Raw genomic sequence first — 144,179 nt, forward strand, 5'->3', positions numbered from 1 at the left:
ATAATTATATTTCCTCACATTAAAAAAATATCATTTTGGTTAAAGAGCGTCAACATACTGGTGTATTAACCATTAAAGAGACCTAAAACAATAATTTAATTATACCAATGCTGTGGCTTTGGGTGGTGCATTGTCTATAATACATTTGTTCAGCACTGTATATAAGAGCACACCTTTACTGTGCTTATTCAAACATTTAAACAGAATGAGACAACAGGTTCGGCATGGATGAATAATTGCACTTGGTGCTTTGGTCCCTGCACTAATGATTACACCTCTAATCATCCGTCCATCAAACTACCTTTACTGAGCAAAAACACGTCCACTCTTGCGGCACATGTCATTGACAGTAATGACTCTGTGTGCAGGTGATGGGGAGGGGGGATGGAGGGGGGGAGGGATCTGTGTGTGCTGCTGTGCTGCCTGTCATTGAAAACTGCTGAGATGAGGATTGATACGCGTGGGTTAATTTATATCTGGATCTGCATTTGTTTGCTGAGCTCAGTTATTCAGGTGTCCTGTGATAATCCTTTTCGAATAATCAATAATTTAATATACAGTGGGAACCTTTTTTTCCCCGCCCCTGTTTGATAAATAAGAGCCAAAGTAAATCCCCCTTCTCAAATGTCAGATGTATGCATGGCACATTTTCCTCCATTATTAAATCATCGTTATGTTGTTTATGAAGTGGGATCTGCTGTGTTTAGGCGAGCCATACAGTCGGTGGTGTGCATAACCCAGACAAATGTGCAGTGATCTCATCATTCACCTCTTTGTTTATTTATTTTTACTGGTGAAGTTATTTTGCTCTAAACTCTTGCAGCTCCACATCTAAAGGTCAGAAGTACTGGGTGATGTTACACACAGTAATTAACGCATTACTAATCGGGGTCAGGTATAATGCTGCACACAAGCTGCATGACCATCAGTATCATTTGCTGCAACATTTTAGCTGTTTTGAGGAGAATGTTTTTGTTGTTTTTTTGTTCTGCAAGGGGATTTGTATCAGTAATCAGTCCCCTGGTTTAAATTAACTCATTACACAGTCTAGTCTATACGCAGCCTTCATCTGCCCCCGATCTGCTGCTGTTTGGGTTGCAGTGGAATAGGGTGGGAGTGAGGCAGCAGCAGCAGGCGGGGGAAGAAGCAGCAGCAGCAGCAGCAGCAGCATCAGTCGAGGACAGGCGGGCTCAGTGGAGGAACGCTCGCTTGGAGCGCGCCGCGCGTACTGAAGGGGACGCATTGATTGACAATCGGCGGCACCGTGCGCCTTGTGCTGCACACAAGCGGAGCGCACTATAATCTCTTCGCACCCGTCTTCTCGACGTCGGCATCTGTGTTGTAATACACAGTCTGATCGACCTGGCGCAAAGTCGGAGTGGCTTTGTCAATCCCCTGGGCACCGGTTCTTTTTTTTTTTGGAATCTTTTCGCCGTATAAACGAGAAATAGAAGGACGCGACACTATCCCGTTCCGTCTTTTTTGGAGTGGTCTCAGTCTGGGGCTGAGCTGACGCTTCAAACTCTCTGAGAAACACGATGGACTAAAAGCTCGGGTTGCACTTCGCAATCTGAGCCCAGGGAAGATTCAGTCGATTTCTTTTTATGGAATAAAAGGACTGCGCATGGTGCTGCCCAGGATCATTTTAGGGTTAATTTTTGTCAAGTTCAGTCTAATTGTGATGCGTACGTGGAGCCTGTAAACACTATTTTTTTGCGTATTTTAATTGGAATTAACGACTAAATGTTTATGAGACTTTCAGAAGGAATTTAAGTTTAATTTTTGGTGCGTAATTTGCAGTGCGGAGCCGCAGAAATAGTTGTCTCCCTTCCTTTTTTCTCCGATTTTTCCACGGATTAGGGTTAAATCACTGATCAAGACTTAAAAGGCGCTGGTTTATTCTCTCTTTGCCTGGAGCTCACAGGCGGATCTGATGCGCAGATTCTCCGTAGGATGGTAAATGACCGATGGGGAACCATGAACAGCTCTTCTGAACTCGAAGATGGCACTCGGCATAAAAACCAGGTATATTGCTTACTTAACACCGCTCCTGTCGTTGTGCTGGGTGTGTTTGTGAGGAGTGGTGCATCTGTTGGTGCAGTGTTGAGTTTGGCGATGATGATGATGATGGTGTTGGTGTGTGGCTCTCGCAAATCTCTGCAATGTGGAGACAATAATATAGCTGCAAATGAACTCTGACACTTTAACGTCGAAACTCCAACTGCACATCACACAAACCCCAGTGGTTTCTTGAACGTGTTTGTCACAAATACTTCACTTCCAAACAGTTGAAGTGAGGAGAGTGGCGCTAAAAAAAAATCACGGCAGGGGTATTAGTGCGAGTGTGAAAAGGCGGAATAGAATATTTGCGCATCTTTGGCTGCGTGCTCTCCACACGCTCAAGCCCGCATCACCAATGCAAATCCGCGCTTCAATGGAAATCACATGCGTGTTGTTTCAATGTTGAAAAACGCGTGCCACTGAGACTTGTGTTATCAACACACCAGAGTCCATCCGCACACGATGGAGACAGGAGCGGACGTGCCGCGCTGTTTCAGGCAAGGCGAGCTTACTTTGGGGAATAGTCTGTGTGTTTTCACAAGGTCAGTGGAGGGTTATTGGCAGCCCACCAGGGGAACAGGTTCTGCCCTGGAATCGGATTTCTTGGGCACAGTTAAAGCTCGGTGCCTTCATCTAATGAGACTGAGGATGGATTTGGTTTTTGTGCGTCATCACTGTGAAATACCAATACAGGCTTAAGGTGCTCATGAGAATTTGTTCAGAACTATTTATCCATTTGTTTTTTTTTTGGCGTTTTTTGCAGGGGGGTGGGGCTTTCTTGGAGTGGTTCATAGTCATACATGTTACTCTTTTAATTAGTTTGCTTTTTTGTCCACATCAATGAGCAGTTGTGACAAGAGGAACAGCAGGGAGCATAAATGGCCTCATGATTTACTTTTATTGTGATGAGTTTTGATTTGCTGTTCCAAACTCCAAACGCAGAGAGTATAAGATGCGTTACCTCTGTGCAGTCATTTGACTCCAGGCTAAACACAAGAAGAAGAAGAAAAAAAAAAAAGATTTTGCCACGACATTTGTTTGAGACATATGAGACATCTGTGACAGATTTCCAAAGCCCTGGCAGGTGTCGGGTGATATCTGGCCCTTCTGTCTTGTAATCTCACGGCTCACTCTGAGTCATTTCTATAGTGGCACTTTGAACTGGGCTGTGCTGCGTTTCAGTTCTCTAAAATTACATTCCTATTGATTAATACAGGCTGCAGTTAATCTTTCAGATATCGCAGTTGGCTGATTCTCATGTAACCTATAGGAGACGGAGCTGATCAGTAATGTAAAGGATACCACCAATATTTTGCCCTCCTGCTCACAAAGGCGTTTTGGCCTCTTTTACTTAAAGGTCATGCGAATACTAAGTACAGCTAAAATGATCAAACCCTTCAGCTCTATTCTCCCCTTTCTGTTTCTCATTACAGCTGCACACAGGAAGTGACGTGTTTGACGTCACAGTTGACAGAAGCACAATGGAAAGTGTAGCAAGTACTTGGAATATAGCTAAAAATGGCAAGAAGCAGCCATGTAAAGTTCCAGAAATGGATTGTACTGCTAAAAAGAATATGGACTTTCAGTGGAAGGGGTGGGGTTATTACTCAGAATCCCCCAGAATTCCTCAGTGGAGCTTTAAGGATATGTAACATGTCTACAGAAAGATTCCTACACAGAATAGAGGAGATTATGTATCTTCTATTTACATAAGGCAACACCTTTACACCACCCTTTAAGTTCATTCTCAAGGTGACATTTTGCTGGTCATTTAACATCATCCACTTTACCATTACAGCTTATTCCCGTTTGCTGCCGCTGAAGCTCCCCCCATCAAGCGCTACCCACCAAAAGAGACAAACAAATCCCAAGCTACTTTCTGACATTGTTAAACTAGGTCTTCTGCTATTGTTTTGACCAAAGACATATTGTGCATCTAAAGTCACGTGTGTTCTACTGTGTGTCATGTTGTACCCAAATCCATCACCTATTACTAAACTGGCCAGAAGAAATTGCCATCTAATGAGCTTGTATTAGATGCTTTTTCCACACTATCTGGCCTCTAATAAGTCCAAACAATGAAAAGCAAATTATTATTATTATTTCCCATTCTCCTGGATTAGAAAGAATCAGTGGATATTGGAGCATAGAAATGGAGGTAGCTGATGCTTCTCTCTGTCCCTGTGCTCCCTCATCTACCTGTCTCCTTCCTCTACACTCGTGGTTTTACTATCACTCACAGACACGCGTACATTTTCTCTTCTGTTTGCGTGCGCGTCTGTCTCCTCTCTAATCTGGAGAGCAGTAACTCTGAACGTTTATCTCCAGCCTTGTGTTATTGACACAGTCATTTCAGACTCGGTGGGGAGAGGGTGCGGGGTAATACAGATCTCTCGCGGTCTCTGTTTGTTTTGATATTACAAAACATGCCCCCACTATTCGTCTGGTAACTCGGCGCGTTTGATTTGTTGCTGGAGGTGTGCTGTCATCCGTGCCATTTGATAACAGATGGAGGCCAGTTAGAGTAAAACACAAATTCATCTGCCACTTAAAATCAGCCATAAAAAAAAAACCCAAATCCACTGGATCATATAGGCAACAGGGACCAGACATGGTGGAATATGCGCCTCATTTGTATGTGTAAAAATGTGACACTAATTTATCGCCTTAGCAACGGCAGGAATATAAAACTGAAGGGGCATAAAAATGTTCTTAGCTCTTCTCACTCAGGAGACGGTGTGTGAGCTCACAAAGGAAACGCAAAGAACAGGGGATGCAATATTGTGCAGTAAAAGCACAGATATTGATTTTCTGGAGGGATGCCAACAAGATTTCTTATAGGGCTGTTTGCTATATCTGTTTCCATGGTATCTTTCCTAAATCAGCCTCAAACCGCGTTTAAACAATTTGTTGTTTTGTCCCGGTTTAAGGATTTCACTTTGACACACACACACACACATAAAGTATAGTATGGTATAGTGTAGTATAGCAGAGAAGTCAGTGAGGCCCAGTGGGTTGCCCACTCTGGTTAGGTGTAATCAATATCACTCTGAGAACCCCAAACTTTTCCAAAGAAGTGAAAGGTAAACACAACACAGCGATAGACAAAGCGAGCTGTGTATTTGTATGCCCCAAGCTTCATTTCAGAACCACAAACCAACATAAACACATCAAAACCACACAAATAAATCAATGAGTAAATCGCATAACTATAAAAAAATAAAATCTCCGCTTGGACTTAATCGCAGACCGTACGTAAAAACATGTATGCAGTCCTTGGGGTTCTCCCTGAAGCCAACTAGGAAATGAGAATATATAAAATAGCCACTAGAGGATAATGATTTGAATGGAAGTCAATGGGTAAATGAGAAAACTTCCCACTTGATTTATGTCAGTAAATCACTACTTTCAGAACTTCTCCAATAGCACACGATGTCAGTTTTTTCCCATTTAGAGGAAAAACGACGCTAACGTACGGCAACTGTGAGGGGACACGGGAGCGACTGTGACACCTCCGAACCTGCGGCTGCAAAGCGTCAACACGGCGCCAGCTAATTTGCAGTCCTGGAGGCTTCAGAATGGGAGTGCAGATACTCACGGGTGACGCTAAGACAGGTTGCCACTTCAGTCTATACCTACTCACTTTAATACTATCTGACATCCACACAAAGCACTGTGCTTGATCATCCGTACGCATCTTTCTACAAGTCATTTCAAACGACAACAAAATAAAGTTTTTCTGTGCCAGAAAGTATATGTGTGATACTGATTGTAGATTGCCAGGTCGTTCGCCTGCTTAAACAGCTGGAACACATTTCCCTTTGAATGTACTTGTTTATTTCTTTTTGAATTTGGTGTAAACATTTATTTTGAATTTAAATAATTAGTTCGGTATAGTCAAACGTCAAGGTCGCTGTGACCTCGTTCAACTTGTTTTATACTGTTGCTCATGAAGTCATATACTATGTTATTGAACCCCTAAAAGTCTACTGCATTTCCCCGAGGACAGATATCAATGTAAACTGCCTCTTGCCTGTTTGTTAATGGCATTTAGCTGCAAAAACGGTAATTTTCAGTTTATTAGGAAAACGTAGTCCTTACGAAATGCGATAAACTTGGCATTGACCAATCATTGCATTTAAAATGACCTTGTTTTTTTTCCCAGCATAATAGTTTGCCACTAATTGTAGTATTGACTAGTAATTTGCAACTCAAATGATACCGAACACATATTGAATGTTTCAGTGGTATTTCACTGCTCTTCATTTTCTGAAAACACAACCAGCAAAAATAAAAACAGTTCTGCCTTTAGTATTTAATATTGTATTTGGCAAAATGATGTCCCGTATCTGAGAAAATTGCTAAATTATATCTGAACTCTGCAGCCACCATCGTACATCGTACTTTGCCCATTAGAAAATGGGTTTAAATGTATTATTTTTTAAATGTCTTAAATGTCTAACATTCTAGCAACGTCTAAAGTCTTTTTTGTTAGTTCTAGGCGGCACTTCAACTTGAAATAGCTTTTGGGTCGCAGTACAATATGGCACTTTTCTATTATACAGTTCCAGCACTACTTGGCCTGACTCTACTTGGTTTGGGTGCAGTGGCGGTTGCTGGTCTTTGTCACAGGGGAAGCTCATTTCAGGCCCAGTTATGTATACATAAATTCTACAAAAGAACAACAAGAACAAGGAACCATGACAATTATGTAAAACTGAAATGCTATCAATGTGTTTTTATTCACAGTGTATATGTACAAATAAAAATGGGCTATATGGCTGAGCCAATAACGCACGACGACCAGCTGTTTGTCAAAATTTCAGAGGACTGCGGCAGAAAAGGCTCTGCTGTTGTGTACGTTTCTGTAAAGCTGAGCTTCCCTGGAAGTGACAATTACTCCGGATTTGTCCAATGACAGTCGAGCTCACAGCAGTGGAAAAAAACAACAACTATTCTTCAAGGGGTTTTAATGCGGAGGCTGCTACGGGAATGTGGAAAATCGCCCAAGCCGATCCGACCTCCGTGATAAACACCTGATTCTGAACAAACTAGCGGCACGCTCTAATTGCGTCCTAGCGCACATTTAGTGTTGAAATATAAATACAACGCGGTACATAGTTGAACATATTTTAGAGGAAGCTGAGCTTCCCTTGGTGTCTTAGAGTAATCGCCACTGTTTTCCAGGACTTCATAGTACCTTCTCAATGTGGGCGGGTTCGTCATAGCACGACTGCACGACATTGCTCTTGACCAATCAGTGGCCGCCAGTCTGTTGATGTCAAATTTTAGCATCGGCTCACCACACTCACAGGGTACCAGGTCCTGGTCCCTAATGGGAAAACACCACAGTAGTGTGTTGAGAGTGCAGACTGAATGGATGTGTTGTATATTTGTTATGTGTGGATGTGGACTCTCTCGTTCTATGGATTCCCTTGTCAAACTAATGAACCCGCTGAGCTAGCTGGAGGTATAGGTGCCAGTGTGGACTGAAGCAGAGCACGAAGCAAAAGAGAGAGAGAGAGTTCCCTGGTTCACTGGGCCTGTAATTTCCCTGTGGGGGGGGGGGGGGGGTTCCTGCTGTGGCAGCAGAGAAACTCTCAGAAAACTTCACATTTCTGTCTCTCCTGCACGGCTCTGGGTGTCATCAAGGAAACACCCACCAGCGAAAAGTTTGAGTCACAGAATCAATTTGCCAGATTTCACGAAGCTTGAAGTTGCATTGATATATATATATATATATACTATATGCAATATTATTTTCTCAGTTCAGCATGAGGAAAATCGGTGCGTTTTTTCTTCTTCTTTTGTTTTTCATAGTGCTGTTTTTTTCTCAGTTTATGTGGGTGGTGTCTTCTTCTCTAAAGACAATTCACAAGAGGATTCCTGGCACATAATGTCTTCAACGCTGGTAATGTAAGTTTCTGACAGGAGGACAAAGTTGTTCTGTGTGTATATATGTGCGTGTGTGTGTTTGCCTTTAGTGTGTTTTATTTGTACTTCCAGCGACTCTATACTTGGAGAGTCTATAATATTATTCAAATTGGATGTTGAACATAAATAGCAGCTAGCCACCAGGGGGACCTCTCTTTGAACGCAAGTCTAAGGGAAAACCATTATTATTAGTGTAGGTAAACATTTTACTGAGGAGCTAATGTTCTCGTTCACTATTTTTGCCATTATGCCAAAATGTACGTTTGTTTCGCAACATCGCTAACTTACAGTTTATGCAAAAGTATAAAACCTGAGTTTGGTATATGAGAGCGAGTCGCTTCATGTGTGATTATGAACTACTCTGCCAGTTTGTGTAAAGGCCACATTATACTTCGACAACTGCGTAATGCCTTATCCAACTGCGTAACCACGGAGACCCCTCGAGCCCTCATAGTTCTCCGTCGTGGTGCCGGATACGCACTGCAGTTTCCTTCCCGATCAGTAGGGGTCACTACGCAAGGTTTGTTGTGCTTCTGGCTACAGGGAGCAATGGCGTCCGAGGAAGAAAGACTTGTTGTTGTTGTTGTTGTTGTTGCAGCTGAATAACATTGAAACACAGATACTTTTGATACAAAAATGAAGACGTGAAAGACTGAGGAGACGTGTCCGGAGGTGGTATGTACGTCCGCTAAATGTACCGAGAGTGATGGCAGGCGAATTTAACAGTCTTATTGGACCGATGAGGGACATGGACGAAGAAAACCACTTCAGGTACTTCCGAATGTCGGCTGGCAAATTTGATGAACCTATTAACCCTTTAAAGGGGAAATAAGTAGTTTATAGTGCCATCTAGAGGAGAGGCTGAAATTTACAACAAAGACCTGCTGCTCTGCTCACCCCCTCCCTTCCCTGAGCGCTACGGTATCCGCAGCTGGTCAAATGTCGTCCTCGTTGTCTTTCTCCGTGTCAGCAGATGAGGTTCGTGAGGCGAGGGAGAGGGAGAGCTACCGCGGCCGTAGCAGACGAAGCGGAGAGAGAGGAGGCGGGACTTCCGATACAAGTAAAGAGACGCTTGTTTTGTTCTCTCGCGTTTGTCCTTACAGGCTCCGGTAGAAACATGGCGTCTCGCTGCTAACAGTGGCTATGCAACCGCGGTCCGCGGTCATGTTATTTAACATGACTTTTTGAAACACTACGAAAATGAAACAAAAACTATTATACAGCGACTAGACAATGCAGGAGCACATAATATGTATAAAAAAGTGGATTTTGGGTTATATAAACCCTTAAATACTACACATTGTACCTTTAAGGTACGCACCAAGAAGAAGGAAAAATTATTATTTGTATTTTTTATTTTTTTATATACTTATGATAACCATAATGACAATCAATAGATAAATATATATACGTTGCAGTATTTCAGATACAGGCCTCTACATAACGGTTGAGACGTCTGTTCATAATGAACCTGGTTTGCATAATTCATGAAGTACAACATTCACAACAAGTCACATTAAGGTTTAGTGAGTTTAGCTTGATGCATTTTTCAATGAGATATAGTGACTTAAAGTGTGGTCGACCAAATGATTGAGTAGTACCTTAAAGGGTTAATCATCAGGGCACCAACCGCAGTCCTTGCCGTCTCCATTGTCCTTTGACGGACACCTAAAAAATATTTTGTGGCGTAGAGCACTTTGCGCAGGAGTATAAATTGGGCTTATGGAGGAGGTTGAGAGTTGAGGGAACTGTTCAGTCCATCAAACAAAAAATAATAATAATATCTCTGTGTCATTGATTTCACTTTGGGTCTGCTCTTCATAGCAACACGCCTTTATATTGACATGCTCTGTAATGAATTTCAGAGCCTCGAGGTGATGTGTTTTCCATCTTCAGTGGACATGTTTGTTTCTCACACAGAGATGCTTTTTCTTTTTTTTTTTTAATCCTTTTAATCATATTGTTTTTCATCTTTGGACACATCGAATACCGCATAGGCTGAAACCAATCGCTTTTGCTCTTGTCCAGTAGCAGAATCGGCGCACAAGTGTTCAGAGAAGTGCGGTCCTATTGTTAGAGTAAAGGTATGAATGTGTGAGAGGAGTGAGTGAGTGAGTGTGTGTCGGTGGATCAAAGTGATAACGAGCCTTTTTACTGTCGTTATGTAAGTGAAGAGTGCTTTTACATACCGAGTGATTACGTGCCTTAATGGAGCAGCGTGTTATTTTGTTTAGGGTTTTTTCTGCTGCAGGCAGATGGAGCCATTTTGTGTACAGTAGCCCGGTGAGGCTGGGTACGTCAGCGGTGTGAAGGTTACAAATGACAGCAGCTGTCCTGTGTGCTCCTGGCCTTGCTCATCCTCTATCTGCCTTTGTTATCTGACCCTGTGTCTTTTTTTTTTTTTTTTTTTTCAAATTGTCTCTCATTCTGTATCTCTTGCTGACATGAAGGCGCAGGATATTTCAATATCGGATATCTGGTGGTACAAGGGTGACCAGGAGGCCTTGAGAGAAAACAAGGCAGAGGGAGGGTGAGGACAAGAGGAAGAGTGAAAAGCTGGAGTTGGAAGAAAAGCAAAAGAATAAACATGAGAGACAAGAGCAGAGAAAATAAAAGAGTCACCCCGAGTATAAAGGACGTGAGAGGGTTGGAAAAGTATGAATCACAGTAGGTCTCAGATCAGTGTGGAGCAGACAGCAGCCTAGCTGGGGGCACATGTACCTTTGTGAGATGACGCAGATATATTCCAGCTGCTCAAAAACCCCTCATGCCTCCAACAAAGAATTGTTAACAGATATACCACACGTTGTTAGTGGAGGGAAGGCAGTCCTCTTCCACTTCTGACTCCTGCATCAGTTGCAAGCCTCATCACAGAAACCCCAAAGCATCACTGAGGGCTGACTCACATCCAAAACAACAGCTGCAAGAGACAGTACTTGTAAGAAATGTATTCATAAGTCTTCATTTTTTTTGGCCCCTGATTTCATGCACTGGCACATGCTTTAGGATCAATGCGTTCGTATTTGTACGCATGTTCACAGTACGTGTGCACATTTTACAGAATGTGTGAGCGAACAATGATGCCGGAGGCTCCTTTGTGTGTCTTTGTGTCTTTAAATTAATGAGAAGAAAGTAAAGCTGAGTAGGGAACATTAGGAAAGCACTGCAGGGCAAGGTTATACTCTTCCTCCCAAGGCATGTATTGACAGATGTGTCAGCAAGCTGACCTGATGGGCAGGGTTTCACAGTGGAAGAGCTAAAAGTGTGTGAGGGAGAGAGGGAGACCGGGTGAGCTAAGGCATTAGGTTTCTATTTGCAGGAATCTAACCCCGTCGTGCATCTCAGTCTCTCTCTCTCTGTGTCTGTGTGTATGGTGTCCAGGAATTACTCATGTTGTCGGGACCTTAATCTGTTTACAGAGTCACAAAACAACTACGTGTCCCCGTAATGTCAGTCAGTAAATGTAAGGTCAGGTTACTTGGGCTAAGGTTGGGCTAAGTTGTGTGTATTTTACGATTATTGGTTATAGAGTTAAGTCCCCCAGCAAATTAATGCAAGCCATTGTAATGTCACCTGGAGTTATGGAGACGAGACACGTGTCCCCACTTGACTGTATAACTTTTTGGGAGGAGAGAATTACGAGGATGTTAAATTAAAAAAAAACGCTCAAAGTAAAGTAAAGATAAATGTATAAGTTCCCCCAATATATTCCCCAAACTCTTTAATACCCTTAGGCAATATCACCATTCTGCAATTTATCGCTCACTTTCCATTTAAGTCGTCATTAAAAATGCATTGGAAATTGCGTGTAAGAGGCAAATGAGCGGTGTGCCAAGCTCAGGAGAGAGAGAGTGCGTTGGGAAAAGAGGTGCAGTGTGAGAGACACGTGTTACAGACTTAGAGTCACATTGATGGACAACTAGCCGGGGCCATTCTACTGACTGATTGGAGACTATCTTCATATCTCCAGTGAGACATGTCCAATTTACTCGTGGAGATTCCAGTCCAGGACTTAAAGAGCCTCACTTCAGTCGTGATTAAATTGAGATGTGGGATGGCGGTTGGGGGCTGGGTGGCATGGCCAAAAAAGGTCATTACAACGAAAGTTTTCAAATCGGTTGATCTATAATTATTGCAATGACTGTCGGATGATTAAAGATTGATTTTGGCTTCTGAGTCAAATATGAAAAAAAGACTGTTAAAAAGTTGATGACGGCTGAGTTCAGTTCAGAACTCGGCGAGAAAGCTGACTCACTGTCACTTTCACGTGACTACTTGAATTCAACTGTCATTAATGTTGTCAGATTTCCTTCTAAAATGCCCAATGGAATAAAATTTACCCTGAAATTTTTAGTATTTCATTAATATTACTGATCAATATTTAACTTTTTTTTTTTAGTGTTAACAATGGAACACATTGTATCGCACTATTTTCCCTTATTGTTTTATTGGAAGCTGCTGCCGTTAGTGAATGACCTACTTGCCAAAAAAAAAAAAATGTTATTCCCTTTCCTATTTTAATGCCGCTTTTCCATTATACAGTTCCACCACTACTCGGCTCTGCTCTACTCGATTTGGTATCATGCACGTCATTTTAATTACATATAGTACCGCCTCAACGTGGGTGTGTTCGTCATAGCACGGCTGCAAGATACTGCTGTGACGTCGATTTATGCGCAACGCACACAAACTAGTGACCAGCAAAGAAGTTATTTTTAGGTGTAAAATGAATCATTAGAATTAGGGTGATTTCACCCCCTATAGCATTTGGTGTGCGCGAAACGTGTTTGGTCCCTTGGTTCGGTTCGCTTGCGTAGGTGTGAATCTAATCTCTGCACTTTGGTGATCACCAAATCAACCTTCTACCATCTACTCGTTGATAGCTGCTCTACTTTGGTATGGTGCCTCTGGTGTGAAAGCAACCAAACCAAATGGGACTGCATTGTGGGTATGAGATAAGATACGGGATTATGCGGAATTTCCACCGGGCGCAGAACCTCAGTGCTGCAGTTTTGCACCGAAGTCTGGTGCCGATGAACTGAGTGGTCTATTTTGGTTCGTTTAGAACTATGCATATGTGAAAGCAAACCGTACCCACACCTGTTTACTACATTGTAGCATTTTCTGACTGGTGCAGACCAAAGCAATCGAACAAAAGGTGTAAACGCGCCCTTAGTTGATCTAAAAGATGTGTAAGTCCAAATTGCTCCGTACTTGCTGCATGACCGGATCGCAGAAAAAAAATATGGCTGAATGGGTTGTGATTCGGATCACGGTTGCCGGATTTCGACAGTGCTATCGTTAAATACACCTTGCTAAATGTTGAAGATTAACGCATGTTTTCAATGGATGTTTAAGTCTTTTGAACTGCTCTACTGTTTGGCATTGTTTGTTTTTTGATTCTTGTGTCGAGCAGCTCTGCCAATCAGTGGCTGCCAGTCTGTTGACCTCGCCAGAGCAGGTACCAAAAAAAAGCACCGAGATACCAGGTAATATCCCTAATGGAAAATTAGAAAAGGTCGAGTCGACTTGAGCCGAGTTGTTTTAGAACTGTGTAATGGAAAAGTGCCATTTGTCTCATCTGACCTCACATATACTCGTAAATACACACGAAATTGCAGATACACACACACAAGATGAGCACAATTTGTGATGGGTTATGTGCCTGCCTAAAAAATGCAGACCGAACAGTAAATAATAGGGAATTTAATTAGAGTCTGAAAATCCAGTGAATAATTTATGATAAATTGAGGAGTTTAATCAAACCATCAATCTACCCTGGCCTCTGCATCTGGAGCAGAAGAATATAACAGGGCAGAGTGAGGAGGAGGAGAATGTAATTGTTACTCAACGTGAAGCACTTGAACACACAACAGCTCTGGAAACGGTTGCAGTACAGACAATGCCCTGCAGTGAACCACAGCTAATTGTAAAAACACTAATGCCAATGTTGAGCCTTAGCGTACATGAGGCCTTTATATCTATTTAAGTGGCTGTGATTTAGCAACATTGCTCACTTCTGCTTTGTGTTTTCTCCAAAATCACATTATTGGCTCTTCTGTGAGCCAAATGGAGCCATTTCACCTGAAAACTGGCTACCTGCTAATGACTTGCTTAAGCTAACAGGCGGGAAAAAAAAAACATAATGGCATCATTATGAACCAGGCAACATCAGGGTCGCTTGAGGTTATTAGCAACATTAATTGCCAAGAAGAATGAAAGCTGCTATCCGTGTTAGAAAGTATTCTTAATTTAGATGCAAACAGGCAGAGATTTTCCTAATTACCCAGTGACATATTCTGCGAAATGTATCAGAAAAAGCTAATGACCGCATCATTTTACAGATGTATTCTAAGCTCCTGGGAATGAGCTTCGCTTTTAACAAGCCACACCGTGAAAAATGTAATGTAATGATACCTAAATCTTCCATGGTAAATATTGGCAAAAATGAAGCCACGGAGCATGAATCTTCAGTGTAGTCGACGCAAATACTAGGCTGCGCTCAAAAGTGCAGTGCATTTACTCCGCTGAAATAAAACCTTAGATATTTTGTGACCGGCGAGATGAGAAGAGAGCTACATGGAAGTTTGATAGGGTGAGCGATAGGAGGAGAAAAACAAAAAGGTCTGATGGCAAATGAGGCGAAAAGAGATCCATGAATTCATTGTAGGTCCTCTTTTTGACAAAGTCATGTCTAATACATTGACAGACTGATCCACTAACATCCATTATTTAATCGTCATCAAAAATTCAATCTGGCAGTCTGTGTGTCATTATTCAGATGCGCTCGGGGGGGAAAGTGGCACTTTTTAAATATGTGAGAATTGTCGGTCTCACTCCCAGAGCTTGTTGTTATTCCAAAAACACTTGCCTTTAAATGATTCAAACTTCAAATCAATCAACAACAAAAACAGTTGAAGAATCAATGCTGAAGATGAATTCTACCCCCTTGCTCTCATAGCTGGAATTTATTTTATTTTTTAGAAAAGAAACATTTTGTTTTTCATGACCCACTTAAAAAAAATCCATCTAATCAGAACTGTTGGAAGTGGCTCTGTCAAACACCATCTGCTTTGTGTTTTTCATGAGCAGAAAAAAGAAACATTATGTTTTCTGCACGTTTCAACTTGCATCTCATTTCAGGGCAGTTTTTTGCGCCAATGCTGTGGCTGCAGTCGACAACATATTTACTACATTTGGTTTGTCTTGTTTCCTCTGGTGAGATTTTTTTTTTTTTTTTTTGCACCACTCTGCAATACCTTAGTCTGAACGAGATTGGATATGGAAATGTAGAGTACTGCGGACCAGTAGTTTCTGCTGATGTTGTGGAACCTGCCGACGTGTGGCGAACGGGACATATTCCCTCAGAGGAACAGTCGCACATGCAGATGCTTCTCTGCAAGCACGAGACACACATACTCTTCAGTTTAACACTTAAACCATACATAATGATGCAGATATGGATGTACTGTACAAGATATAAAGGCAAACAAAAATGACTGAGCATTTTGAGTGTGTGTGTATAGGCCAGAAATAATAATATGAAATAGGTGTTTTAGTATTTATTTGATGTGTCAGTTGTGTGCACATCCTCAGTAATTAAAGTGGACCTAGACCGGAAGTTCCAATTAACACTGTTTTTTAGTGTGTATCTGCATCCTTACCTTGTTTAAGAAGCCCAAGGGTGTGCTGAATATGTCACCTCCGGGTACTGGCCAATCACAAGACAGTTTGGAAGCCTCTACGCTGGCTGGTCAATCACAACACGGTCCGTCTTCTGGGGGGTGAGAGTTGAGTCCGAAATATCGCGGCTGGGGAACAGCGTCAGAAAAGAGGATTTCTATCGGCTCGTTTACAGCAACTAGGAGGTTTTTGACCATAAAAACAAGTTAATGTATGTAAGTAGACCTCCATAACTAACATATATGTGCAACAGGACCACTCTATGTGAGCTTTAATGTGTCCACACGATGCAATACCTGCTTGAACAATAGGGGCAGTGTAGCGACAGTGTGAAGCCTCAGTCCCAAAATAACACATGATTTATTTAGGGATTCGCATACAATCTACAGTAAGAGCTGCATTGTTTATTCTGCCGACACCTCACACGAAACCACAAGCTGACCTCTAGTAGTGACTTTTTTTTTAACTTAAAAAAATGCAGATTCAGTCGCCCCCTAAGCAGTCTGAGTTCTGTGGTTTGCCCCCTACTTGACTACTCTGGTGACATCTGTAGTCCCCAGCAAGTGAGAGAACAAGTGCACTCGCAGTGCTTTTCTATGCAAACGTGTGGCGAAAGAGTATAGGGCTGTGAGAATTATACCCAACAGTGGACCAGTGGACCGGATATTGTGAGTCGCAATTTGATTTGCAATATAATTCTTAAGTCGAGCACCGGTTTAATGGTCACTGCATTGTCGGTATGAAACGTTACGGAGCAGAACCATAAAGGATAATATGAAGAAATACATTTCACTGCAAGAATGAAACATTTTTAATTGATAGTTAAGTATAGACCTTTGGCCAGATGTGCTTCATAGAGTACGGCCTAAGATGCAGCCTTTGCACTTTGCTAATTGCATCATTTATAACTGGGATTTATAATTGTTCTATGTCTACCACCAGAGTTTATATCAGGGCTGTCCAAACATATGTTTTGATAATATGAATAATAAAAGATTTATAATATATACAGGTACATAAACACCAACAGTTTGAGGCAAACTTTATTCAAAAGTTGAATACAATAAACACACTCTTTAATAATTAATGTGCATTTATATCTGTACGTTACAGCCAGCATTTGAATCCTAGACTCTGGTTTCAAAGCACAACTCCAGTCATATCGTTATTTGTGTACATGAACTTATGAATAATAATACATTATGAAATCTGACTGCGGGCCAATCTGGACTTTGAACATGCTTGATTTATATGTTTGTTGTCCTTAATATCTGCTAATTATCAGTTTATTTAGCTGAATCCCAGCTCAGCTTCCCTGACTTTTTACTCTGTGTCTGAACTAGCTTAGGGAGGATTCATACGGTTGACACAGTGATAATATTTGAATCATTCAAATGAACACAGTGACTAGTTGTCATGCATTAAATGTGCATAAGTTGTTATTGTGTCCACTGGCATGTTGTCCAAAGACAATATTTCCAAGTCTAGTAGTTCCTGTATTAATCAGTCATAGCTCAATAGTCATTTCTATTCATTGTAAGCAATTATTTCAATGTTCTGGTGCTTTCATAATTTCATTTTATTTTATTTCTGGCTGCATCAGTTGTCAAGATAAATCTAAATGTCACATTGGTGTTAATGTGACATTTAGTGTCATGACGACGCTAAATTTGAGGCCATTTTGTGTTGTTGCTCTGCTGGTGCAATTTGTGCTGCAGGACCACATTTGTTTACTACCTGCCTGTGGCTAATGTCACAATTAACCAATATGACAACCAACAGCTTAGGTCTAGTGACACACTGATTTTTTTATAACCGCCATGGTACACTCTTAGAAATAAGGGTTCCAAAAGTGTTATTCTACTTGGGCTGAGGTTCTTTCTGGTACCATTTGTTTTTCAAGGGTTCTTCGTAGCACCAATGGTTCCAGTAAAAACCATTTTGATCCAGAGAACCCTTTAAAACCCCTTTCCTGAATAAAGGGTTTTAAAAGGGTTCTTGGTAACACTAAGGGTTCCTATGAGGACAAGCCGAAGAACCTTATATGGTCTTACTTAGCACTTCTATAACTGAGAGTGTAGTACAAGTCCTATCCCTCTTCACCTGGGCAACATCGGGATGTTGGAAGAATCTTAATGATGACTCGATTTCATGACATAAAATCAAACAATTTTTTTTTTCCAGACAATTATTTCAACTTGAGCAAACGAGAACTACAAGAAATGTGCGTGTCCGCAGATTTTTCGTCACATTATTCAGGCGAGTCGATCCTCATGATAGGACTGACGCAGAATATGTATCAATCCGTGTCTCCGTATTGACTTTGAATGTAAATCTTGTTCAGGCGATGAGTTGCACACGGTGTGATCGCACACGTTTTAAATGGCGCTTGGATTCACATTGGAAGCAGGGGCTCAAATATAGCGCAATGCCACAGACTATTTGGACGCCTACTTGAATTGTAAATCTTAGACGGATATTTTCTGGCTAAGTTGACAGGTAATTAGCGACTTATTGTTCCAGCCTGAGAGTGTCTGGTATTGTAAAAGCTCTTATAAAGCCTGTCTGAAACTGCACCGCGTCTCAACCATTCGTCTGCCACCTTTAGTCGGATCTTCCTTACAGCTGCGATGACTAATAGATGAAGTTAGTAAGAGATGGGGAAATGGACTACAGAGAGTCAGAGAACTTATTTGGGGGGGGAAACTGAGGCAGAAAGTCTCATTTTTTTTCTTAACAAGATTGGATTTGTGACGAGGTGGAAACAATTCCTGTCACATAATCACTTGCAAACTGCTCCTAAGCTTGGTTCACTTTATACAGTGTCTTTCCATAATCCACCCACTCACACTAAATGTGTGCTCTCTCTCTGTGTGTGTGTGTGTCTCACTGTGGGGAGTGAGATCTGGTAGCTCCTCACAGGCTTCTGTCATGTGCTAACACAAGAAATCAATCAGACTCACACTATTCCTACAGCCCCTCAGCTCACATTGATTTATTGCAAATGTGTTGAAAATGAAGAGAGAAACTCTTTAGCACTGCAGGGCAAGGTGGTCAAAGGGAGTAGATGTGTGGAGAGAAAGGATGAAGGGCCGGTGACAAGTTAGGGATGAGAGGTGAAGGGTGGGGGGGTGGGGGGGGGAGCAAGCAAAGAGATGGAATCTTTGCGTGCCGAACCTTTATTGTGATTGGCTGATGTTCACCTCAAGGGTCAACGTACTGTCTGTCATCAGGAAGATGAGCGGAGAAAATGATGATAACGTAGTTCTTACTTTACAGGAGCTGTGGTATGTTTGCAGTGTCCTCTGAGTATTTTGTCATTCTCCTGTCTTCTGCATGATCTGCTAAAATAACTACTTATATTCATGATTCTTTGAATTAAAGGTGCCATATGTAAGAATGCGGCCAAAAACGGTTACTACATTCAAATTCAAAATACCAAAGTCTTTTAGGTTTCATTTTCCGACGTAACTGGCAACCCGTGGTTGCTCGGCAGCTGACACTCTGACTGCAATGATTGGTATATGGCGGTAGGTAGCGCCACATGATTTCAAAACATAAACATGATTTGCAGTCTGCAAAATATTTTTTTAATGCAAATATTTTGGCTGTACTGTTGTTGTTGCTGTGTTCAATATGTTATATGAACATTATTTTCTGAGTCTCTGTGACATATTAGGAGGATTTTATGGCCAGTTGCTTTAGATTTATCCCATAATGCACCTTTAACACAGCTTAATAAAAGAAATGTGCTCCTGATTCTGTTTTCTAAACAAAACTATTAGCAAATTAATGTGGCCATGCTTACTCGCTACATATTATAACAGCTTTTTGCTGTTACCGATATGAGTCACTTCCATTCTTCTACATTTTTTTTTTTTTTTTTTTTGAGTCAAAACAAATTATCTTGCTTTTGCCTTTCAATTATGATTCAGAGCAAATACATATTTCATGCTCAGGCAGCTCGAGGGGGAATCTGCAGGGAAGTCTCACCAGTAAATTTTTGTTTCCCATTTTATATATCTCAGGAGTGTGAGGCTTGTTTATCCATTTTAGAAAAATGACTGTCAGACGGGGACAGAGCTCAATAGTAGCTTTGGTGTATTTATATCATGGGCGTACACTTCGAGGCCTGATGGAGTCGAGGATTGAAGTGGATTACTGAGATGGGAGAGCCCTTCAGATCAAATGAAGTCTGATTTTCATATCACTTTTCATAAAATACAACATACGTCTGTCCACGGCCATGTGGAGCTCAGCAGAGTGGCGGTGTCTCTGCTCACTGCAGGGGCCGTGGGGCTGATTGAAGGGGTTAAAGAGGAGATTAAAGTGATAATGTACAGTACATCTCTAATCCCCAGCACTTTAAGAGGCCAAAGAGGCGAAAAAACGCCTGAAACCACAGGGCTGGACATGAAGAGAGGGCGCATCGCTGGCCATAGGGGTCGGGCATCACCATGACAACAGATTATTCAGAATAATTATCCACCATATGTGCCTTGTCACAATTACAAGTAGACCGCTGGGTCAAGCTGGGTCGTGGGTCAAATGCTGATCAGAGTATTGGGGTTGGAGGCAAATGTAACCTCCTACACCATCACATCTGTCACAGTCAAACAACTTAACCTCTAATCTGTCTATTTCTACCAGCTACATCACTTTGTTAGACTAAATACTTCCTCACCACTGGTAAAATAAATAAATAAACAGTTTAAACCCAGGTTTAACAGCGGGTATGTTTTTAATCGTTATTCATTCCCAGGTCAAATTTCCTCCTTGTGTAATTTCATCCCCCAGCCATTTGGATAGCAGCTCTGTTAGCCATTAGGACTGTTTTTTTTAAATCCAAAAAGTGGATTTCCATTCAAACCTTAAACCTTAAAAACCCATTTAAGTTCAACATTTGGAGTCTACAAGCACATCAGACTGTTTTAAGTAGGCATCAAGTTGTCCAGCGGAGGGTGCTGTGAGTACAGCTTCATTCACACCTCCATTTATGCTCTCTTCGGGTCATCAAAAGAAGTTAATAGTGTCAAACTGTATTTGAGTGAGTGGGTGTAAATAAATAAATGGTAGTGAAAAGGAGCTTTGAGAGGCTAGACTAAACCATATTTTTGATGCCACGTTGTATTCATTAAAGCCCATATAATAGACACATCATGTCTGTATGGAACTTTTTTTTAAACTTTAGACTGATATTTTGACTGAAGAGAAATAGTTATATGGTTTTTCTTTTTTTGCATCTTCTGCTTTCATCTGTGACGTCTCAGTTCAAGCACAGGTGATGCAGGCATGAAAAAAAACCTCTCACCACAGATCATCCACTGGATTGTGTTTACCCTTGTTACACAAATCCCAGGTCTACCTGCTCATTTCAGTGGGAAAGAGGCTTTACTCTAAATGTTCCCGCATATTGTTTTATACATTACTGAGCTTTCGAGTACTGTTTGTTCCCCCCCATAGATCTTCCACAACGAATATGGAGGAAATGAATAAAGAGGATTTATGATTTCAATCAGAGCAGTAAGCGTCTTGAATCAGATTTTTGGCTGAGTAGCAGGAAACGAAAATGACTGTGTGAGCTCAGGAGGAAAAAAAAAAAAAAAAAACCTTCTTTGGTTTGTTCTCATGACCAAACCTTCCATTAGGAGTCCAGACATTTTAACTCATCACTGTAGCTGTCCCACAGGAGTTAGTCACTGAATGTTTCATTTCCCATAAAGCCGTGTTCACACCTGCACCCTGGGAAAAGAAGCAACAAGGTGCAAAGTGGTTATCCATTATTGTGTAGACTTTTTTTTCTGTGTGAAAAGTCATTTGGAGTGAGATACCTCTCTATTTTGTTTACCATCCTCTAACGCAGCAAAGGCCAGTCACCGCTTTTCAAATTCGACATTAATCAGAGAAGTCATATGAAGTAAAACAGCTACTGGTCTTGTTTATTCTTCGAAACGTTTCTCATTTTCATAGTGCAGGCACTTGACGCGCACGTGAGAAAACTAGATTCAGATCGAGTATCAATAGAACCGTTTGAGGAACCCTGGGAAATAGTGTGAAATGTGACAGTGGCTAAAGCTGTTTTTTTTCATTTTTTTTCCACAATATCTCCAGATTCTTACTTCAAGCTGTCAGATAGCATAACATGCACACCCCTCATCAGATGTGTCACTTCCCAGCAGTAAGAATTGCACGGTGCAGGCAGTTCTGACACATTGAGGAAGGGGCATAGATGTGTTTAGACAAGCCACTTAGGTCTAAACACCAATTAATACCCATGCACAGCTTCTATCTGTGGTCTATTAGATTGTCACCCATCACAATTGTTAGACACTCAGAACTTAATGGCATTCTGGAAAAATAATTACATTCTTTTTGTTTTATAATTACGGACTCGAAAGTATCCTCGACCGAAGCAGTTTAGCGTTTACTTTCTCTCCGTGTCTGGATTTCTCTCTCCCTGAGCTCGGCCTTTCTCGTCTCGTGTCTGTTGTTCCCCCAGACACTAATGAAGTGGTCTAATCTGGTAACTTTAGAGGAATTCTTAGCAGAGGGCTTCATTAATTAAGTTCTTATGTATCTTTCGTTTTTTTTTTAAAAGTCTCCGCTCTTTTCAGAATGAGCCACGGCCACGTAATCACGTTTGCCATAATCGTAGTCGCTTTGCGTGACACATGCAACATTTGCTGACGGAAAAGGATTTGCATGGATTAATTAGTTAAAATGAATCTAATGCATTTTCCGTGCTCTGAAAAGTTCGATAGAGCCCATTTTCCACTTTACTCCAAATTAAGTCAGTTACCCTGTAATTATGTAATATCATTTGATGCTGAAAAATTTGAATTACTGCGTGTTTTTGAGCTACTGTATGAACCTAGAGTACGCACTGTGCCAAGTTGATATAAGTAACCTGTCAAGCGTGATCTTTGTTTGAGTAATAATCATTTTGTTCCATTTCCCTAAACACAGCTTGTCTGTTAATTCCAGAGTGTGACAGATATTTAGGGGGCGAACTTACCACAGTCAACCCGTGTATTTATGCAGTCACTCAACTTTGATTTAGTCCACTATATCAGTGCGCGTTCATTGGGATTACATTTTAGTTTGACAATCGCCTGTTGCATTCATGGAAAGGAATGACAGTCGTGTCACTTCCTTTTTTTTTTACGATGAGCCAGAGAGCAAGCCGTTACTTCTGCTCGCTTGTTTACCAGCTCCTCTGTCCCAGGGATTGAAATTGTTGACTTTAGATCTTAGTATTTCAGAATAAAGTGTCCTTCCATATTACATCTCCCTCCTACACGGCTCTTGTGTCTCACCAGCTCGAGCTGTCACAGTTTTTAGTGTGTTTTTTTTTCCACAGTGCTTTGCGCTAGGTTTACAATTCAGGTTACATTAACGTTGCCTTCAGCAACGGTTTGTGTGAAAATGTTGCAAAATGTCAGTTTTGTCAGTGTTTTGGTGCGCGAGGTAATAACCTGGTGCATCACTTCTGCATTAATCGCCATTGCGATGTTTCATTAATGAACACGGGAATCATTTTATTGAGCAATAAAAAAAAAGGGAAGGGAATTGATCATTTAATTTAAGGGGCAGGAAGAAAAGAAAAGATGAGAAGAAAGAAAAAGAAGAGGAGGACAAACTGTACAGTACACTCTGGATCAAAACATGCATCTATGTGATATTTAATTTCACACTCCTTTTGACGGTAATAGTTTCCACAAAACCATTAGGGTTCCTTTTTTTTGCTTTGTCATGAAATGGAAAGAAGTGAATTGGCGCCTGCAGCCATCTTTATTTATTCAATAATGGTGGTAACGGTGTCATCTGTCATTTGCATTTTCTTCATTAGGGTAAGTTATTATTGGCTACTCATAATAGTTGGCACACTTTTGTCTGGATCCTCTTGCTGCAAAGCCAAGAGTGCTAACCAGTTACAAATAGTATTCCCAGTTGCTGACTCTGCCATGTGAAAAAAAGCAGCGATCAAACCCCAACACTCTGCATCAAGAGGCCCGTTCGTCATGCACACGTATCAACGTTTTGCAGTATGTACTGCATTCATTGACAATTGCTCGGGTAGGGTTGTTTCGCACAGAAATTTAGAGTGCTTCCATTATGCTGAAGGTCCTTTTGGAGAAAATTGCTTTTGTATTTACGAGTAGTGCCCGTGACAGTAGTAGCACTGCACTGTCTGCGTGTGGGCCGTCTTCTACGTATCGGCGAACCTCGACTCCGGTCAGAAACGGAAACCGCCTCTGTTGCTTTTAAGCGTGGAGCTGAAATTGCACTTAATACAGGCAATAATTTGTTTGCATGTTTGGGAAAGAGCGTCTCGAGCGTGTGTGTGTGTGTGATAGGAAAGTTGAGTTTGACCTTAGAAGACCGCCGTCCGCTACAGCGCAACCTCTCCTCGGGGGAGAGATTGAACGCAGTGCACTTACCACCCAATACCACCGTCCAACACACGTCCTTTCGGTCACGCACTGCACGGACAATCAGAAGTGCACACACACTCGAACACGCATCAAATGCATGCATGCACATACTATATCCACCAACACTGTTAAGTAAAACATCCAATATATTGCCTTCAAAATCTGCTCTATTTACCAAGGTCATGATGTATGGTTCCCCCCCCACACACACACACACACACACACTCCCACGCAAAGAGGGTGATGGACACAAAGAGACGGATGTAAATGCACAATTGCATCTGCAGATGTACAGTAACACCTCCATGATGTGCTACAGAAGCTATAACCGTAAGTCATTCTGTAGCAGGTGTAGCAGCTCTATGAATTGTAGACACAGGTATCTATAACGCACATGTATTATGTATGAGGGCTTGCATGTTTGCGATGTATGCAAATGTATACATTAAGGAGAGGCCGCTATTTATTTCTGTCTGTTAGGAAGAGTGTCTGTCTTCTCATATTACTGCTATTAAAATAGCCAGAGATCCATCTTGTCTTTTCAGGGCATCTCTCTCTCTCTCTCTTTCTCTCTCACTCTGTGTTCCTCTTTTTCTTTGTGCTCCACATTAAGATGTTGCAATGTGTTTGTGTTCCTACTCGTGTGTGTGTGTGTGTGTGTGTGTGTGTGTACACCTGGTGTGATTGTTCTGCTGGTGAACTGCAATTAGGGCTGCAGTTTCAAAAAACAAAAACAAAGCAGGGACAGTAAAGGAGGTGGGAAACGTATACGCCCTGTAACGTCGAGATGCAGCGATGGGAATCATTTTGATAAGCTGAGCAAAGGTAAAGCGAACAGCATCATAATTACCTCCTTGCCATTTCAAATGAGAACCGACCGTGTTCCTTTACAAAGACGGAGCTGTAACGTGTGCAACAAGATGACCGTTCTGTTCTCGGTGTGCGTTCTTAGTGCATTAAGAATGTTTATATTGTCACAGAAGTGCTGCCTTAGCATTTGCAAAGTCACCATTACAATGCATCCTGACTGGGTGTGCTCATACTCGAGTCCTCCTTACTTGAACTGCTTCTTGCAACACGAAAGTTGTCTTTCAAGTCAAGAAAAGGGAAATGCGTTTGAGAATCCCTGCATCACATTCAATGTCTCAATGGGTCTTACACAAGCACACCTAACAACAATTCCTGATTTAGCCCACTTTTTTTTTTTCGAGAGCAAGCGGGAAAAGAGAAATAGGATGAATAAGAAAATATTGTCCCCAAATTCTCAGGACAGGAAAGTTTGATAGAAATCTTTCTGGGCCCCGTAGCTGGGGAAAAGGCAAAAGTTCCAACTTTCAAATGGGGTCGTCGTTCATTGTGTTTACGAGATCAGTCAATTTGAACACCGTTTATTCCCAGTGGCGGTTGGTGGTCTTTGAAACGGGGGAAACTCATTTCAGGCTCATTTATTTATACAAACGAACAACTAGAACAAGGAAATGTGATCATTATGTAAAAGTGAAATGCTATAATAGTGTTTTTATTTACAGTGTGCATGTAAAACGGAAAAAAATAGGCTCACCGAGCAAATAGCAAACAACAACTTGACAATATCCACACAGTACTGAGGAAAAAAAGGCTCCTCTGTCGTGTATCTTCATGCAAAGCTGCTGATCAAAAACTGGTTCTGCCTTCAGACAGTTCCTCTATTCATCATGCAGAAGCCCATTGACTCAGAGAGAAGCTGAGCTTCCCTGAATGTGATAATTTTGCTAAATTTGTCCAATCAACGTTGAGCTCACCACAGTGAGAAAGACCTATTCTGTGCCGTCCCAGTGCCGTACAGTTGAAGCTAAGCTTCAAGTGATTTTTAACGCAGAGGCTGCTACGGGAATAGGTAAAATCACGTAAGACGATCAGTCATTCGTGATAAACGGCTGATTCTGAAAAACCAGTGACCCGTTCTAATTGCATTCGTTTAGTATTGAAATGTAAATACAACACAGCACGTATTTGACGACATTTTAGAGGAAGCTGAGCTTCCTTTGCTGTCTTAGAGCAATCGCCACTGGTCTATTCGTGATATCCTATGCAGACTTTTTGAGTCGTGATGTTTTTGCTTAAACGTCTCCGTGTTTGTTGCCCCGTCTTGCTAAGACTCTTCATAATTACCATTATTAGATAAGGGAGCTTGAGTCTCAAATGATCTGTGTCCTGAGACTGAAGAACAGCGTAAGCACTTTACCAATATCAATACAAAACCGAAAAGCTTCAACCTTAAATCTCACAGTCTCACTTCATGCTCACAAAGCAAGTCCCTCTGACCTCACCGTGATTGTGTGCTTTATAACAGCGGGCTGAGGTGATGGTATGTTTTTGCATTCGTGTGCGTGTGTGCATTTCAGGGACAGTGGGTGACAGATTTTGTGAGTGTGCGTGTGTGTGTGTTGGGCGGGTATTGCAGTGTGAGCTCCAAGGACAAGCAGCGGAGGGTGGAGCGGGTGATTTGTCTCTTAGGATTGAACTCATCTCTCTAGTCTCCCGCAGGCCTCCCGTCCCTCCTCTCTCTCTGCATGCCGTCTTATTTTGAAGGTGAAGTGCATTTCTCTCACTGTTTGCATGCACACATTCTTCGCCGATGCAGTTAATCATTTTTCATAAATTTAAGCGGGTTGGGTGGAATGCTTTTCAGGACGCACGGGGGGGGGGGGGGGGACCAGATTGACATGTATGGTATAATCTTTTAAATAAAAATGAGAAAGCAAAAATCAGGTATACAATATAAACACACCCTCCCGTATAACTACTGTGACATTTTTTAACATAAATCCTGTATTATAAACGGTATTCTTTCATGCATTTTCATTGCGACAAACCGTTCATACTGTTTGTTTTTTCTTATGTGAAGATGACAGTTCTCGGTAAGGTGTGCTGAAAAGATAAATCTAATGCAGACAGAAGGCATGAAAAATAGTCCAGTCTTCTATTATCACATTTATCCCACATTAATACCAAATCACAGCTGTGTCCCACCTTCTACGACGTGCCAGTGGCCAAGAAATCCCCCTCCTTTAAAAAAAAAAAGTGTCCAGTGCTGCCATGAGCCATTAGCTGTGGGGGATAATTCCCTTTGAAGTCTGTAAAAAGCTGATCTGCTGCCCGTTACATACACAATAGCAGTGTCCTCTAAAATATCCAGACCCCAAATCTCTGTGGTGTGCGGAACAGAATACAGATGCTGGCAAAGTAAACACTGCTGTCATCATATTCAGCAGTGCATATGACATTCTTCTGTTTACCACTGTTTGATTTCCACTTCCTTTTATGAAGGAGGGAGGGCGGGGAAGGTTACAATATTATTTGGTGGAAACTACTTGGACCATATTGCAGTCTGCTTCATCTGTTTATTGCGGATATTTTACAAATAATATCTCCTCCAAATGAAATATCTATATAAGCCTTTGCTTTTCCTATAGGCTTAAGTAGATGGAGGAAAAATAAAGCTGAATGTTATGACACCCTTCATCAATATTTTCTTCATCTAAAAAGTGTGTATATATATGAAACGTATTAAGAACTGCTTATTTATAGAAATGAATTGCGTCATGGACTGTATAGTAGATAAGTTACATGAGTTACAGCTAATGAATTTCTTCCTTTAATCTTTACCAATTTAAAACGCGACGGACTGTTAACCAGCAATCGGTGATGGCAAGTTACCACTAAGATGTCTCACTCTGTTGGATTTGTTAAAACGGCAGAAACAGGCCGTTGACTCCTTGACTCGCGGTCGTTCGGAGGTGTTTTCCTGGAGTGGCGAGCCGTCATCTCGCAAACTATCTCTGACAAGTGCAGACAGCGGTGCAGAGACACCCTAACTGACATCTGCCAGGTTTCATTTAGGCCTGTCGTCGAGCTAATTAGCTGCAGCCGCTGCGAGGAACCACCGGCAGCAGCACTGCATTTGGTGTTTTAACGTGCGAGAGTGACACTCTGCGTTTTGGGCTGTCACTGAGAAGGAACTTTACCTGCTGTGATTTAGAGTGGCTTAGTGCTGGACTTGCACATAATGTGGTGGAACTATAGTGCCTCTCATTCACTTTGAATGTGGAGGTCTCAAGCATTGCAGTAACCGCAATGGGCGGGGGGGGGGGTCCATTCTTTCTCTGTTTGTGCTGCAGAAGGTCATCGGTGTTGAACTTTCTAAGTGGCAGCATGAGTGGAAGCCATTAAAATCTACAAAATCTTGTTCTGAAGCTCAAACACATTGTCCAAATGGAGGTCAACATGAACAACTCTTGCTACAAAGTTGGCCATACTGTTCTGCTAACTTCCAATACCCACCTTCAGCATAGGGTGGCCAAAGATCCAGATTTAAAGCAGACCTAGACCCGAAGTTCCAATTAATGCTGTTTTTTAGTGTGTATCTGCGCCATTACCTTGTTTAAGAAGCCCTGAAGGTTCAAAACAAACAGTTCAGCCACTGTTGAGAACACTGTGTGGTATTGTAATCTCGGGCTCAGCAAGATCTCTGAAAAAACACGGTCCGGTTACAGAAACTCCTGAACAGCAGCATCCTTCATTTAATTTCTCCGTTCTGTTCTTGTGCGGTATGTACAGGTCTTTTGGGAGGGTAGTCTGGCGTTTCCAAACGCTGTCTGCTGCAGCCTCGAACCGGACACTCAGTTGTCCTACCTTTTGTGGTTGCACTGAAACGCAGCATAACTTCCAATGCCCTAAAGCAACATATTTTATCAGATTTCCTTTAGAAGGCAATGGCATTTTGGGGGCTTAAAAACGCAAAAAAATTAACCCACCCTCCAGAGTGGAAATCCTAAAAATGCTCCACCGTCTTGTTCCTGTCTAAAGGGTTGAAAACGCAAAAGTGTGCTCTGAGCTGCTCACGCTGGCTTATCCCCCCGTGATCCATGTGCAGTACAGCCACACGACAACAAACATGTCTGATTATATCCATCAGTCAGACATTCAAGTTGCCTTAGCTGCTCTGAAACCTATCCATGAGTCCTTTCAGCAATTAATGTTTCGAGTTAATGTTTTGGATTTCAACTGTGGGCTACTTCGTGCTACTAGAGAGAAGTAGCCACCTGGCATGCATACTACATCAAATTTCACACACTTTAGTGTGCAGATTTCCATCCAAAGACGCTCGTCTAAACGCGAAATGAAAAGTGGGAACGCAACGCCACTTTTGCAGTTTGCGTTCAGATTGTGTAAAGCTAGCCTAAGATCTACGGTCTAACACAGGGTTTCCCAATCCTGATCCTGGACCCACTGAGAGATGTTTCTCTGCTCCAACACACCATTCTAATAAATAGGTCGTTATCAGGCGCTTGCTGATGAGCAGACCATTTGTATCAGGCGTGTTGGAGCAGGAAAACGGGTCAGTTGGTCCCCAGGACCAGGATTGAGAAACACTGCTCTAACAGATAATCAAATATGAAAAAAATGTTATGTCTTATATATGATTGGTTAAAAAAAATGGAACAGATGTTGGCTATGCACTGAAAAGGCTGCTGCTGCGACAGCAAAAGTAGTAAGGATGTCTTCCATGTGTTTTGCACTATTGGTAGCTGTGATCTTGAGATCATAATAGTACACAAGGAAAAGGTGTCAGTGTAAGACAGGTTTTCACAATATATAAACACCAAACACCTATACCTCATTTCTTTTGAGAAGCTTGTACAGAAATTCCTTGAGAATATCTCAGACGTCATTGTTTTTGAAGCAGGTGTTTTGTATTTGAATGTATTCACATACTGTAATTTCACATTTGTTTTCATGGACAACATTGTATTGTAGTGTCCTCCTTTTTTGGTGCTATGAACATGGCCACCCTAGACTGCACTGTAATAGTGCAGTACGTGATGTTAGTTTATGTTTAGCCTCCATTGCAGTTATCATTTTTCTCTGTCTGAACCAGTGATACAAGGTAAGGTCACATCCAGTCATGTGCAGTTGTCACAGCTGCTCGCTATTCTCCAAGGTTGGCTTACTGTCACGGAGTAGTTAATTTTTTTGCACTTAAACATTTTAGCCTTACTTAGCACCAGAGAAAATCTAAAGCTGCATATTTTCTCGCCTTCAGTGCAAATGTATTTGCTAATGATTGTCATAATGAAAGCCTTTTAGTAAATCCCCTGCCCATATAATGATATTTGAATACAGTATATGTCACCCAGTGTTTTACAAATGTTACAAAATCATATTGCACCTCAAAACTCTCAGTTCAAAACAAAACACTACAATAGAGGATAGGTTATAGTTTGTGCTCAGTAATTTAGCATGGCCTCAGAGGGATGTGATAAAAATTAAAATGGCCCTTGATAGGAAAAATAAATCATGATTGAGGCACTTCCACTTCATGGTCTTACTGAGCAGAATTCAAAAAGACCCCTCTTAAGTCCCCGTCACACACACACACAAGAACAGGTTTGCGCATCGGACATTGCGTCGACTTTCATTCATTTGGACAGCATAAATAACGATTTATCTCTAACGTTAACCATAACATCCAGTTAATGTCCAACGTCTTAGTCCTGGTGTTTATAACAGAAAGGATCCTAAAGATGTGATATATCAGGATCTCTGTCACAAACGCAAAAACGCAGGTGCACGTACAGTAAGAGTGCACGCACACACATTTAAGCCTTTCTTGTCTGCTAAGATGAGGCTCATCAGACAGGATTCTGCTTAGGTCCAACCAATACGAAGACCAGATATTCTATTATGTGTAAATCCTCTGCGCTGGTGGAGCTTATGAAGTCAGATTATAAGGCGAGACAAGCGATGCCAAACAGTCGCGCCCCCCACTCTGGGGCCACTCCAAAAAGAAGCGTCATATACTGATGTGTCGCTGCGTGCACGTGCGGCACAGAGAAACAATGTGACGCTCAGCAGGAGAGGTGGGGACGGATAAAGCTTTGATACCTGCCACTCAGTGTAATGGGGAGGGCGTGTCTCAGTGAAATAAGCAAAGGTGCAGCTGCGACGAGATGTTTTCTATCTCTCATCCAGGCATACACTTTATAGTTCAACATTCACACCTGACATCATCAGTGTAAACCACAGGCACTGACCTTTAATGGGTTTTTTTACCCCGTAAATATCAATTCAAACTAATTATATAGCTGACTTGTTAGTTTGTTTAGCTTGCGTCACCGTGGGGGCTGTGTTTATTTAATCACGACGGCTCTTTAGCTCCTCTGTGCACTGCAAGCACAGACAGCTGCAATGGTTTTTTTCTCGGCAGAACAGACATGGATGTGACCCTAGGATTGCTCATTAGGATTCGCGTCACCTCTCCCAAAAATCTCCCTCTTATCTTTTCCCTCCTTTCCCCCGACTTCTCTCGTTCCACTTTCCACATATCGCCGGCTTAAATACTGAAAGAGAATGAGTCCTTTAAAGAGAAGGGGTGAAGCCATCATAGCGACTATGTGATAAGCATACATGATTCATACTGACAAAAAAAAAATAAAAAATACTGCGCTGCACAACTGTGCACATTCACACACTGGAAGGAAAAAAAAAATATTTATATTAATCTTAAATGGAATGTAAAATATCTGCTAAAACAAGACAGAAATGTCACCTAACTCCTGAGTTCAGAAAACATTTTTCTCTGAAACCGATGTTAACCTCCAACACAGCAAGCTGTTCAGATGTTTGTTTTTCAGAACCAATGCACAAATTCATATATTCATGCAGGTTGGACATGTTTTTTTTGAGACATTAACTTGCTAATATGTTCTGTATCCATTTTCAAACAGGCAGTTTTATGTATGATATTTGTCCTTGTGTGTGTGTGTGTGTGTGTGTGTGAGAGAGAAAAAGAGAGTGTGTGCGTGCGCACGCACACGTGCTTGTTGCTGTTATTGTCCATGGCTAATTGAGCAATTCCACTGTGGGAGCGGCGGCGTTTAAGGTCACGGAATGATGTGCTCTCCTGGAGCAGTCAGAAAGCCCCCCCCACTTTCATAATTACTCTGCTTTTATCGGTGCAGCTGCTTCAACAACTCCCAGACAAATGCACATATAAGCACATGTTGTACACAGGAGCACACGGCATTCAGGTACTGCATACAAACACCCACAATTGCCTGCATCGAAGAATGCTTCCCTCTCCACCTTCTGTACCCCACTCCCATTCATTGAAACATTCTTTTTATTCCTTTTCCTTTTATCCGCAGTCGAAGGAATGTGTGTACTGAGCATTTGCAAATCTTTCACTGGGGGAAGATGCATTGAGCCTGTCCTGAAGTATTGAATTCAGTGATACCTTTGAGATGCACAGATGCCTGTTCAGATTTGTCTGCGTCAATGTGCAATTATACGTGTGGGAAGGTGTAGTTTATCAGGACCAGCGCCACAAATCTCTTAACAAAGATTTTACATTAGCGTTAGCGTTGGCTCTGAAACTTTGCTGCACCCCAGCACTTCAGATCTTTCTCTTTTTTTTGTGTGTGTGTGTGTGTGTTGCTGCATGCACACGTTAGTGCGCATGTGTTTGCATGCTTGATTGCACATGTGACTCGAACAAACGCCAAAACTGGTGGCCCTGTGTGTTTGTCCCATGCAGACATTCTGTGAGTGTGTACCCAGCTCCTCCCAGCTCAAACATCGCTGGTCAGACTCAGAAACTGCCAGGGAGACCCCGGCCAAGGTAAGGACAAAAAAAAAAAAAAACCCTGTCGCCACCAACACCACCATGTGTACATGCACACACAGGCAACTATGTGCATGTGGACACACCTCAGTGCATGCTTTTGTTTGATGAGGATTAAAAACTTACATCATCATCATCCCCTTTTTCCCCCGCCAACTTTCTAACTCTTCGTGTTCTAAGGAATGCTTCTTTGGTTCAGGGATTGAAGTTTTCAGTCAGTTTAAGGCTGAATAGGCTAGAGAAGAAAATAATAGTAATAATGGAAACTTCAGCGGGACAAAAAGGCTTCACAACTTTAATCTTAGGCCCACTTTACATTACGCTTTTCGCGACCGCGGGAAAATTTCCCGCTGTCGGGACGCAGCTGTCGTAGACACCAGCGGAGCTTACAACTTTCCTCCTTACTTGCTCGACTGTACGAATGTCGCCGGCCTCCATCTTGTTCCTGGATGACTCCAATTTCTTCTGGATCTCGTCCTCCGACCAGATACTGATCAGGCACTTGGTTTCGGAGGTGCTCCACGTACAGCGTCCAGCGCCCTCCTTCACCCCCGCCATTTTTTTTTGGGAACAAAAGTCCCGCGGTATTAGCTAATTAGCGCACGCTATATGCTAATCGCCTAAACCAGGGGTCTCAAACTCAAATGACCTGGGGGCCAATGCGCATCTATCGTGGTCAAGCAGGGGTCGGCCTGGAGAACAAAAAGTGTGTGTGTGGGGGGGGGGGGGGGGGGGACAACTGTTTACAATATTGCATCATGATATCACACATACTATATGTAATACTATTTATGATGTAAAATTAATGTATTAATATCAAAAACAGACATTTATTTTAAATTACATTAACAATAGTGTGGACAACTGTATTTAAAATTCATACCAGGAGCCGTTTCAGCCATTTGGGGGTCAGGCCCTAACAAGTGTATTTATATATGTAATTGAATGTTGTATATGATACATTTAATAATGGGATAATTATGACCAAATGTCTTATCATTACTGTTTTACAAAATCCAATGTTTAATGGTCACACAAACATGATATGAAGTGGCGGGGCCGCATGTAATCGATTGGGGGGCTGCATGTGGCAGTTAAATGATGATATTTTAGACATTTCCTTGGTAAATGTCAGAGATTAACCCACATTTTCAGGATTTTCAAGTCTTTTTAACTGATCTACAGTTCGGCTTGATTATTGTGTCGGACGTCTTGCTCGTGCTTTTTCCTGTGACAGCACTCTGACCAATCAGTGGCCGGGTAACTGACGACGTCTCGCATACTATAGCTCAGCTCGCTCGGGACCTCGGGTACTAAAAAATCACTAATGGAAACACAAAATAACCGTGCTGTGCTGAGGTGAGGAGAGGTGTGCTGTGCTGGTGGAAAAGGGGCTTTAGTAGCCGTAGTTGGTTGTGAATTGACATGGGACTCACTTTAGTGAATGCACATCCTCTCTCACCAAGCTAATTACCACTAAAAGTGCTCTGTGCAGCTTTTTTTCAGAGTTAGAAAAACCTTTCTAACATTAAACTTTCAGAGAGATGTTTTAGAACTGTATATTTGATTTGATGGTTGCGGTAAAAGGAAAGGTTTGGGTAAATCAGCCATTTACTTATTTGCACTTGTTTTTTTGTTTCTGTTTTTCTTTTTTATCTAGCACTGATTTGCGTACTCATACTATGGTGAATATTTTTCAGTGATTTTCGAGATATGTGCATTTCATTTATCTTATATATGCTCTAAAGGGGACATATTATGCAAAATCAACTTTTTAATCACTTAAATCCTTATATTTGGGACGTCACAATGGGCTAAAATTCTGGAATTGTTGTCTCGCGGAGCTCCGCTTTGTCCGTAAAACAAAGGAGTGCTGCCGACGGCAACAGTATCCGAAACATGCCATTCCGAAAACCGGAAGGCAAAAAGTTCTATTCATGGTCCCACAGTGCAGCACAGAGTCCTACACAAACTTTCAGCCTCAGAGGATTTTTCTGTCCAGTGGATACATGTTATGTATGGCGGCAAACAGCAATGTGCCTCTGTGGCTGATGTAATTCACTGTGCCTTAAGTTTTGTTTTACTTCCTTAAGTTTTTTAAGGTGGACCTAAAGAGATACCACTAAACCGAGCGTTCTGAACAGGGCTGTTTTGGCAGGGTGATTGAAATGCCATGGTGCTTCATCCTTGTGGTATCTGGGTTTAATTTTGAAGATGTGATATTAATGGTGTATCTATTGAAAGAATAACAACCCTTAATGTGGTTTAAAACTTTTTTTCATACTTGTCTTTAGCTTTAAAGAAACACTAATGTGTTTATCCGTGCAGAATGCACATTAATAATGCACTCCTGATGTAGAATACGTTGTAAGGACCAAGTATTAATCATTCAAGGAACACAACAAGGATTAAACAATGCAGTGCGAGAGACTACTGTATGCACACAGTACAATACAATGATGATCTGCATGAGTGTACAACACATGGGCCGTTCTGTGGCCATTTTTAATCCCTATGCTTCTCATACCAGACAAATGTCAAACTCTATATTGGTCGGATGGAAATGATCCACACTCATAAATTGTGTGCATTTTAAAGTCCCCCATTAAAACTTTTTAAATGTCCTCTTGTGTATATACTCTGACAACTCTCTTCGCAGTAAAAAGTTACGAACCGTGACATTTTCACCTGCAGAGGGCATGAGGTACTGTATAACTGGTGATATTCTCATCATAATCTGCTTCCTCGCTGCTGTGGCGTTGGCAGCGTTGAAGGATTATTGCCTATTACACGTTAAATTTTGCCGCTGAGCAGCAGCAGCAGCAGCAGCAGCAGCAGCAGCACATCCTTAGCTCAAGGATCCAAACACCCAAGAATTAGATGGGATTTAGCCTTGTGGATTCTTGAAATATGCAGAGTCATCATGGATGCAAGAATCAAAAGGAGCTTAATTAAAATTTTTGGGAAATGTTATGTACCGAATGTTGATTCGGCATCCAGGTGAATTTCATCGTACTGGGATTGTGGAGAAAAAAAACCTAATAAAATTGTTTATATTGCTCATTAGGCTTTTCATTTTTACGCAGTGCATCTATTCATTAATTAGCGATGGCAGTGCTTTTATGTGCATTAGTTCTTCCTTATCAGTCCACACACGTGTGTGTTTTGTTTACAAGACTCCTGCTGGTTCCCTTTTGTATGAGCTGTATAATGAACAGACAAAGCCTTTTGTCCACATATTGTCTGCCAATGCTCTTGCGTGGGAAGACCTCATTTCCAGTGAGGAATTCTCTCTCATTCACTGCCTTTCCTTTTCCGACCTCTCCATCACAATTCCTCATCTTTCTTTTTTTCCCCATTTCAAATCCCATTGTGTGGCATGAGTAGAGACAGGAGAGGATATCAAAGTCAGACACTAATTACTGAATGGACTCCCGCTGTGAGATTGAGAGAGTCGTTAAAAGAAAACAGTTAAAAGGCTTCTTGCATCCTGTTCTCGGTGTCCTTATTCTCCAAAAACTCTTGGGTAGAATTAAGAGCCAGTGTTTTCCACTGGGAGCAGATTGCTTTTTGCATTTTATTTTTACTTGACCATTCACCGCCAACCATTTAACGACACAGCAGTCAGTTCATTCACTCCAAATTAATGTCTCACTGACCCAAAAAGGGGGAATTTCATTTTTTGGAGCACTGGAACGTGTCCTTAGGACATCACTGTACCTTCATTCTTTCAAGTACAATCTGAGACCTTTGCAAGTCACTATGGGCCAATAAACTAATAATACAATTATGAGCTGTGACTTATCCAACTTTATGTTGGTTCAAATGGAACAAATCACAATTAACACCTATATTAACATTATATGCTAAATTCTATAGTGCTTTTTAAAACATAGGTAGGTCAGGGAACTGCTTGCGTTTTCCCAGAATTTACAGATGTGTGTCAGCTGTCAGAGGAAATGAACAAATGTGTGTCATTTGTACTTTGCGGCAACCAGGAGTTGTTGATCCACCGCTGCTTCCATCGAAATGAAATCTGTTCTTTTGTGGCTTTGCCGTTTGAAATCCTTAATTCATCTGTTCCAAGAAGGGACTCAACATCGCCCGCAGTAGACCAGTAAGCTCCTGATATCTTATCCATAGATTTTTGGTGCAGGAGAGTGCAGAAACGGCTACTAAATAAACCCTTTGAGGAGGTTATATATGATATCTTACCCATATTGTGCTAGCATTCAGTCTACTAGCAATAAATAAAGTGCAGCTCCAGTGACGGCGTCCTGTGGTGTGTGTGTTGCCCCGCTGCTGCTGGCGACAGGACTCAGTCAAACTGTTCTAATGTTACATTGCTGCTCGTTCATCAGGGTGAAGCTATTATGCACATTATGCAGAGCACAGACACTCTGCCACACACGCGTTCCCCATGCACACATTAATACAGCCAAGCCCAATTCCACAGTCACAATCACTCAGCTGCACCTGCAGTCACTTACACAGGAGGAGGAGGGGGGGATTTTCAGTCAAACACTGTTTGACATGCAAGCAGAGATTTCAGTGTGCAGTCGGGGTCCACATGTTCAGTTTGAGCATCGAGACAAAAAAAAAAAAAAAAAATACGTGATGCGCGACAATACTCCCCCGGAGCGTTTTTCTGTGATGTATTCGGGTGAGAAAACAGGAAGAAGTGGGAAGGCTCTGACAAAGCATTGCTTCAGTTTTTGTTGCACGTGTGTGTGTGTTGAGCAGAAAGGCCTGTGTTCAAATTATGCGAAAGAGGATGCAAAAGATGTACAGTACGTGGCACGAGAGCACGCAGTGTTTATAGAGTCAGCGGGCAGTGTATGTTAATCTGTGTATGCTAATGTGTGTGTGTGTGTGTGTGTGTGGGGACCCATTTGGACAAACAAAGCCCAGGGACATTTTTCTGTGACGGTGCTAAAGTACATGCAAGTGGTGTCAAATGGCAGTGAAGCCGGCTGTCGTGAAACAAAACAACATGCATTATTTCAATAAATGCACTGATTAGATTTCGGATGTCGGAAATTAAAACTATCACATCAACTACAAATTAAACATGATTAACGTCAGTGTTTTCTAGACATTTCCTGCAGTATTTAGTTGATCTAAAAATGTTCAACCCTCTGTGTGAGATTAAAGAGAGTGAGCGGAGTCGGAGGAACTGAATGAATAAATGAATATTTATTTTATAGTATATAAAAAAAGAGCCTATGCGTGCACACTTTAAATTGCACTTAAAGCGTTAAATATTCATGAGTGTAATTCTTGAGGAGGCAGGCCGTTATATTAGCAAAATAAAATGATAACCTCCCTCCCCTTTTAACCCCCCCCCCCCAAACTGCCCGAATCAACAATGGACTCGTCCAATTGTAGATAGTATTTGTCCAGTCGCTCAACCCTAGTGTTGCATTTTCCAACTCCACAAAGGAGGGGTCATCCAGATTTGGGAACCACATCCAAATCCTCATTTGGCCAGTTAATGTTGCAGTGCTGCCAGTCTGATTGATTGCTTGAATCTTATTTTTGTATATGTGTGTGTGTGTGCGTGTGTGTGAGAGAGAACATATCACACTCACCAAAAAAAGCAGAGGCATGCAGCAGTGACTCACTAGACTCAGCAAATTTTTGCTCTCTTGCCCCAGGCTCTGTACATGTCTGACCATGTGGGTTTTGAATCAAGCCATGGGGGCTACAGATGGGGCTGACGTATACAAAAAAAAGGAAAACAAACCCCTTTTTTTATGTAATTTCACTTGAGTTTATGATCAGACCAAGGAGCAATGCAACTAAAGGTTTGTGTGGCAAATCATCCTTAGCACCTTGATGGGGCAGCTACAGTTTCTGGCAAAAAAATAAATAAATGTTTAAAATGTCAACGGTCATGTATTCCCAGTCTTATAAAGTACCTCAAAGGGATACTTTAGTAAAAGTAGAAGTATCTTACCAGAAAATGACTTTGGTAGAAGTTGAAGTCATACATATATATCATCATCATATATATATATTAAAGTTATAAAGGTTCCACCAAGAACCCTTTAAAACCCTTTATTCAGGAAAGGGGGTTTTAAAGGGTTCTCTGGATCAAAATGGTTCTTACTGGAACCATTAGTGTTACCAACAACCCTTTCTTCGGGAAAGGGTTGTTGGGAAGCAAATGGTTCCAGGTAGAACCTCAGCCCTTGTAGAAGAATCCTTTTGGAACCCTTATTTTTAACAGTGTGGGTTCAATTCCTCGCTCTGCCAGTCTACACGTATCCTTGAGCAAGACACTTAACCCCGTGTTGCAGTGTATGAACGACGAGCGGAAATGTAGTGGAGGAAAAGTAAAATTAGCTAGAAATACAAATTAAAGTACAGCTACGTGAATTTAGTACTCAAGTACAGTAACAAGTATTTGTACAACACCGCGCAGTCCCTTCATTGTTGTGGACAATGGACAATTAAAACTTCTTTAACGTCTTATTCCCAAAGACGATAAGCGGACGCGTAGTGGACAGAAGTATTTCCTGCACAACACAATTGATTTTCCTCATATTAACGGAACCATAAACCTTTCTCGTAAGGCAGACCATTAGCTGTCTATTAGTGTGCTTAGCTGTGCTTGTACAGCCAATTTACATATTAATGAGCTCGCTCTCTCACTCACACTTACACATGCACACAGATAACAAGCACACTCTCGCACACACCTGCCCACACATTCTCATGGAACATCCTCCAGCGTGGAAACATACAAAATCAGTAAAATATCAGTTGCTGAATCATTTGGAGGAAGAAAAGGACGTAGGCATTGATCATCATGCAAAGGTGGGCCACATGACTCTCTCAACATATCACGCTAGTTCTCTTGACCCCGGGTGGAAAAAATGGCGCCACATCATAAAGGGCCATCATGCGGGCCTTTTATAGTCCGGTTAAGTGAAGACGTTGTTACGGGTAGAGGTCTGCCTTTTTCCTCTAAAAGGATTCCTATGTGTTTACTCGTTTACATCCCAGTGGCTGTTAGAGTCACATTTGTTTACCTTCTCTTCCTGGCTTCAATTTTCTTTACAGGGTTTTTATTGTTTACCTTCCTGTCTCTGCGTCGTAAAAAACAGAACATTGGTGCCTTGACTGTGCTTCCTAGAAGTGTCTCAAGGTAGCACAACCCCCTCATCTACTCGAATGACCACCACGACTTAAAGCTCACATAGAGTGGTCCTGTTGCACATAAATGTTAGTTATGGAGGTCTACTTACATACATTAACTTGTTTTTATGGTCAAAAACCTCCTAGTTGCTGTAAACGAGCCGATAGTTTCCCAGCCGCGAGATTTGAGACTCAACTCTCTCACCCAGAAGACAGAGTCTTGTGATTGGCCAGTATATTCAGCACCCGCTCTCAGAAGCGCAGCTCCCCCCTCTGGAACGCTGGATACACTGCTACTCATTATCAGAACATTGTTTTAACAATTTTTTAATAATCGCTTCTTCACGACTCCACGCCGGAGTCAGACCCAGAGTCAGAAGACACTGTCGCTCGTGAAACACCTCCACAACGGATGTTATTCTTCTTCTGCGGTTCAGTGTACGCAACAGGATGTGCCCGGAGCAGGAAGATCTGCTGATCCCGGAGAACCGGTGTTTACGTAACCGGACTGGGTTTTTTCAGAGATCTCGCTGAGCCCGAGATTACAATAAAACACAACGTTCTCAGCAGTGGCTGAACTGTTTGTTTAGAACCTTCAGGGCTTCTTAAACAAGGTAATGACGCAGATACACACTAAAAAACAGTGTTAATTGGAACTTCCGGTCTAGGTCCCGATTTAAACGACATTCAAGGCGTTGTCTTTTTTTGTTGTTGTTTTCTTACAATTTACATGTTGCACTTTTAGGGCTTACTGATGCTAAATAAATTATTTAAAACAAAATTTTGACAGATGGGAACGTGGTTATGTCGCTGAGCATCTGAACATCTGGCATTCACAATATCCCCAGTGATGAATGGAAGTTATTTTCCTTTTTTAATAAGGCAGGTGTTCTGTGATAATTTTTCAGTGTTCCAGCATTTGATCCTAACATCTACTCTTTTCTCTTCGTCCTTCTTACAGAGAATGAGCTGCAGCTACCTGCTGTGCACGATCCTACTCTTTGTGGCTGTACTGCTGGCCGTCACCGTCACCGGCACCATCCTTTTCATGAATCACTACCAGGCCCCGCCCATGAACGATGGCCTACCCCACATCTCTACCAATCAGGATGAAGCGAACGCCCTGGTCACTGTGGAGAGAGGCGATGGCTCTCGCATTAACATCTTCATCGACCCCAACTGTCCCGATTACAACAGTAACTTTTTGCGCCTCGAGGGTGTGCAGACTTCACTGCTCCACTCATTGACAGACCATGACTCTGACCTGAAGTCGGTGAAGGGCCAAGATCGGGCTCTGCTTGTCAGTCTGGCTGAGGAGGTGGCCAAGTTGTCCGCCCATGCAGGGCAACTAAAAATGGACTATGAATCCCTACACAGGGGGCAAGGGAGCCTGGGTCAAGACCTTAACACACTGCAGACCGAGCAGGGACGCCTCATACAGGTAAGACATGTACAGTGCATGTGTGCAAAAAGCATAAAGCCATTTGTGTAAGACTGCAGAGAATACACCACACACTTTTTTTTGGATAGAATAGTTTGCTGTAGCAGATGAAAACCCAATATTTTCTTCACAATGGTGAAATTATTTTTGTCTCAAGTCCAAACAGCTAAAGGATTATGGTTGTCAAAAAAATCCTTACAGGAATACTTCACCGATTTGCATTTAGCTTTGTATTACTAGAATAGGGGTATAATTTTTGTGTCACTGGTGGGCACGTAACAAAAAAAAGAATGGAGAATTTCTCGACTCAGGGGAAACTGAGTTTGGGAAGCACAATGTTTTAAAAAATACTACCTATTCTAGTAATAGAAAGCTAAATGCAAATCGGAGAAGTATTCCTTTAAATACCAATTGTTACCAAAAGTCAGTTTTGGATTAGATACTCACAGTATTGATACCAACAGTGTATTTTTTCTGTGCTGTGAACAGTGTGAACAATAGTTCTCTCACAATCAATCTTATTTGATCAACAACAAAAATATGGTCCCAAGTCATCACAAGCACAGGAAGTAAAAAAGGGACAAAATATTGTGCTGCTGTTGATGTTTGTGTTCGGTTTATTTAATATAGTGACAACCCTAACCCCCTAAGAGTTTCAAAGACCTGAATTAACTGTACAACGATGACGACGATGGTGGTGGTCATGATCAGAATATTGACATTTTCACGACTGGTACTGCAGTAAAAATCACTTTACCAAAAGTCTCAGATAGTTTGTTTGGTAATCTTATCTAACACAATGTTTTTTCTGTCACCAATCTGCTTTTGAGGCTAGATGTAATTGCTTGGTAGATGGTTAAGAAGTTAGAAAAATGGAAGAATTGAATCTGGTGTGAAACATTCACCACTGAAGACATTAAAGATGTATGCTCTGATTGTGAATCCACCGTGAGACACGTGCACACTCATTGGACTTGAGGTCCCTTCCTTTTCCTGACTGCACAATCAGAACACCGTCATGTATTAATCCGATGCCAGCTAGACCATGGTAATTTCACTTCACACTGAATATTGCCTGTAATGACAATATTAAAGTGCAAATAGGGCCCATGATCCTCTGAGTAGATCTCACTCAAACACTCTAGTGTTTGAAGATCATATCGCAGGGGACGAAAAAACCCATCATGATTCAAGAAATAGAGCAACTTGTGCATTAATTCGGTGCAATAACTTAATGTTTCCCCAGATGCAACCGATTCCACATGGAAACATTATTTTGCATTACATTAGACCTCCTGTAGTTCTGTGCTGTTAGCATTGATTTATTGACAACACATTTCCTGAGAGTGCATGGAAAATCTTTACAGTACATGCTTTTAATTTTGATCCATCAGTCTCAGCCTCTCTGTCCTGCAGTAAATAGTTGCTCATAGCTGCCAGCCATTCTGCCCCTGCCAATCCATTCTTAAACCAGACCTCTTTTAGCCCAGGGTTCAACATTGCTCACTCACTCAAAAACTCACTGGATTGGCCTGCTCTGTTTCCATGGTCTAAGAGAAGTTGGGTGCCGATTGTTGGGATGCAGAAGGAGGATCTTTGTTCTTGTTAATGGGGTGTAGGTGGCGTGCAGTAGGCACGGAGGCTAAGTGGAGGTAGTGCTGGCAGCCCAGAAACTCCAGGTGATTGATTTTCTTTTTGGAGGCGAGGCATGTGGCGTGCACATCCGCTGTTTTTGCCTGACACCATGGTGTGACTGTGTGATCTATGGGCCACCTGTGGCTAGGACTTCTGATTTATACGATGACATAGAGCTGACTGTGCCAGTGTTAGTAATAGCTTTGTGTGAACCACAGCCACTCAGAGAACAGTTTCACTCGGCCACATAGACATAAACCCTTCCACAAGCCCCTGAGGAGGTAAGCAGGAATATATGATTGCAGACATTTAGGAATAATCAGTTATATATATATACATATATATGTTATATGTGCATATATATATGTTTTTTTTCCAATGATGGCTTGAACTAAAAAGATACACCCACACATGGCAATTTATATTGAGATGAATCACACTGATTGTGAAAGTAAAATAGTGGAATATTCCAATACATTTAGCTCAGGGTTCAGGAGAACAATGGCACGTTGGCATGTGGCTAATGTTAGCTCTAAATCATGTCATCTAATATAATACCGGCAGAGCCATCCCCCTTCTTTTATTGGAAACCCGCATACTACAGACTTGACAGACCATCCACAATCGTGTTCCCAGTAGAACCTATGTTGCCATTCAGTGCACACAATAAAGAATGTTTGCTCACATCTCAATATTAGCACATATTCATTCATTTTTCTTCACCGTGCGTGTCTTAAAATAAATATCGCATGCTTTATTTCCTTTGTTTTTGACAAATGCATCAATTCATTGTGTCCCCCGCCGTAGTCTGAACGTTTTATTTTATTATTTAAGTAGCACAGAAATGTTTGGAGCACTGCTGGTGCTCATGTTCCACACAATATATACATGGATGCATGTATAGGAAACACATTTTATGAAGGACTTTACCATAATCTGTAGTCAAACTAGTCAAAAGGGAAAACAAATACTCTATGTAAGAATAATCAAGAATAAATATGGATTAATAATAACAAGTACATGTTAATAAATATCAGTATCATGTGGGACATTGTGGTACTTATGCTGTTGTATTATACTCCACTGCATTTATGACTACTGCCCCCAGTGGCCAAAGAAATGATGCACATGTAGTGGTGTTGCACACCTGATGTGCGTGCAACTATAATTCTAGGCTTTTTTTTGGCTCCTTTGTTACGTACCGTGACGAAGGCCGCAGGGCTGATATGCACTGGTATATTTTAATGCAGAGCCCAATAAATTAACCCTGAGGCTCTCCACATGACTGCATTTTCTTCCAATTCAAACCTAAACCATATTATTGCTGAACAAAAGCATTCAGAACATTTTTCATTATAGATTTAAGAGTCTTTCAAATCCAAAAAAATGTAAATCTCAAAGCATTCGAGACCCAGCGTCCTCAAATTCCTGCAATGTAAATTTTTGCCAAATGTTCTCTTGAGGGTTTTCTCAAAGGCTCTCAGTTTCATATGCAGTGTATGCAGCCATTTACTGGACTTATGAGGTGCGGTGAGCATACAAGTTTAATAACCTGCCCTTATGCAGTTGAGATGAAAAAAGATTGAAGGGCTTGACCGTTCGTAGCAAAAGTCTAACCTAAATAATATGTGTACAACTGAACTGAGTTGACATTCAGTCTTTTTTTTTAAACATTCTCGACTGCAAGAAGGTAAAGTCCTCGAGGGAGAGAATGACTTAATGATTTCTTTGAACCATAGGTCACAGTTTAAACTGAATTATGTGCGCGTGGAATATTAACGTTTAGGACCAACAACACTCACCGCCCCGGTTAAAAACCTACACATATTTCTATTCTGCTACTGTATATTTTTCTACCTGAGGATGTTGAAATGTATGTAAACACACAAAGACCTCTGAGAACTGAGGAAAGTCATTCTAGTGAGACCAAGGGCCAATTCCAATTCCTATCTTAACCCTCAAGCTCAATCCTTAATCTTAACTGGCCCTCAAAACCAAGTGTTGAGGGTTATTTTGTCACTTAGAAATGGGACACTGCTTAAATGCAGATACGTCTTCAGACTGCGGGGGGCAGAATAACGCGAAAGCTGCGTCCAGTCTGTCGACTCCAAAAAAGAAGAAGAACACATTACGTCACGATTATTTATTACGATCCGTTTTTCAGTCGAGTTAATAGGTTGTCAGTTAGCTATAAGATGATACTCATACAAATACCACAACCACGGACATATTCAGCCGGCCGGCTATTGACAAAAGATCGTAAAATAAAAATAAATGTTACGCAACAATGACGTCAGTAATCCATAATATGGGCCTAAACTAAGATAATACAATGGTTTTCATAACTTTTATATCTCTATTAACAAAGAAAATACTTAATTTGTATCGCACTCGCTTCGCTGCTATCGACGCCATCTTTCTTATGTGAAAACACGCAATGCATTCTGGGTAGCCCTTGCTCCCAAGGGTGGTCTCGGAAATTCTCAATATTGAGGGCGATACAGCCCTTAAACTCGCCCCTCAACTTAATTTTTCGGAGAATCGGGACAGCACTTGCACTAGAGGGAGCGCGCATTTCTGAGATTGAGGGTAAAGCAAGGAATTGGAATTCACCTAAAGATGTGACATCATTCACTTCAAAATGCACGCTCCCTCTAGTGCAAGGGCTGTCCCGATTCTCAGAAAAATTAAGTTGATAGATGAGAATAAAACGTTTATTTTTGAGAACGGGCAGCTACAATACAGTTGTACACTATCAATAGAATTATACAGACCAATTTAATTGTAAAAGCTGTAACTCACACAATTGTTTAGTGCATATTACTATATACTGTATGTTGAAGCAGAACACATTCATTCATGATGCTTGTGTGTGGGACTATTGTTGACAAAGTCAGTAAGTGGTTAATTTCTCCGCTTCATTTCATTAATAAAGATTAAAAAAAACAAAAAACAGCCTTGATCAAAGATCACATAGTCCCTGAATCAGATTTGCTGTGAAAACATTCCCTTAATGCGCAAAGCTTTTGACCACCATCAGGGTAATCTTTTATTCATTGTTTCTGTGCTTGTGATGTCTCCCACATGTCTTGGATCTCCAAAACCATTAAATCTGAAGGACTGACTGAGTGTACACTCATGTCCTAACTATCAGACGGATTTAAGTATGGCTGCAGGATAGAAAAACGGAACACTCACATCTTTTTAGGATTAGATTGTATTCCACCATTGTAACATTTAGTTACGTTAATTAGCGTCAGGAAAAACAGAACTTATCTACAGCCTCCACTCCAAAGACAAACAAGATGGTTGCTGGCTCTAGATTTCAGGATGTGTTATCTGATACCATGCTGGCAGAGTGCAGCACAATGGGAAAGGATTGGATTAACAGTCAATGGACCCTTTACATGTATGATGTTAGTGTGTCCATTATGTCCAACTCAGTGTTTGACAGAATACATGTTCAGGAGCTCTAACTAAAACAAATGTAGGACAACAAAGTGTGTGGAGGAATTATTCAATGGGAAAAGAAATTAAATAAAAATACAACATCCTCTCACACACACTCTAATGAGTCATTTTCAGATATTTTGTAGTGTATGCCACTTGTCCAATATGGTTTACAGACCCTACTGTAGTCAACTGAAGCTCAATTTTATTTCTAGAGCATATTTAAAAACAACCAGGGTACAGTATTAAAGGCACAGCAACAACACTGTATAATACATAACAATAATAATTAAACAAAACATACAAGTAAAATAGTAAAATATCCTGGTGTGAAGGAGAAGAGGTGGGTCGTTAAAAGTGATTTCTAATATTTGCAGGTGGGTGCAGATTTAATTTCCATGGGCTATAAATTAATGACTTCAATTTATTTGTTTTCAATTAGTGTCTGTTTTTTTTTTGCAAACCCCCAAAATAATTAAATAACAATGATATAAGATATGGAAGAAGACCAAATCCAGCGAATTAAAACATAATTTTTTTTCTTATCTATTATTCCAATAATTCAGCTCCACCGAGATGCCTTTTATTCAAACGGTAATATTCATACTCTGAGCAAACGGCAGGAAATAATTGTTATATCAGAAATACTCGCATAATTCCATTATAGCATACGTGTCCTCTCCCTGCCGTGGTTGGTGGAACCTACAGCAGATAAAGGTTTTTCTCATTACATTCCAAACCTCTTGGTTACTCGGATTTAAGTGAGACCATGGAATCGCACCAAATGTGCTTGAGGGGTTTAAATTATTTTCAACTTGCAAGGGCTGCGTCAGTCAAGAGGAAAGAGAAGGTTAGCTGTGACTTGATGGCTCCTCTCTCTTCTCCCATTAGCTTCAACAGGCTTCAGTTGAGTGGACGGTATCTGTCTGAGAGGTGGAAGACGTTCTATAAAGCAGATGGTCGCTGAATTACTTGTTCATTGACTTGAACCCCGCGGGGGGATAAATGTTTACTTCATCGAACATCTCGGACCAACAAAGAGCACGCCTTGTTGTGTGCTTCAGAAATAATTCACCCATGTGTAATGCGGTTGGGTTCAGAAGCAAAACATCAAAACAAACTGCATTTTTTACTTCAGTAGCAAAAGGAAAAAAAAAAAAAATCAAAAAGTCCAGGTGCACTGCACAGAATATGAATAACGCTGTGCCACTTTTTCAGAACAACAGATCTGCTTGACACACCTAAATTTGCCTTGTATTTTTTAAACTAGGCTCATAAAATCCAGGCCCCTTGTGTTTGTGTTAAGCACTGTGGTGTAACTGATTTTTGTGAGCCAATGTAAAGACTCCCCGACGAGAGCTAATTACATTGTGATGCTAATTGATGTGCCAGTCAAGGCTTAGCATTAGGAGCGCAGACACACTTCTTGCTTTTGTCTCTCCCGTTTGAACCCAGACATACACTAACAAACATGTTAAAGCTCCCATACAGTAGTCCTTTGGCACATCTACAATATATTTACTTGTTTTTATGGTCAAAAACCTCCGAGTTGCTGTAAATGAGCCAATATAAATCTCTCCTTACTGAAGCTCTCGTCAGCCGCGCTGTTTCAGACTGAAATCTCACCCCCAGAAGACAGACTGTGTTGTGATTGGCCAGCCAGCGAGGGCTTTCCCAGCTGTCTTGTGATTGGCCAATACCTGGATGTGACGTAATCAGCACACCAGCTCTCGGAAGCACAGCTCCCCCTCTGGAACGGTGGATGTACTGCTACTCATTATCAAATAAACAATCTTTAAAAATGGCTAGTGAAACACCTCCACAACGGACGTTGTTCTTCTATTGCGGTTCAATATACGCAAACCGGATGTGCCCGGACTAGTGCCCGGAGCAGGAGGATCCGCTGTTCCGGGGAAATGTTTTTACGTAACCATTTTTTTCAGAGGTCTCGCTGAGCCCGAGATTACAATACAACCCAGCGTTGTCAGCAGTGGCTGAACTGTTTGTTTCCAACCTTCAGGGCTTCATAAACGAGATAATGGTACGCAGATACACACACAAAAAACAGCACGGTACTTCCGTTCTATGGGAGCTTTAAACATGTTCCCATCAACTATATTACAGTATGGGAAATACATTTGCACATGAGGATGTATACACAAACACACACACACACACACACACACATTGTTAATGCTCTACTGCTCAATAACAATAAAACCAGTAATGACGTCTGGTAAAAGTTCGCCTTTCGTGCTCACGCACAAACCCACCCAAAAACTCTCCTGAGCACAAGAGTGAACTTTTGCTCAGATGCTTTTCACAATGGGTCATTTCTGTTTCATGTGTGTGTTGTTTTTTTGTTTATCTTTTTGTATGTGTGTTCTTTCATGTGTCCCATAGTTTGTGCGTGATGCGTGGGTTAAAGCTCCAGTGCCCATGCGAAATGATTACAATTCACCTAGCTGTGCCTCAGAGGTGTGTGATACACCTCTGTTATTGTTATTGAGGCAAGAGAAAGGCCAGTGCAGTTTCTATCTAATGCTTCTGTACCACTTGAATATAGCTGCAAAGACTTACCTTAGATTGAAGACCCCTGAATCCCCTTATATGACTTTGAAAGGTCTTGGTGGTGTGTGTGCGCGCGTGTTTTTTAGCGTGCGTGACAGTAAATGGAGCTAGACTATTACAAAGTGGTGAGAGTCTGTATGAGAACAGAAGGAGCGATATACCTCATGCCATCCAAAGTATGGGTGTGGGTGTGGGTGTGTGTGTGTGTATCCATACAGGGTCCAGCACCTGGCTGTGCATCGACGTCGGCCAACTAGGGCAATCTTTAAAAATGACCTTTCTGCAATGAGCATTACATAAAGAGCTGCAGGAAGGAAAGTGACCATGGTAGATCACAGAGGTTACTCTGTTCTCTGCCAATCCTAGTGCACACATTCATCACTAGCCTTCCCACAGGGCTCTTTGTGTTTCACAGAATTCACCAGAGTGCATTATGGGATGAAATACCATGTTGTGAGAAAGCATTTTTTTTCACCCACATGTTTCCTAAAGTCCCTATAAAGACTTAAGTGCACCAGTAGTGTATGTTGTATCATTTGTAGCTAGTATAATTTTCCAAAGAATATGGATAAGTCTTGCGTGTACTTCTATTTTTTTTGCTGGTGAAACTTGACTATTTCAACGGTACATTCGCACATTGTCATGCAGTCAAAATCAGACAACCATCTTTGATGGTGTTCGAGGAAAGTCTGACACCTGAGATTGCTTTTGAAAGGAGTGACTCTACAAGCTCATGAAAAATTATACGAACAAATGAACTAAACCGATTTAATTTGGTGCTTTCTCCATTGTCACAGATAATCACTACATCATAGAATAAAGAATCCCTTGATGTATTGCAAGTGTGATGTAACTTTGACAAAAGTGAGAGTAAAAGCCTCTGAGTGTTGTTTTTTTTTCTCTGAAAGTCTGATAAAAAAATCTATTAAGAATTACCCCTCTGTGATTTTGGGACATGGCGGTAACTGGTCTTAATGCTAAGAGCATATTAATAATAAAAGGTTCTACGGTGCTGTTCAGAATAATGCGTTCATCGATCACTGTGGGCAGCCAGTCGGTGTGAAATACAATAGGAGAAGAGCAAGCCATGTTTTCCCCCTTGTTCTTCAGCCATGAGGAAAATTAGACGCCTTCTTCATATCACTCTAGCTTTACTTGTGTTTACACAGATATCTTACTTTTCTAAAATACCTGGGACAGTCTGTTCTACTTCTCAGAATCACCTGACAAAAGTGTGTGTCCTTGAAACAAACAGCATTTAAATCCAACACGGGGACAGTAAATGCTGCCACCGACCGGTTTAAAAAGCAATCGTGATAAAAAATCTAATGAAGTAAATTGGAAGCGCCTTGTGCCAGAATGTTTGTCACACTTAGAGAAATAATCACAGATAATTAAAAGTATGCTCATTTTTTTAGTCCACGTTAAATGCCAACAGACGGGCACTGACTTCACTCTTAACAAAGCAAATGTAAATGTGTGTTGTTCTTCTCAATGTGTTGCAGCTCCTGTCAGACAGCCAGATCAACATGGTGAAGGTTGTCAACTCGGTGAGCGACGCTCTCAATGCCATGCAGAAGGAGAACGTGGGCCTGAAGGCCCGCGCCAAGGCAGACCTGCAGAGGGCACCAGTCAGAGGGGCTCGTTTAAAGGGCTGCTCCAATGGTAAGAGAATTGAAGGTTACTTTGATTACAAGCACTTGACTGCGGAGATGGAAATCTTCCCGTGTAGATTTGCCCGTCTTGTGTTTCAGTGTGTCCCTCTCTGTCTCTGTATATATAATTCATATATCACTGGGTAGCTGTGTGCGTATATATTTGACATTCCGCCGCTGTTTTCTGCTGCATGTCGTGATTCCTCCCAGTGTGAGCAGGACCCCGCCACTCTGTTAAAAATCATATTCCAGTGTGGTCTGTCTGTCATCCATCTTAACCACATATTCATCTAACCCAGCCTCTCCTGGTCATATCAGTATTCTTCCTTGGGCTACATCTCATCCACATTATCCAGTGGCCTTGGTGGAGATTTTATTTTATTATTTCTTTTTTTTTTTACTGTACGTGAGAAATGACTTGTATGTCCACTGGGCTGTGTTGCTGAGAGATAGAGAAAGGCCCGAGGCATCATCCCATTGGAAGGCTTTTAACCAAGGCACAGTATACCCAATGGCATTCTCCTGTTGGATTTGCCTTAACATCGGTAGGCACATAGCGAAGGCCGGTCATGTACCGCATTCACTATAGAATAATATAATAAGAGAGATTCTGTTCACGTTTTTTCTTTTTTTTTTTTTGTTAGAGCCAAGACTTGAAAATCTATGTTTTATACACCTGAAAACATGAAGACATAGCATGTGCTAGGAATGTGTGAAGGCAAGGGTTTATTATTCAGACTCTCTGGCTATAAGTTTTACTAGAAACTGCAGTTTTTTATATATATATCAACTATTAAATCTATATTATACAAACATTATGAATAAATGACAGCAATATCCAATCAACTTTAGGACTGTAGGATGAGACCAACTAAATCTTTACGTTAATAACCCACGCAGTGCTGAAGCACTGTAAAAACCCTTATAAACCCTTAAGTGATAAATCCCTTATGGTTTCAAATAAATCTCATATTCCTTTAATTTGTTGAATTATTTAAAAACCTACTGAATGAACTGATGAAAAAATAGAATACATAAATAGTTTAAAAAAATCAATGCTGCCATGTTGGAGAGATTTGTTTTTTTCACCGGGGAACGTGAAGTGTCTGACTGCAGAACTGTCCGTGGTGCTGAACCGGTGCAATCAATGCCTCATATTTTCCCTTACATGTATGTTGTTTTTTCTCTTACTTGGACCATAATAGGATTCTGGGAGGTACGAAATAATAAATCAATCAATAGAAAAATTTGAAAGTAGCAGAATTATTATAGGTACCATAGCTCAGTTGTGTAATCATGTCTTCAAGCTTTAATTTGTTTTCTCTTGGCGCTATGGTAATTATAACGACGACAGAGACAAAAACATTATCGTTCCCCATTGTTAAGGCATTCATTAGTCAATTTATGATCTGTGTAGTATTCACCTCCCCGTACTCGGTGTACAGGGAGAACAGCGTTTAGACGAGGATGCAATGAGATGTGAAGCAAAAGTACACTTCTGAAAAGGTCTGAGCAGATTTTAATGATCACCTCACTGCTGCTGTTATTGATTTTGCATATATTTAGACAAACACAAACTACAATTTTAATACAGGCAAAGGAGATGGGAAATAACCTCCTTGCATTGTGCTGAAACAGAAATTATTTGCAGTTAAAGAAAGAGAGTAAAAGGCTTGCTTTGCAGTCCAATTTGTAGCCTTTGTCTTTCATATAGTGACGTGGCATTAATTCAGTTGAACTTTAATTTAATTTCTATTAATTAACTCCTCATTAGATTTACATTGATCTATTTGGAGTATAACAACCCTTGGGGCTGTGTCGACACCAACCTTCACCAACCATTATATATATATGACATTACATTATATAAATGTGACTTGTGCATTCACTGTACATTAAGTCCAGCAGATCTTTAAAAAGCTGATCTCTGCAGGTTTCCACAACGAGCACTCGGAGGCAGTTACTGCAGCCTTGACATTTTATCTTAGACCTTCACTGAAGTAGAGAACAGCTAGAGGAACAATAAAAACATAGCCCTCCCCCCAAAAAAAGAATTTAAAACATGTTGTACTCTTTTTTTGGAATGCTCATATCACACATAACATGTCACTAATGCATTCAAATCCTCTGCAAAGTCCCCACTTTCATCACTTTATTAGAATCTCCACTTTTTCATTTCACTTAACCACTGAAGGGATTTATCTGTAAAAGTTTGTATCATTTATCTGCAGTGAGCATTTCACATTTTACACATTTCGCTGCCATATAAATTATTCATTTTTTAATGCGCTTACACAGAAGAAATGAAGTAAATATAAGCCCGGTGCAGGACACATTCACAAATTGAAGCAATTGTACCATCAATGTCTGCCTATTTCAATAAGGCATGCCGTCACGATCTCTTTCAAATCACAGCCATGTCCTGCTGCTATACGTATATGTAAATGCCATTATTTACCAAATACAAAACAGGAAATGTACAACTGCAGTCCCTTTTTTTGCTATCATCTATACTCCCTACCAGTTATAGGAAAACAAATAAAATATATTTCAGCTGGAAACAGCAAGTTCAGAATGGCAAAGAAAAAAAGAAAAAAACTACTGAGAGCCTGACTCATTTTACGCTTTAGTGTTTTCACTGGATTTGTTGTCAGTAAGAAAAGTATAAAATATCACCACCTCTGTCCTGTAACTGTTTATAAAGGGCAGTTATTTTAGAACTGGGTTCTTTGAGATCTATGGACACACAGCGAGGGGGACCATTCAGGAAAACACTGTACTTTGTCACAAAATGGTGCATATCTACAGGTGGGAAGAGGCTCAGTGTGCAGGTAAAGAACTCAAAGGCAGTCAGGTTAAGATAGAAACATGATTTACTGACGGGTGATCTGTCTCGTCAAAACAAGCAAGAGGTGCAATAGAGTTAAAGGCTTGATACATCAGAGGGGGAAAGAGTAGTGAAATATTCTACTCAAGTAAAAGTACCACTATTTTGATGACATTTTACTTAAGTACATGTAAAAGTACTGGGCTTAAAACGTACTCAAGTTACCGAACAAGGTTGGGGTTCTTCCTTGTGTCGTGCAAAAAGGACAAGGGGACACAAATCTCACATGAATTCAAGGCAAACCTTTAGAAATTAAAGTGCTGACAAAACGAATATATGTAAATAATGTATCATGGGTCAAAGGTCACCAATGCTTTAACTTTCTGACTCACTCAGAGACTTTAATTAGTGCCAATTCACCTGTCATCATTCAACTGTCCTCACCATTCAAGTTTTAACTCAGTAGTTACTTCAAAAGTACAAGTACACCAAAAAAACCTACTTAATTCCAGTAACACAAGTAAAAAAAAAAAATTACATTCCACCTCTGCTATACATACTTGAAATGAACATGCAATCAGGTCAATATCCCAATATTATAATAATATATATAATCTGACTTGCCATGTGATTTATTCTTAACAAGATGTACACACTAAGAAATCAAAGTACAGTTGTACCCTATCAGGGTACATGCACTGTACCTTTAAAATGTGTACCTGCTTGTTTGTACCTCTAAAGAAACATAGTGACACAAATGTATCTGTACACACTGAGAAAGGTACAGTGCTTGTACTCTGATAGGGTACAACTGGAGCAACATCATTGTACTTTAATTTCTTAGTGTGTAAATGCAATGCTCGCTGCACTTACCAGATTCAAAATTCTCCAATAGCTCTACCTCTGCCCTGGTGAAGCGCAAAAGGCAGCATCAACTAACATATTTTAGTTTATTTATAAAAGCAATTTTAGGAAATGGATGATACTTTTCACTCAGTATTCAGATATCACAGCTCAGATGATGTAATCAGATGCAGATCCACCGCATTCAAGTGGAACCAAAGAGTCCATAATTGGTATCACGGACGAAAACAGGCAAGAGATTAAATTGATATATTGCCAAAAATGGCAATCGCCAATGTGGCAGGTGACTGAGGGACAGTGGTCATGATGTGTATGCCGGAGAGTTAATCAGGTGAGTGGGATGTGGTTCACAGTTGTGCAGGAGGTCATGGCTGAAGGTGGGAAACTGTAGTGATTCTGAGACTTGATAAGCACTGTAGGGCAGGAGGGAATAGCAGCCTCTAATATGACAGGAAACACGATGGACTTGGCAAACTGAAAAATACAGATAACATGAGAATAAGTGTTGCAGTCATGACAGGAAACTCTGTCTGACCTTATTTTTTTTTATGAGATAGATGATTTCCTTGTTCAGTAGACCAAACGTATTCATGTACTAAGCCAAGAGTAATCGTGCGATCATGATGGGAGTTCAAGAAATGTTTCTTCAAAGGATCATTCCACTTGAAAAAAAAAATACTCCGAAAGCCTTTGTTATGAAGAATGGAATCCTCAAATAATGATGATATTTTTTTATTTTTTTAAGTCCCTTGAAACCAAGACGGCTTCAATTTCCTGTAATACAAACAGGAACTAGGAAATTGCCATTAATGTGTGATGGTGAGAAAAGTCTGAGCTTATTAAGGGAAAGCTTACACTGAGAAAACAGGAAAAAAAGCTTCAGGGAGATCAATCCATGTCAGGTATAGGGACAATTTTTAAAAAAAGAAAAAAAAAAGTCTCATGTGGACTTTTCAAGAACTCGCGTGGCCGTTTTTAAATTCAGGAGTTTGACCCGGTGAAGCCTGGCATGCATAATCTATGACATTGTACTCATCACAGAGTTCCTCTCTTGCTTTCCGGGGGAATAGATTTTGTATCCCTGGTGTAAGACCTGGAGTTTCATCAGTTGCAGACGAGGGTGCTGCAGTTCTGCTCGGCTGTAGCGTACAAGTCTCCTGTCTCTGTCACTTCTTTGCACTAAGTCTTCATGAATTCTCTTTTACTCTGTCTGTTATATACTCTCTCCCCACATTCCTTTTGCCTGTGCCGTATCACTCAAAATGTATATATCTCTCCTCACAAAGCCACGCTTCTTCTTCTTCTTCTACTCCTTCTCCTCCTTCTCAGACTTTTGTTTTTCGTCCTTTGCCTTCAACTTGTGTTATCTTGAATCTATGTCTCTGTGCTTGTGGTGTATCTGCTTCTTTCCTTTGACAGTGAGTTTTTGTTTGGACGTACTTGCATTCTGTCTTTTTAAGTTGATCCCGCCTTATTCGCCTCAATCTCCTTTGTATTCTTCTTCAACGCTCTCTACTTTCTCACTGCTCTGTTGTTTTTCAAGAAAAAACAGTCCACAAAATAGATTTTGAGAGGACAAGTGATTTCTTGTGTGTTTTCCTCATCTTCTGTTTCAGACTGATTTTTCTTTAACTGCTGCGAGCACTCCTCGCCTTTAGCGAGCTCAATTTATTTCCTCGCCTTCCTGTTTCCACGTCTCCCCAGGCTCTCGCCCGCGCGACTGTGGCGACCTGTACGCCAGTGGTCAGCGAGAGGACGGCATCTACTCCGTGTTCCCTGTCCACCACCCTACAGGCTTTCAGGTGTACTGCGACATGACGACAGATGGAGGAGGCTGGACTGTGAGTCTGAGGGAAACACACACACACACACTTTTAAGCTGCAAAAAAAATAGAAAACACTAATTCATTTTCACAAGGAGTTATAATTGAGATGAAAAAAAGATGACGGTTGGGAAATGGAAGGTGTTTGATGTTTGCTGTTACAAGCCTGTTTTTAGTCACAGACTATTCAACAAGACGAGTCAATAAGTGTGGTTTTCCAGCCGACGTCAGTAATAACGGCATCAAAGTTTTACCCGAGATCAGAGAAATCTTGAGAACTAGTTTTACGAGGACCTTTCAGAAAATAGTGCTTTGTTTTTTTTTTTCGTGCCTGGTTCGGAAAACGGTTTATTAATCAGTCAGACTCGAAGTGAGAGCGTCAGCAGGTAGAGCGATGAAAGGAGAGTGGATAAAACACACCATGCGACAAAGAAATGGCCATGGAATAACACTGAATTACCTTTTAAATTGTTATAAGTCTTACTCTATGGTTAAAGGTGCATTATGTAATAAATCTAAAGCAACTGGCCATAAAATCCTCCTAATATGTCACAGAGACTCAGGAATAATGTTCATATAACAAACTGAACTCGCCAACAACAACAGTACAGACAAAATAATCGCATTAAAAAAAATATTTTGCAGACTGCAAATCCTGTTTATGTTTTGAAATCATGTTTTGGCATGTGGCGCCACCTACCGCCGTCTACCAATCATTGCAGTCAGTAGAGTGTCAGCTGCCGAGCAACCACGGGTTGCCAGTTACATCAGAAAAACGAAACCTAAAAGACCTCGGTATTTAGAATTTGAATGTAGTAACCATTTTTGGCCACATTCTTACATATGGCACCTTTAAGTACAAGTAAAAGTACTGGGCTAAAAATTTACTCAAGTTATCGAACAAGGTTGGGGTTCTTCCTTGTGTCGTGCAAAAAGGACAAGGGGTCAGTTACGTCTGAGCTACAATGGCGGTGAAAATGAAACCTAAAAGACCTTGCATTTTGAATTTGAGTGTAGTAACCGTATTTGGCCACATTCTTACATATGGCGCCTTTAAGTAAATGAAGCATGTAATAAACCCATTTTTGTATACTCACTAATCTTAAACAAACGGTATTTTCTGACCCATCATTGTTGACAAAAGTCTGACCTATTTGCGCTTCGCGTTTCCTTCGTTCTGCTCTTCATAACGTCGTATTTCGAGAAGGTCTGCGTACAGAAGGAGCCTTCGATAAAGACATTCCGATTCCGTTTCTAAATCCACGTGTTTCTTTCCCCGATTAAAACGCGCGTCACTCATCTGGCCTCGCGAAACGTAAACATTGCCGTTTGACTGAGACGTTCGACGGGAAGCGCTGCCTCTTTTGGGAATGATAGACAGCGAGGTGAACAAACATTGACACAGAGCTGTTTGAAGTTATATTTGGAAGTGTGATTTAGACGCATTTTACCGTGCACACACACACACAGTATCTTGCCGGTTACAGCCGTTTATTTCCCTTTGTTCTAAAGTGTAGCGCAGCAGCCCTCAGGGAAAGCAGAGCAGTTCTCAGTATAAAGAACTTAGGCCTTGTAACACTTACAGAGTTTGAGATTTGAGCTCCGTGATTCCATCACAACTCTGTTTAAACATTTTTTTTTTTTTTTACATCTTACATCTTTTTGAATCTGTCTAAACTAATTAAAAGACTGAATTTTAATATCTTTTGGAATATTGTTTGTTTCATATCATGCTCTTTCATATCAAGGAACATTTTTACACCCGAATATAGATTTTTCTTGATATTTGTTGAATAATTTGACTATTTTACCAAAATAGTACCTTTAAACAATACGGACAAGGATGATGATGAGAGTATGTATTTTTTCCGAGTTTATACTATATTTTCTCTAAAAGCGCATCATGCAGCGACGATCAAACTCCCAATCCGAAGCCGGCGTTACATTGGCGCGACAGTGATTTGTGTGCGTGTGTGTGTGTGTGTGTGTGTGCGCTTGTAAATCTGTGACTAACCGTGTGAGATAGGCAAGGTCATACCCTCCTATCACCAAATAAAGCAAGACTGTCAGAGTGACAGAGTGCTTACCACGGCATGATGAACGGGCGCGACATACCAGCCTGTCAGCGGGGATGCACGAATTAATGCGGGGTGCCAAATTGTGTGCACGCAGACATGCTTGAGAGTATTCTTTTTTTTTTTTTTTTTTTATAAGTTCTCGTGTTTTTTTTTTTTTGTTTTTTTTACACAACAAAGAAGCAATAAGCCACCGCTCCTTGCATATCATCCTGTAAAGGGATTTGTATCGAAGCTCAGATTAAAGTGATAAAGCAGTCGTTAACTGATCCTGCCAGGTGTGTTGAGCTGATTTGTAATAATGCTTTAGCCTCATTAAGAGATCAGTGTGGTGTGATCCAACAGAGGCAGGTAGGGAGATGGGATGCTTGGTGAGTTGAGTGGCTTACTGTCAGTCTGATGGCGGGGCTTAAATAAGGAATGAGCCATATGTGCCACCTCATTAGCATACTTTGACATAGCAGCAGCAGCAGCAGCAGTGGCGGCAGCACTGTTGCAGAGGCTGCCACAGACAGACTGAGAGATGAGCGGGCTACTTAGAAAAAGGGAGGGAACAGACCAGGAGTCAGACAAAGAAACAACACTCATCTGATGTGAGGAGAGTGAGAGTCCGATATACTGCACGTACAGTCTTGTATAAAGTACCTAAAAAGGATACTTGAATAAAAGTACCTTAGTATCTTACCAGAAAATGACTTTGCTAGAAGTTGAAATTGAAGTGAAAGCCTTGAAGTAGATGACATTTACTGTAATTAAGTATCAAAAGTCATTTTCTGATATATAATATGTTTTAGAAGTAAAATTATTTTTAAAAGTTGGTAGTTTGGATTGATCCATGGTAGCTAGTCTTTCAACTGGAAGGCTGTGGGTTCGGTTCCTGGCTCTGCTCGTCTTCAGGCGTCCTTCTAGACTTAACGTCATGCTGCAGTGTGTGAATGGCAAACACTGTAGTGTAAAGCAGAAATCGATACTAGAAAAGCTCTAAATAAATACCAACTCTTCTTCTTCTGATTTTACAGATAGAAATATGTGAATTATTATATAGTTACATGACAACATGGTGCACATAATAGTAGAAATATAACTTTTTCAAGCTTTAGTTCAGATATAAAAAAAAAAATCTCTCTGATCTTCTGTATTTGCAGTAAAAGTAGTCTTCAGGGAGCGTCTGGGACAATGCAGCAGTCTTAAGTAATGGCGACACGAATAGACTCGATTTAGGTGTCAATCAGCCGAGCTGTAGAATCAGTCATTGGTGACCTTTTGAGAAACGTCTGTTCAAGTCTCTTCGTACAGAACGTCTACATCATTCAAATTCACCTGCAGCTGCACCGAGCGTCTGTTCCTCCATGAGCAGTCATGTTCATTTCCCCCGTTTTCCATACGTACTCTCACAACCACCCACAAATACCACACAATCCATCTTTACAACTATAAGAAAATTGCTGTTCATTAAACAATACATTTCTGTATCTACCTCATTTATTAAAAATGCTGCCTTGTCAAAAAAAAAAAATTCTGCTGCCTGGTTTACGTCGTCATGTCATTTCCCACAGGCCCCAGAAACAAGAGATGATGTGGACTCACCTGTCAGGTCCTTTCAGCAGGGGAGAGGGAGAGAGAGAGATAGAGGCAGAAAATGTATGGTCGTAATAGCTTGGAGGTGCAGTAGACAGGAGGGATAAATCTCTACAGTAATGTGTGTATAGCCTATAGTGGCCACATTTCCTTGGCTATATGGATATCGCTGTAATGCGGAATACGAAGTGTCTGGACTGAGTGCTGCTGACATCACGGAAATTGCATGTACATCAGGTAGAGCTCAATATGTTGTATATTTATTTTTCCACCTTTTTTCTTGTGAAGAAGTCAGAAGAAAAAGTTGTTTTAAACTTTGTGAATATCGTTGGTTCAATCGTGAGGAAGCAGTGACACGTGTTAATTACAGAGACCTGAAGTGCGATATTACTTATACCCGTTTTGCAGCGTTTGCTCTGTGGGACTGAACAATTATATGAATGCAGGAAGTATAATATCATAGCATGGGGTCGAGCTTGTGAGGTTTATACAGCCAGGAAATCATGTGAATAAAGGAAAATAAATATCACATTAGTCTGTTCAAACACAAAGAGACATAAAACTGTGGAGTTGAAAAGAAATGTCAAACTACATTTGACACACTTGTGCAGTGCCCCGTAAGAAGTATGTATTCCTTAAGTGGGAGCTGAATTTCAGTTATGGTAATGCATGATAAGGAACATAAAGGCTAACATAATAATAAACTGGCGTGGCTGACGGTCACAACAGCTAGCTACGCTAATGCTAATCGAAAATCAAAACATTCGCGTTGTGTCTAATGAGGTTGCACAGTATTATCTTAGCCCTACGCTAATGCTAATCTTAGCCTCGCTAGCTTACCTTTGGAAACAGGTTCACCAAGTTAGCCACAAAGTAGCATCATGCTAATGCAAAATAAGTATGTGCTTGCGTATTGGTGAATGTACACCAACTTTGTCGCCATGTTCTGCATTGAAACGTGTGAAAATGTCTTACCCACCATGTGGACAGCCTCTTCACTCCCACCTCCCCGCTCCAGACAGCGCAGCTGCTGCTGGTGAGCCGCTGCCTGCCTGGTGTAGCGTGATAAATCAGCAAAAATTAAAGGTGCCATATGTAAGAATGTGGCCAAAAACGGTACTACATTCAAATTCAAAATACTGAGGTCTTTGCGGTTCTGTTTTCTGACATAACTGGCAAACCGTGGTTGCTCGGCAGCTGAGACTCTACTGACAGCAATAATTAGTAGACGGCGGTAGGTGGCGCCACATGCCAAAACATGATTTCAAAACATAAACATGATTTGCAGTCTGCAAAATATTTTTTTTAATGCCAATATTTTGGCTGTACTTTTGTTGTTGGTGAGTTCAGTTTGTTATATGAACATTATTCCTGAGTCTGTGTGACATATTAGGAGGGTTTTATGGCCATTTGCATCAGATTTATTACATAATGCACCTTTAAAATTCCTCAAAAAAATTTGTAAAATCAAGGATGCACACCGTCGGGCCATGCTCAACCCATATCCAAAGTCTTAGGGCGATCTGACTACACTGAATTCATAAATAATAAAATGCCCTATTGTGTTTTCCATGACACTTTTGGCCTGGCACTTATGGTGACTAATAATATCATACTGTGTCAGTTAAGCATCTGACAGAACTTTTAATAAGTCGAAACTCCAGCTACATTTGTTGACAGTCAGGTCAGTTAGAATGGGAAATGGCGTAATTAATGTAACGTATTAATACGCTTTTCTTGTCTTGCTGACAACTTTTAGCGCTTTACTTTACATTTTGGCTGTTAACCTATTCACACACATTCACATTCACCAAGCGCAATTTGGGCTTAAACGTCTTACCAGAGGACACATTGGCAGGACGTTCTAATTGGAAGACAACTCATTCTACTACAGCTTCCGCTATGTCCACGGGGGCATCTTTAAGCTATTTAATTTCCACTTTTTTTTCTTTTTTTTTGTTGCAATAACGGTTGCTGCTCGGTAAAAATGTTCTATATTCCTGTGAGTCATAACGGAACAAAAACAAATCGCAGAGACTGACCGATTGAGTGACCGACTGACTGACTGAAGCTACATGAGGACTTGAGCTAACTGTATATTGTTGGAGAGGAAACATTTGTACCGGTTGATGTGGCCGGTTGTCAGAGGAAATTGGTCTGTTAGGGTCCGCGATCATAACTCACTGTGTGTGTGTGTGTGTGTGTGACCACAGACGCAGGAGGGATGATAACAGAGAGGACATAAAAGAAAAGAGCTGTCATTACAAGGCCCCGTGGCCTTCAACACACAGGCGTACACAAACAGTGCCCAAACCGCACATTTAGCCCTTTTTCATCAAATAATCAAAGAAGCACAGTATACATGTCTCCATTTTTAGTGCATCCATATGTGTGTTTACTGTACACACTCAAGCCCCTCTCTCGGATGAAGTAATCCTCTGGGAGGATGTGGAATGCCTCGTTCCACAAAAGGGAAATTTCAATATAAACACGGTCTTAAAGCTCAGGGTAATGTTTTCTATTATTACTATTTTTTTTTTTTTTTAAAAGGAAGGGACTAAAAATGACCCAGGCATAAATAATGAATGAGAGTAGATATGCAGCGGAGTTGTGTTATCAAATGGTGCTTTTATCAGAAGTACTGCAATCACTCTCAAATATTCAGTTCGGCTAAGAACTGAAATGTAAAAAAGTTTGTGATTGAATGTACGATTGTGTGCGTGTTGAGTCCGTCTGTGAGGCCTGGAGTGCCTTTTTTTTGAGCATCCCAGAGTGTGTTGTAAAGGGTTTTTCTGGATCTCTATCTGTCACTTAGGTTCTTCAATATTTCATGTCTGTTAGTTTATTGGTTTGGAAAAAATAAAAGAAGGGGAGAATCCAGGATGGATGTTTTTGTACTTGAGTCTTATCTGTAAGTACTTTGTCAGGCAGGGAAATTGAAAAGTGCAATCTAACTTTTGTCCAAAACACAATCCCTTTTCTACAATGTTTGTGTATACGGCTGTATATAGTATAATATATTTTATATTTGAATAAGGAGGCTGACATCAATTTTTTACCCTCATTAGCTCACATTGTCGGAGGGGGCAGTTTATTGTGTTGCTGAAAGAGAGCATGAGCCGTCTACACTGGTGGCATTATCACAGATCGTCGTGTCAGACATGTCCTTAGGATATTAGTGCCATTAGCTGAGGCTGGGTGCAGGTTATTGTGAGGGAAGGTTGCAAAGGTGTGTGAGAGCTGCTGCAGGAACATTCTCTGATTTTTATCTTCTTTTTCTCTCTCTCTCTCTCTCTCTCCTCCATAACCTGAAGCATGAATAGGACTCCCACCAATGCCACTGCTATTGAATGGTTCATATCCAAGTTTTCTTTTTTTTTCCCGTGCATGTAAAAAAAAAGAAGAAAAAGGTTTTACAGTACATTATATTATGCTTTTATAGTCAGATCACATTGAATTCCCATTCTGGTTCATACTTCGCACACATGACCAGTTATATATACCTGGTATGTGTTCTGTAACTCCTGCTAGCAAGGACAATACTGTCAGCAGTACTAGAAATTCATTATCTGCGTTGTATTAAAGGTGCCATATGTAAGAATGTGGCCAAAAACGGTTACGACATTCAAATTCAAAATACCGAAGTATTTTAGGTTTTGTTTTCTGACCTAACTGGCAACCCGTGGTGACTGACTGATTGGTAGACGGCGGTAGGTGGCGCCACATGCCAAAATGTGATTTCAAAACATAAACATTATTTTTTTAATGAAAATATTTTGGCTGTACTGTTGTTGTTGGTGAGATAAGTTTGTTATATGAACATTATTCCTGAGTCTCTGTGACATATTAGGAGGATTTTATGGCCAGTTGCGTTAGATTTATTACATAATGCACCTTTAACCACTAATGTTGTTGTTTGTTGGCTGTGATAGAAGAATGGCAAAAAAACTAAATCATATCCAATCCACCTTTATTTATAAAGCACTTTAAAGAGAACGCAGTCGGCCAAAGTGCTGTACACAGACATGACAAATACAAACGTAAGAAACAATAAAAGACAGTAGAACAATTAAAACAATTGTAAACACCAACATCTCAAACTGAGTTAAAAGCCAAAGAGAAAAAAATGTGTTTTAAGCACTGCAGTAGTCCAAGTTGTGATAAAAGCACACACATAATACCTTATGTCTGATAATATTTGATCAGGATGCTCTTGTGAGTTGCTTTGTTTTTATTAAAAGCTTCATAGTCTTCCCATTTAGATAAAAACAATCCACCCCAGATATTCTGTTATTGTAGCAGAAGTGATACATTTTAATATTCACTTTTATCCTGACACACACCTACCAGTTTGAGTAAAAAAATAATCTTTCTCCTCAGTGGTGTTTGTCATGCCCATACACAGATTGTTTTTTTTTTCAAATAAAGCTTCTAAAAGTCTTAGAAGATATCTACTAATATGTTTGCCATACGCAGTTCAAACATTACAGTGAACCAGGTTTCTTGTTTGTGCATCTTTAAAAAAAAAAAAAAAAATCAGGTTACTGCTGAGAGCCAAAAATAATCCTTTCTTTGACTGAAGTCCATGTAAATACATAAAGTGTGTGTGTGCGTGCGAGCAAAAGAGAGATGGTGTATTTGCGATTGTGCGATTTGTGTTTCTCCTTCTGTTCTCGCTCGCTGCCGCTGTGTTCAGAGCACATCTGTCTTTCTGATAGGATTATAAAACATCCCCCCCAACAGATGTTAGCGGTCCTTTCTGAAGATAGAGATTCTGCAGAGTGCCGCGGATTTACGAGCGCTTTCATCAGACGTTGTTGAATTTGTCACCATATCATCAATATTCTTAACAATGTAATCAAATTGTTGGCAATTCCTCTGCTTGCTTTTTTTTTTTTTTGATCTGTTTAAATCTATGAAAGGGAGTGTGAGGCTGGTTTTGGAGCAGAATCTATTAGTCTTGACACTTGTATTTATCCTTTTCTATACTTTATGTATGCTAGTGTGTACGTTTGTGTTTTTGAGCATTTTAGTGTGTATCTAATGGCTAATCTATTAACTGCTCTCCGAAGATGTTTCCCATTAACTTTATTTAGTCAGTATATAGAGCCGCAGCACTCGGGGACATCTGCTGCCAAAGCACCACACATATAAACATAGTGTGTTCACAGTGTGTACATGCCAGGAGCTAACAAGCTATTGGCACATGTCCTATTTTCCACCCCGTCATATGCCAGACTGTAAATCTGCCCCAATCAGCTTTGGAGTGCTTGTGGTGATTCTTCGCCCGCTCTGGTGTGTCAGTCAGGGTGTCGCTCTCTGCAAACAGTGAGCTCCGAAATAGTTGACAGAGAGCCCCGCTGAAGAGCTTAAGGCAGCTTGTTAAGTCGCTTCCATCTCCTGCAGAGATTACAGACGAGCTCAATGTGATCATGCCAGCGCAATAGCCCTTTAGCGAGTGTTGGGTGCGATGGATTGAGAGATTTGGTTTGTTAATACAATTTGGACCATTTTGCTTGACGTGTTTGTTCATTGATAAAAGAAAAAAAAAAAAGTTTACCCAACATTCGGCATTGGCAAATTCGCAACGCGACGGCCACAGACGTCACTTCTCTAAAGAACTGTCACAAATTCCTTGAATGTAGAGCGGGAGCACAGGAGACGTTAAACTGCCAGTGCTTTGTTTATAGGGCCTTGCTGACACAGACACTCTGGAAAAAAAAAAATGTGTTACAGCAACCACTGTCCCCCTCAATGGTACTTTCCTTCATCTGTATGGCCTGTCTGCCTTTGTGCTTTACTGTTGCGTCAATAAAACGATGGCTGGTGGGGAAAGAACCTGTGTGGGAAACTCAAGTTGTTCTCCTGTTTACATTGTTCTATGCACAGTTTTATAAAAATAAAGTAGAAAGATATCTCTTTATTTTACTGATGATTTGTAGTTTTTGTTCATTTTGAACAAGTTCAGATACAGATGTATCAACCAGAACAGTCCAAAAGGGAGAAAGTCTAGTTAAATCTGTCTCCCATTTCTCATGTTCAAAAATTTGAATAAAACTATGTTCACTCTTAGAAATAAAAGTGCTATGTAGAACCATATAAGGTTCTTCGGCTTGTCCGCATAGGAGAACCCTTTTTGGCTCCAGGTAGAAGCTTTTTATGAAGGTTCCACCTGTAACCCTTTTGGAGGGTTCCACCGAGAACCCTTTTAAAACCCTTTATTCAGGAAAGGCTCAACATGGTTCTTACTGGAACCATTAGTGTTACCAAGAACCCTTGAAAAACCCTTTCTTTGGGATGGTTCCAGGTAGAACCTCAGCCCTTGTAGAAGGACCCTTTTGGAACCCTTATTTCTAAGAATGTACTACATTAACTCTGTATATCTGTACATTTATTTTTTTTTTATTTTTTTTTTTTTTAATTATATTTATTTTTATTATTATTATTATTTTTGTAATTAAAAAAAATATATTAAAAAAAATATATATTATTATTATTATTTTTTTTTTATATCTGTACATTTATAAATACAAGCAGCTCCATTACACAGTTGTATTTATTACATGTTCAGCAAAGTATCCCTTTGCTGTATTTCACCCTGACATCCGGACATTTCAGACAAATTCATCATGACGGCAAATCCTTGGTTTTTCTTTTCACCAATGTCATATCTTTTTTTTTTCCTGCGATATTTACTGCTTTCTCATTCCAACCGTTCCCACTGTGCCTCGTGTGACTCGAACAACTTTAGCAACTGTTGTTGTAACAAACAGCCAGGAGCGGCAACTGACATCACCGGCCTTCATAACAACCCAGCACAGGTTAAATACCTGGGTCTTACTGGCAAAGCCTCTTTAATGAGAGATTAATCATCCTTAAAAAGATCTTGACTTTGTTCAAAACCCGGGTGATCCAGTCAGTTCACACCTGGCATTAAAAGGTGGGTGACCACAAGAGATCAGATCTATATACTATCTATAGACTATAATGGACAAAAAAACTAAAATATTGTACCTCAAATGTGTCCCTAAAACCTCATGGATGTGTTCTGTCCAGTGGCGAGTGGATCACAGAGAACATATGGACACAGCCCGACAACAAAGTCCAGTTGTCCTCAGTTCAACTATCCCTGGACAGTGCTGTACTCAGTGGCACAGGAATGACAGCGACGTGGCAAAAGTCTCCTCTGAGAGCTGGCTTGTTTTGGGCTTTGTGTGCTGGTGTGCGTAGAACAGATTGCAAAAGGAATTAATTAGCTGCAAAGGAAAAAGGAAAGAAGTCAAAACACTGCAATGTGGAGACAGACTGACGAGAAGGTTCCAGAGATAAGAGACGAGAGGAAGAAAGGAAAAACTGTCCCAGAATAGTTTTCTTTCATTGTAACTCTGCAGATGACGAACAGAGTAAAAAAAAAAAGAAAAGTAATTTGCTGTAGAATTCAATGGCAATCAATAAAAAGCCTTCTGGGGAAAAAAAGTGCCTTTGTGTTCAAATCATGTCTACATGGGTGATGACTCAGAATTATTCTGGCTATTATTAATGAGTCACGTTGTATCTTATTGATACTAGTACGAGGTGATTTTGCTATTTGTGACTAGGACAGAGGTGCACTCTAGTTAATGTACTTGGACAAAACCTATTTAAAACATCATTTTCAATATTTGGAACACAATGAATGTAACTGCTCTGGATTCCATTAGCCACCCCATTATGTTGTTCACTACTGGTATACAATATGACCACAGGCCAAAGTTACTATTGATTTTGTAGCTCGGTTTTTTTTTTGGATTGTTCTGTACTTATTGTTATGAAACACGGTGGCCTTGCAAAAAAAAAAAAAAATCTTTTAATACAATTACTGCTATGTCACGAATGCAGTTCTCAGTAAGGGCTGTGCCGACAACATCATCTGCCCACACCAAACTCTCAGCTTTTGACCTTGACGTAAATAACTTTAATGTCAGACTTGTCAGACTCTTGCTTAGACAGTGGGTGTTAGAATTTGTCAGTTGTGATGTTAAGCTGTGTCCCAGCGGAAACCCTGTTGTCGCGTGTACGACGTGATTGAGCGGCCGAGTGTCATAAAAACGGAAGCACGTTCAATTGTAGCAGCTCCCTTGTCCCTTGTTTGAATGTGAGGTGTGTGCGCTGCCTGCTTTATGTTCTAAAATGTTCACATTACATTACATATATGTTACATTATTAACTGTACGGCACTTTGGTCAACCGTTATGTTACATTCGCTTGTGAATAAATCTGATTGGATTAGACGTAGAGCATGTACTACCGTGAACTTATTTGCTTTCTAAACTACGCAGACCTACTTAATGCATTCATGCGACACATAGATGTTGACACTGACGTAAATACATATAGTGCCCACACACACACACATTTTATTTCGGACAGCCGGCTCTACTAACCGGCTCCTCCAGATCGAGTGCAGAAGTGTAATTGGGCGAGACATTGAGATAGTAAAGCACTTGAGTGGTATTCAAGACTGGGAGAGCGCTACATAAATTCAGACTATTTAGGATTCACACACTGTATGTATCTTTGCATTAACAGCACCCCCCCCCATAATCCCTGGGTTACATCTACCCCCACTGCTGGCTTTCCTCCTGAAAGTGTAACTAAACCCCTAAACCACTTTTTGCAGGTGAAAACCAGTGTATATGTGTATAATGTCATTTGCCGAACCCAGGTGCAAATCTTCAAAGTTTAGTGTATTGAGCTACTGCATTCAGATTTTGCCATCGGTTTTTTTAGTCCACTCTTGTTTCACTGGGACATGCTTTCAAGGCTTTCTGTCCCTGACTGTTTCGTTGCCTTTCTCGCTCCATTGCTTGGAGCGTGGTGTGAACAATTGAGAGTCTCATCAATACAGACCAGGTCCCCTCTGCAATGCTCCCCACTCTCCCTCCCCCCGTCCTCAGCTCTCATCCCACTTCTTGGCATGTTTTCCCCAAAATTGTTCATTGCACAGATTTTTTTTTGCCCAAATTATTCACATTTTTGAAATATTTTTGAACGTTTGTCCAATCAACGCAGCATGGCGAAATTGGGACTTTTTTTTATTTAATTTCCCAGAGCTTCCTTTTCCGTCGAAATCAGTGACCGTGACAGTGTGCAAAGACCTTTCATCTGGGAATCGGTGTTTTGATTTTGTTGTTGTTATAATTAGTCTATGACTAAAATACCATTTGGTTTTACTTATATTTTAGTCATCTGAGATGTTTTTGTTTAAGTCGACAGAAATCTATGAAAATCTAATGTGTTTGTTTGCATTATCTATCTATCTATCTATCTATCTATCTATCTATCTATCTATCTATCTATCTATCTATCTATCTATCTATCTATCTATCTATCTATCTATCTATCTGTTAATATATTATTATAAAAGTTTGGATTCACGACATATGGAACATTTTTATAGTTTTATTTTAGTTGTCTTAACAATCAAATACATCAAATCCAGTTTTTATTTTCGTTTGTTTACATTTGAAGGACGGTGAAACATTATATGTTTTTTATTTGTTGCGTCAGTAGATTTCATCATAGTTTTTGTCACATCAACATTATTTTCATATACTTACCGTCTCATTTTTATTTTTTGTCAGTGAAAAAGGAGAATGGGGGGGGGGGTTTAGTTATCCTGATGGTATCACTGTGTGAACTATATATCTGCAGGACACACACACACACACACACTGACATACACAGATACAGGCGTACAGGGTCAGCGTGCAATTACACCTCAGAGGGCCTCTCCAGTCTTACAAGGATGCTTGATATCGGAGCAGGCATGGCAAATATGACAACAGTGTTAACCCTAATGTGAGCTGAACTGCTTTGCTTGTTAACCTGCTTGCCGTGGAGTGCCGCTTCATGTGACCGCTGACTCACGGCGGCAGTGAACTACAGCCAGGTGCGCATGGTATCTGTTGACTGTAGGTTTCTGGGTTATACAAAAAAAAAAAATTCCTCAGAACGACAGAATCAACAATGCGGCAGTTTTCGTTGCCCGTTCTTTCCGTCTCCAGTCTCTCCAGAGAAATGCTGTGATATTTCAAGTGGCTCCGCAGTGCAGCTAGAAATACACTGTGATAATGTGAACAGTGTGTTTTTTCCATGGATGAATATGAACTGGATAGAGCACCGCCCCTTGCTTCAAAAAAGTTTTTGACTTCCGCGTTTATTTCCGGGTTATGGGGCCCATAGAGCATGCGCAGTAGTGTCACTATATAAAGATCTATAAAAGCCTGTGTCCATGTCTCGAGGTGTCCTGTGGACACTTTTACAGTCTCCTCTTTTACTATTGCGGTCAATGGGAAAATTGCTTTTGGGCTCCATGGGGTTTTCTGTTGCAGTACCCACAGTGGCCACCATGTAAAAATTGTCTTCAAGGCAGAGGGGGCGGTGCTCTATCCAGTTCATATTATTCATCCATGGTTTTTTCTCAGAGGTCCCAGATAATTTGAATGAAAATGTGATGCTTGAGTTTGTGATTTTCATAAAGTATAGTTTGTTTCTTTCTCTCTTTTCTCTATCTTTGTGTTTTTGCATGTGTGTGATTTATTTGGTTGTGGTGTGACTTAATACAATTTCCTCACCTCCTGCTGCTAAAACTGTTAGTGCCGGGGGGGGGGGGGAAACAATTAGGGATGCATGGAAAGGAAAAACATCAAGTTCACTTTTAACATGGAAATCATCTATTGCAGTCCTCTTGGTTTCTCATTTCAATGTGGGTGAGAAAAGAAGTGCTAAGCGACAGTTGAGGCGAAGTCAAAATGTTCAGCTTATGTGGTTCATACACTCAGGGACAGTCGTATTCGACTGCATGACGATGCTGCGTTGTTTGTTCAGTCAAATGCAGCAGCCTTTTTTTCCCCCGATGGCTTTTAGAGTAGGCGTTATTGTTTTCATCGCCGTGATGGCCTTGTTAGCAGGTTATTGTCCGTGGTGCGTTTTATGTCGTATTATAATGTGTCACACTGAAAGAACAGCAACAAAAAAATAATCCACATGCTGACAGTAATTAATTTTAAGTGCTCATTGAAAGCAAGTCAATCTAAATTTGTTAGATTATATAGTCGTGAAAAAAAAATAACATAACATACAGTATGTCATAATACAGAGCTTTTTCCGATCATTCCGATGCCCTTGTGTCTACAACATCAAGGGCTTAAAATAGCTAATTGGCTTGGTGTAATTTAGACTGTATTCGTCTGCCAAACCCTGCAGATGTAGACACCTGATGCCATGTTTTCAGTGTAATCGGTTGACATGAATGTTAACACATCTCTGTTTAACACGTACTTTGTGTGCTCGCAGGAGGCGCAATGTTTCTTTTAAAGCCAGAATGTGTGTCAAAATATAATTTTAGTTGAATTATTGTCTTGACCTATGCACGTCTTATTCTACAGACTGAAGGGAAAATCGCTGTTTCTCTCGGAATCTGCACAAATGTCACAAAGTAATCATGTTAAATACGTTTTACTTTTTTTTAATACAAATGAGAATAATGATGTTAAAAAATGACCATTCCCTCTCGTATCGCAAATCATATCGCTGTCAAAACGATCTCAACTCTATATTTATTCATGATGTTCAGCCCTGCTTCATGTAGTTAGTTCTTGTGTGTAAAGCAGTTCTGTTGCCACACTCCATCCCTGTATATGAATCACTGATGTCATTATTTATACAGCACATACTCTACATCATACATTAATACTCAAATTAAAAGCAGTAATATATATTTCAATGAAGTGAAAAAACATATTCCCGATCTGCAGTGCCAAAATTCAAACCATATCTGCGTTTCTCGTGAGAAATATATTTTTTTTGTGTAAAATAATACGTAAATGGTGGGAAAAAAACGTAAAAAAACTAGTTAGTCTCACTTCATTCAAATTTCATGTTCGGAGGCTATTTCTGCACAACTGTCAACATAGATCCCCCATGTCAGCTTAAGGAAGTTAAGAAGTAAAATCAATGGCGTTAATACAGATACCCAAGATACTTTGGATGATCTAATGCGAAGAGACTGGAGCAAAGCCTGCGAGAGTCTCATGCAATAGATGATATTAAATCCCTTTTGCGTCTTTATATATAATTGACGGCTTCATACAGCAACTCTGCATGCCGTGATTTTTATTCATGCCTCAAAGAAAAGATGTCACAGGGTTGTAGGAAAGGGGACTTTTAGAAGCAGAAAGAAAGAAAAGCAAAATATGGCTGATCATATTCTAAAAAAAAAAAAAACAATGTATTGATCCAACCAGTGTCTGCAACCAGTCATATTTTTTTCAAATCCTTAATATAAGCCATTGTTGTCCTTGAACCATGAATGACTTGCACAGCTGCTGCAGTGAGTGGCATGTCACCTCGCGATGATTGATACCTACAAGAGCATAAAATGCTGCTTCTGAAAAAACTCCCCATTCAGCGTTGACAGTGTTTACTCCTGCTGCATTTGCTGAAAACTACACCGATTGCCTGGAAGAAATTGTATTGCCCTGTTATTTACGTTAATATTTATTCAGCGAGACAATTTTAAATACTCTTTTGACTGATAACTCGGTTTGGCGACGGAGCGCTGATACTGGTTATTTTACACTGCAAACAGCTTTAGAGTTTAGAGTTAACAGAACAAGGGGCGCACAATCTCTGTCAAGGCTGTTTGTTTTACGTGTTTGTGTGTGGTTAAAAAAAACAAAAATGCTGTAATTACGCTGCAATTGAAGAATGCTGGGAAGTATTCAGAAAGACCTTAATGGGGAGTCGAAGAGAAAATTGTGACAAAAGATTGCTTTTGTGATGAAATAGTGTTGAGAAATAACAGTAATGCAGTTGTGATGATGGCCATGGTGAAGACAGTTTGCGATGATAAAGATTTCAGACTCTTCGGGATTTTGGTCTGGTAAGAAATAAGGGTTCCAAAAGGGTCCTTCTACAAGGGCTGAGGTTCTACATGGAACCAGTTGCTTCTGAAAAACCCTTTCTTCGGGAAAGGGTTTTTGGTAACACTATAGTTCCAGTAAGAACCATTTTGATCCAGAGAACCCTTTAAAACCCCTTTCCTAAATAAAGGGTTTTGGAACCCTCCAAAAGAAGGTTCTCCTAAGCCAAAGAACCTTATGTGGTTCTACTTAGCACTTTTATTTCTAAGCGTGTACCATATATGGTCTGTTCCGTCACACTAACCCTAAACTGTCCTTTGTCAGTTCAACATTGACACGGTTTTCAAAGAGCTAATTTCTGTTCTCATTTCCCTTCCCTCTCTGCCTGAAACTTGGTATGTCACCACGTTTAGCGAAAAAGAGAATATTCGCTGATGCAGATACCGCACCTTCACACCTGTGATTGAACGCACAGCTGAGATCAATTAAAGTTGCTATAATGCGTTTCCACACAGCACTGCTTTATAGAAGTTCATTATACGTGGGGGCAGAAGAAGAGAAATCTCATCTACAGTATGTGTATTTTGGGATTGTTGTTTTACGAATTTGGGGGATTTCACTTAAAAGTGAGGATTCCATGGCCGTTCGTTAGAAAGTCGGTCACAATTTAATGGATTTTCCTTTTTATTAGCTTCCTTCTGTAGTGGTAACAGCATTTGCATTATTCATTTGTTAAAGCGCAAGTGTTTGTGAGTTCATCTCGATTAGTTGCGAACGAGCTCAGCGACCAATACTTGGACTTTGAATGACTCATTACTGAGGAGAATGAGACTGTTGTGTTGAGCAGAACTTACACCCAAACGCAGGGCTTAGACAGGGAATAACTACTTTTGCTGCGTGAGCTGCAGGATCATGACCTGTAGACATGAACAAATGCAGAATCAAACAAGCTTCAGGTCAGCATGAGAGAAACTGGGACTTGAGCTCGCCTGTAGCACTATTACCAGGTTGATGGATGGAATGATCTAGCAGATTCAAGATTGCTGTGTATACAGTTAATGTGGTGTATGTGCTGCAGGACTTGATTCGTGAACGGATCACAGATCAGTCATAGAATGGGACAGAGACCAAGACAAAGGATTGGGGGAAATAAGCATTCATGAACCGCCCACATATCAATTGGGAGGCGTGTACTTTGACTTCTTTTTATTGAAACTTGCTTTTAATCCTTGTACTTATAATTTGTATATATATTCTTACCTTGCCCTCTTTGTTGTCCAGGTAATCCAGCGCAGGGAGGATGGGTCAGTCAACTTCTTCAGAGGATGGGAATCCTATCGTGAGGGATTCGGCACAATTACTGGTGAACACTGGCTCGGTAAGTGGCTCGGCTTTGTTTGTGAGTGTGTGCGGTGAGTATTGTGACCTTAGACCGTGCTATACTAACAGTATAGTACAATAAGGTTTTCATTGCTCCTGAGGCCAACCTGAAACCTTAAAAGATCTTAATTGACGACGTATAAGGTGTAAACCTGCTCCTCGGGTGTAAATAGTCTCGATTATTGCTAGTTTCAGGGCTTTTTTAAGTATAATATGAGTATAATTAACGCCTGTTTGCATGTGATGCCTCTGAACATCTGGCTGCAAAACGTCAAAACGGTGCCCGTGACACCATGCCAGTTTCATACAGTGGCAGGGTAAAGCAAATATTCACGCACAACTTGCGATACAGTTGCCTTGATAACGCTCTCATAGAGCTATCACATCATCAACACCGAGTGCAGCGCTCAAACTAAAAGCAGAAATAAGACTGAAGCTCATTCACAGACGCTGAAAAAAGCTTGTCGTATCGAGTGGATGGAATCAGGATAAAGAGACATCCAATGAGCGGTCAACAGAGAAAAGCCTCAATTACTCAGATTCCACTTCACTTTACCAACATTCTGTGTTGTAGAGGATTCTCTACAACACAAAATTCTCTTGCTTGTAGCAAGTTAACTGTTTGCTTAAAGTGTGCTCTCATGAACAGAGTGGCAATAATGACACCCATGACTAATTAGACTTTAACATGACTAAGTGGATTTGTGTTCATCTTTTTCACACTCCCTATGTAAATGAGTTTTTAAAAAAAAAAAAGACCTCCTGAAGGCCTGAAAGGATACGAACCACAGAAGATTATTGTACCAATATATAAGAATGCATTTTTCTTCCGGACTAAGCGATGCTTTATTTACTGCCATATTACTTAACCGGGGTTCAGTGGGACATTCAGGGTAACGGCAGTGTGGATTTAATGAAGAAAACAAGTTATTCCTCCCAGCAAAAGCATGCGCATTACACAAACAACAGATATCAGACTAAAGCCAGAGTCATACTGTGATTTGACTTAACTTGAAGCAGCTGCAGCTGTTAGAGTGGTCACTACAGAAGCATTATAATTGCTGTTGTCACGGAGAGAAACTGCCCATCAGTCTGAAAATGCTCTGTAAACCTCAGCTGTTGCCCCCTTTGAACAGAAATATCCTATCTCAATGTTAAGAGATTATTCTTGCTTTTTTGGTTTAACAATTAAAGCCAACACCTGCAATATCACAAACAAGCGTTTTGATGGTGATACCTTCGCTCCTCAAATGCTGTGGTTGGACTCATGGCGTGGGCTTGCACGTTTGTGCTGCTGAAACCATTAGCTTCCGTTCACACGCTCAAAAAATTTTGCCCTGTTCCCGAGGCCTCTTACCGATCATGTCACACGTACCGTGACGCCATCGTGAGTCGGGGCTATCAAATTTTGATCGGGGCAACCAGTTTTGTTTTATCCCATCAAACAAAAACTGTTCTAAAAAACTGCTTTTCGTCTCCTATTCTTCTTCTTACACTCTTAGAAATAAGGGTTCCAAAAGGGTCCTGAGGTTCTACCTGGAACCATTTGCTTCTGAAAAACCCTTTCCAGAAGAAAGGGTTTTGCAAGGGTTCTTGGTAACAGTACCATTTTGATCCAGAGAACCCTTTAAAACTCCATTTCCTGAATAAAGGGTTTTAAGGGGGTTCTTGGTGGAACCTTTATAAAAAAGGTTCTACCTGGAGCCAAAAAAGGTTCTCCTATGAGGACAAGCCGAAGAACCTTATGGTTCTACTGAGCACTTTTATTTCAAAGAGTGTATAAATCGAACAAGAAAGTGGAAATATCAGTGATGTAGACGATTCCAATCCAATGAGGTATTTTTTTTATGACCGGATCTGTTCATAGAAAAACTGATTTCCCGCCAAAAGAAAGCTCACACAGACATTATCTACTGAGCATTAATGAGCTGTCACTATGGTTATTATTTTTTTCTATTAAAAAATAGAAGCCTGACCCTGCCTATGAGCAAAATAAGTGGCCATGGTCCCCAGCTAATAAACATAATTATAATAATAATAAATCTTAACATTTGTTGGTAGAACTCTGAAGTGAATGTTTACATAACCAGGGTGATAACTACATGAATGTGTCACTTTCTTTATTAAAGTGTGACCTTCTGTTCTGTCGAGGCTGTTTCTGTCAGAACAAACGCCGCTTTATAATGTTTCTAAATGAAATAGTCAGGCAAGTGTAGTTTCAAATAAAGAAAAATGGTAAATGTTCCGTATTTATATAGTGCTTTTGTTGTCTTCATGATCACTCAAAGCTGTTTTATGCTACAGCGTTCATGTCCATTCATGTCCATTATACCCATTCATTCATACGCTGCCAGCACAGCAGTCAGGAGCAACTTGGGGTTAGGTGTCTTTCCCGGGGACACACGGCCATGTAGACGACCCGGTATTGTGCCTACAACCCTCTGGTTGAAGGACGACCTGCTCTGGCCCTGAGCCATAGCCATCATGGAGTGGTAGATTAAGCAGAGTTTAAAGAATTCTATTTCTGTAGAAACTCACTTGTTCATGGTCAAGGTCATGGACGTGCTGTAGCTCAGCTGTGATCCCAACGGCACTTGGGATGTAAAGCACCCTTTACACACACATTCACTTTAGGAGCGATAGTGTGTGTGTCTGTGGGCAGCTCAGGTCGCACACACTCTTAAAGTTGTGCGCTAATGGTGGCACATTGTGAAAGAGTGCTTTTTTTTTTTTTCAATTTTATTGCAGTTACGCAAAGAAGTAGTTTAATTCAGGCAATTTTCAGAAACGTTAAATGAAGGGAACTCAAATCTGAATTGGAAGTAAAAAAAAATTTGGGAGTGAGCGAGCACATTCTAAACAAACATTATTCTGCAATGTCTGAGTGGTGCAACTACGTTACAGCACACACAAAAGCGGCACCGGAACGTCAGCGTGATTATGTAAACAACGGTACCATTTTTATCACTCTACGAACAAGATTCACTGATCCAGCCCCAAAATAAGAGCAAAACAACAACTGACTTTCAAGAAATACAAGCTGAAATGTTGTTTTATCTTTGCTGTTATCAAAACAAGTTATTTCCGCCGGAACAAAACTGCTTCTCACGAAGAACTACACTTCCCAGCATGCTTTGGGGGACGAATCCCAGTCTGATTGATCATTTACTTTGTATTTTTCAACAGTATTATTTTGTTACAGAAAAGAGATAAATCTTTGCTTATTTTTTTGTTTATGTTCAAATCTGCTCACAGTGTTCCAAAATATGTGTTATTAAATGTTACATTAAGTTGCTATATAAGTAAATCGTGGAATGTATCGAACCGTGGGTCAAAAATCGTGATACAATTCGAATCGTGAGTTACAGCCCTAGTAACATCTATTTAAATGAAGATTGCGTAATAGTTTGACCATAAACCACAGCAGAAATGTAAAAAAGAGGATATAAATACATGTTGAAATGTATCATTTGTTGTTGTTGTTGAACATATTCAGTGTTATCTGGGCACACCATCAAGATTTCCCTGGCAAGTGTACATCAGACTTGAGCCTCTGTAATTAATAATTCGCAGTATGCAAATAGGTTGGAGCACAGGTACCAAACAGCAGGTCTGAGACATTTTAGGACTCCTGCTCCGTAATGGTGTGGTATTAGTCATCCCTGCATGGTTTTGGATTCTATATATCGTCTGCACCCGCCTGTGTCCTTGCTAGACATTGGAAGACTTACGCGGAGTGTATAGGTTTTCAGAGTTAAAGGGAATTAATGTAGATCTAGGTTTCTTTGCAGACCCGAGGCCATTACAGAGTCCGGGGCATGATATAAATTGTGGTTAGACTGCCAGCTAGATCTCCCCATGGTATGCTGTAACAACATGGCGAGAATATGGAAAGCCCTGGATTTAGCAGAATGAATTTGAATGAGCCAGAAGGCAACTTTGAACCATTCAGAGTAGCCTTGTTCATTCAGGGCGTGCTGTTGTCTCGTTACCCCCATCATCGATTACCCTCAGGGCAAAAATGAAAAATGGATTTGTGCTTGCCTGCAGCCTGGAAGGAAATTTATTGCAGCTACCTCTTCTGGACCAACATTTCTCACTAATGCCATCAACCACCTTCTGAAGATCTGTACATTTCTCATCATCTTGATACGCCATTAAATCTGTATTTCTTTTTACAGCTGTACAGTGTTATTATATAGAAGTCATAACTAGAAACATTCGAGGGAAGGATAGAGTTAACAAATGATTTTTCTTTTACACTGAATTAGTTGGTCCCATCGATGTGTTTGTGCTGGATGATGAAAATTCTCACACATCTGTTACCAGATATATGAAGTTACTCTAAATCCAATTTAACACAGGAAAAGAACAGGTCTGAGGAAAAAGATCTTTTTAAAAAAAAAATGTATTTTAGCAACAAATGTGTTGATTAGTTGAAGCTAATACATTTTGATTAGTGTGTGAGAGTGATTGCAACAAAACAATCACAAAGACCGGTGCAGTGTATTTAAATGAATGCTTCAGGTTTAACTGTGTCAGGTCTGAAGCTGTTGTGTGTGTCTACGTATGATGAATGCAAGTCTACGATTGTGTATCCGATTGTTTTCTCCAGGGCTGCATCTCGGGATTATATTTTTTTAGAATAGATTAATCTGTCGATTACTTTCTCGATTAATCGAGTATTGAAAAATGTCCATCGATGTTCCCCAGACCTGGAAATCTTAAATGTTGTCCCCAAATGTTGTTTTGATTTTTTTTGTCAAATGGAGCAAAGAAACCAGAACATTTTCACATTCAGAAGCTGAAAGCTGGTATTAATTGTTAAAAAAAAAAAAAAAAATTGATGATTAAAATAGTTTGTTGCAGCCCTAGTCTTTTCCGCTTTTAAGTGAAGCACGGCTACTTGAACCTTGAGTAAATAACAATATAATTTGGATTCTGAGGCTGAAAAATGTGTCTCTCATAAGGACATATTGTCTAATAATCTGTCCCAGAGGAGCATTTACAAAGAATTGAAATCCTGGGTCCAGGCATTTCCATTGTCACCATCAAATCTCACAGACACCTGGTCTCTGAGGCTGGTGTAGACTTGTCTACCTGTAATGTAGGTCCTGAAACTGTTTAATGCTGTCCCAAAGAGACTAACCCAGTTTTCCAGGTGGCCTGTTACAATAATAATATACCTCGGGTCTGTAGAGTGGAACTCTGCGATCTTTCAGTGTTCAGCAGAAAAAAAACGTGTCAGGAAATTGCCTCTGTTCGTATTCACATCTTCCCTTCCCTGGCTGGCTTCACGTCCGTAAAACTGAAGCTGTAATTTATTCTTGTGTACAAACACAGCGTAGCTAAAACTCAAAGGTGTCACTTCAGCTGCTTGTGTTTTGGAGAATTATGGGATATCGGTCTGACTTTGACGCGACCAATACAACGTGACATTTTGTCCTTTTTTTTTTTTTCCCGGTGAAACCTGTCACAGGGGACTGTCATTTAGAAAATGTTTTAAAGGGCTGTGTGTCATGAAGTTTACTTTTGAGCGTGGAAGGTCATTTTAGCTCACACTGTGGAGTATTTGAAAGTGTAATTGTAAAAAACATATATCTTTTATAACACTGAAATTATTCCAAGATCAAAAGGGATTTATATAAATTTATTAGAACTTTTCTCGTCCGAATTCTTTGTGTACTGAATCCTTTGGTGGAACTTTCCTGGTGGAAGAGAAACTCTCAATTTTCCTGAGCAGTATTCAGTTTTATTAATCAGTGGAGCATTAACGGTTTAATCAATATCTTTAAATAGAATCCTAGTTTTTGTTTACTCCCCATTTATTGTTGTACTAAATGCTGGCTTAGATCCATCCATTAATTTTTTTGCAAAGAAAGAAAGAGAGTTTGACACTCTTTTTTTTTTTTACCCCCTTTTCATTTCATGACAAGTGACGATGAAGATGGGCGATGCATCCACACCTCCCTCCTCTGTACAAAAATAAAGCTGAAATAAGAGGGTGCTGACATTTCGCGGCGGTGATGTCATTTCGACAGAGTGGATCTGCTGCGTGACTGTAACGCCCAACTGAGTCGAACACAGCTGATGATGTCTCACTGCATTTCACACCTATAACGACTAATTATAATCACAAAACATATCAGGACATACAGTATTTTTTAGTATGACAAATAGATAGATGCATCACATTAGCTTATGTGTAAATAATTTGTTGATTGATTTAAATGTGCTTGCTTCAGCCCGACACGCATGTCATCCATCTTTCAACAACGCTTGATTTGATCGCTATTGTGACTTATATATTGGGTTTGCCACATGCAGGGAGCTTGAGAAAATGCAAAGAAAAATAGCTCAGTGACGGTCTTGTGCGAAGGTCTGGAAGGCTCTTGAAAACCCAGCTCTTCCAAGAGCATCTTTTGTCCTATCACTTACCTTACTCCCTCCCCTGCACTAGCATCTACTTGTGCACTTGGATTACTCCTATGTAGCTTATTCCTCTTTTGTAAGTCGCTTTAGATCGTCTGCTGATGCATTAGACCTTTTTTTTACATCAGACATTTGTCAACATGAAATAGTTGGACTAACACAGGCTTTACCAGTAACACCAAGTAGGTTTCCAAAGTCTGTCGGGACTTTGTTGCTTATGTTAAAGCTCACATAGAGTGGTCCTGTTGCACATATATGTTAGTTATGGAGGTCTACTTACATACATTAATTTGTTTTTATGCTCAAAAACCTCCTAGTTGCTGTAAACAAGCTGATAGAAATCCTCTTTTGTTCAATTTTGCTCAATGTTCCCCAGCTGCGATATTTCAGACTCAACTCTCACCCCGGCTTCCCAACTGTCTTGTGATTGGCCAGTACCCGGAAGTGACATATTCAGCACACCAGCTCTCAGAAGCGCAGCTCCCCCCTCTTGAACGGTGGATGCACTGCTACTCATTATCAAAACATTGTTTTAACAATGTTTAAAATAGTTTTGTCACTACTGCCCGCCACAGTCCCTTTTATGACTTTGACCCGGAGTCAGACCCAGAGTCAGAAGACACTGTCGCTCGTGAAACACCTCCACAACGGACGTTATTCCTTTCTGCGGTTCAATGTACGCAACCGGATGTGCCCGGGCAAGTGCCCGGAGCAGGAGGATCTGCTGTTCAGGAGAACTGTTGTTTACGTAATCGGACCGGGTTTTTTCGGAGATCTCCTTGAGCCCGAGATTACAATAAAACACAGTGTTCTCAGCAGTGGCTGAACTGTTTGTTTTGAACCTTCAGGGCTTCTTAAACAAGGTAATGACGCAGATACACACTAGAATAGAGTGAATTGGAACTCCACTTTAACCATAAAATGGTACACAAATGTCCTGTGAGTGTTTTTGCCCATTTTCCCAGAAAAGCTTTCAATATCTGACAGATATTTACAATTTACTGCATATTAAAATGTGGTATTAAGAATTTAAAATAAATAGAAAAACACTGTAGCTGTACACGAACACCAGATTTTGCATGTTAAAATTTTAAATTTGGACAGTACAAAACATTATTTAAAATAACATTTGTTACAGAGTTTTTGTCTCGATGTTCAAGAACATTGTACACTCCTCTACCGTGACAAAGACGCCGTTTCGCCGGCGTGCTACAACAGCGCAAGTGAAATTACCGCAATAACCAAATTTGTTTGGACAGCACAAACCGCCGTGTAATTGTGCTAATGCAAAGTGCGCTTATGCAAATGTGACATCTGCGATATGCTCGGTGTTAAAGGGTTCACAGAGCTTTAGGTTAGCACTTTGGTTCCAGTGTAAGGGTTGGTCGCACTGAATGCTTGTGTTTCAATGAAGGGGATTCAGAAATAGTTGTACTGTTTGGTCATTATAGCATTGCTAAAGCAACAAATCTAAGACTAATTGTGCAAAAATACTCTATAAGGGAAACATGATGAGTTAAAGTTTTCAGCAGCATCCACAAGAACTCTGTTAGTCAACTCGCATAAACTCGGTGAGGTGAATCCACCGTGGATATTGCATTATATCTGCCTGCAGGCTCTGAGGTGTGGGCAGCATATTGAAGGTGGTGTATGATAGAGATTAGGGGAGACAGAATCTGCTTTTATATCAGTAAAGGTTAGCGTATTGATGTCACAATGTTAAAGAAAATCTGTTGTCCTCACCTTCATGCTCCTTTCATAAGCAGTAAGCCATTTGATGCAACGCAGAATTCTTCCTCCTTTATTCTTGTCGGTGTTTCACATCCGTGCCTCGAGTTTGTGGGAGTGAGCGTTGCAACGCCAAATAATGGAGCGAGAACATCCAGACTCTCCTCTCATTATGTTTTAAAAGAGCAGACCTAACTGCGCAAATTCAGAAGGTATATGAAGTTCCCCTCTGGGAACAGAAACACGCCGTTACATAGTTTAAAAAAAAAAAAAAAAAAAGTGTTACAAAAGAGGCTGCTTTTGAACCCTCTGATCACTCATCTTTTCAAGGGAAACAGAAGCTAAAACCCCACAAAGCCTGTGGTAAACTCTGTGGGAGGATGGGATAATGATTTGATTGAGCTCATTGACACCAAGGGCCTGTACAAATTTTGGAGAATTTGCCAAATTTTTGCATCATATCGGCTTTTTTATCCCCATAGAACCAGGGTTTTTGGGAGCCCTAAAACACTGTGAAATGGTGTCTTTGGGAGAACCAGGTCCAATTTTGTGGAAAATGGGTCCCAGAGTGGAAAAATAAAATACCAATACAACCCAATACACAACGTTGGGGAAACAATGTCATAGCCCATGACATGTCATTCTTCTTTTTGTATATGGAGTTTTACACACTTCTTTTCCCATTTTTTTGCGTTCTTGTGTCTCACCATTACAGCACCTCTCACTGGCCTGACATATATTTATCTTTGTTTCCTTTTTATATATGTCTTTTCTTATTTGTGTATTATCATCCACTGGATGCCATTATTGTTTGAATAAAATCCAGGAAACGGCAAAGGATAGGCTATAATAAGCCCTTGGCTTCAGCCTACTCCTTTTTATGACATTTTTATTTACCATTATTTGTGAAATGAACATATAAATGTCTCAATGTATATTAGTCTGCAATAAAAAACATTCATTCATTCATTCATATATACTATAATACAGCATTGTCTTTTTAAGAACAAAAGATAGGTGCAGTTCTGTGTCCATGTTAATAAGGCAACACATTGAATGGCGTCAGTGCAGAACATTTGTCCCTAGCAGGTAGTGAAATCAAAGTAATAAAAAAGTGTCTTTTAGAGATGAAACGATTTTGGTTAATGAAGCCGATGTGACGGCATCGCACTTTCTACTGTAACTATACTGCCTGAAGTTACTGGACTGTATGTACGCAGTTTTGTTCCTAACACTAACCCCCTCACTCACTTAGGGCCAATTCCAATTCCTATCTTAACCCTCAATCTTAACCCTTAAACTCAACCCTTAATCTTAACTGGCCCTCAAAACCAAGTGTTGAGGGTTATTTTGTCACTTAGAAATGGGACACCCCTTAAATGCAGATACGTCTTCAGACTGTAGGGGGCAGAATAACGCGAAAGCTGCCTCCAGTCTGTCAACTCCAAAAAAGAAGAAGAAGAACACATTTACGTCAGGATTATTTATTACGATCCGTTTGTCAGTCAAGTTATTAGGATGTCAGTTAGTTATAAGATGATACTCATACAAATACCATAACCACGGACATATTCAGCTGACAGTTACCACACACCACGGCTTTTTGAAAAGTAAACCATAGCAAAAGAACAGCTAAAATAAATGTTACGCAACAATGACGTCAGTAATCCCTAATATAGTCCTAAACTAAGATAATCCAATGGTTTTCATCATTTTTATATCTCTATTAACAAAGAAAATACTTAATTTGTAGCGTACTCTTTTCGCTGCTTTAGACGCCATCTTTGTTATGTGAAAACACGCAATGCATTCTGGGCGTAGCCCTTGCTCCCAAGGGTGGTCTCGAAAAATCTCAATATTGAGGGCGATACAGCCCTCAAACTTGCCCCTCAACTTAATTTTTCTGAGAATCGGGACAGCACTTGCACTAGAGGGTTCGTTGCAGGAATTGGAATTCACCCTTAATAACATACAGTCCTCCAACTCTGCCCGTGTATCCACAACCTCCTGAAAGACAGGATGCATTGAAGGAACTTTCATCCAATTCTGGTATTGGTGCATTCCTCTCACCTGTTCGCTGGTGTTGTCCGAGGAAGAGCATCCCATAGTGCTTCTTTCAGCACCTCGGCACGCTGGCCATGGAAACTTTCAGTTTTGGACCAAAGCTTGTAAATAAATAAAATCCCAGCAGAGGATCTTTTTTTTCTTCCCCGTGCAAACTGATGAAGTTCAGCTTGACCTCTTCACACTTAGAGTGTGGGTGAGTTCTCTGCATTTTGTATGAGCAAAGGTTCAGTTTGGACACAAAAAAAGGGGCAGGAACAGAATACAACGGACGGATCAGTGGCACCAAACCTGACTATCCTCTCGGACAGCGTTTCCCAACACCTGGACCTCAGGGGACACTGGCCCCGAACAGCTCGTTATCAGGCTTCTGCAGAGCTTGATGACGAGCTGACCATTTTGTATCATGGCGTGTTGGAGCAGGGCAACGTCTAAAACATGCAGGGCAGTGTTCCCTGAGGACCGGGGTCAGGGAAACACTGCTCTAGGACGTTGACGCCCCCTGAATCCTCAAACATTGGTGCGGACCGCTTCAACCTTGGCCAATAATTATTTAACTCCTCCCCACTGGCAGGTGCTTGAGATTAAAGGTCTGCATAGGTCTGTTATATACGTTCCCCATGTTCACCTTCACCCACAAATGTGTCCAATGGCACCGCTGCCTCATCAAATGCTCACCGCTGTGTCCCGCAACAGTTTTCTGTTCCCCGTCCTGCAGAGAAAATAAGACACATGTCGTGCTTATGGGTTGTTTTAATCCCAAACAAAATGCTAATGTAGTTACTCAACTATTAAATAAGCCAGCTGTAGAAGACATGAACTGAAAATAAGCCTTATTACATTCTTTTAAAAAACCCAGCCTCACCCCCAAAGCAGTGGGAGAAGGGGGATAATAATGCTATGGATCACATCCTTGTTTCTTAAACAGCTTATGACAGTTCTCATAGCAAGCAAAGAAAGCATATTACATATAAAATATTGGTATGTTCCTAATGAGAGAGATCAAGCAGTTAGCTCACACTCAGGCAGACTTTTATTTTACGAATATCATTTTGCATTTCCATGACTAAAAAGAAATCCTAAATATTCATTAAAAATAGAGTATATATTTTGAATGTCAGGAACTGCTTAGTGCCAGCCGTGTGGACGGACACTCAAAGCAGCTGCTCCAAGCGTCTCTTTCAGGCACCTTGTGCGTTTGGAAGGACGGTCTCCGCTGTACAATATGCTGCCATCAAGTACTAGCGAATGAGTCATGCAAGGCTACAGGATGTGAGGCCATGCTGCTCCAATACAAACATGAAACTCGCTTATACCATCTACTAAACACAATCGACCATGGCCAAATGGAAATTAAGCCTGACGGGCTTTTCAAAAATGTAGTTTAAATGCCTATATGTGGACTCTTTATCTGTATATTATTTATCTAAACCAGGGGTTCTGAAAGTTTCGATACCTGAGGGCCAATTTAGGAACCCAACATTGGCCACCAAAGGACAAAAAAGAAAAAAAAAAACAGAACGAAATCCCATGTGTAATAATTTTAATGACCAGATTGCAGTTATACAATTTAGCGTTAACTAATATAAGTTAATAAAATAACACTTTATAATTTACTGGATAATTACCCAGTGTGTTGGCCATTGTTCTACCTTCTAATTACAGGTTAATACCAAGTAACACATTTCTGTTACCATATATCTACTGGGTAAATAGCTAGTAATTTGAGGCTGTAGCTACCTGCTAATTACCAGCTTATAACCCAATATTACACTAAGATGCACCATATAGAAACCAGGTAAATACCCAGTATTTGTGTTCACACTTCTGTATCCAGTAATGTCCAATAAACATTTAACAAGCTTAGTACCTCCTGGATTAAAACTATCAACTGTAATTCATTGCGGGCCGCCAGAAATGTTTCTGTGGGCCGCCATTGGCCCCCGGGCCGCACTTTGAGAACCAATGATCTAAACCGTATGTGAACTGCCAGACACTGTGGTGCTTCCTGTCACTTACAGACGTGGCCATCGTCTATTTTACAGTATTGTATTGCATTTACAGTGTTGTGGATGAGTCATAAGTGACTGTGTTCCTGTATTTATGTCATTTAAATACAAAAGCTGTACATTTGTATACAAAGCTATAACCTACTGACAGACTTGAAAGGATTTGATCATTTGTATAGTAGAATCAATAAAGACATTCCAACATGGAAGATTTCTTGATAATTAGCTGCCTGCATAATATTTGGAGATGCTCTTTTCGGTGTTATCTTGTCGTATCATCAGCCTTTTGTGACTTTTGCGAGCGAACACAGTGTAATAAACCAATATATCTTGACTGCTCTTCCTCCATCCGTAGTGCTTTGTTGTCATTTAACATTCTCCAGCTGACTGCCTCTTTTAAAATACACTTATATTGCCACGAGAAGACATACAAAAGCAAGCCTTTGTTTTTTTTCCCCTCTACCTCTCACTAAAATTGCAAAAAAAAAGATTCCTCAGAACGTCAGTGTTACCACTTAACATAACGCTCACCTTTAACAAGTGGGACATATGCAAGTGCTATAATTGAGCTCTTAGCCTGTCTGACTATTGTAAGTTAACGTGATAGGGCGGTGAGCCACATAGATTAAGACATTTGCCTGATTGTGTGTTTTTATGTGAAAGCAACTTGGCTGATAGCAGCCAGGGAGGGAGGGAATTACTATAATTTAGCGATGTGCAATTCACAGGCTTGGCTGTCTGTGCCAATCCTTAACTCACGAGGGCCACTTCACATGAGAAAAATGATGAATATAGTGAGTCAGAAAAAATGTAATGGCACTAATGCTTCCTACGTGATGACTCAAGAAGAGACACTAAAAAAAAAAAAACTCTGCAAACTTTGCCTACCTTGTTCTCTTCACTCCTTCCCCTGTATATGCATATATTTTCAGCTAAGCCCATGTTCATCAAATCATTTTTGAAAGAGCCCAGTCTGTGGCAATTCACTCCCCACCTGATTCAAGCACTAAGAGCCTACAGAGGCAGAGGAGCTTCACTGAGAGGAAGAGCCCATTCATCTTCTGTCGGGAGAAAACGCACCATCTGCACACACAATATACAGACAATAGTGAAAGAAATAAGTAGACTGGGCCAAAATGCTTAAAGACGGCATATAGTATCTGCTTGTATCAAATTGTGTTTTGTCTCATTTAGTTGAATTTGAGCACAAATCTCGTATTATGATCTTATATAACTGTAATCGAGGGGTCTCAAACTCAAATGACCTGGGGACAAGCTACATCTAGTCTAGTCAGTCAAGTGAAAAAAGGTCAACAACTGGTTTGTATCCCAATGTTTGATCGTAATATCACAGAAACATTTCACAGCATTTCAAAGTTGGAAATGGATTGACAGATACCTCACTATAAAAAAATATATGATGCAAAATGAATCTATAATAAACAGCAGAATAATAATAAAAAAAATAACACATGGACAACTGTAAATAAAGCACTAAACAAGATGTTTATATATGTATATATATATATATATGTGTGTGTGCATGTATATATATGTTTATACATGTATGCATGTGTACATATGTGTGTATGTATGTATATATGTATATATGTGTATACATGTATGTATGTATGTATGTACGTATGTGCATATGTGTGTATATATATATATATATGTATGTATGTATGTGCATATGTATGTGTATATATATATATATGTGTGTATACATGTATGTATGTATATATATGTGTATATATGTATGTATGTATATATGTATATATATGTGTCTGTATATATGTATATATATGTATGTCTGTATATATGTATATATATGTGTGTATATATATATGTGTATACATGTATGTATGTATGTATGTATGTACGTATGTGCATATGTATATATATATATATATGTATGTATGTGCATATGTATGTGTATATATATATGTGTGTATACATGTATGTATGTATATATGTGTATATATGTATGTATATAATTGTATATATGTATGTATGTATATATGTATATATATGTGTCTGTATATATGTATATATATGTGTGTATATATGTATGTCTGTATATATGTATATATATATGTGTGTATATATATATATGTGTATACATGTATGTATGTATGTATGTACGTATGTGCATATGTATATATATATATATATGTATGTATGTATGTGCATATGTATGTGTATATATATATATATATATATGTGTGTATACATGTATGTATGTATATATATGTGTATATATGTATGTATATAATTGTATATATGTATGTATGTATATATGTATATATATATGTGTCTGTATATATGTATATATATGTATATATATGTGTGTATATATGTATGTCTGTATATATGTATATATATATGTGTGTATATATATATATATATATATATCCATGATGTAACCCCATGTATTATTATGGGGTATGTATTATTATACATACCCCATAATAATGTATTATTATTATAAAACGTGTTGTGTTTATAAGTAAGAAGGGGTGGGCCGCATGAAATCGGTTGTGGGGCCACATGAGGCCTGCGGGCCATGAGTTTGAGATCCCTGCTGTACTCCATGTATTTCTGACAGTGACACAAGTTGGAAACAGTTTCTATCCTTGCAAGATAATATAGAGGAGTTAATATTTGGTGATGGTGTGATAATGGTCCATCACATTTAAAATCTATTACACAGTAAATATTGATCTTAAGCTCGACTTTGTCAGAAAAATCACACATAGAGACGTTTCCCAAATAGATCAGTCTTAATAGAGAACACAGTGCAGTGTACACGATCCAAAGCATTAGCAAATGTAGCCGAACAAACGCAAAGAAGGTCACAGAAAAGGTCTAATTTATTTTCCATTTAAACCTTTTGGGACTACAGCGTTCATATTAAAGATTCACACATTTACAACTGCACGTACACTGCATCCACATTGTATTTACGTCCATGTTTGCCTTACACAACAAGCTCCGTATCTTTTTATCACTTCATTCTTCCCTAATCTTTTTTTCTTTCGCGCAGACCCATATGCGCAAACACACCCTTACACATTCATCCTCCACAGCTTGCGTCTTCCAAAACGCAGCATCCTGAGGCTTTTATTTATATTCTTGTCACACAGCAGAAAACCTAAAGAGGACTGTAGCTACAAAAGAGAGCACAAATCAAAGCACATTACAATTCCTGGAAGAGTGACAGCCCATTTTCCTGTGCTTTGTGTACTGTTTTTCTTCTTCTTTCATTGCTTTTTTTTTTTTTTATTGTGGACCATTAGTTTTGTGCAAATGGACTAAGCCAGGGAAGGTCAACACAGCCATGAAAAGAAGGTCTAAGACTTTGAGTAAACATTCGACTATGGTCATGGGGGGGGGGGGGGGGGTATTCATAAACCTTTAATTAGCATAACCCTGAAGTCAAAGATGGAATTGCGTCACAAACTTGCAGCATCATCCAGGGCAGACAGCATTCACACAGATCAGAGAAGACAGGAGTGGAAAAGCGGCTCAAACAATCGCCGTAGATGTGCCGTGACCCTGTCAATGGTTTGCCGGTAAAAAAAATCTGCCAAACACTTGAGTTCATGCGATGCCGCCGCTGCTGCTTCTCTCTGCCATTGACAGCAGCGCGGTCAAGGGTCAGCGCCTCTCACCACTCGCAGGATGAAGCGCTGATCGATTCCTCTTTGGGAGATTTATTACTCCGGTCTTAAAATGGGTGATGTCATGTTTAAAGGTGCGACTACATGGTTTTTTTTGTCACATGTGAACTGGTTTTTAGACATCTTTAAAGGAAATCTAGAAAGTGCAGGAATTTAGCTGATACTGTTGAGCAACATAAGCCATTCATGCTAAGGATGAGCGTTATGACTATAAAGACTAATATCCTTGTATTTTTATATGAAATGGCTATATACAATATATATATATATATATGCTAATATTGTATATAGATGCTGCTAAGTGTCACATGCATATGTATTGTACTTGAAATGAAACACTTAACCTGTTTTATTTCTCTGCTTGACAATATACTATTATGCAAATATCAAAAAAATATAAGCCAAACAATGATAACAGGCCTATTTTGTCGGAGCACAATGTACCTGCATATTTGCAACCTCATTATGACTACACTTCCAGTTTTAAATGCATATTATGTGTGTTATGGACATCTTCAATAAAAAAAAGTATTATTAATGAAAGTTCAGCTAGTTATGGTCATACTGTCGTTCTGACTGAGTCTGTGTGTCAGAGAGCTGCAGCAGAAGCTGCGATTGTTTCAGTTCATGTGTATTTACTTAAGACATTTTAGCTGCTTTACACACACAAAACAACAATGTTCATCGCTCGTTGGAAAATGGTGTTTTTTTTGTCACGATACAAGTTGGATTTTTGCCTAAGAGCAGAGGCAGAGAATTGCAGTAAAAAAAAAAAACCTTGGTCGAGCAGCGAGTGTTCCGCCGCACACTGTCTGGTCCGCGGAGAGCAGACAGTGAGCAGCTGACCGCAATATATCCCGCTAAATGGTATTGTCGAGTTCCGTGACCCGTCGAATTTGGCTCTGGGTCACGACCCACCTTTTGAAAATCACTGCACGGGGGTAAGCGAGAGTGACAGCATTATTCAAAGAGGACAAAACATCACGGAGCTGTTGGAAGAGACAAAAATAGTGGGCTAACTCCAAAAAAAAAAAAAAGTTAAATTGGGTTCGAGTTTTTTTTTATATACCATTAAATGAATGCATTATTCCTGCCAGGAATAGTGCAATAGATGCACTTGTGGGTGCGAGCCTAAGTAAGCACAAGCCTATATGCATGCATAGCCACAATGTGCATAAGAGGCTGATGTGGTGTGGAGTCAATAATGGCTGCTACCCTGCAGGAAGGTCACAACTTAGAGGAACTCTCCAGAAGGCTGTACACAGTCTCCCCCCTGAACTCCTTCTGTCCCCGTTAGAGGGAATAAATAGCCTCATTATTCCAACAGGCACTCACCATACATCCCTGTGTGGGGTTTCTATTGTTTTCTAAAAAAAAACCATCTCATACATCTTTGTTGTGGAAACGGTTAATTCTGTCTGCGTCTCGCTATAGATTTCTTAACAATATCCTAAGAATTAATGGACTTAAAAACATTATGTTTTGCACTATATACTCTGCCATTCTTGTTGCACACTGTGGAACTCATCCTTGTGACGCCTTCTTTCTGCCTGAGGGAGAAAAATAATACATTTAAATGAGTGCGCTGTTTACAGCAGGTGACACTGCATCCCCCAGACTCCAGCAGAGAAACAAGTTGTCAGTCTCCATATCCTTCAATTTATCAGTGTGCTCTTTAACAACAACTGCGAGGTAATTAGCTGGTCCCCCCCCCCGTTTTTTTTATCCGACTCATTAAACGCTCGCACTATCGTCTCACGTCTTGTGTTCACGATGAATTGATACAACTGCTCTTGATATGATACAGAATGTTCGCAGACTCTCAATTTGTTTTTCTGATTGTCGACCTTCTGAATAGAAAAATGTGATTGAAATGATTATATCAGGATGAAGTCAAACTCCCACAACACGTGTATGTAATGCTCGAGCCTGTCTTGAATAAACCTGCCGTAATGGACTTATTTTTACAGCAGCAAATTTCAAAATGAAATCGGAAAACGGAAGTGTTATCAAGGGTATTAATTACGGAACCATTCCATTTAGGTTTAAAAGAACCAGGGTCCTGCTGTTGTTAAAGTGTTGAAGTGGTCACATTAAATATTTCACACCTAAGCCTGTAGATTTCTTTTGCAAATACAAATATGTATTTTTTTTTTTATAAATTTGAATGAACAGACTGAGAGATAATTATATACAGTAATTAGACTAATTGATGTACTAGGGCTGTTAGGGATTATATTATATCATATTATATTATATTATACACATAGAAAGAGAGAGAAAACTTGGTCAGTGTTACCCTTTTTGAAACAGCTGATGACGGTTGTGTGGCAACCGGAAAAAAAATGGAATACACAATGTGACTTCGAGAAGAAGACTGCGTATCAATCACTTGATCACGTGAGGAAGTGAAATAAATAAATGAATGAACGGAGATGCAGCTGGTGAGAGACTGGGAAAAATAAATGATCACCCTGTCAGTGTAATTTTCTATCACGTACAGCTCGGTTTTGGTACAGTACAGTTTGGAATGGTAAAGCCCTCGGTCAGGCTTGTGTTTTGCGACTGAGAACAGTACCTTTACTTGGGAGGCGGGGTGTGTGCCGTGCCCGATGGCCGTATCAGCGAAACCCGGAGCGTAATAGTTGTACTGGTGCGTCAACAAACAACGACATCGAAACGACAACAAGGAGCATTTTGTTTGCTCAGTTTGTGGCCGTCTCAACAAGATGTCAAGCTTTGTGTGACAATATGTGGGCGTTGAAGAACACCGGTCGCAAGGGAGTCGCCCAATCAGCTGTCTGTCGTAGGTCTAGCTCCGCTCGTATCTTACCATTGTTCTGGTATACCCCAAGGCAAGGGTACAGGAAATGGAACTCTAGGGGACCGTTACTTTGGTACTATTCCAAATGGAAACACAAAAACATGTGTACCATACCGAACCGTTCGAGGAAACACGACATAATACACATAAAGGCAACTAAAGTGGAAGACTTATGCACAGTAATGCGTCATCAAACATCAGAGATGCTTTACCACGAGCTACATCTAGGAATTACGCTAACTACGGTGATGCAGATTTTCTTCCAAGATGGAATTCCTTTGAGCGTCCACGTTGTTGGAACTCTTCTGCATCGTCAGCAGGGATCTCAGGGTCTCAGGTGTTTCGCCCCTTAACCTGAACACTTCGCCTGAGTGGGGCAGCAAAGACTGACTAGCCTTCACCTGCAGAAGGGTTCCAACTGGGGCCTCTCTTCAGCCACAGCCATCTTGAGCTTGGACGCTGCTGCTGCGGCTATGTGCCTGGTGGCTTTCTTCACCTGTTTGGGTTCCAGCCCCACCCTCTACGGGAAGTAGCTCCCCGATTTTGCTGGATACCCGCTGCAGCCAACTTCAATGGGATAGCTGGTTGCAGGCCACCCCTTAAACACAGCTTTGTCGACTAGTTCTTGTTATTTGGCTTTCTTCAGATGTGGCCAGCCTCTCTTCCCAGGGTACCGTGAGCTCAGCAACAATTATTGTCTTTACCATGTCTGGTCGAAGGGAGGTCACTGCTACATCCTGTGGGAAGACAGGTTTCTGATTCAGGTCCACACTCAACTCCCAGACCCTTGCAGGGTGAAGCAACTGTTTAGAACCATTTAGAACCATTCCACTCTGGGGAAACACACCATAATACACCGAAAAGGCAACTAAAGTGAAAATGCTGTTACCTCAGACTTATTGCACAGTATTCAAACACATCTAAAAGTCAAGTTCATAAAATAACTTTATTTGCGTTAATTTCATTTCCATTAAGATACTCGAAAAACGGCCATGAATTGTCATGTAATACAATTTTAAACATGCAAATTAATCTGTAATAACAATAAAAATAGATCGTTTTTCAGCCCTAATATACACGTACAGAGCGAAATAGAGAATAATATAGTGTCAGTAAAACATTTTACTTCATACAGAACATTTCACAACCCAATTACAACATATTAGTATGAAGCAAAACAAAGTTTATTGTGATCACGATGACCCTAACATCAGGAAAACAGTTGTTTTTAATGCCTTGTGCATCTCTTTACAGCCAGTGTCTGCCCACACACTGTGCCCATGTGGCTCATACAGCCTGCTTGCTTTGTACCCTGCAGATGTCCTCCCTCCAGCCACACTGCCTGATAATTATAATCGAAAGAGCCGTTTCATGGGGTAGTACAACCACAGCAGTTTGCTACCGCGATGTTTAATTCTTCACTCTGACACACACTTCAATTTTAAGAGTGTTTCACATAATTGCTGTCATAATAACGGGGCTGTGCATGTAAAGAGCTTTACGGAGCTTATGCTGGTCCCTGGTTTCATTCGGTGGAAAACCTTTGGAAAGGGACGGTCCATTGCTACACATGTATGTAAAGGGTGACTCTGTGAGGACAGTGATACGTTTTCCTTGACGTGTGCTGTGTGGGTGTTTTACATTGTCAAGATATGGCACGTTTGCTCTGCATGTCCTGTGTTCTGTGAAATGATTTGCTTTAATGTCTTCTGTCACCTTTCCAAATCACTTTCCTCAGCTCCCGTTCATAGGCTTTCACCGTTACAAATCACTTCATATCACCTACAGACTCGTATATGCTTTGTTCATGGTCCCTGGATATTACATATTCAAATATGGTATGTCTTACATGTGAACCCCCCCCCCCCCCCCCAAGTGTGCAGTGCAGTATATACATCCTTGGCAGGCAAATGCGCCAGAAATGTCTGACTCTACAAGGGGAAATCAAAGATTTACTAAATGTGGCTGATTGACAGTAAGTGCGCGCACTTGTGTGCACACTGAAGTACATTTAATATGCTGATAAACGTGCCAGTATTAGCCACGGGGTGCAATTCAAAAACACACCGGGGGAGCTGATTGAGATGAGTGCGGAACCCAGCTGTCAGGAAACACAGGGATACATGATATGATACCGTGCCGCATGACAAAGAGAGATATAAACTACAATACCCCGCAATCTATTATTTAGAGTACATTTAAGTGTTTTCAGTTGAAGCTCCTCCGATACTGCGTTCATATCCAATTAATAATTCAGCAGTGTGATTCCTCCTCAACGAGTCCGACACTCTGATGTTGACTGTCCGGGGATCCGAGTCAGTCAGTCAGTCAGCCAGCTGAGGCTTTGCCAATCAGCGCAGATGCTGACACAAAGATGTCTCAGCCTGCAGCTCTGCCTCTGCTTTATTCAGGAGGGTTATGCTGCCTCTGATTGGTGCTCCTCCACTCTGGCAGACACTTCATCTGCACTAGATTGCAACGGTGGAGTGGAGATAGGTGCAATTTGCAGCAATTCTGCCAGTAATTCCGATATGTATGAGAACCAGAGCAATTGGTAGTCCTCTCCGCGAGGCTCAGGTACTTTATTTGATGCCTCTCATCGCCCAGCCTACAGGTATTATCGCTCCACCTCCCCTCCTACTTGTGTTTGTACCAAAAGTATGCTTTTGGCTTATGCTGCGGTAAAAGGGAATCTTCAAAAACTGGGAAGGAATTTTATTGTCCAGGAGATGTAAAAATTAATGAGCAGTCGTGTCAAACATGAATGTTGAATGAGCACAGATGGGGTGATTGGAAATTTGATTGAGGAATGATTGAATGGAACAAGTAACAGCGGCGACAGAAACTCTCCAAGTCTATAGCCGCACAATTCCCTCTCTGTTTTGTTTCATGTAATAATTCATTTCATCTCTCAACCCGGGGTTTTTCTTCGGGGGCTTTCAATTAAAAGATACATAATACGTTTTTTCACCGCGTTGTACATAAGCCATATTGTTCGTGCCTGGTCAGGCATTAAACAACAGAGCAGCGTAACTATTTATAATTTCTTATGTAGCCTCAAGTCCTCCGAGGAAGGAGGAGATAAGCAACATCTCTGCAGGATGGCATCCCTGCTCTGCGCTGCGGCAGTGTGAATAAGACATTAGAATGAGGATAAGGCGATAAGCTTGTTTCCTGTCACTGAATTAAACATACTTTTGACAACCCTGTGCTACATTTCACTTGTTTGTATGGGTTATTACCTTTCTGGTACGCATTTTCGTCTCCTTCCTGCTTGTGAGGTCAGTGTCAGCAAGGCAGAAATTATCCCACCTTGAGTACAATAATCTGGCCTCTGTTTCACCCTATAGTTCTCTTTTCATAAATGTGGGGCTTGATAACAGCAAACATACCACTGCAGGGTCTGGAGATTCAAGCCTGTCATTACTTTGACCCTGGAATCAGACGAGAGGCTTTGCAACACGGCCACGCTTTGCCCTTGCCCAACCTCAATGTTGCCGTGTGCCCATGATCAAAGTCGTCGTTGCATCTCGGTTTTCTTCTCCATGCTTATCATGCCTCGCTCCGTGACACCTCCCTCTCCACCCTCTCATCTAACACATATCTCCCTGCTCTGTTGGATTCTTTGCTCAGCACTCCTTTTAATGCGTTTCACATTTTTACCATTTTACCCCCTGAGGACTGGGCCCATCAGGACAGATTAGAGAGACTGTGGCAGAGGTCTTCACGGGTTCTTTTGATTTTTTTTTTTTCTCAAGACACAACCCAGTGCCAAGCTCTTTTCACTCTAGTCAGGTTCAGGTAGGGTGGTGAAATGTGTAATCCCCAAGTGGATCCAAGTGAATTTTCTATTAGTTTACATGATGCATCCTAATCATGGAAGTGGGCATTTGTGAGTGCCTTAGGCAAGACTGTGTTCTAAACTAAATCTGAAATTAACAAGAGGTAATTAACTGATCATTTTGGACTTTTTCCAGAATAACCTTCAATATCTGGCAGTTATTCACAATTTACTGCATGTTAAAATAGTGTATTGACAATTTTAAATGAAGAAAAACAAAACGTTTTATTTAAAAATACACCGTAGTTGTACATGACCACCAGATTTTGTAGAAAACATATTTAAAATAACGTTATGTTATGAGTTTTTATCTCAATGTCCAAAAACAGGCCAAAAAATGGATACTACGTACAGACGCTGTTCCAACTCGTTCCTCTCTGGTGACAAAGACACTGATTTGCCGGCTTCCTGCAATAGTGTGAGTGAAATTACTGTAATAGCCACTTATAGTTGACTTTGGCGTGCAACTTCTCAGCTTTCAGAAACTGTTGTAATTTTTTTGCGGAATCGCGGTAATGCAAATTGTGCTTGCGCAAACGCGTCGTCTGTGATACGCTCGTTTTTTAAAGCCGACATAGAGTGGTCCTGTTGCACATATATGTTAGTTATGGAGGTCTACTTACATACATTAACTTGTTTTTATGGTCAAAAACCTCTTAGTTGCTGTAAAAGAGCCGATTGAAATCCTCTTTTCTGACGCTGTTGCCCAGCTGCGATATTTCAGACTCAACTCTCCCACCCAGAAGACAGACTGTCTTGTGATTGGCCAATACCCGGAAGTGACATATTCAGCACACCCTCTCTCAGAAGCGCAGCTCCCCCCTCTGGAACAGTGGATGCACTGCTACTCATGATCAAAACATTGTTTTAACTATGTTTAAAAATAGCTTCTTCATGACTCCCCGCCGCAGTCTCTTTTATGACTTTGACCCGGAGTCAGACCCAGAGTCAGAAGACACTGTCGCTCGTGAAACACCTCCACAACGGACGTTATTCTTCTTCTGCGGTTCAATGTACGCAACCGTATGTGCCCGGAGCAGGACGATCTGCTGTTCCGGAGAACTGTTGTTTACGTAACCGGACCGGGTTTTTTCAGAGATCTCGCTGAGCCCGAGATTACAATAAAACACAGCGTTCTCCTCAATGGCTGAACTGTTTGTTTTGAACCTTCAGGGCTTCTTAAACAAGGTAATGACGCAGATACACACTAAAAAACAGCGTTAATTGGAACCTCCGGTCTAGGTCCGCTTTAAATGGTTGGGTGTTTTAGTCGATGCAGGTCAACCATCACAATTTCTCACACCCTACTTTTATGTGTGCACCAGCAAAAATCTTTTCTTTTCTTTTTTTTACTCTGTTAAAAGTAAATTGACTTAACTTCTCAAACAAATGTATTGAATCCTGCTGAACCTTGAAGCTTTGTGTCGGTGTCAGTCCACACCCAGTGGATTTTTATACCCTGTGCCCTCCATCAAGATTGGGCTGCTCTGCTCATTTTGTTTTACCTGAGAGCCCCTTTTTAAATATTAATATGATCTTCTCCCTAAATTATAGCCCTACAGGCCTGCCAGCTCTCCAAGCGTTTATCTACCTGGCTCTCTCTCCCTCCTCCACTTTCCCTGTGTATCTCCCTTCACCACTCTTGGCTCAGTCTTTCCACCCCATAGGTTAATTTCTGATGATATCAAATGTGATGGGTTGTTGGCTCTCTTTTCCCCTCTCTCGTGATTTTATGACTCTAATCCTGCCTCTTGAGCAAAATCCCCCTCCTTTATTTTGCCCGGTGGATGATATTCGGAAGCATTTAGTTTCATGGAGGCGTGGAGTTAAAAAGCAAACATGAAATTTTATAGTGACATCTATCTGCGCTATCTCGCATCAGCTAAATTAATCTTGTGTGATGCTAACCAACACTGAAAGGCACATGACTTCAGAGATTTAAATGTGTTGTGTCACCCGTGGCTTATACCTGCCCTTCCTATCACTAACAAATGAAACTTGTTTGAGCAGGATAAATGAGTTCGCTGGCTTGGCAGCTGCTGGCAGTTTTGACGATTTTTTCTGCTCATCATCCTTGCTATTTTTTTGAAGAGCATGTTAAATAACAACAAGATAATGTTGAGCACTTACACACACACACACACACACATGCTGTCATTTAAGTGCTTTCCAAAAAAGGCACGCTAATTATAAGGGGGTGCTACTGTAGCGCTCTGAGAAGCTATTCAACATATGTTCAAATAGACTGTAACACATTAAGCGTCAACTGCTGTGTATGTTTTGACAATGCTCTTTTTCAAATACACCCACTCAGGATAAAAACATTAGAAATTATCCGACTACATATTTGCACCTGGGTAATTTTATTTTCCCCATAAGTGCAAGTTATTATACACTCATGCCTTCAAATGCACAATTAACTTACCCAAACAGTTTTTCAACATGTGAATCCAAATTACATTTGCAGAATTATTACCACCGGTAATCACTGTCAACTGCATAGTGATAGCAGACATTTTGACTGCCTCTTCACGCGCTCAATTATGTCGGCATGAATTATTCTTCGAGCAAAGGCAATGTTTTATGCATAGTTTATTATAAGAGGACCTCAATACAAGAGCGATTTCAAAGCGGATCTCACCAGTGACACAATGTGATGAAGAGAGGGAAGTAGTGGAGATATTCAGCAATTAAAAAATACTAGTAATGTATATGTGTATATATATATATATATATATATATATATATGTATATATATGTATATATATGTATATATATATATATATATATATATATATATATATATATGTATGTATACATACATATATATATATGTATGTATACATACATATATATATATGTATGTATACATACATATATATATATGTATGTATGTATGTATACATACATATATATATATGTATGTATACATACATACTGGAAATTAAGTCTTCCTGTATAAATAAAGGGTTGAATTTAACTGCGTCTTTGGTTGCGGTGACAAACCTCTCGTATATATGTACATATATATATATGTATATATACATATATATATATATGTATATATATATGTATATATATATATGTATATATGTGTATATATATATATATATATATATGTATATATATATGTATATATATATATGTACATATGTATATATGTGTATATATATATACATATACATATGTGTGTGTATATATATGTGTGTGTGTATATATTGATATTTGTACATATATATATATACACATATGTGTGTGTATATATGTATACATGTGTGTGGGTGTGGGTGTATTTGTATATATATATATATATACATATGTGTGTATATATGTATATATATATGTGTGTATATATTTATGTGTATATATGGATATGTATATATGTATATTTATGTGCATATATGGATATGTATATATGTATATTAATGTGCATATATGGATATGTATATATGTATATTTATGTGTATATATGGATATGTATATATAAATATATATGTATATGTATATCTGTATATGTATATGTATATATACATGTATATAGCATGTTAAGTGTTTGTGTCTACACATGTCTGTGTTCTTGAGAGCCATGGTTTCCTGGTTAATTAGGACATAAATATGAACTATATCTTAAACACTACATCACTGAGACCTGATGATTAGATTTGCATCTCCCGTGAATAATTGTCACAATGTAAACAAAGAGATCACAGTTTTTTTTTGTTCCCGATGAACCTCTGTGTGAAAGTACAACTACAAATAGATACAAGAGCCTCTAACGACATAAGAGGCGACGTGGGCAAGCGTGAGACTTTCTCCCTCCGTGTCGTACCGCGAGCGTATCTCTCGTCGATATCGGCAACAAGAGACGAAGCAACTGGTGCTCATTTATTTCAGATGAGCAGCTACCGGGAGAAGTGATAGGACAGAAGGGGGAGTGACAGCTGGCGGAGACATCTCAGTGAGTTGGCAACAGAGGAAACGACACATTTATGAATTATCATAAATATAGTGGTACTACAACTGTGGATGATGTCCCCCAAACATGCTCTTTATGGGCAGCAGGTAGAAGCGGGGCAGTCGTGGCAGTATACCCAAGAAAGTAGTGCATGGTTACCCACAGCTACAGCTGAGACGAATGTGGTTTACTCTGACCTATGGAAGTAACTTACTAAGTAAATACCTTCTAGGACATATACTTCATGTTAAATAAACATTTCAGGCACAAAGCCAAGAAAAAATATGTTTTGCTTCGCTTTAGAGCAAATGATTGTCAATCAGGGTTCCTAGCACCCAGCGGCATTTATTCCTGCCGTCGCTGAAGGCTACGTGGGAAAGCCTCGTGTTGTAGCTCCGCATAATTTGAAAAAACAGAAATCCCATTTTGCATTCGGTGTACAGCCAGCTGCAACACCTAAATCCCACATTGCAGTTCAGAGTTCGTGCAGGCAAGTTAAAAATCAAACCTCAAAGCAACCAGAAAGTAATTTATCACATTGAGGAAAATGCCTTTATACACATTATAGAAGAGGAAAATACATGAAGGCATGTTTTAGTAGATACTTGAATAAGCCTTGTCCAACATTATCCTTCATTCAGTCATTTATTGTCTACTGCTTTATCCTCCACGTGAGAGTCACACCTAGGACTGGTTGCCAGTCCATCGCAAAAGCCAAATGGAGACAAAAAAGCATCTACTCTCACAATCACACGTCCCCAAATCTGCATGTTTTTGGACTGTTGGAGGCAACCGGAGAACATTGAGAGAACCCACGCACACACGGGGAAAACATGCATACTCCGTGCGGGACACAGTTGCTGTTGAGATTTCCATTTTCAGTAATGCAGAAGCAGTTTGTGCTTCCAACAACAAGTTTTTAGTCATCTTTGTGTATAACCATGTCCAGCCTTCCAGTCTTTTTAGTGGCAACTTGATATTATTTCATCCCGATCAGCGCTAATATCCATATCTGTGCTTCTTCATCCTCCGCATGTTGATCACCAATCGAGAGAGCTGCAGCGAGAAGGTGTTTCTCTGATGGTGATAAAAATCGTTTTTTTTTTATTTTATTTAAATCAAGATGATATCTTGCTGTGTTCCTCCACAGCCGGCACGTACAACGTGTGTGGTTCATGCGCAAGTGTATCCTAATGTATGGGTTATAAAACAGCCACATCTAAGACTGAAATCGTAAAAAAAGCCTGAGGTAGCGGTGCAAATGCTATTGATCGCGACCGCTTGCAAACCTGTGCTGATTTATACCATCCTCACGTTATGCAAAAAGCCTGTTAAAATTTGTTTTGTTTTTTCTTTCTTGCTTTAGGCAGATAAAATCCACCAAAAAATACTGCCTTTGCCTTAAAACTGTTTTATTGCAGACACAGTTGTCCCTGCAGAGTACATAGTATACAGGCTTTCCTGGTGAATTAACATTTAATTATGCCTTGCATTAGAACACCACCATGATAACTCCGTCTCTTCTCGCTGTCTCTCTCCATCACTTAATAGCTCCATTGGAGCACTACACAGACCGGTGTGCTTTCAATTGCTGCTCGTCTCCGTGGCCCTGTGTAACTTTGTCTGTGCGCGCTGTGCTTTTAAATATGACCCTTGATCGTGAAATAATAATGAAGAGAAGCCCAAACTTTAGAGCTTGATGTAGATGCATCAAGTTACTTCCATGGTTATATCGCTTCCGTGTACGGTGGACTGGCAAAATGAAAGAGTCGCAGTCAAGTTTGATAATTCCTTTCTTCACGCTTTCATCCTCCACACAGCATTCATCACAATTCCACACCTGCTGTCACACTCGGGCCGCCTTTGTGTGCGACACGGTGTGACGACTTTTAAAGCCGCTGGACTTAATTCAGTAACAATGCTGGAGGTCTGAATTAATGCCTCTGTGACTTTTTTCTTTTCTTTCCGTCTGAACGGACACAAAGGAAACAATATGTATTAATAACGTTGTGTAAATATATCTCTTTTTTCAAAGATGAAGCAATTGAGAGCAGTGATGAAGCTGCTGTGGGCAAAGAGAATAAATATCCCCAAGATCATCATTCCCAAAGGATGGACGCAGCCACGGGAACGGCACCGTATGTTTGCTGCTGAATAAATAGTCAAACTTAAATGTTCATCCAACTTTAACATCTGTATTCAGTCTTGAAATTATTTTGAATGTAGCAAATGTTCTATCAGTCAAACGCCAAAGCCAGAAAAAAAAGGAAGAATTCTAGTGCAGTGCCTGTAGGAAGTATGTATTCCTATAGTGGGAGCTGAAGGACATTTTTCAGTTATGGTAAAGCATGATAAGGAACGTAAAGGCTAACATAATAAGAACACTGTGCAACCTCATCAGGCACAACACAAATGTTTTCATTTTTGATTAGCATTAGCATTAGAGTAGCTAGCTGTTATGTGACCTTCAGCCACTTACCTTTGGAAACAGGTTCGCCAAGTAGTAGCATGCCAACGCTAAATAAGTGCTTGCGTATTGGTGAATGCACACCGACTTTGTCGTTTCAGTATAACACCGTGAGGACAGCCTCTTCACTCCCACCTCCCTGCTCCAGACAGCGCAGCTACTGCTGATGAGCCGCTGCCGGCCTGGTGCAGCATGATAAATCGGCGAAAATCAAAATTCCTCCAAAACATTTGAAAGTCAAGGATGCAAACCATCGGGACATGCTCAACCCATATCTAAAGTCCTAGGACGGTTTGACTAACGGTCAGCGAGATATGCCTGTCACAGACAGACAGACAGACACACTTTATGGATAGATAAAAGCAGGTGTAACAGGTCCTGTCTCACTAATTTCCACTAGCATAGTATCTGGTACCAAGTACTTTTTTGTGCTGCGTTCTGAACTCGCCGCCTTTCAAAGTTGTCACTGCATGTTGAAACCTGACATATGACTAAAACAGCAGACTTCTCAGACATCTCAGTTCTTCTCGCCGTGAGGAAACGGTACATGTACTGGCACATCAAGTGATTCGTTCACTGAGTCGGTGTGCTGTGCGTTAATCGGTGTACCAGTTCACCAGTTCAGTGATTCAGCGGCTTAAACTGTCAGAAAATCAATGTCGAACAGTTCAAAAGACCTTAAATTCCAGAAAACGTCTGTTACACAACCCGTTCTGTTTCAGTGGAGTCTGCGCTCCGGTCATGCAGGAAAAACTGAACGATTCGGTGAACAAAACTTTCTAGTGAACTGATTCTAAAGATTCAGTCCACCGAAGAGAACTTTTGTTCCCATCACTAGTGGTGGGTGGCACAACAGACTGAAACACCAAATCAAAACATAAACAGTTTCTAAACTGTGAAAATACTGCCTGCACTGTTGTTCACTGAAGCCAATATTTCAGTGTAATATATTTCCTTAATCTCTGATGACACATGATGGTAATTTTATGACCTATTCTCATACATTTCTTACATATAGCCCCTTTAAAAATGATATACTGTCCTAGATATATGGCTAACATACTGTTAGATGCATAATGTTCGTGGGAAAGGTGATTATCTTGAATAAGAATTTGCTAGAGGACACTTGCAAATAGGCAACAACTCATCACAGATATGACAGTTAATCTTAAATTTTTTGGCTTTTTTGTGCTGCCAAATGTCACAGATGGCTCCAGGGGAAAAGTGAGCCATAGAGTTCGGCACACACCTGTCTTTGTGTTCTTCCCTGCGCGCCTGTCTTTTCATGACAAGAGGCGAGTTCACGATAGTAAGCCCATTCTATTTCCTAAGAGCAGACGACAGTCGGCTTTTCATCCGACACATGTTCACAAACCCCCTTAACCAGTCCAGCACCCTCTGGTAAAGGGCGCAGCCGCCTTCCCCGTGGCTATGTATGTCGTCTGTCCCGTTCTAATTCTTCCCCCGTTCACCAAGATTGTGGATGGGGAGTACAACTGCTTGACAGGAAGATAAAAGTCGGGCTGGGTGGAGAGAAAAGAGAAATAGGAAGACAAAAAAAACGAGAAAAGGGGTTGAGTTATGATGGGAGGAGGCTGCGAGGTGGAGATAGAAGAGTGCTGCTGCTTTTCTCCTTTTGGCTGAAACTGTCTCAGGAGCTGCCCCCCAGCAACAGAGGGAGAAAAGCATGATGAATAATTAACTCTGAGAAATGTCACAAGCGGCAGAGAGAAGTGTAATCATTCCTCTGTTGGGTTTATAGATCTGTTTTTTATTCGTTTCCTTTATGCCCTGTAGAGCTACGCTGAGACTGCAACCCGTCCCCTAAAAGCATCCAATACATTCCCAGACATACTTTTCAAATAAAAGCAAATGAATCATTAATATTTTTGGCCTTTTAGTATCATCACAGAGACATCTCGCAAGAGGTCCTCTACATTTTTAATTATGTCATTGATGTCGGTCTCATTAGCTATAAAATCCCATTTAAGGAGCAAGAATCTCAAGTGGTAATGGTTTAGTCCACATTGGAACGGCTTGAGCTTTGTTTCTTATAAATTCTGGAGAGCAAGTCATGAATCTCAGAATGAATAAAATGTTTTTTTTTGACAAATGACAAATTACTGTCTTCATGTTCAAAACAAAGTTAAATTTGTACTATTTCCTATACATCGCAGAGCAGTGAGAATGAGTTATGGATTATCACGAAAATTATTAATATTATTATCAGAGAAAACTATTTTTTGCCTCCCACATGTTTGTATTAGTTCTAAATTCAGCTTTTGTTGTGAAACACAAATGATTCTCTTTGTATTTTAACCAGTTGAATTGCTAATATTCATGAGACTGGGCATGATAAAGATATTGTTTTTTTTTCTTCGTATTTTTAACATCATACTGCAGGTTTTAGCTCTAATGACAAGGACAATTTAATAGCAAAGAGTTTTTGTTTTGATTTTGATGGTTAATCACTTTCACTCCAAGTGTTTATCAGCAAACACTTTGATTGTTCATAATGCGCTGATTTTTGAGAGTATTGTTTATTTTACCCGCTGATGCCATTATGTAATTACTCTTGTATTGTATTGCTGTGTGTGATGTCGAAGAAAAGTATCAACTGAATCTTGACTCAAGGCCTTTTAGTGAGGCTCAAACCACAGATGTAACTTTATTTTTCATCATTTTTCATCATTTTCCCCCACACCACCGTCTCGACACGTCACGGTTAATTTGCGTTTCCACTAGTATGTGTTACCATGTACTTTTTTTTAGTACCTGCTTTGGTTGCGGTTTCTAAAGTTTTAGAAGTATAGTTTTTTTAACTTTAGTTCTAAAGCCTGCAGTCTTGAGCGGCGAGCTGCATCACAAACCCTGCCCCTGTATTTCAGACCAGTGTCCAGTGTGTCAGACGGAGTCTGTGCTCCGGTCATGGAAGAAGTATAGAACAAATAGTGTTAATTAACAGATTCTAATGATTCAGTTACAATGAAAACAACTGCTTTACAAGTCACTAGTCACTGGTGTGTATGTCGTGGATAAAACGTCCTTTGTCCTTGAGATCCGGCTGGAGAGACATCCGGATAAGCCAATTATCAACTGAAAATTCAGGTTGACTCTGTTTCAGTCAAATTCTCTTACACATACTAATATGCTCGCACACATTGCATATCATTCTCTTATACATTCACTATCATGTTGTTGCATCCATAATAGCATGTAAGAGAGTGTGATAGTGTTTGTGAGCGAGTATGATAGTGTGTGTGTGTGACTATAGTAGTGTTTGTGAGAGAGTATGATAGTAAATGTGTGTAACTATAGTAGTGTTTGTGAGAGTATGATAGTGTGTGCGACTATAGTAGTGTTTGTGATAGAGTATAATAGTAAGTGTGCGTGACTATAGTAGTGTTTGTGAGAGAGTATGATAGTGTGTGACTATAGTAGTATTTGTGAGAGAGTATGATAGTGTGTGTGACTATAGTAATGTTTGTGAGAGTAGGATAGTAAGTGTGTGCGACTATAGTAGTGTTTGTGATAGAGTATGATAGTAAGTGTGCGTGACTATAGTAGTGTTTGTGAGAGAGTATGATAGTAAGTGTGTGTGACTATAATAGTGTTTGTGAGAGAGTATGATAGTGTGTGTGACTTTAGTAGTGTTTGTGAGAGAGTATGATAGTAAGTGTGTGTGACTATAGTAGTGTTTGTGAAAGTGTTGTGGAAACGCAACCTAAACCGTGCCATGCCGACACCAGCCACGACCATAGTGGAAAAGGCCCATTACTGTAAAATGAAACCTACTAGTGTATGAAACAGTATTTTTTTACATCATATCTTCTATTATGTTACCTAGTATCATGAATGCATAAATATACCACTTGGGTTCTTGAGACAAATGTGGGTAACTTGAAACAAGCATGTGTAAGGCCATTTTTAGCCGTGGTTGCATGACTCTAGGGATGGCATGTGGAGTTTATTTCCCTGTCTTCTATCAAGAGTTCCGTCTTTCATTTTGAGAGCATTATATATTATTTTCTTTCTTTTCACATTCAGATTTTGTCTCGTTTCCCCTTAAGTAAAAATGACAACAATGATAATAATAATATAAAGCAGGGGAAGGCAATATATTTTTGGCAAACATACTTCTGAACCTCCCAACAGGCTTTGTTTACATCAATCCTGCCTACAGCTTTAAGGAAAAGACTAAAGCAAGCAATTAAAAGCAAATTATAAAACTAGGTGAATAAAAGGAGTAAAGAAAATGTAATCTAATTGCACATCTAAGGCGTGTAGGAGGAGAAAAGTTTTTTAGCGCTTTGCTTCGCTTACATTTAATGGCAAAATCAGTGAGAACGGGGAATCATCTCACTCCCAGTGGATCAATCAGCATTTTAATACTGAAGCAAAATACCTCAAAATTCTCCCTTGTATTCGAACCCATTTAAATAACCTAACAATAGCATTTAATTAACAGGGAGTTGCACCTGAGCATTCAGATTTTAACCAAAGTAGTCTCAGCTGTTATTTGACTTGTCTTCATCTTTAATTATTCCGAAACAGATTCTCACAGAAATTCTCGTGGGCTTTAATTAGGGAGTGAATTAAACTTATGTAAATACAGTTTGAAGCCACAGACTCTTTAAATAGAGTTGTGTTGCATCTGGTGTACCCCCCCCCCCTTTATTTTCCTGGAAGAAAAAAAACAAGCCTTTTTCTTTTTAAGTTCGTCAAACGACTCTGGGGTTCTTTGCCCTTAAGTATTTGTGTGGATTGATACTTTCTCTCAAAGGGCATTGACGCAAAAAACATGTTTTTTTCTCTGAATATGCATGAAAAATGTGTTTGGTGTGACACTTTATATTAAGGCAAATAACATGAAGTAACCTGCGTATTGATGTACAGTATTAAAGACTGAATTTAACTTCAATCAAAAAAAATATCACATTGGACTCGATTAAATCCCAAAATCCTCTGAATAGTAATGGGTTCTTTTATATATGCTAATTAATATCAGTCGAGGAAGTTTGGGTTTGAGAGTTTGAAAATGAGGACGTGATCATTTTGGAGTGAATGTCGTGAAATGGTTGTGAAAGCAGAGTGAAACAAACCTACTGTTATGCTCCAAAAAATAACCTTTATTCTTAACCAGGTAGCGTTTTGATGCCTTTATTAGTTTCACGTCTTCCAAGCAAACACTGCTAAATGCATAAAGTGCATTTATAAGCATGGAGAAAAGCAGGCTGACAGAGTTTAAGCTCGAGTTCAATGTTGTTTGTCTTCCTGACTTGGAGTTTGTGTTTAAGGCATGCAGGTTGAGTTCCTCCTGCTCCTCTGAGCCTGACACACGATTCCTCTTTTACCTTTGATCAGCCCAGGAGAGGAAAACTTAACCAGGGAAGAGCCATCACTCCTGCACAGCGGGGGGGAAAACATAGAGCAGGAGGGAGGGCAAGGAAGGAGGGATGGAAACCTGTTTCCCTCCAGCTCTTTCTGTCTCTCACACTCAGGAGAAGAATCAAGCAACGATTCAAAATGAGCTCAGGGAATGCAAGTGAAGTAAATGCAAGCTTGACTATTTCACGGCTGAGTGTAGTGAATGGGAGCTGTGTGTGTGTGCGTGTGTCTCATTTATTAAAGGAGCCGCAGAAGAAATTTTCCAACCAGAAAAACACAATAAAGAATTAGTTACAAACACCCAAACTCTTTTTTTCCCTAAAGTACATTATGCATTAGGGAAAAAGTAATGACCGTGTGATGATGATGATGATGATGATGATGATGATGGAAATGAGGTTTAATCAAGACTCTTTGTTCTGTTCATGGTTAACTGCGAGCATTAATGAGCTGGGACATTAACGCCGAATCAAATGCACTTAATCAAAAGTAAATTGGGATTTCTACATGAGTAACTGAATAGATTTACCTGAAACGCTGTGAGACAAAATCTAACAATGGCACTGACCGAATTTCATACATTAGTACTGCAGCCAGTGCGTTCTTTTCTATACATGTTCAATATCAACATGTCGAAATTCTCTCCTCAATACCGAAACAAAAACTTTTGTATGATTTCAAGTCACTTGTCATGGGTGTTCAGAGACAGACTGAAAATCTAAAATCTAAACTTTGTATGATTTTAACTCAACAATAAAACAATATTCTTGTGAATTGGTTTAAAAGGTATTTTTTTAAACTCATCATAATGTGCAGAAGGTCGACAATATTAACATTAGTAAAACATGCACGAAATGCTGTCATGTTAATGTGTTGTTGTTAATGTAGCAGAGCTAGCTAGCGGCTATTTGCCAAGTGCTTTGAAAGAGTGTGCCCGTCACATAGAGGCTAACTCTTTCGAAGCATTCAGCAAATAGCCGCTAGCTAGCTAGTTAGCGAGCTGCTTTCATAAATCATCAGTTATTTTCTGACATTAGTGCTCAAAGCTCAACGGTCCTTTGGATGTATATCGAACCAACATATTCCAACACATTTCAACATCGTAACATGCTTATTTGCAAAAATATTTTACAACAAAATTGTTCCTCTGCAGATGTGCCCGCCATCTTTGTTGGAAAAAAAATTACCCAGCTCGCTGAATTCGCAAAGCATCATGGGTAATGTCATCTTCCACTTCGTTTTAATCCCGCATCAGAGCTGACTACAGTTTAAGGGTTGATTATAAGGGCAAAATCGGACTCCCCCTAGCTTGCTCCCCCTACACGTGAATGCGCAAAATATAGGGTTAGGGCAAATATTTAGGGTTAGGGCAGGTATTGGGACGGGGCCTAACATTAGGAACGTTGGGAACTTTTCATATCAAACACAGGAGAACATTCACGGGAATGTTCACACGGCCAAAAAGGTAAACAGAAATTGTTAGCTAGCTGCTAGCTTATGCAGTGAAAGGTCAGCCTAAAGGTTAGCCTTCTTCTTCTGTGATTACATTTGAACATTTTGTTTCTGTTTTAACTACAATTTTTGTCAAATGTGATTAAAAAAAAAACAACATGAGTTGATCCACTGTTACGTCATACTAGTAGTGACAAGTTGCAGCAAACGCGTCTGGTTCCAGGTGCATTTTTAGCGTGAAAGAAATATTTTGTGCTTCATTTCAAGTCTCATACATTGATTTAATTCATTCAGTTGGTGGCTGGGTCACGTGGCGGTGAAGTGGCCGACTGTGTTGCATCACAGCAAGAAGGTCACTGGTTCGACTGGGATGCGGTTGCATGTTCACATGGAGTTTATGGGTTTTTCTATGGGTAATGCGGCTTTCTCCTACAGTTCAAAAACATGCAGAGGTTGTGAATGGTTGTTCATCATTCATGTACGACCTGTCCGGTGTGTACCCCCGCCTTTCGCTCCACGTCAGCTGGGATTTGGTTCCACCTCCCCGTGACCCTCATGTGGAGAATAAAGTTGTAGACTATAAGTGATCTGGTGTCTGCATGCTCACTGCAGACATGCTGCACACTTTTAAAACTCTAATCTTATTTTGGAAATAGAATCCCACACATGCAAGAGGAGACTCCAAATGGGACAACAACCATATTATGTCTTATTTCCGGAAAAAGGTGTTGCATGGCTTCTGAAAATAGCTTTATTTTGTTTGCTGAGAACAATGGTTGTACTTTGCAATAGATGTTTCAGTCTGTGTCTCGCTTCTTTTTCCCAACAGGGCTGAAGCAGATCCATGCCCTGTCTATCCAGGGCAACTATGAGCTGCGTATCGACTTGGAGGACTTTGAAAATAGCACGGCATATGCCCAATATGGTACCTTTGGTGTGGGCCTTTTCTCTGTCGACCCTGATGATGACGGATACCCCTTGACTGTGGGAGACTATTCTGGAAATGCAGGTCTGTATACTCTGTGAACTAGTTAAATCGTGCTTGCAAGGATTTCTGTGATAATTAGTCTCTGTGTTTTTATGCTCAGCAGTGGAGTAGAGTTAAAACTGACTTCCAGCTCATGCTACCTTCGGGTAAAATAACAGTAAGTTATTTTTTACAGTGCAGTGATTTTGTCTACTGGTTCAACCGTGCAGACGGTTGCACAACGAGAGGGACGGCTATTGTCTGTGTCTCTGCTCGCCGACCATCAGATCCAAGCCAGCTACCTGTCACCTTGATTAAATTACTGCCAATTAATTGCACGGCTTGACCTGCAGCGTAAACAAAAACCTGGGTTTTGAAATGAAGGCGCAATTTAAAGGACCTTTGGGGGGAGCTGTGCTCTGAGAGAGAAGAGAGAATGGGGACACACTTGAAATATACAGAAGAGAAGAAAGAGAAGAGAGGAGAAGGTAGTAAACGAGGATGTAGAAATGAAGGGGACAGGTGTGAGAGAGTAGTAGACAGTATCAGAAAATGAGGTAGTGGTAAGTCGGTGTAGAGGATAGAGGTGTCTCAGGGACAGAGGAGGTAGATAAAGTCAATAAATGAAACCTGCAAGGAAGAGAAAATGTGTTGTGGGCTTTACCAACTGTTTTGCTCAGATACAGTGGTGTTTTTTCTGCACTAACAATGGTCACGGTGTGTCTTTACCATGGCCTGACCTTGAACTTACCGTCTCGTAAGTGGAATTAAGGTTACGTTACACTCTCTCTGCTACCATTATTATTATTATTATTAATAGTAGTAGTAGTAGTAGTAGGACTAGTAGTACTTGTCTGCCATGGCCGTGTGATGATCGGCTGACAGGTGCTCATTTAGGTTGGAAGCAGCTGGATCATAATGGGCATCAGAGGAGACTCTGAGCCCCCCCAAGCCTCCGTGGTGACACCTAGTGCTTTGCAAATGAGCCTCTAAGTGTTTCCCTTTTGTCTCCACCCCACACACACACACACACCCCTTCTTCTCTACATCCTCTGGACAGCACTTTGACATCTCTGAGCTGTTTCATCTCCTTGTCTCTCTCTCTCCCCCCACTGTCTCCTTTCTCCTAATGTCGAGCAGCACACAACATGAATATAAGACATATCTGTCAGATTATTCTTCCCACTGACTGGTTACCATGGCAATGCCAAATGGAGAGCAGAGTCGAAGAGACAGGGAGGGGGGGTAAGGAGCTGGCTGGCCACATCCTGGGCAATTAAGGGTTGTTTGATGCCCTGACAAGCTGTTAGCCAGCACCTGATGGCTGGTGAGCTGTCTCTCATTCTGCTCTCAGCTTTATCCTTCTATCCACTTCTGGCCACAGTGGGAAACCTCCTTTATAAAGAAAGGGAGGGACACAGAGTTAAGTAGAGGTATGGGAAGTTTATAGAACATTATTAGCCCTCTGAACATCCTTTTTTAGCAGAGGGGAAAGCTCACCCGTAAGTATCTGCTGCGGTGTGTGCACTGGTGTTAGAGCATCGGCTAGAAAATCAGTTATTGATGTGGATAATTTGCCAGTGAATGCATCTTTACAGGGCGGTTAGGTCTCTGCTATTCGATGTGTTAGCATGCCGACCATGATTAAGGGCACGTAAGTGATGCGAGCTGTGTGTGCGCCGCATCTCTGCAGTGGTCTTACATCACTGTCATATTTACAATTACGGGGTCACAGGGAAGACACGCCCCCCTTATTGACTGTTATGTTAATTCGTCTGAACCGGTTAGAAAAACATGAAGTAAAAAAAAAAAAACCAACACGTTTGATAAAGTCCATTAAATGTGTCTTATCCACTCTAATATTGCGTCCATTACTGACAGACAAACACCACAGAGGTGTGGTAATGAAAAAAAGGAATATTAAAAAAAAAGGTCAGAGCAGAATTTTTGTTAAATTGGCTACGAGACTGTGTCTGACCTCCTATTTTAGATAATGAGACCGGTTGCTCCTTTAGAACTGCGGAGCTTTATTTTTATTCCGTCCTCCCCCTCTCTTAAAGAAATTAATTGAATTGTCCGAGGCTATTGTGAATTAAATCGCTTGTGGATCAGTCTAATTACTGGTTTCTGGTGTCAGATAAAAAAAAGACACAGGGAGGATAATAAAACTTGTGTCTAAGAAGTATTTATTTTTCCTTCTAATCTCCAGCTAATCTTGTTCACGACATCTTCTTTCATGTCTGTAATTCCAGCACCCTAAGACGTCTTTTACATTTAAATCTGTGTTTGTTTTTAACTTTTTATTTCAGGCCATAGATTTAGTCTTCTGTTTGCAAAAGGAAGTCCTGTGTTGAAGCCTTGCGATTCATGATTTGAAGACATCTCACCTGCAACCTAATTGGATGATAACAGTCAATCAAACAGCTGTCCACTCATGTGCCATTCGTCAACATTGACATTATGAAACTAACAATTGAGACCATTAACTCCTCATGAAAATGTTTACTGAAGTTATAAATCAAGTGAGAAGTTGTCTCATTCCCGTAGAATTCCATTCAAGCAGAATTCCTTTTCCGCCGGTGTAATTGCCCCCCCTGGTGGCCACTTCCAGGACTTCCCTTTTTAAACTTAAAAGTCTGTTTTAATTAGTGCTGGGCACTAGGTTAACGTATGTTAACTCATGATGCGCTTCCATGACGACTGACTGGAAAAAAGACACGTGTGACGTCATGTTTACGTGCCGCGACACCGGAGTCCTGGCACCGTTTACCAGTTAGCTCCGTTAGCTGCATTAGCTCCTTTACAGCTGCTAGCGCGCCTACAGTAGAACTGGAGCGGTCTGTTTTCTTAAACGAAAAACAGCAGCGCTACAAATAACCTACCTGTGTACCTGTGTACTGCGTATGTGTGTTACTTTAGAGTACATGTGTCAAACTCAAGGCCCGGGGGCCAGATGTGGTCCGCCACGTCATTTTATGTGGCCCGCGAGTGATTAATTGGTCTTAAAAATCTGTGTTAAAATAAAAAAGACTATGCTGCTTTAAGGCGTGTGTTGACCATAAACTACATTTCCCACAATGCACGGCGATTGCGTTACCTGCAAAGTGCCGGCACCGCCACTAGATCGCGGTGTGTCAATGTATATGCATCATGCGACGAGTGAAATTGAACAAGTAATGAATACGGAAAGTTATTTAGCAAAATGTCACGGAGTAGTTACCTTTATTTTAGATTATATGTGGTTACATTTAGTTACATTTATTCTCTATGACAGCTACATCTGGCCATTTGAGGGTAACCATTATGCTGATGTGGCCCTCAGTGTAAATGAGTTTGACACCCCTGGTCTAGAGACTAATTTTAACAATCCGGAGTCACGTAAACACACTCGCCTTTTTCTGGTCAGTCGTCATGGAAACGCGCCATGTGTTAACGTTGACGCTGTTAACCACCGCTATTGCGTTAACGCGCCCATCACTAGTTTTAATATACAGTGTACGACTAAGGCTTTTGGAGAATAAAGCGGTAGATAATGGATGGATGGACTAAGACTTTTACATTTTGTTTTGCACCTGTTTTCACTCCACAGGTGACTCTCTACTGAAGCACAACGGAATGAAGTTCACCACCAAAGACAGGGACAACGACCACTCGGAGAATAACTGCGCCTCTTTCTACCACGGTGCCTGGTGGTACCACAACTGCCACACCTCCAACCTGAATGGCCAGTACCTGCGCGGTCAGCACACCTCCTATGCTGACGGCGTCGAGTGGTCCTCCTGGACTGGCTGGCAGTACTCGCTCAAATTCTCCGAAATGAAGATACGTCCCACGCGCGACCCTGAAAATAAATGAAACTGTCAGAAGAGAAAATAAGAAAGATTTTCCAAAACATTGCAAACTAGACCGCTAAGCAGAATTCTTTATCTTGATATAGTTTATTCATTTAAAAAAAAAAAATACCACTTTGAGTTTCCTCCTGATGTGTCATCCTTCCTGCTCCTCATCCTCCATCACTCAGCTCTACTAGTCACGCTGGCTGCCATAATCCCATAGTCCCTTTTCCCCTCAAAAATAATGCATTCATGACGCCCCATGTTTTTCATCCACCAGTTCACAAAAACTGCACACCAGACCCCTGAGAGCCCGCAGTCCACTGCTCAGGCTTTACTCTGTCGGACGTGGTGGTCCAACCATCCCCTACAGGATCACACACCACTGATTACCTCCCGGCATGTAACTCTGACCTCCCATCTGTGCTGACATGGCACTTAGACTGTCGTTCAGTCTCACTGCCCATTGCAATCTCTGATTGGAGAGGGTTGTTCTAAATGTGACACACAAAAAAAAATGAAAACACTTCATGAAATATGAGCAGATATGACGTCTTCATTTTTTATTCTCTCCCCCTCTCTGCAAAGGAGGTCTAGTGTGAGTTTCACCAGCGAGAAGAGGGGGACAGCACAGTAGTGCAACGGTGTCACATTTACATCTTTTCAGTGAATCAAATCAAGAAGCGCAGGGGTCTCGGATAATGGGAGAGACAAAGACGGAGAAACAATTTGACACGCGTTGAATTAGTCGATGGGAAGGAGGGCAGAGGGAATCAAAGGGGGGAAGTGGAAGATGCAGATGAAAAAGAGAGACGAGGTAAAAAAAAAAGAGGGAGACAACGGGGAGGGTCTCATTCATCCGACTGGGGCCATTAGGGAGCATATTGGGCACTGTCTGATCCGCCTGCCAGCTGAGAACTGGCCAACTGATGCAGCACTCGCAGATGGTAACCCAGCGCTTTGTGTTTGTACGTGCGTTTGTCTATGTGCGCGTGTACGTGTGTGAGAGACAGACAGACAGACAGAAAGACAGACAGTTAGTTGTTCTCCAACGCTATCAATTTCCTGTCAGGAGTTCAGTGGAGCCTCTCAAATGACTACAACGTTAAGCACAGACAGACTGAACATGGAAACATGATGCATGACTGGCATACCTTCACTCTCTCCATCAGGAGTTAATATAAAAACAACAGCGCCTCTAATGTATGTACATGTAAGATACTGGCAAATATTACAACAAGACCTGTGGGACTACATCCAAAATCAAAAGGATTAAAAGGATTGTCTCATAGTCTCACCACAGATGTAATTTTGTAGGTTAAACGTTCCATTCCCGACCCTCTATGGTTTGCCCTGTTTATTATGGGAGCAAGTTTGTTGATGTAAAATAAGATTTACCGCCGTCAATCACTTGTGTTCCTTCGGGTAGGAATTCTAGTGTGTTATTGCAAAAACAAAATTGCCTAGAGCAAACAAAACAAAACAAAAAAACTGAAAGAAGAAGAAGAAAAAAAAAACCAGAGACAGCAGTTGGGGCGGAAAATAGTGCAATCCTGAATTTTCAGTTTCTCCATTTCCTTTCCTTTTATAATTGGCAAAAATGTGGTTTACTTTCTTTCAATGTACTGGAAGCTTTAAAAAAAAAAAAAAAAAGAACAAAAAAAAAGAAAAAAATCTGTAGATTTTATTGTACAGTATGTATGACTTTTAGAGCATGTGAATCTGTTTTCTTACTATGCTAAAACACAAAGAGAACTGAAGCACATGGACTTGATCAAATCCACAGGTTTAAAAAAACAACAAAAGAAGAAGTAAAAAAAAAAAAAAAAAGAGATGTATTTACAGAACTCTATCCCTTATCCTCGGGGTGGGAGCGGCCTGTGCCTCTCTGAAAGTCAAACGTCAAGCGGGGGGAAAAAGGAGGGGCCGCGATGACGCCTCAAGCACATGTTTCATTCAAATCTGCAGCACAAATATGAATCTTTCTTCTTCTTTTTTTTTTTAACCGGAGGCACTAAACGGGCTTGGAGGATTTGGAGCCTCTTTGGCTGCCTTGCTTGGACGTACAAGATCTGTCTGACATTTCGTCTGGCTGTGGGAGAAGGTATTACATGTGTGCCGACAAGTGAATACACACGCGTAGCACTGAATACCTCCTGACATTGGGAAAGCTGTGAGTGTCGTCGCTGGTGCTCGGAAAAGGTCTCCTTTCTCCTGTGTGTGTGTGTGCGTGTGTGTGTGTTTTTCAGCTGTGCACATTCAGCTACTGTACATAATGTCTAGGTGGACCGACGCCACCTGTCTACAACATCCAAGCACAGACGTGTCACGAATACCTGCTGATGTTCGTATATGGCACAGCGTCGGAAGAATTAAAATGAATCGGAAATGTCGCAGAAAAACACTCGATGGGAAGGAGTCGGACTCAGCGTGAGAATGTATGCAAATGTGCGTGTGTGTGTCTGCGAGAGAGGAAATGCACACGTGCGTGCATCTGCAGCGTCTCTGTGTACACATAATATGCACATGTTTCGGGTTTGTACGTGTGTCCTCGTGCATGAGGCAAGGGCGAAGAGGGTGGGAGGCCGAGTTTGTCTCTCTGTGGAACTTTTTTTGGAAGTATAATGTGATGCTTGATGTACAACTTGCCTCCCTTTGCCATTTGTGTTGATAACAGAGAGATAACAAAAAAAAAGAAAAGAAAAAGAAATTATAATGAAAACTATTACTTATTGTGATTGTGAACCCATTAGAGTGGACACCAACTTCTGGTACTGTGTTGACCTGCGCTCAAAAAACCCCCCACCCCCAAGAACCCACTCCTTAAAATCACCTCCACACAATGTTGTGGCCATTGTATATGTTAATGCTACGCCCCACCCCTCATGATTTAAATGTTAAAAGTTTTATTTCCCATACCCCCTCTGTGTGTTTTTTGATGCTGAAGCTTACTCAACGTCTCAAACGGAAGAGATGATAAAAAAAAGACTGAAATCTGAGGCTCTAATCATTCGGAGTTATCCTGCTCATTACAGCGCATCAGCACCCTACTGATCGATCCCCGAGGTCCCCAAAACCTTCTATCTCTCTGACTCTGTACCTCCTTAATTGCCTTAGCCTCTGCTGCCAATTCCCACTCACTCCATACCTCCTAAATTATCCTCTCTTCTCTCTCCCAGCTTCAGACTCCCCGGCATCTTTATTGCTCTGCTGTTTGCCCCACTTCTCCCCAGCCCGCTGTCCTCCAATTCCTTCAGTCCCAGCGCAGAACTAACTCTGTTTTTTTTTTTTCTTCCCCCTTTTTTCTTTTCATTTATTGGTGAAGTACTATAGATTGTTTTGCTGAATCTTGATAATGTGTTTTAATGTTCTCGTCAACATTTAATAAACATTCACATTTTATAAATGGGGAACACCTGAAGTGTTTCTTTGTCCACCCCCTCGTCTCTCTTTGCAGTTGGTGTTTGGGAGCCTGTTATTTTTTTATTTTTTTTTATAATCTTAAAGGTGCCATATGTAAGAATGTGGCCAAAAACGGTTAGTACATTCAAATTCAAAATACCGAGGTCTTTTAGGGTTTCGCTTTCTGACGTAACTGGCAACCCGTGGTTGCTCGGCAGCTGAGACTCTACTGACTGCAATGATTGGTAGAAGGCGGTAGGTGGCGCCATATGCCAAAACATTATTTGCAGTCTGCAAAATATTTTTTTCAATGCAAACATTTTGGCTGTACTGTTGTTGTTGGTGAGTTCAGTTTGTTATATGAACATTATTCCTGAGTCTCTGTGACATATTAGGAGGATTTTATGGCCAGTTGCTTGAGATTTATTACATGAAGCACCTTTAAAGGTGCCATATGTAAGAATGTGGCCAAAAACGGTTACTACATTCAAATTCAAAATACCAAGGTCTTTTTGGCTTCGCTTTCTGACTTAACTGGCGACCCGTAGTTGCTCGGCAGCTGAGACTCTACTGACTGCAATGATTGGTAGAAGGCGGTAGGTGGCGCCACATGCCAAAACATGATTTCAAAACATAAACATGATTTGCAGTCTGCAAAATACTTTTTTCAATGCAAATATTTTGGCTGTACTGTTGTTGTTGGTGAGTTCAGTATGTTATATAAACATTATTCCTGAGTCTCTGTGACATATTAGGAGGATTTTATGGCCAGTTGCTTTAGATCTATGACATAATGCACCTTTAAAACTCTCGCGTTAATCAAGCTGAACAAACAATGGACATTAAGTCGTGGAGCAAAAAGAAAAGTCAATTTCTATGAACGTCGAACACAATAAAGTCACCTAATGTAAGAACGCTTGAGGGGTCATGTTGAAAGTTTTGTTTTTATTTTAATAAATGGCTCTTTCAAAGATCACACGCATGTATAATTTCCATCCATAATTGGCTTCCACTCTGCAGGACGTATTATAGCAGCCTATCAAACAAACAGTGGGTCACCAGTTGAATGTGTTTACTGAGGTAAAACATTCAGTGAGTGGATATTAACCACAATGACATTTCTTTCAGGAGTCCCAGCAGTAGTTGGTTTTCACGAAAAAACCATCTGTGCCGTTATTGCAGCCCGGGGAATCCTACTCTGCCCCTTTTAGAATAAACATTTTAAAGAGTCGACGACGAGATGTCACATTACTGTGTAAATAAATAATATACTCGCTGTGCAGCCACAGAGGCAGGACTGAAACGGAGCAAATACTCTAGTTCTAATTAGTTCAAATGTAGTTTTTTTCTTTTTCTGCCTTTTATAAAACGAGTTTCTCTCCAAACCCTTAGCAACATAAACAAGATTACAATTCTAACTGTTGTAATGTAAACACACGTACTGATATTTAGTTTGTGCTGCAATATTAGGTCATTTCTCTCCCACACTAACATTTAGGACATCGGAATTGCAAGCAACACACTGGTATGTATACAATTCTATAATTACACTGCTATTCAGGCAGATTTTATTGCCTTATTGCCTTCTGTTTCCTGTTTCTATCGCCTATGTATTCTGGCTGTGCTGCTAGATTCTGTTTCCTTTCGCCTAGCGCTGTTAAAAAAAAAAAAAAAAAAAAAAACGTATTATGACTACAGAACCTGGCTGTCAGAACATCAGGTGAGCGCTCAGATCACGCAGATGACAAGCTTTATGATGCTGCCTATCCGGCGCTAAAGTGCAACAAAGACGCTCACAATATTCCCTAATGATGAACATCATTCCGATACTTTTCTTCCGGAGTTTTTTTTTTGAACACACCCCGCAACCTGTCACTGATCAAATCACAAAGCCCGGGCCAATGCGGTGCAACCGCTAATTACCATGAATCAGAGTGACTCGCGATGGTGCACGGTGAAGAAGTGATGCAGAGGAGGGATACTGATTGCGCCATCAAGCTTCTTCAATTCATCTCAGATCAAACGGCGGCATGAGACGTCGGCGACCGAGTTCTTGTCTCTCTGCAGAGTCACGAGATGCGTGGAGGCATTCAAGTCTGATCTGGGGGACTGTGTGATTCTGTGCTGTGCCGTTTACTCAATCTGTGGAAAAGTGCAGATTCGGCAGCAGAGAAATGCTGTTTGCTCATTTGTGATGCGCCGCTAAGTTGCTTAGCATACGATTCATTCAGCAGTTTGTCACGGAAGAATGATGTAACATCAGGATACTATTCCATTGCTATGTATTATCCTGTATTTTCCCTGACTTCCTCTTGGCAACTGCTTTTTGTACCATGCCGGTTCACCTCTGCCTCCTGTCCCATTGAGTGTTTTGAGGTGTAGCCACATCTTTTACATATCGCTAAAGGATTAATGTGTTTCCCTCATCCACTCTAGTCATGTATAGTAGTTTTCAAAGTTAAAAAAATAAAATAAAAAAAGATCTATCCTGCAAAAACACAATGACCCTGTGGTCACAAAAACCTGTTTTAAAGGTGCCATATGTAAGAATGTGGCCAAAAAACGGTTACTACATTCAAATTCAAAATACAGAGGTCTTTTAGGTTTCGTTTTTCTGACGTAACTGGCAACCCGTGGTTGCTCGGCAGCTGAGACTCTGCTGACTGCAATGATTGGTAGACGGCGGTAGGTGGCGCCACATGCCAAAACATGATTTCAAAACGTAAACATGATTTGCAGTCTGCAAAATATTTTTTTTCATGCAAATATTTTGGCTGTACTGTTGTTGTTGGTGAGTTCAGTTTGTTATATAAACATTGTTCCTGAGTCTGTGACATATTAAGAGGATTGTATGGCCAGTTGCTTTAGATTTATTACACAATGCACCTTTAAAAAAAAGGTTTAAACTGATTTTCTAGCCAGTTCGAATTAATGACGATAGCCAACAGTCACATGTACCTTCTTAGGCATCTTGTTAGTATGGTTTTGCTTTTAGTGAACTACAGTAACGGCTCCTCATAGCGGAGAATAATCTTCTCATTACACTCTGTTGTGAGCGTGGCTCATTAGCATTCCCTCCCTGCGTCTCTTTTCAGCATGCGAGCAGAGTGAGCATACAGATTACTGCAGAGCCATGAAAATCAACTAAAACACCTGACTGAAAAACAAGCTATTGCATTAGTTCGGGCAGAGGAGCACAAAGTGCAAGCTTTACTAATACTAACCGCTAATTGCTCCGCACACCAGTCTCTGTCCATTGTCGTAAACGTCAAAGTCTTTTTTTTGAAATATCTCGGTCTGCGCCAACAGCACTCCTAATGCTGCGACATTCCACCTCCCCATCCTTTTATCATGATGTAGTCTACCCAGTGGCTCTGACACTATTAACGCTGCTTTACTCTGTGAACACCCATGGGTGGCATGTGTGCACAGGAAAAAAAAAAGAAGCAGGGGGCAGTTTACTGCGGAGCCATGAATGTCAATTATGTGTTGCTGTTCATTACCGTAGAACATTTTCTTTTTTTTTCTTAACTGCCGTGTGTTAGCATTTAAATGACTGTTTGGTTCATTTACCACCAAAACAGATGATCCTACACTAACCAAATGGCTCAGTGATTTACAAGAATGTTCAAAATTCAATCAGCAAAAGAAAAAAAAAAAATTATATTCAGCACATACAGCATGTGTGTATACAGGGCAGTGACACTGGAGTGACCGTTAGATAAAAAATAATTTTTCAATGTATTTCCAATTATATGAAAATGTGTGAAGTTGTCAGGTCATCAGAAGTTAACAATAAGACGGCGGGACGGCGCCTCCGGGGTTGTGCGCGGACCGAAGAAAGGCAACAAAAAGTCAGTATAACAGCATAAGGCTGACGGCGTCTCCGCCAAGCCAAACCAAATCTGCCGTGCTAATATGGGAACGATTGGGAACACAGGCTATGGTTTTTCGATTGTTGCAGAATGTGCAAGCTGCCTTGGAACGAACATTATTATCTTGCACATATAACATATTTTGTGTTTATCTTTACATAATTAGTGTTCTATACTATTTTCTCTCTTTTATTTATCATCCTTTCAAACACTGTGTGAAATAAAGGGGGGTCTGGGGGGGCTAACACTCCCCTAAAAGCCGCAAATGCAAATATGAGGGGGGTCTAAACACAGTGTAATTGGAAAGCATGTTTTTTTCCTAAAGTTTATTGTAATTTCAGTTTAACATATATTATGATCTACATACATAATACACTTTGCATTCTTTCTTATCCTTTTTAACCAGACAAAATGTCAATTATTTTATTTCTAATTGTGTATTTTTAATGTTTTAATTAATTGCTTTCCAAATGGCGCTGTGGAAAATTGCCCACACAAGCCCACATCTGACAGGGAAGATAGCCAATACTGCAGGGTGGCACCTGGGGGTGGTGAAACAGTATTGTGCAACAAATGGGAGATGGGGACCACCCCCCCCCCCCCCCCCCCCGATTATTAATGGGTATTTCGCACACTGCTTTCAAATTAAATACTATCTACCCATACGAGCTGACCGGTGGACCAACATAAAAATGATTTAGTGTCCACATAACCTCCAGTGGTCTATGCAGATGTTTTTTTGTTTTTTTTTTCGAGCAGGACGCAAAGGTTATTTCGTACGCCGAGGTTTGTCCAATTAGACGTGCGGTTTGCTGTGAACAACAAAATGTCTTTTTTAGTCTTTTCTTGCAGTGTGTCGCAATCACGACAACACTCCGTAGACAGATAATTATGCCAACTCCTCTTATTTGCCTCGTGTGTGATCAGTAACTGAATAGCCGGCATTTGTTGACGAATCACTGCTCCGTTTGCTGCTGCAGTCGCACTTTTTCGAAATGCTTGCAAGGGAACATGCTGATATTTTGACGAATGACAATTAATGGAGGACTTTGAGTGTCCAGTGTGGATGTTTTATATATACTTTTCTGTTTTTCCTTGTGCAGACTTAACCAGATGCATTTGCGTGACAGTGTCACTTTCTTTGTTCTTAAATGTAAATTAAATGAATTTTAATGAGTTGATTTAATCCTGTATGTGCATGAAATAACCAATTTCAACCTGGATCAGCGTCTGATTCGAGTTGATGGCAATTCTTCCTGCAGTGGCACGGCTGTATAATACAGCCTCAGTCAAGGTAAAAACCTTTTCACTGTCTGGTTCTCCTATCTTACATTACGGACTGCATTAGTGACCCTTTGCCTCCCTCTGTCTTTTTTTTTTTTTATGCAACCACACCAGGTTTCCTGTTTGTCTCTCTGCTGTCAACAAAAATGAAGGCATTCACAGTTACAGGCAGCCAAGCTGTAGAAAGCTGTAGAAATAAAGCTTAAATTTTCCATTAAAAACGACTGTTGGTGTAGATTATGCTGGTTGAGTGATTTAAGAAATTTCTCCGCTAACTTTTTTATGCTGACAGAATCTGCTGTGAAGCCTCATCACTGTTGTAATTAATTTAAATTGCAATTCAAGCCAAACTAATTTGCTGGTTTAAAAGAGAAAAAAAATCATTTTATAAACCATGATGTATTATCCATAAACAGACAGATTAATTAATAGTTTAAATATATTTTCGCCCTCGAGTGAAGTACAACATGTTTACATCCACCTTCCACAGTATCCATTTAGTGACTGGCTTTAATTACTGCATACATTACACCGTAATGCGCTGGTCGCTGTGCTCTGCCGGTTTAATTTGCGACTCTTCCTTTGATAAAATGCACCCTGCAAATGAAGTGATTTCCAATCTCCTCGTTCCTCGGTGTAACGATTCACGCGAAGCACCTTTACTCTTTATCATGTGCTTCTATACCAAGTGGCAACTGGTTGTGACATCACACATAAGAATCCAACCGGTCAATTTGAAGCCTCTAGAATCGCAATTTCGGCCTGCGCCATGATGGCAATTTGCAACCAGGCTCCTATTGGATGATACAAGCTGTCAATCACACTGTTGTCCACTCAGATTTTTTGTATTTATACTATAGTATATAGTATAGTGTCTATTGAAATGCAAGGGGTTATTCCTCTTCTTGTTATCATTATTATTTCTCCAAATGAATGACATTTTTGAGGACCTGAACATACCCCAAAACTCAAAATATAAAAATTGCACATGAAATTCGTTGTCGGTGAAAAATCGTGGGGGAGGGGCTAAAAACTGATGCAAAAAAAACCTCTGGTGTCAGGTTTATTGCTCTAAACCCACAGGAAGTCCGCCATCTTGGATTGAACGCCAACTCAAAGGCGATTTTGCCGATTTCGCACCAATGGTATTTGAACAAACTTGTTTAGATTTAGAATTAGTCATTTTTGCGCACGCACACCAATTAGTTATAGTGAAATCCAGCAGCAGTAGGGTTAGGGTTAGCAGCACCTCTGCGTCTGGGGAACAATGGTGGATTTGGTGCCTTGCTCAGGGGCACCCCAGCCCTTTGCCCGTCCTGGGATTGAGCCAGTGACATTCTGGCTACAATTCCCAATTCCTTTCCATTCTTGGCCATGGGTTGCCCAAATGATGGCCATGATGTACCATTTATTTCCTTTAAAACAGGAACATAATGTACAAATTTAGCATCATGTGCTAATGAAGAAGATCAGAAACTAGTGATTTTTTTCAATCAAGTCAGAAGTTTGGGAAGTTTCCCACCGACTTCCATTCAAACTTCTTTTTGAAACCACCCCCCTAGTGGCTATATAGTATATTTTAACTTCCTCATTGACTTCACAGAGTAAAACCAAAAAAACACCCATTGTTATACAGTTTGTGTGGCCTAATACTATAAGCGACACACTTTTTACTGTACTAATGTTGGCTCCATTCATTGGACAACTCCCAAACACACAACACAAGCTCACATGTTTTCTTTTTTTCCCGCCGTTAATTGTTTCCACTTGTCAAAGAAAGGCTTTCCCAAACCCCCACCCGCTGCCAATTATAGGATATCTCCCCGTTGTGTCTCTCGTCACCTGTACTCTTCAAATAATCAGCCACGATCCGACTGCTACCCACAGTCAACCAAAATGCCTTTTAATACCAGGTGTAAATTGGGCGTTAAAGAGCGCTGCAGCAGTGCTGTTTCATGCCACAGTTGGGTTCCTTTGAGCTTATTATCTCGTGGAGCGTGCCAGCGCCTACAACTTCAATGAATTTGGTTCTTATTCAAAAGAAGAAGAAAAAAAAAAACATGGCTCCTTTCTTCTCCAGCTCTCCGGGGGTGTCATATCAAACTGGAAATGACGAAAAAAAAACCGCACACGTTCAACCGCACCTCGCATTGCGACCGGTGGCGGCTCGTGACAATGTCAGTACCTTGATTTTAATAATCCTCGGAGTGAATAGGGATAACACAGAGGCAAGACATAAGTCTTTGTGAATCACAATATTGAAAGCATGAGCCTTGTATTTTTGTTCTGATTATTTGTATCTCTCAACAGTATTGCGGTATAAAAAATTGGAATATTTTATTTACTGCAGGTTGATTTTATTAAAAGAGTGCATATTGATCCCTTTAATCCTATTGATTATTCACCGAGTCAAAAACTGACTTTACTTTGTTGAGTGAGCTTTCAAAACAGTCATTTCAGTCTGAAAAAAAGTTTCAGTAGTGAATTCTTCTGCTCAAAAAAGAAAAAACCTTGGGGATTAACACTTTGATGGGATAAACTCTTCTTGGCCCTGCTCTCCTTTGTGCTGCCGCTGAATACGCACAAACATTCCTTCATTCGGGTCTTGTCAGGTAGGCTATTGCTTGAGTAGATGACGACGCGGGCGCACAATTAATGTTACATGACTGCTGTTGCACAAAGGCAGCAGTTGTGTAACAGGCAGAATAGTGACATCGACACAACAACAACAGCAACAACAACAAGAAAAAATACAGCATTGTTCATTGTCAGCCGGGATTGGCTCCAGTTCAAACGGCCTTTTATTTCGATTTCAAAGTAAAGGCGTCTTTGCGGTACGCTTATATACCCGCTCCGTAGCATTAGCCACCGTGAATGGCCGAAGTATAAAAGAACACGTGCAACAAAGACGTCCTTTTTATCTGTGAGAGAACTTTCTGTCTGAGAGCATTTTTACATGTGAGGCGTTCCGGGGAAAAAGTTAGTCATCTTAAGCCAGTTTCCTTGTCCAAATGCATCTGAGTCAGCCTGAGCGAGCCTGTCCCAACTGCAGCCACGGAATATACAACTCCAATCAGGAGCTGTTTCGAGGGGTTCGGCATTGGCAGCAACCGTGACAAGCGATATAACTGAACGCTGACCCGAGCGGTGACACCGAGCGACAGGAGACTGAGCAGGAGTCTTAAATTTCAAATGAGGTTTGGACACGGAGAGTGACGGAGAGGACCAGAGCAATACTAGTGAAGAGATCTCAGCGTTTTTTTTTTGCAAAGAAGATGGTTTAACAGGTCTAATGTAGGTGGAAAGTAAAGCAAAAGTGGAAAGTTACGGTTGTTGTTGTTGCAAACGTATCACAGGGAAGAATAAGAAATATGAATTGCTGTTGACCATCTGTCAGCAATTAAATTCATTTGCATATAGTGATATAATATATAATATTTAACTGTCTGCCTGATGTTAAAGCGGACCTAGACGGGAAGTTCCAATTAACGCTGTTTTTTAGTGTGTATCTGCGTCATTACCTTGTTAAAGAAGCCCTGAAGCCCTTGAAACAACGGTTCTCCTGAACAGCAGATTGTCCTGCTCCGGGCACAAGTCTGGGTACATCCGGTTGCGTACATTGAACCGCAGAAGAAGAATAACGTCCGTTGTGGAGGTGTTTCACGAGCTACAGCGTCTTCTGACTCTGGGTCTGACTCCGGGTCAAAGTCATAAAAGGGACTGCGGCGGGGAGTCGTGAAGAAGCTATTTTTAAACACTGTTAAAACAATGTTTTGATAATGCGTAGCAGTGCATCCACCGTTCCAGAGGGGGGAGCTGCGCTTCTGAGAGCAGGTGTGCTGAATATGTCACTTCCGGGTACTGGCCAATCACAAGACAGTTGGGAAGCCGGGGTGAGAGTTGAGTCTGAAATATCGCGGCTGGGGAACGGCGTCAGAAAAGAGGATTTCTATCGGCTCGTTTACAGCAACTAGGAGGTTTTTGACCATAAAAAACAGTTAATGTATGTAAGTAGACCTCCATAACTAACATACTATATACACTATATGTGGAACAGGACCACTCTATGTGAGCTTTAAAGCGAGTGACATGTAAGTTTCAGTCTTCGAAGTTTTAACAAAACCTTAAAATGTTAAAAACACATTCCGAGTGATTATTCATCACTCAAAATCTGCTTTATGCTTCATCGGGATCGTGTGAGTGCAGTCGGATGCAGGGAACGAACAATCCATCATCTGTCGTCAGATACTACACAGAAATCTCTCATGTGAAATAACCAAAAATGTTAATGTTCATATAAGACCCCGTCAAGAATGCGAGTGATGCATCATATTATCAGACAGGTGCCTTTAAGAGTTGTTACCACTATTTAATCTTGTTTTTATGTCCCTTTTTTTTGAATACATATATCCATGCTGTGAAGGAGGTGCATGTGGAACAACCCAAGAGCCGAACAGTCACGTCTCCAAGCTCCAACCCAAGAGCTGACATGTTCCTGTGCCATGTGACTTTATTGCATGTTGGACTAATTAATGGTGCTGGCAGTGGAAGGTCCCAATGGGGTCTCGTAGGAGCAGTGGATCCAATATTCTGCCTGACACACACGGGCTGAGGATACCTGTAATCTGCTTATTACAGGTGACACCTCACAAATATGGAGCAGCAACTAATAACCAAGCAGATTCCCATGAGAGCTTTTGATGGTGTTGGTAGGAGGAAAAGCAGGGGCTTCAGCTAACAGGCTTTTATTGAAATTGCACAAAGGATTATGACTTGTGCTTCGGGACGGACAGGATGAACTCATTGTCCACATTGTCAAACCTGTGCGTCTCTGTTTGCACAGCCAGGAAATATGGGAAACATATGCACATGCAGTATGATGATGATAATGATTAATATCTTTATTCCGTTTGCGTTCGTATAAAAAGTAAACATAAAGCGAGATCATTTATAACAAACGTGCCAATAACCACAAGGAAAAGGCAACACAATCAGAAATGGAGAGAAAATACGTATAACATTACACTAAAATTATAGTACGGGACTGTCAATTCACATTGTATGCTGTAATTTGAACCCCAAAAGAGTTTGAATTCATTTAGAGAATGTCTGAATGTAAACATGGAAAAACCGATTAGTAGATTCCAGATATCCAACTTTCCTTTAATGACAGGATCTAAGTTTGTTTTATATATGTTTCCCCAAAATGTCGGCACAGTATGATATATAAGGCATTACAAGTAAATAGTACAATATCCATAGGCAGTTTTTTTTCAATAAATACTTGGTTTTATAAAGAATAGCAATAGATTTATTTGGATAATTTATGTTTAATGTTTTCTATGTGTGGTTTCCAACAGTTTGTGGTCTATGGTGACTCCAAAAAAAACGTTGTTTCATAGACTCTTTCAATTTCAACATCCTTTAAATTCAACTTTATGCCAAAGTTATGTTCGACTTGATCAGAATTCTGACTTTAATCTCAAAATTCTGATCATGCGGTTTATTTTTCTTCTAAGCTTAAAATGTGAAAAAGGTCTATTGCGCCACTGTTTATTCAAGACATGCTTGAGCATCACATACACATGTTGACTTATACTTATATAATGGGCCAACTTTCAGTCACTTCATTCTAATCCAAATACAAATGATCACAGAATTAGTTTTTGCACAGTACTATAAATATATATATATACACACAGTGTATGTGTGTGTGTGCGTGCACTGCATCTATCTGTTTAGTCATGCTGGCAGCGTGATGTTATGCGATGGCACTGGTGGTCTGTCAGTCTGCTGCTCCGCTGCTTTGATCCAGAGTGAAATATCTCAACAGCTATTTGATGAATTGCCAAGACATTTGGTGCAGACATTCACAGCCACCACGAGATGAAGCCTTCTGACACTGATGATCCGCAGACCTTTCAAGTGGCGCCCCCATGAATCTGACAGTTTCTTCTTTTTTTTGTGTGCGTGAGTGTGTGTGTGTGAAATGTCTCGACAACTGTCAGATTGATTGCCATGAAATTTGGTACACACCTCCGCGGTGTCCAGAGGATGTTTGCGATGCCCTGACGTTTCATCTTGTGCCAGCAGCAAGTCGATATTTTCAGTTATTGAGTGAAATTTCTCATTTCTTAGATGGATGGCACAGCGGTGCAGTCGTTATCCTTAGTGACTCCCAGCAGAAATGTACAACGAGAGCCTTTTTGTGTGTTTGCATGATGTGTGCATGGGGTTTTCTCTGGATCTCTGGCTCCTTCCCACAGTCCAAACACTGTTCCCCAGTGTCAGCTCGGACTGGCTCCAGCCTCCCCGATGACCCTCAGAGAAACAATATAGAAGATGATTGGAAAAGGTAAGTATTGTATTCACTTTGTATCCTTTAATATCAAGTTATCATTGGCTGTGAGTCACTAATAACATAACTTAATAGCCTAAATAAGATAACTAATTTTGAACACTGATCATGAATTAAAGGCGCCACATGTAAGAATGTGGCCAAAAACGGTTACTACGCTCAAATTCAAAATACCGAGGTCTTTTAGGTTCCGTAGCTCAGACATAACTGGCAACCCGTGGTTGCTCGGCAGCTGAGACTCTACTGACTGCAATGATTGGTAGACAAATCCAGTACATGCCAAAACATGATTTCAAAACATAAACATGATTTGCAGTCTGCAAAAGATTTGTTTTAATGCAAATATTTTGGCTGTACTGTTGTTGATGGTGAGTTCAGTTTGTTATATGAACATTATTCCTGAGTCTCTGTGACATATTAGGAGGATTTTAGGGCCAGTTGCTTTAGATTTATTACATAATGCACCTTTAAATGAAATTGGACCTTTAAAAAAAATATATATATACGTATAAATATATATAAAGAAGGGTACAATTACAGCGCCACACTCTTGCCTTTGCAGCAAGAAGCCCATGCGACCCATGTTCTCCCAGTGTGAGTATGGGTTCTCTTCTGGTTCTTGCAGATTTGGAGATTAGGCACATTGGTGACTCTAAATTGACCATAAGTGTGAGTGTGTGAGTGAATGGTTGTCTGTCTCTATGTGGCCCCGTGATGGACTGGCCACCTGCCCAGGGTGGACCCCGCCTTTTGCCCTATGTCAGCTGGCATTGGCACCAGTGCCCCTCATGTGGAGGACAAAGTGGTAGAAGATGGATGGATGGATGAACGGCACAGTTACACACAGACGCTTCACGACAGACATCCTCTTTCTTTGTTCCGCCTTTGCCACAGATAAAGACACAGAACGACTATTTCCACAAAAACTGAACATTTCCTATAACTAATGGTCCAGACAGAAACAATATTTTTACATACTAAAATACAGACATCAGCGACATCATAGCCTGCCAAATGTTTCCGGCAAAAAAAATATCTCTTCTGTTCCGTAGTGGAGCAGTCAATTACAAAGATTTTGTGTTCAAACAAATACATCAGAGCCTGAGTGAAGAAAAAGTGTGTGTTCCGAGGCAGTAATGCACCCACTTGTAGTGCTTTGTAGATAGTGAAGTAGAGCTGGTTAGAGCTACATTGTTTTCTGCTGGAAAGGAACACCATTTAAAAGTAGTAGTAGTAGTGTCTCAATAAAAGAGACAATGGCTGTTGTTGGTTAATTGCATAGGTCATATTATCTCAGTTGAAATCGTTTAATTCAGTCATGATACAATCACTACTGAACAAAAGACGCCACATCCATACTGCTTGTATAAAAGTGTACTGTATCTATAAGTTGGTCTTCTGGTGGAGAAAAAAGGCAGGTGGTGCCACCGAAAATTTGTGTCACTTACCACAGAATCCAATGGTGGCCATTTCTACGAGGCAGAAAGTATCCAAATCCAATTTTATCATGCAGCATAATCCCCTTCGCTGCCGTCCATCTGCACACTCAGCCTGTTCCAGAAAGCCGAACGAAATATGGCACCATTCACGTTTAGAGTGTTGCAGTGTATGTTTTACAGCTTGATGGTCGTATACTGGTGGGCAGTTTTATTTTTGAAAGAATTAATGTCAAGTCAAGCAGGTTTTTTTTTTTTTTTTTTTTTTTCTGTTACAGACAATGTGATTTAAAGTGGCCCAACATTCTCCCTAACACTCGGCGAGAGAGGAAGAACTCATTTCCATCGAGTATATACACCTCGAGCTGAAAAAAACAGACACCGGGTGGGCGACCATCTGCCCCTAACTGGTGGTTTGAGAGGAGGGGGAGAGGCAGTGGGGCCATAAAACAATAGAGAATCTATATACAGTAAACACGTATGTATGACACATTTCATAGTAATTCTAGGAGTGAGCGTTAGGCAGTGACATGGTCAGCAGTTATAGATCCAGACTCTGCAGCTCTGGAGATAGAATCCATCTGCAGAAAGCAAGACAGGATGGGAATGATTAAAGACCTCGTTTGAGGATGTCTTGGAAGCAGTTTTGGGGAACGTGAATTGTTGTCTTTTTTTGTCTTTTCCTTGTGCGTTTGCACTTCATGTTTTTTTCGGCTGCAGAACATGCAGACAAAGTACAGAGCCCCAGACATGACATAGGCGGGAGAAACTCTAATTCGTGGCCATGAAATAAGTACAACCAGGGTTTTAGGAATATCTTTGTAACTCATTCCCAACCTAAAATAAAAGTCAATGACACTCTGTCCTCTCTAGGTAATTCATATTAATTAGTATTTAAAGCACCACAATTTGTCATGTCTGGGGCTCCGTGCATTAAAAAAAACACAAAAAAACATGGCCAACTAGTGATACCTTTGATTTCCTTACTTGGCATTTTTGGCTCATTTAAGTGTTGTATCTTCCACTACCACTAGGTGGCACAGTTGTTGAGTGAGGTTGTTGTTGCAAGCTGCCCCCTCGCTGAGGTGCATGCTGATGTGAACTATACGTGCTTTGCTTACCAAGACTCAACAAAATATATATATTATTAATTGTTGCTTTTAGACATTTTAATGCGGCGATGTTTCATAATCATATTATAATTTTACTGGGAATGTGTCCAGATGGAGAGGGAGAGGAGGAGGTGGAGGAGGAGGAGGAGGTGGAGAGAGAGAAGCTCAGTGCATCGTGGGAAGTCCCCTGGCAGCAGCAGCGGCCTGAAGACGGAGAACAGAGTGGTGGGAAGACACCGCAGGTATACACAGTCCCAGTGAACCCAAAGTTGTCCTCAAGTGGTTCGCTACCAAGAAAAGTCCTCACTACCTGAATATACTTTGTGATAATGTACGGTCAGTGTGTCTAAAGTGGCAATTATGTGCCTACTATTTCGTCGAATTTAGGTTTCTTTCCCTGCTTTGTATACTGCCGTATCTCTGCATCTTATTCAGATCCTCTTTTTTTTTCTTCCTTATTTCACACATTTTAAACACGCTACAACATGGCACAAACCAAAATAGCAACGCTGGCACGATGGCTGTGAATGCTACAGTCACACTGCTGTAACAAAGTTGTTGTTTTTTTTTTTCATTATTTCTGAGGTGTTATTTTCACGTTGCCATACCCTGCAGAATTACAACCCGGAGAAATTGTATCTTTCCAGTTATTTTCTGAAGTGAAAATGAGATACAGCGGGAAAGTGAAAATAATGTGTCTGCCTTAATTTAAACACCTCCCGATGTGATGTTTTTTAATTATTATGCGGCTGATTATGACAATTGTGCATTCTAGTGGATTCTACTTGACTCCTTATATCTGTACTAAACTTCTGTTTTATTGACATTTACCACAGCTAAGATTTAGGGGTTCGTTTTCATTCTTTGCGAGGCCTTTGTTGAGAATATGACTTGAGGTTTTTTCAAATGTGAGGACTCACTGCAAAGTTCAATTAATTCACAGCTTGGCGAGTAAAATGTTAAAATGTCTCTCTGCTCGACGTGGTTCACGGCTCACAATGATTATAAGTTCAGTCCTTTATAGAACAATGAATTTGAGATTTAGCACCGCAGATTAGCCCCATGCCTAATTGATTATGAGTTACATTTAACTGTGTTACCGCTCGCAGCAAATTGGACATTAATGCCATCTCCTTTGTGCAAATGCAAAATGTTTACTCTGCCTCGTTTTTTTTTTAATGTCGGTACAGAATGCATTTATCTGCCTCAGTAATTCTGCCATTTTCTCTCCGTTCGACTCACACGGTGCTCTCCTGAGCTTCACTTTCAGGCCATGGAGCCTGAAGGTGAAGCTCAGGATTAACCAGCTGATCTACGCTCCAACTCTCACCCTTTAGTCGCAAGATGTGAGTCGTGACCAAAAGGGATAAAAGGGCAGATACAAGAAGCAGAAATTAGTTTTCTTTGCGGAGATTGGGCTTGGGAGCTCAGATACTTTGATATCCTATCTAAGCTCCTAACCTATTCTCGCAACAGTCGCTCCTTTATGTTGAATGGAGGCTACAGAGGTGTCGGGGGCATCTGATTAAGATGTCTCCCCAAAGCCTCCCTGTAGAGATATTCTGGGCACGTCTGACTGGGAGGAAGCCCAGAAGACGAGGGAGGGATTATGTATTCCAACTGGTCTCTGAATGCCTCAGGATCCCCTCGAAGAGGCCTGGAGCACATGGCTTGGAAACAGAGCTGCTTTTATTAGTTTTCTGCCACTGGAGCCAGGACCCTCATATGAAGAGGTGTTTTATAATGGTTTGAATGTTACACACATGACTATTGCCATACTCCATACATTCCATGTTTCCAGCACTTAGAAATGTGTATTTTGTTTGAAAGAAACGGACCGTTCCCTTCATTATTTCCGCCACCTTTTAATGGCCGTTATCCGCTTTGCAGAGCTGCTTCTGTGTTTGTTTGCCTTTTGAAAATTGAATAACGCTCCTCTGTACTCGACATAATGGCAGGAGTCTTCAGTATGGATGGACAAGAGTCTGAAAGGCCACCTGCAGGTCCTGCAAATGCATTTTTCTTGGAAGGAAACAGCACAGAAGCACAAGAGTGCTTTTTCTTTAAAAATAAGTACTGGACGTGTAGTGTTTGTGACAGACACGTGTGACAGATATAGACGTTGACCCGCTGTTCAGTGGAGCTTAAAGGCAGTCAGTCGGTTGTTGTCCCACCTTTTAAAACTGGAATACAAAGCGAATTTTGTGGGGAAAAAATATTTTTGTCATTGTTTTGATTGAGGGAGAGAGAAATCTAGAGGCAGATGACATAGCGTGCATTTACAAGTTCATTCATTCATTGTCTACTGCTATACCACGGTTCACCCTGTACAGGTCGCATCACATGGTCAACAAACCATTCACGCAAACCAGCAACTTGACGCAACTTGATCTGGCAACAGTGCTAGCCGCATGCACTACTGTGTCTTAAAAGTTAAATGTGCATGTACCAACTTCAAATTGGTAACATTTTTATATAATACAGGCATTTTAAATTAACAACAAAAAATCCCTCTAACAAAAAAAGTTGTTTTACCTTAAGCGTGGCTGTTGGCAATTTAATTGTACCAACATCTGCAGGATTGCTCATTATTCTGAAGAGTTTATAAAGACCAATCGTGTGATGAAAAGCCTAACCACAGTATCTTGGACTTTTTGGTACAAGACTTATAATAAGTGAAATGTACCTACCTGCATTGCACTTATACACTCTTTCTCCTTCAAAGTAAACTTTTTCAGAAATTCAAAATTCATGTTGCATCTCGATACTTTTGAAATATTCCGCCATAAGAGACAACCCAGACAAATGGGGACCAAAAACAACCTCCCTAGAAGTAATTATAGGGCATTTACTCCTGTTGGAGCTATGGCTGCTCTTTGTACTGCCAGTGTCAGTCTGTGTGCAATTATGTGTAAACAAAGAGATGGTTGGATAAGGACAAAATTGGTCATTGCATTTTTGAATAGGACGCCGGGGATATTCGACATAATGCTCCGTGACCTTGTCACACATTTGCTTTAATCCCATTCAGATGAAAAATAAGTGAGTAGATGAGTTGGTAACGGAACGCAACAAAAGAGTCAAACGTATAAGACATGGATTCTAACTGTTTAAGGGAATAGAAGCACTTTCTCTATATGTATAAGTCTATTTTACACCAAAAGTAGCAGGTATACAGAGGTTGTTTTAACCTGTAACCCACAAGGCGATAGACTCCGATCCCATTGAATAGGAGTTTTTTTTCCCCTGTGCTGAGTCAGGTTTAAGATACTTTCAAACTCAGTAGCAACTGAACAATCTTAAATTGCTACTTGGAAAGGAAAAGCAATAAATAGCAAAAAGAAAGTTCTCAAAAGGCCATGCAAACCCGACCTGCATCAATTTACCCAATTGACACCTTGGTGTTCGGAAAAATTTTGATTGTTGACTCAATCACATCATCGCATTTGAGAATTCTTTTGCGTTAAGACTCCCTATTTAAAGTTGTTTCTATTGTGCCCTTATTTTAACAATCTAATAGTGAACGGTTGGTGGAAGAAAATCAGTGAAGAAAAAGGTGAAGCGAAAGTTTCCCTCAGCTGTGAGGAAAGAAAAGCCTGGATGTATGCAGCTTGTTTCAGGGCAGGGATCTGCACAAGTGCATCACTACTGTGCCATTCCCTTTCTCTCACGTCCTATCAAAAGCAATTCAAATTGATCTCCTTTTGTGAATACAGCAGCAAGCATGGTCTGACTTCTCGAGTTCCACCCGACTCTGCACATTTAACACTAACAACTGACTTTTTTTTTTAACCGTGAGGGTTTAACTGTGAATGGAGGTCAGCAAAAAAATAGAAGAATTGGAGGTTTTCTTTGCATGCAGGAAATGTGATTTTATTCACATTAAATGTTGAAACCTGTTGATCTTATGCTTTCTGATCAGTGACCCAATTTATAAAAAAGTGATATCATTTTGCAGATGTAACATGTAACAGTGGGGCATTTAATCACCATTTAATAAATAAAAAAAAGTTGTTTTATGGGGTTCAGAGACTACATTTTTTCTGATAGAGGCACTGCAAAGAATTATAGAAAACAATTTTACAGCATAACACTATTCGTTTCCATGAAATTTTAGATCCACACTGACTCCCTTGTGACTCTTAAAAATATATAAGCATCGCTGGTCTCTTCCTGTGTTCACTTCATGTGAGTCTTTTTAGGAATAACGGTTATTCTCCTCTTTAGCTCTGGGGCAAAGGTATAAAATAAGATTAGGCCTACTGGCCCCCAATACATTGAAAGTATATGTTTAATGAGTTATTGATTTTCTGCTTCACTTTCAAACAATGGCAATATGGCTTCAATAATCATAATGACACATCTATCTATCTATCTATCTATCTATCTATCTATCTATCTATCTATCTATCTATCTATCTATCTATCTATCTATCTATCTATCTATCTATCTATCTATCTATCTATCTATCTATCTATCTAGCTAAGCCAGTTAGCAAATTATCTATTAAAAAAAATATACATCTAAGCTAGCAAATCTATCTATCTATCTATCTATCTATCTATCTATCTATCTATCTATCTATCTATCTATCTATCTATCTATCTATCTATCTATCTATCTATCTATCTATCTATCTATCTATCTATCTATCTATCTATCTATCTATCTATCTATCTATCTAGCTAAGCCAGTTAGCAAATTATCTATTAAAAAAAATATACATCTAAGCTAGCAAATCTATCTATCTATCTATCTATCTATCTATCTATCTATCTATCTATCTATCTATCTATCTATCTATCTATCTATCTATCTATCTATCTATCTATCTATCTATCTATCTATCTATCTATCTATCTATCTATGAAAATATAATGGGTTTGTTTGCATCTATCTATCTATCTATCTATCTATCTATCTATCTATCTATCTATCTATCTATCTATCTATCTATCTATCTATCTATCTATCTATCACTTTTCTAAATATTCACGTGCAAATGCATTCCAGTGTGTGAGACAAGGTTCACTTGAACAATCCCTGCACATTAAAAAAAAAAAAAACTATCATTGCCTTCGCTGATGATGCAGAGTGATTTTATTGCACTTTCTCACATCATAACTACAGTAAGACTTGATGAGACTTGACTTGTGCTACAGAGCTCAGAAAACTCTCCGCACTGCACCAAGATTAAGGCCACTAGACATTAAATGTAGCAGAGAGAATTAAATTACATGTTTTAGGTTTTTTTTTTTTTTTTTTTTTTTTTTTTTTAGTCAAATAGGAAATTCTAAGACTTTAAAGTTAACATTATTCAGGAAATATTATCCATGAATCCAGACTCTATTTGTCCATTAATGAGGAAAAAGCTTGTTAGAGGTCTTTGGGCTGATAATAAAAGAGCGCACCAGCTACAATAGCACACCAATCTTGGTTTTCTTCCCTCTGCATGACCGAGAAATGACTTTACAGATTCTGGCAAGTACCTCTTTTTTCTTTTCTTTTCTTTTTTGAGAGAACACTTATCTCTGTTTAATTTGCCACAGAAATATCTTCCACTCCTCCACACACATCTCCTTTGCCCCTTCAGCTCCTCTGCGTATACTCTATGTCATGCAGAGTTCAACTAATCATGAATGGTTTTGTCGCTCTCATTTAAAGAAATGATGGGAGACTGATACATGTTTATGTTCACCCCTCCTATACTTTGTTTAAAGCTGTAGTGTGTAACTTTTAAACGTATAAAAACATGTCTGTTACATAGTGTCAAATGAGTTTGCGCGACTGTGATTAAGCCTAAGCTGCAAACAACTCTCTCTCTTAGTGCTTTCAAGTCAAATCAAGTCAAGTCAGTTTTATTTATACAACAGCACAACAGGATTTGCCTCGGAGGGCTTTACAGTCCGTACATCAAGTGACATCCTCTGTCCTTAGACTCTCCTTAGAATCGAGTGAGGCAAAACTCCCTTGTACAGGGGAAATATGGGAGAAACCTCTGGAAGAGCAACAACACGTTGCAAACAAAACGTCACATTTACAAAGATAGGAAAGAAAAGCAGAAGATAGAGGAGCATTTCCAAAAATCAATAACAGACACAGTCTCAGAACCTTGGTCCCTTTTGGTGAAACAGCTCACCACGTTACTTTTTTTTCTCCATACTTCCCATTCGTCTTTCACAACCCAGAATAAAATAACCCACTGAGAACCAATATTTTTTTGGGGTTCCAGCTGAGAACCATCTTTTCAGGTTCCGAAACCAATTTTTTTTGGATGCACAGAGTCCGCCAGTGTGCAAGGGATATGGCGTCTAATGGGTTTCAGTATGAGTGAAAACATAAATGCTTTTTGCCCCTGTCCACCCCCGCACTGCTGGTGTATACACGAACGCTCCCTCAGTCATCAATCAATCAATCAATCAATCTTTATTTGTATAGCCCACAGTTTACACAACATAGTTTGTCTCACGGGACTTCACAGGGTTGGTAACATCCTCTGTCCTTAGACCTTCGACCAGGAAGGAAAAAATACCAGGGAAAAACCCTCATAACAGGGAAAAAGGGTAGAAACCTTAGGGAGAACCACAGGTCCCTGGATGGACAGACGTGCAGTAGATGTTACCCAAAACATACAATACACAATGACAAAGAATAAGTATAAAAAAAAAAAAATCTAAAAAAAAAATCATGTCTGATAGTATTGCCTGACAGAGCCCCGGAAATAGAAATAAATTGTTTCCAAACAATAAAAAACATCAGCAACACCAAAAGTCATGCATTACAGCTTTAAGTTCATACACACGAGTGCAGATGAGTCCTATTATGAGACATAATGGAGCAAATCTAACAAGTTCGCATCATGGCTAAGCTCCGTGTGAAGTGAAAACAAACAGTGTGAATAGCTCAGTATACACATTACGCACAGAGGGAAGTTTACAAAGGCTTTGGCACAACCGACACATGCCGAGTCATGTCATGTACACATATATGATGGATGAGCCATATGGCACGTGTTCATAATTTCATCATTTGTTTTCCTAGGCTCCAGCAGAGCCCTCTGTTCCTCCGTCGCATGCTGCCGAACGTCAGGAGTTCATCTGTGTCATTACCTCTGAACCGTTGCTTGCTGAATGACTGCTAATGTTCCGTTTGCTGCATGAGAAGTTTGAGTTCATGTACGAGCATGCGCGATCCCACTAAGTGTATTGTGTTTCCTTCAAAGAGACGTTTTCTCCAAAGAAGTAGATTCAGCACTTATTGTTTTTTTTTTTGTTTTTTTTCACAACCGCAGCTCATTTGTCATCTTTATCCACAACACTTATCTACAGTGAAGGCACGAGGGGTATTGGTGTTGGTGGTGCAAAGTGTTTGCATGCATGTGTGTGTCTCCAGATTTCATTAATCACTCAAGGTTAGGCAGATAGAGAAGCAGAAAAAGGGGACGGATGGTGATAAAGTGATTTCTGAAATAAAACGTTGCTCTGTCTCTGAATTCATATTGAATTTTTTTTACGGCCTTTTTTTTTTTTTTTCAATCAAATGAGAACTCATCTGTCTCTGCTGCAGATTACAGCTCCCCTCCTTCATCATTTGCATAGCCTTCATCCACCCCATGACTGAATAAAAAATGGTGAAAGAAGCTTCTCTAGCAACACACACTCCTCATCATTTATTAACTCAACGAGTACTGATTCAGCTCCCTATTAAGACGAATCCTCCCTCATGGTCTCTCTGGACCCCCCCTGCCCTCTAAAATCAGATAAACCTGCACATATTACCAAAGTTAATATTTTTTAATGTTATATACCCTATTGATGTGTTCACTGTTAATGCAGTTTGAATTGAATTAACTCTGTGTGGCCCTCTAGAGGCTTGCAGGGCTTCTATTGAAGCCTTGGCCTTGGATCAACATATCTAGAGGGTTTAGAGAGAATTGCAGTAATGTGTGTCCCCATCTTTATACAGAAAAGTGACCCGAGGCAAGAGAGTTTGGCTGAGGCAATAAGGCAGAAAATGTAATATGGTGGCATGGGCTGTCCCACTGGGCTAAGCTATCTCAAACAGTGAAGGTAGGCGTCTCATTCTGTCTCCTCTTTTTTTTCTCTTCCTCTTTCATATTCTGCTTTTCCACTTTCCGCTCCCTCATTTTTCCCCCCTTTCTTATCCTTACATCAGACTTGCACACTCATGGATGCTTGCACTCACACACACAGGCACAGTTATACGTAAAGTGATAAGCTGTGAGTCCTCTCTTGCTATAACCCTAACCTCATTGCAGGGTTTATTGGGCAGCTTTGCTGGAAAAGTAACCTCATTTTGCCTGTAGGAATACAGAGTCAGCTATTTGTTTGGCTGCCTGCACACTTCCAACAGCCATATAACCTTCTGCCTTTCCCCACTGTCCAACCCCAACTCTGTCCTCCCATTTGTTTTCCAGATAAATCAACGCATCGCCTCCTTCCCTGTCTTTGTACACACACGTCAGTATAGTGGTGTGATATATTATACCACAGCATTTGCTCTAGAATTGCAAAAGTAATGTCCATACATAGTCAGTACGTTTACATGCGCGGTTTAATTGAGCTGTGGTCGTAAGGCAAATCGGACAACTTGCCGAGTCCGAGTATACATGCAGGGGGAGAAAATTGATTTATTGGTCCATGTTCGTCTCACTCCGCCTCTGTAGGTGGTGCTGTATCTCTCTATAAGTCGAATTGCGTATTGAGTCAGTTTCCTGTTGACCTTTACCTATTGTGGTTCATGTAAAGCGTGGCTCTTGTGGTTGCCGTGTCACTGCGGTGTGATCCGGGAGGGTCAAAGACCTGGGAGGAAATTTTGGTGCGCGCACAGAACGCCAATGTCCAACTCCAGTCCGACTAAGTCCGATTTGCATGTGTTGGACATTGTTGGAAAGCTTAGAAATCACACTTCCAGAATCTGTAAATAACTCCAAATGTCCCTAAGTAGACTTGTGACCGGTTTTGCCATGGCTGGACACATATACAAGCTGGAGTAATCGGACTATGAATCACATTATCCAGGTACGTTAGTCTGACTAAGACTAGCTTGATTTTTGGCGGACTAATATAATATATTTGTTCTTTTATTTAATGTTTTTCGCGATCCGGTCGGAACGAGGGCCTTGATGCATGGAGTTTACATGTTTGTTTGCTCCGGTTTCCTCCCACAGTCCACAACACTCATGTGGAGGATAAAGCGGTAGAAAATGAATGGATGGAAATAAAACAACATGTCCCTAAAGCAAATATCATTGTACGCGTTTCCTTTAAAGTCTGCTTTTTCTTCCTTATCCCCATCCTTATTTATTGTCATCTTTCCATTTATGTCCCACCACCACAGAGTGTCTGAGTGCAAGGATATGTCCCCATGACAGATTATTCATGTGAGGACCGACTTTTCCGCGGCCTTATTTCCATACTTCCGTATACTCGAGCATCGCTCCCGCCCATCGCTCCGCCAACTTCCCCCCGGTTCTTGCACAGCTGACTGCACAGTGAACTCGCAGCTCCGCTCGGGTCCACAGGTTCACCACCTTAGCCTATCCACTCCGGCACTCAGCTGCCCCTGCACACGCTGTGTTTCCTGCAATCACATTTGACGTGGTGAAAGAAAGCAGATGTTGATTACTGGGACTTTCTAGACAGTTTACACAGAAGCCAGTGTTCCCATACGAATACATTATGCACTAGTTGTGGCTTACTGATCGCTCGTGTTTTGTTGTTGTCGGTCTCTGCGTTTTGTCTGTTCAGTATTTGTTTGTTTTCAGACTATTCGACAAGAGCAATGACTTTTTAGCTGCGTCATCCAAACCTTTTCCATGGTGATTGCAAATCAAAACACTGCAAATCTTTTCTGTAAGTGTTGCAGCTTTGTGTGAATGCACTGACAAACAATGTTGCCTTGACAAGGAGGAGCCAGCTGACAAAACAGTGAATGCTCTCTGTAATGGTCATTTTGGTTCAAGTGTGTGTGCGTCCGTCTGCGTTACGTCTGTTGTCTTTTCAATAGCTGTAACTGCTCTGAGATTGAACCAACACACAAATGGAGCACGTCAAATTCGGGAGGTGTCCGTGCCGCACTCTCATTAGCGTCAACGGTCCAAGCAGGTGATTTAAAAATAAATAAATAAACAAATCTGACTTGCGTTAAATTATTGATTATATTATCATCTAAATTTTGAGCAGAGTGGGACGGAGGTACGAGAGTGACTTTATAAAGTGCCTATTGAGGAGCACAATGGCCTCATCCGTCTTCTTTGCTTTCCTTTCAGCTCTGATTAAATGAGTGTGATGGATCTTGCCATCATTAGAGAGACTGAGGGTCGGTGGATTGGAGCCATCACAAATCAGCTTTATGTGAGAAGAGCATGGAGTGGCAGTGACAGCTTTACAGCGCCTGTAGAATTAATGGAAGGGACCATTTTACATTGCACAGCCCTACGGCCATTTTCGCGTTAGATGTATAGTAACCAAGGGTCATTATAGATTTCTAGGCACCCGAGTTATGAGTATTTACATTGGTGCGCTCCGCCTTAGTCAGCACATTACTAAATATCCTGTGGTGCCATCACTGAATTCACTATGCTGACCCACTCTCATAAGATATGAACTATATTTAAAAGATGTATGCGTATGCAAATATGTGCCTGTATTGGGATAAATATATTTCATGATGCTCAGTCTTTCCAGGCTGATTGTGGAGGGCAGGCTTTCATATGAACAAGTGTTTTCACTTCCTCTTCTTTGATCCGATACGCCCTTTTTGATTTTCTTATGCTCTTGGCAACATTGTCGCTATAAGGAAGAAGTATTCAGACCCCCCTCGTGACAAATCTGGTCACTTTTTCTGGCGTTATTGGAGACTTTCGGAGACTGACATGAAAAGCATGTATCGTAGGGCCCCTCCTCCTCCCCAAAGCTCTCATAGACTGCCCAGTCCTCTTCTCTCACAGTGGTGCAGTAGTCACACCCAGCTGCAGTCAGAGCAGGAGATGCTGGCTGATCCGTAAATGTAACATTTTCTTTGTCTCAAATAATGAATTAGATTGTATATTAACTACTAATTGTTTTAATATTGTGACAGAACAAAAACACCACCAGAGTCTCATTTGGGGTCACTTTTGCTGGCCCTTAGCCCAGATAAAGGAGGAGGGTTTGTCAATCAACAGAAAGAAGATCATTTCTAGACACATCCAGGGTGTTTTTACTCGATTTTTGTCTCTCCCACAATGTTATACCTCTCTCCTACAGTGTATAAACATTGCCGAACATGCAAAAGGGGTGATGATGTCATATAGCAACTTCTAGCGACTTTTCGGACGGCCAGTCGCTACTTTCCTTTGTTAGATTTGGCAACACTGCACCCGAGATGAGATGATGAAGATGATAGTGAAGCTAATAATTGTTTCACAACTCTTCCTGGTCTCTAACTCGTCTCAGTCTCCCGTTCAAATGACAAAACAACAGATACTCTCAAAAGATCATGTCGTCACTTTGCAGCCCTTTATGGGCTTTCATGCGCTCAAACGCAGCACCGATGTTAGCTATGGTCTTGCCTTTTTCCAGGGCAGTCGCTCTTTCCAAAAAAATGTCTTTTGGGGCTGTTTAATATGATTGGATGGTGTTTTTACAGGTCTGTCCATTCCACAGGTGACTGATAGCTACCATTTTTTGTGACAATGCTTTAAAGGGACACTGTGTAGTATTTATGGGTTTATGTGACCCAAAATCCACTTTTGTATACATATTATGTGCTCCTGCATTGTCGAGTCGCTGTATAATATTCTTTGTTTCATTTTCGTAGTGTTTCAAAAAGTCATGTAAAATAACATGGTCGCGGGCCGCAACTGCATTGCCACGACGCCATTTTTTTCAGCGGGACAAACGCGAGAGAACAAATCTAGCGTCGCTTTACTTGTAGCGG

The 144,179-nt window shown here is 40.6% G+C and overlaps 1 protein-coding gene across 1 annotated transcript; it reads left to right on the forward strand.

The window, feature by feature from the left end:
- Positions 1-1,953: 1,953 nt before the first annotated feature.
- Positions 1,954-114,790, forward strand: fibcd1b (fibrinogen C domain containing 1b; the record flags this gene model as incomplete). Its single annotated transcript, XM_083901989.1, has 8 exons — positions 1,954-2,025; positions 32,692-32,775; positions 40,883-41,362; positions 50,524-50,683; positions 56,069-56,205; positions 74,027-74,123; positions 110,798-110,977; positions 114,525-114,790. The coding sequence occupies 8 exons, from the start codon at positions 1,954-1,956 to the stop codon at positions 114,788-114,790; spliced, it is 1,476 nt and encodes a 491-aa protein (XP_083758115.1).
- Between the last annotated feature and the right edge of the window lie 29,389 nt (positions 114,791-144,179).

This window comes from Microchirus variegatus, assembly GCF_963457635.1.
Source record: "Microchirus variegatus genome assembly, chromosome: 1".
Taxonomy (NCBI): domain Eukaryota; kingdom Metazoa; phylum Chordata; class Actinopteri; order Pleuronectiformes; family Soleidae; genus Microchirus; species Microchirus variegatus.